Raw genomic sequence first — 138,286 nt, forward strand, 5'->3', positions numbered from 1 at the left:
CTAGAATCTTATGAAATTCTTTAGTGAGAGTTTCCCTAAATCCTCACCCTATATTCACGTTAAAGTGTTTTAATGACTTGTCTGTTGTATTTATGTGCAGGAGTATTTTGCTTTCCTGTATGTATATGTACCATCTGTGTTTGTAGTGCTCAGAGGAGGTAGTCTGATCCTCTGGATCTAGAGTCTCAGACAGTTAAGTTGCCCAGTGTGACTGCTAGGGTTAGAAACCTGACCCTCCACAGTAGCAGCAAGGGCTCTTAAACACTGAGCCATCTTTGTAGCATACGGATTACTATTTAAAATGTACTTAGAACATAATTCAAGGACAGCAATCCCTAAGTGGAAGCTCCCATCCCTTTATTGACTGGTCTCCAGACTATGGTGACTTTGAAGTTCTATCCACCATCACATCTGGATGGTGAGGAGGTTTAATTATCACAGGAATTTCTACACGGAATCACCACCAGGCTTAGGACAAGTAGGGTGTACTTGTTCATCTCTGTTCTAGCTCTTCCCTTGGCTTTTAAACTTCCCTGCTTTTAAACTGAGAAATCCTGCGCATCTAGCAGCAAACCCGCCCTTCTGACTTCTGTATTCCTTTACTCTTTCTCCAGAGAGACACAGCCAAGGATTCTGCATGCAGCCATTCATAACCCCATCAGAAGTTTGTCTCTTTAGGGATGTTTGCACATAAGATTCTGGTTAATAGCACCAGGTATAAGTACACAATCTCTTATAATGACAACCAATTGATCACCTCCTGTAGCCAGGACCCTCAGTGCCTCCCTTGAGAGTTGCCTTTTGGCAGGGAATGAGATCATTACAAGCAGCACTCTAATTATAAGCAACTCTTAATTTCTCCAGTACCTTGTATCTTGAGTGAAGGCCACAGGAGCACCCAGGGCTGGACAGAAAGCAGAGAATGTTTTCCCTCACAAGGCTCTGAACAGCAGAAATTACCTTGGTCCAAAGAGGTCTTGTCTCCGGGATCAAAGTTATGACTGTAGCTCTATATGTAGGCACTGAGGCAGTCTGTGACTCCAGACCTTTTAATTATTAGCAAGGCAGTATCACTATCTTCTGACCCCGGGTGTGCCCACTTTAGCAAGAAACCTGGGCTGGCAAGAAGGGCCTGGGAGGCTGTGGAGAGGAGGCAGGGAGGCAATACAGGTGTGGCTTGTCTAGGCTCCTGGGGCAACGAAAGCAGCAATCACAGCAGCAAACAATAGTGAGGAAACACACAGGCTAGAAGGTGAGTCATGGTGAAGGTGGCTTCTGGACTGCCTTGAGTCAGAGGTGTGGCTGTCTTGACTCAGTGAACAGCTTAACACCAAAGTCCTATTTACATTGATCTGTGGCAAAGCCCAGTCCTGATCTCAGGCATTTTACATATTTACTATGCGGCAACTCCTGACAGCTTCTTGTGTTTCTGATAAAGCTGTAAGAGCTCCAATTTCCTGAGTAATCTTTTAATCCTCACACTAGTCCTTTACTGGCCATCCCTCTTCCTCACATCAGCAAACGAGCCCCAGGAGATGACAAAAAGGTCAGGCAGCCAGGCACACTGTGCAGCCAAGTGTGAAGGCAAGCTCTTGATGCTATGCTATGTGACACACTCACCTTGGGTCTTGATCATCTGCATACTGTATTAACAGAAACACAAAGGAGGTCTCCGGACTCACTCAGTGTGCAGGAAGCAGACAAAGGTGCTATCAAAGACTTTCAGGTTTGTGAGTTCATCACTCTGCAGCACAAGTCAGACACAGCCTGGACGTTGATACTAGAAGGAAGTCTTCCCCTTCAATAATGTGGATCAGTGCTAAACGCTTAAAGAAATCCACTTGTTCTATTCCAAACTTCGCTCTCAGGGAACTCTTAAATGTGGGTCATGGTCACATTCTCTGACATCCACCATCAAATCTTCTCCTTAGAATCTTCTCATACTCCCTAACTTCTATCCCTGTCTGGCCCTAGCTGTACCCACTTAGCCAAGAAACCTGGGCTGGCACGGAGGACCTCTGAAGATTTGAAGGGAAGGCAGGAAAGTAATTCAAGTGTGACTGTTCTGGGCTGTTGGAGAAACTAAAGCAGCACAAACATCAGGAAACTGTTTTTCCTTGGACTTAAATGTCCACCAAGCTATGACCAGGATGAGATAGAACTATTGTCATATCACTACCCTGCTCAAAACTCTCAAAATTGTCACTTCATAGTAGGACACACAGCTCTCACTGTGGCCACCCCACCCCACAGGACCCACCCCTGCTTTCTGTCCCTGCTGCTTCTGATCCTACACTAAGATTTCCCTGGCTTAGTTTACACTAGAGTGCTGCTAATTCTCCGGATTATTCCTGTTTGGGCAGCTGGATGTTTGCATTTAATATTAGTGATATGTATAAAAAATAAAATATATTTTACAGTCTTATAATTATTATACTTATATTATTTTATTGTGTTAATTAGTATTCATTAATTGATGTATTATGGATTGAGTAATATAATTACATAATAATAATAGATTAATATTATAAAATGTGTGTAGTTATAATATATGATATATTACAGAACTGATATATATTCTGAAGTACATATTATATTTAATATAAAATATATAGTATAAATAACATGTAATATATGATTTAATATAAGATATTACATGTGATATGTAGTGATATAAATTTAGTACATATCGTGTTATGTATATATATATAAGTATATGTATAAAGTATATTGTATTATATACAATATATAAAAAATATATGGTTATATAAAATAATTTGTATAATTATATTATATATTATATTATATCGTATTTCATAATATAATTAATATATCATATATTTGTTATAAATAATTGATATGTTCTATATATTTGTTATAGATAATACAATGGTTAATGTATGATGCATTACTCATATATTTTATCTTATATATAGCATGCATAAAATATAATAGAATATATTATTTATTATGTATATAACATTTAGCATAATATATAATACTTGCATGATATAATGTGTCATATAAATTATATATTGTGCATGATATATAACTATATGTATAAATTGAATGCATAAATTTTAAATGTCATTATATATATATTATACATTTATTTATTAGGTATACATTTTTTATGTGTATATATGCTACATATATTATGTATAATTACATGTATAATTATATATAGTTATATATGTAAATAATGTATATAAATCATATGTAATGATATATAATTTTAATACATAATTATATATCACATGATGATATATAATATAATAATATGTATTCCTATATAAGTATATATAATAAAATGGACATATAACTTTATAGAATATATATTATATGTTGTATAATATACCTGATCTATAATTACATGATATATAATTTTTTATATTATATGTAACATAGATATTATGTTACATCATTATGTTTTCAGGCAAAAATATTTTATAATGCTACAATAATTAATGTATTTATTATTTTAGTAGTTATAAGAATTAATTATTGAGAAATTATTGATTGTTGATCATTAATACTTATTCATTTATATATAATGCTTAATTATACCTATGGATAATACATCATATATTATTATATAGCAAATAATGTATAATTTACTACATATTGTATTTTATATAGTATATTACCTGTAATATGGTACATATTATATTATATATAATATATCATATATATATATGTGAGCTTATAGGATGTGACACTCCCATATTTCCCGTTAGTACCAGAGGATATAATGAAGTCAAAGGAAATTGCAGCACCTTAGGAAAACCCCCACGAGTCTAGACTGAGTCTTTGTGGCTATGGGTGTTTACTGCCTGGATGAGCTGTTTATATCTTTTGCAGAAAAAATAATGGAAATTTTTGAAGCAAGACTGACTATAAATCAACCACGTGTCTGCTGGGATGTGTCTAAATGCAGCCTATCCTTACAGTGTTCCCTCCTGTTCGGTGTGAGACTGGCAGCTCCGCATGCCTTCCAATCTAGTTGGCAGAGCCAGCCCAGACCAGCATGAATGGAGCCAGACTCGCACTTTTCCTGACCCAGCAGCTTTCCTATTTATCTTAGGATCATTGCAATTCAATATTAGTTTCTTCCTAGCAATGGACAAACCTTACAATTCACGGGAGGGTTGTCAGGGTCTGGAAACCGTGGAGATATTTTTCACAAGGAAAGTAAGTGCCTGGACCTGCTCCATAGGGTCTCACCTATGGGGAGCTTGTGGTGGCCCTTGCTCTCGGTGACTCAATCAGGAGAAACCACCTGTGGGTGTTAGAGACACAGGAGCCTCACTCACCCTGTGGGTTGCTCACACATCGTTTCCAAATTTAGCTGGTAGAACTGGCTGTTCCCCTTACCACCTCTTCTATCTCCTACTTGGCCAAGATGGTGCCAGCTGAAGTGCTGTGACATTACCCATCAGGTATCCTGTCTCATGGTCACCCTGTTTCTCAAGTCTGTTCTCCAAAATAGTTTCCTCACCCCCATCCCCTTTGCCCCACAGCATGATTTTATGGTGTAGCTCAATGGAGGAGAGCAGTCACATCTCTGTATTCTGTGTGTGACCCAGCAACATCTCTTCTGTGCTTTCAATCATGAAAGCTAACCCAAAGAAGTGTCTCCCAACCCACATGCTGACATGCCCTAGTGCTGGGTACAGCCATCTCTCTCTGAATTAGCTTGTATTGTTTTGTTGTTTCTGGAATCCCATTCTTTTCAAATAGTCCCTTGGTTTTTTGTGCAGAGAGATTCTTCCAGTGTCGTGCCTTGGTTCCTAGCTCAGCCCTTTATCCATCTCCACTCTGTTTAAATCTGTACTCTATGAAATTTTCATATGTTGAGGAATGGAGGCTAGTAGCCATGGAATTGAACTTCCACACCACCATGTCTACATCCTACTAATTTTATGACCTTATTTAATTTTATTTAATTTTATAATTTTTTTCAACTACACGGGATTAAAACTAGCTCTTGCCATCTATGACCCATGGCAAGACATTTAACTGTCTTTAACACCATGCCTGACACAGTAAGTGTGTACCAAAAGTTAACCCTTCTTGTCAGAGATTTGAAACCCAATAGGAAATCCAGTTAACAGGGTGAGTTGGGTAGAGAAACTGCCCATGAACATACAAGGTCACAGTGTTTGGTTTTGAAAGTGCCTCGAATTTAGATCAAAGTAAGCTTGGCCTCTGCCATATTCTCTTTACTATTCAGATAAATGCAGAAGAGGTGGGTGCAGAGAGCAGGAAATTTGACCATAGTTGGTACTATGTGCTGATCCAGCTCTTCATAGGGTCTGCCTCATTCAGTCCTTACGTCTCAGTGAGGAGGGAATTATCATCCTCTATACAAAGAAACAAAAGTTAGGCAGGATGGTGTGTTGTTTCAGAGATAGGAAAGAAATTCCCCAAGACTGTAATGGAAATAGTCAAGACTATACTGGTGCTGATGCTAGTGATGGTGAAGCTGCTGCGTTTGGCTATAATGGTATAGTTGGTGTTCAAGTTCCCGCTATGTGCCAGGAACTAAACACATGTATTAACTCACTCAATAATATTGTTTTCACTTTGTATATGAAAATCCTAAAATACAGAAATGTCTCAGGGTTTCTATGGCTGTGAAGAGACTCCATGGTGACAATGGCCTAAACCTCTGAACCATAAGCTAGTCCAGATTAAATTCTTTCTTTTATAAAAGTTGCTGTGGTCATAGTGTCTATAGAAGGAGCTGAGAGTTCTACATCTAGATTGGCAGGCAGCAGGAAGAAAGATTAACACTGGGCCTGGTTTGAGCGTCTAAGACTTTAAGACCTGCCCCCTGTGACACACTCCCTCCAACAAAGCCACAACGTTCTAATAGTGCCAATCCCTTTGAGTCTATGGGCCCATTCTCTTTCAACCTACTACAATAAAGACTATGTAACTTGACCAGTATTCTAGGAAGTGACAGATTTAAGCTTGATCTGATGTAGCTTGTACATACATATGTTTAGTAATTATGTAAATATGTAGTAAGTACTTTTTTGCAGATTACAATGTCAGTCACAGATATTTTTATATCTGCTTTCATAATGTAAATGCAGCTATAGGCAATATTTCAACAAATAAACTTGGTTATATTAGAGTAAAACTTGATTCATAAAATAAGTAGTGGGCTGATCTTGGCCCAAAATACAAGTTTTCTAACCCATGCTCTTTCTTTTTTAAATAATAAAAAAGGAGGTGTCTTAGTCAGAGTTTCTATTGCTACACAAAACATCATGACCAAGAAGCAAGTTAGTGAGGAAATGGTTGCTGTTCATCACCAAAGGAAGCCAGGACTGGAACTCACACAAGGCAGAAGCCTGGAGGCAAGAGCTGATGCAGAGGCCACAGAAGGATGCTGCTTACGAGTTGTTTCCCCTGGCTTGTTCCGCTCACCTTCTTATAGAACCAATGGACCACTAGCCCATGGATGGCACTACTCACAATGGTCCCTCCCCCCTTGATCAGCAATTGAAAAATGCCTTATAGTTGGATCTCATAGAGACATTTTCTCAACAGAGGCTCCTTTCTCTGTGGTAACTCCACCTTATGTCACCTTGACATACAAAATCAGCCAGTACAGTGGTGCAAGCCTTCAATCCTAGAACTTGGAAGGCAAAGGTAGGCAGATATAGTTTGGATCAGCCTAGTCTACAAGTAAACTTCAGGAAAGCCAGGGCTGTACAGCAAAATTCTGTCTCAAACAAACAAAAAGGATTTGTGTGTGTGTGTTCCTGAATGTATATATGTGAATCATGTAAGTACAGTGCCCATGGATTTTAGAACTCAGTATTAGATTCCACAGAACTGGAATTAGAGATCATTATAAGCTGCCTGATACAGGTGCTAGAAACTGAACCCTGGTCCTCTGCAAGAGGAGCAAATGCTCTTAAGTACCAAGACATCTCTCCAGTTCCCCAACCCATGTTCTTAACTACCATACCAAAAAAACATATCTATAAGCATCAAATCTCTCTGGGAAATGAAATAATAATGATAAAGTGTTAGACAGCTTCTTAGTGTTTGTAATGTGAGAAAGAATACAAATCATTCTGGTTCAGTATCTGTATATAGAAATATTCTATACTAAGATGATCCAAAGGCCTGGGTTTCATTCATCCACAGAATTGACAGAGGAAATCTTCCCTAATGTGAGGCTTACTAGATACAGCTGAACAAGGAGTCAGATTTATGGTACACAGCTATAAGAGGAGAGACAGTCTGCTAATCTCAGCAGGAGCCACTCTAGGGAAGCAGTCCCAGGCTGCAGTCATCTGAGATGAGGAAGCTGTGATTGATACTGAACATACTGGTTTTAGCTAAAGGTCAACTGTCCATCAATATCCTTATCAGGCCAAGGGTAGGCCTTGTCATTCCCATGTGTCTGACATTTTTGATCTGTGACATGGCTGTGCTTATGTCAACAAAACACATTCACCTGGGACATCATCTCTCCACAGTATGGGCCTCTCTGTGGGGTCACTTGGGTGTCTTTGTCATATGGCAGCTGACTTCCACCAGGTGAATAATCTAAGACTAAGCAAGGAAAGCTGCAGTCTCCTTTATGCCCTCGCTGCAGAACTGACACAGTGTTTCCCACCACAGAACCTGTTTACTGGAAACAAGGCACCAAGGCCAGCCTCCTCTCAAGGGAAAACAAATGAAATATCATCTCTTGTAGGATTATATGACAATTTTTTGTTAATTTTAGTTAGTGTATAAAATAATAGGTTTCTATATGACATCTTCATGTATGTCTATTGCTATATTGGCTCATGCTTACTTTCTTATATTATCCCCCGCACCATGACAAGCCCCTCTGAAGCAGTCAAGAAACTGTGAACATGTTTTAAGTCTACCCAATCCACTTTTTTGTCACATTGATTTGTAAGAAAATTTTATTTCACTCAATTCCAAAGCCTGGAAAGTCAAGCGTGTCACTTGCATCTGATGTAGACCCCTTTGCTGGTGAATATTCTTCAGAAACCAAAGAAGGCAGGTTAGGGCACTGCCCACTGAAAGAAGCATATGCAGGAGATAGAGCTAAACTGGCTTTATAATCGATCCACAACCCAGATAATCCATCAACTCATGAACTTGATAATCCTAACTAGATTAATTCATTCCTCTGCCCTCGGGAAATAATAACTTAAATGTCCCAACTATCCCTACTTCTTAATATTCACAATGCAGATTAAATTTCACCATGAGTTTTCTCTTTGTATATGTTTGTTAAGTATGTAAAGTAATGGGTTCCATCATGGCATTTCCATACATGCATATAATAAGCTTTAATCACAAGAATTCTATGACTCCTTATGATCTCTTCTCCCTCTTTCCTACTTCCATATCCTTAACAATTATTCTCTTAATGATTCTTGTCTTTTCTTCTAGCTAGATTTCACAAGTCAGAGAAATTATGCATTACTTGTCTTTATAAGATTAGCTTATTATATTTAACATGAAGACCCCCAGTTCCATTTTTCCTAAAGTAACACAATTTTATTATTGTTTATGGCAGAATAAGACTCCATGGGATGTGTATGCCACATTTTCCTCATCCACTCACTCACTGATGAGTATCTAGATTGATTCTATAGCTTGGATATTATGAATAGGATAGAGATGAACACCAGCATGAGTTTCAGTGGAGAAACTGAACCATAGGCATATATTGGGATCTAATGCATATTAATCAGCCACTCAAACCAAGGGATATTTCTGGAGCTATCTAATTGTTAGTGAAGTCATTGTACCTGAAGAGATCCAAACCTCATACTGACATCACTTTCATTTTATGTGTGGAGACTTTGTTAATAAAGGTTGTGTACATCCTTCCACTCATTCTGGCTTGTATGGGCCTTTACATTTCACATCTCAGTTCACAGTAGCAATGCTGGAAGAGACATCTCTGCTTGCACATCCCAGCAAGTTTGCTACATCCTTGCAGGCCAGTCACACACACAGACATCATTCTGTCTCAAGAAGAAGGTAGAGATAGCTGCATTAGGGCCTCATGGCACTTGTTCACTAGACCTTTGGGCACAATTCACACGATGCAAGAAGTCAGGGAAGGTGGCCTGGGCAGATGATATCTTGCCCAGTTAAAAAAAAATGTTTAACTTTATAATTTTGAGAATTTCATACATGAGTACTGTATTTACATCATGTCTAGCCTTGCTCCTCCTATAACTACTCCTATATACCTTCTGTTCTATTTCAAAATCATGACCATTTCTTCTATAACTATTATTGTTATACACGTGTGAGTGCATGCACTAGCATGTGCACACACACACACATACACACACACAATTCTTAGTCTGTTTAGTGTTGTTTGTTTGTACATGTATTCAGAGCTGACCTTTTGGAACTGAATAACTTACTAGGGAACCCATCCCTAGAGAAAATTACTTCTCCATTTCTCAGCATCCTTGACTGTCTATAGCTCTTCATCTAGTAGTGGGTCCTTGTGAAGTTCCTCATCCACAGTGGCATGTCAATGGTGTAGTTACTATGTATGTCTTGCTAGGGCAACCACATCACTTGAGGGTCTTTTTAGTACAGTATTCCTGTCATGTCTAGAAGATACTAGCTCACAGCAGGTATCCTGATGGTCTGGCTTTTTTAATGAAAAAATATCTTACATTTAATTCTGTTACATTATGATGCTTACATTTAATTCTGTTAGTTTGTAGAGGTTAAAACATATTAATTATTTTATATGATTACATATTGTTTTACTAACCAAGTATTTAAGACAGGCAAAGTATAGAATTGTAGCAGTTTGTCACACATAATGTTCTATAGCAATAGCAAGCAAACAAACAAGCCCAGCTACAAGAAGGACCAATACAATGAGAAGCAGATGAGTGAACATGAATGATGCTAGGGTTATACTCTACAGAAGACTATAGAGCTATGCAGACTTGTAATGTCATTATCATGGCTGGTATAGGAAGAGATTCTGCTAAGTTGCTACATAAAGATTGGGGGCGAAAATGTATAGTTTCTGTGGTGTTGTTGTGTGGAAAGCTGCCTGTGGTTAAATATATTCAAATGAAAAGGTGTTGACACTGTTTTTTTTTTTTAATGCATCTAAAGGCAGGTAAGCATGCATATTTTCCTTTATTGCTTGTCTGGATTTTCTGGTTTTTCTACAACTGTTGCCTAAACATTCCTAAGCAGATCTCTGCCTCCAATAGCTCCATAGGTCTGGCAAAGGCAGGAAGAAGGGACTGAAGGAGGGGAAGGAGAAAGTGAGAGAAGAAAGAAGGTTGCTCTGGCTTTCTGGATCTACTTCCTGAAGCAGCTGAGTGTGCCTGGAGAGCTGTGAAGTTCCTCCCAATCCTTGGAAGGCTGACTGCTGAAGCTTCCTTCGTTGAGAGATAAGGTGAGAGCAACAGCAGGTGCCTTTGGAAGTTTGGGATGGTGTGAAACCATTCTGGGAAAACCTGCTCCTCCCTAGTGAGTTTCAGGCTCCTCCCTGGATCATTAGTGTATTTCATGTACTTAAAGGACCATGGCATCTTGGAGAAGCAAGCAGACAACCACAGGCTCCTACCTGAAGAAAGGAGAGATCTGATGGATGCTTTGTGTGGCCTTTCCTGACGTCCAGATCCAGATTCTCCTGCTTCGCACAGGCTGTTCACATACTGACAGGCTCTGGAGCCTACTTTCTACTCAGGCCTCAGATTTTCCAGCCTTGTCTTTGCCTAAAATTTCCTGCTGTTTATTTCAAACTAGGGTCTACATACTGTGGAGCTCATGATGGTCCTGAGTGGGGCACTGTGCTTCCGGTGAGTAATTGGTCATCTGATTTGGTGTTGTCCTCAGAAAAGTGAGTTTAAGGTAGACAAGAGGGGCTGTTCTCTCATCTGGGCTATCACAGGTAGCTGGGAAGATGGGACCAATACTGCCCTTGGAGTACTTCTGACCTTCTTCAGACTGGGGAAGAACCGAGCAGGATCCTGGCAGATTCTAAATGTGTGGGATGGGGGATGGGACAAGTAACTAGACAGTTTAGACCTGCAGACTGTCGTCTTCTGTGAGGCAAGTCGGTGTCCCTTAAAGAGCTCCACTATTGCCTCCCGTGATGATGAACTGACCTCAGCCCAGCCACTGTACTAATTCCTCCATGATCCTTGCTAGGGATAGGAATAACAGTCCCTCCCTGGCATGTACTGAGCTCAGCATCTTACTACAGATTTTACAGCAGCAGATAACAATGCTCTTTACTCTCACTGGACTCAGTGTATAGCTTGTCAGCCCTCTGTGTCTGTGGTTTCTATAATCACAGATTCAACATACTGAATTGAAAATATTAGAAAAAACTTGCATATGTGATGAGCATATACAGACTCCTAGTTACTATTCCTTTAAATAACAACATGACTATTTATATAGTATTTGAATGGTGTTAGATATTACAGTAATATAGAACTGGTTAAAGTATTCAGGAGAATAGACATCAGTTAGAGGCAAATACTACAGCCATTTTATCTAATAGCTTTAGCACCTGTGGGTTTTGGTATCTGCAGGGATCCCAAAACAAATTCTTATGCTACCAAAGTCTTGGAGAATTTCCTGAAGTGTGTTCCCTGAGGCTCAGCCCCATGAGATGGTTTGTGCAATAGTGCAAGAGTGAGTGAGGGTGTGGAATGATACCTCTTCACCATGTTTGCTTGGGAAGACGGCTCGATGGAAAATGAAAGAGGTTCATGTTGGAAAAAATGTGACTTCCAGAATTCGTATCCTCAGCATCCACATAAAAGACTAGTGGGTGTCTGAGGGCAGCTCTAATCTCAGCACCTGGATGAAGAGACAGGAGATCCCTGGGGCAAACTGACTAGACTAGTCAAATTGGCAAGCTCCAGGTTCAACAAGAGTTCCTGTCTCAGTAAATAAAGTGGTGCAGGGTTAAGAAAGACACTCAAGGCAGAGTTGTCACCTTCACATACATGCTCAAACTTGTGGTCAGGCGTACACATACACCAACACATATGTGAACATGAAGACACATATTCACACATACAGATGCAAAAAATGTTTGGTTAGACATCAAGACAATGCAATTTTACACTGCAGAGGTCTATTTTAGAATGAAATTTTCATCTTACAGAATCTCAAAAAAATCAGTTAAGAAGTAACTTTTAAAAATAAAACTTTAAAGAAAGACTACACAATGAGATCCTGTCTCAAAAATGAAACAAAACAAAAAGCTAAGCATCAGATTTTAATTAGGAAGAGGCCTGGGTGTTATTTAACACATTGCCATGGTTTAGCAATGAAGAGAATCACACTCAGAACAAGCAAGAATTTTGTTTTTTTCCAGCTCATCCCCAAATATTCCTGGTCAGGTTTAACACAGATAAGACCTTCTTCTGCTCACAGAGATCCCACAGGGGTTAAACATGTCCAAACAACTTTCAGGTCATCAAGACAGGTTTAAGATAAGAAGCCTGTGAATGAAGGGAATCAATGAAGGTTGGTGTCCTGGCTTTGAAGAGCCCAAGGCTCCAACTCGTAGAGTCCCAACAGAACAGAGAGGGGATTGTCTGGGATGTAAAAGATTTAATATGGGGAAAGAAAAGACCTCGGACACAGGAGAGGAAGAGGGGAGGCTCAGTCATCTTGCAGAGCTCAGACCAAAAGTTGCATGACTGTGTCTGTAACAGTGGAAATAGAGGGAGACAAATACCTGAGTTTGGGGATCCTTCTAGAGCCAAGGCAAGGTAGGATGCCCATCCCTATCCTTTAGAGTCTTGTCTCTTCCTGATGTTTCAGAATGAAGGATTCGGCCTTGAAGGTACTGTATCTGCACAATAATCAGCTGCTGGCTGGAGGACTGCATTCGGGGAAGGTCATTAAAGGTTGGTATCTATGAGTTCTGGGTCTCTGTACTTTCTAGGGGTATTTTCTTAGAAGCCCTTAAATGGCTCTGTAAACCAGTGGCAGGCCTGCAGGCCACAGAACCACCAAGTAAGAAAGGGAGTCATAAAACAGGCTTTAAACAAAGCAGAAACCCTGGTGAAGCCTTGTGTAGAGATGGAATATTTTCCAAGACAAATGACCTATGGTTCTATTATAGGCATTTGAATATTCTGCCTTCATAGGAGCCAATACTGGGCAGAAGACTAAAGTAGATCTTCATTCCTAAGTAGGTTGGCTCTACTCTTCCATCCTGCTCTCTAAAGATCCCACAGTGGTGAGATCTGGACAGTAGGTGCCACCCTCTGGCCTCCAGATTACCTATGGTGCCCTCAGACTTTGGCAGGTCTTTCTACAACAGTGCATACATATTTACTTGGGCATCCTTATGAGGTATGAAAACTATACATACCCCTTTGTTGCATTGTGTGTACATATTTGCATATGAGAATACTACATGAGGGTTTATCTGTATGTGAATGCATGCATAAGCTCACGTATATAAATATGTGTGTAAGTATTGTATGCATAAATATGCACGTAAGCATTGTATTATGTGTGTCTATGAATGTGTTCATATTTTGATTATGTATAATATGTATGGGGGTACATACATATGTGTGATTGTATCTATGTACATATGTGTATATTAATGTAATGTGTGTGTGTGTGTGTGTGTGTGTGTGTGTGTGTGTGTGGTGTGATGGGTGATATACAGTGAAGAGTGAAATTTTTTTCTGTTCACAGAAATCCCACAGGGGCAAGACAAAGTACAGAAAAGAGGCCTGGGAGCCAAGAGAGTGGTGGGAGGGGTGGAATTCAGAGAATTTCTCAAAGTTTGGCTTTAGAAAAGAGAAGTTGAGTGAGAGATTGTACCTGTGTTCCTGGGCTTTGGTTTCTTGTCTGGGCCAGGTGGCAGGAGATTAGCCTTATCCATGTGTTGGAAAGCAAGATGCCTACTCAGAGAGAGTGGGCAGAAGGAGACCCACGCTTCTGCATCTTGCCTTTTTCCTCTAGGTGAGGAGATCAATGTTGTCCCAAATCGGGCACTGGATGCCAGTCTGTCTCCTGTCATCCTGGGTATTCAAGGAGGAAGCCAGTGCCTGTCCTGTGGGACAGAGAAGGAGCCGATTCTGAAACTTGAGGTGACTATCACTGCAGCATCTTTGTATTCTTGGTCTGAGCTAGGAGAAGCAGAGAACACCGGGGCTGCCACGCAGTCTACGTACCTTTGGATGCTGATGAAGGCACTGCTGATCCAGCACTGCCTCCTCTCTAAGCATCTTTCCCTTGCCCAGCTCAGCCCTCCTGTTTGCCCACTCCTGTGTCTCATCCTTCACGTCTCTTTTCTACAGCCAGTGAACATTATGGAGCTCTACCTTGGGACCAAGGAATCAAAGAGCTTCACCTTCTACCGGCGGGATATGGGTCTTACCTCCAGCTTTGAGTCAGCGGCCTACCCAGGCTGGTTCCTCTGCACCTCACCTGAAGCTGACCAGCCTGTCAGGCTCACTCAGATCCCTGAAGATCCCGCCTGGGACGCTCCCATCACAGACTTCTACTTTCAGCAGTGTGACTAGGGCTGTGCGGTCCCCCAATTCCCTAAGCAGAGGCAGAGTAGGCAACGGTGGCGATAGAGGAGCTCCATAGTGGGTGACTTACTCCTCTCCTTCCCTACAGGACTCCCGCTTCCGACTTTTTTTTTTTAACTTGACTTGGACTCTTTATTATAAAGAGGACAGATCATAAGATCCAATTTGATGTGGCTGGTCATATCTCTTTTTTATTGGATATTTTATTTACATTTCAGATCTTATCCCCTTACCCCATTTCTTTCCCCCACCCCCTCCCAGGAACCCCCATCCCATCCCTCTCCTCCCGCTTCTATGAGGATATGCCCCCACCTACCCCCCACTCTCACCTCCCCACCCTCGAATTCCCCCACACTTGGTGTCCAGCCTTCATGGGACCAAGGATCTCCTCTCTCACCTATGCCCAACAAGGCCATCCTCCCCTACATATCCAGCTGGACGAGTACGGCACATAGGCACTCTCTTCTCCTGCGTCCCAGTGCTGATAAATCTTCTGGTATTTGGAGCTCAATGTGTAGATCCTTTCCAATTGTATTATACTACCTCTAGTGTGAAATCTAATAGAAACCACATAGGACCAACAAAAAGCAATATAAAAAGATTCTTGGGTGAGGGAGAGGTGGGAATTGTTCATACATGGTAAGATCTGACACAGTACTTCAGAAGTCCTGCCATTCCCTGCTGTTCAGGAGAAGGAAGGGTCACCAAGACTTTCTCCAGCAGGCTAGGCCCTTTCCCCCAATCTTGCTGCTGACATCTGCTGCCTTTCTCATCCTTGCCTTCATTCTCTGGCCCTAGTCTGAGAGGGTGATGTCAGGATAGAAGACAGAAGATGGCCAGGCACACTGTCCTGGTTTGAAACCAGAGGTACAATAAAAATCTCTGATTCTGGTCCCTACTCACATAAAAAGAAGCTTTTGAACCTTAAGTAGAAAGAGATTGATACTAAATAATGTATCTTGTAATTTCATCTTAATTAAAATATACTTATCTATATTATATATTTTAAAGGGGGTCATGGAGTGTTTACATCAATTGTAGCCATGTTCAGGTAGGGGCAAGAAGGTGACTTTTCTTTTTATGTGTGTCTATTATCTTTTGTATTATGGAGGTGGGTTATTTGCATAATAATAAAAAGGAATCAATATGGAGGGAAATGAAGCAGACATAGTTTCTGGTCATTCTCACCATCTGCTGGGGTGAAATCCAAACTGAGCTCATCTGCTCTAAGTGGCAGGAGCAACAGGCAGATCTCAGGAAAGCTAGGAAGAATGTGAAGGATTTGTGCTAGAATCTCCTGGGTAAGGGATTTACAGAAGAAATAAAGGAAAGAAGAAAGGACTGGAGAGAGGGAAGGGGGAAGGGAAGAAGAGGGAGAACGGAAGGGGAGGGAAGGAAGGAGAAATGGAGGGATGGAGGGAGGAAGAAAGAAGGGAAGGAAAGGAAAGGGGAAAGGCTATCCTTGCTTTAACCTGGGATAGTGACAACTCCTGGGGTTCCAAGGAGTCACAGCCAACTTCTGAGGGTACTACTGTGCTGTTTTGAAAGTTTCCTCCTCAAGTTCACATCCCTCCCAAATCTACTGTGATCTTACCTAGGCAGAGTCCTTACAGGTAAAGTGCTGGACTAAATCTCACTTGACCGATGTCCTTTAAAAATGAGGATGTAGACACAGAAGAGGCACAGGAGACAGATCCACGTGAGACTGAGACAAAGGTTGAAGTGACTCTGCTGCCACCAGCCACAGAGGGCCACGGACTGTGTGGATCACCAGAAGCAAGAAAGAGTGGAAGAAGTGTTCCTTCCTAGGGCATCTAAGGGAGTTCCACCTTGCTGACACCTTGGCCTCAACCTTCTGAGCCCCTGCACTGTCACAGAATACATTTCCACTGTTGTAAGTTATTAAGTGTGCAGTAATTGGTGCTAGCAGATGGTGGGACTGAATGGAGCTGCTAATGGTCTCTACTTCCTCATGTCCACTCCCTCTGATGCTCTACCAGATTTATCTCTGGGCTAGTGAAATATAGCAGAGGTGATAGCAGGTGATAGAGAGTGGATTATAAAAGACGCTTTAGTGGCTTTAAGGGGCCTGGTCTTTCTCTTTACACTGGGGCAAGCCAGTTTCTATTCTGTGTGTAGCCCCTTAGAAAGATCATATGAGGGAAGTTGGTCTCCCATGGACAACAGCTGAATGTATGAACTCAGAAGCATGGCCTGCCCTGGAGCCATTGCAAGCCAAACACTGTCTTGATTGCAGTCTCATAAGAAACTAAAGCAGAACTGCCCAACCAAGCTGCTCTGAGGCACAGGTTGCTCCACAGAAACCCTGTGAACTAACCATGTTGCTTTTAGATTCTGCAGTAAGTTGGTAAGCTGCAGTAAATAATATTCAATGAAAGATAAACATGTGCAGTTACTTTATTATGATCAAAACTTTATTTCTTCACTCTTTCCATTTTCCTTCTCAGAATCGACACCAGCCTTTCACTAACCCTAATCATGCTTCCTTCACTCGTTAACTATTACCTGTTCCCATAAGGTCTGATTCCTCTTCGACCGTCACTGAATCTCTCACCTGCACACCAGGATGGTTCTCATATTCCTATCTAAAATGCTGGAGGACTAAGAGTGAAAGCAAAAGGGGGTTCATATCAGAACCCCAAGTATTTAGCTGTAAAACTCACTTGTCAGACGAGCTTGACAGGTTTACAGTTTGTAGAAGGACCAGCAAGGAGGTGGCCACTACAGAAAAGGCAACCTCCACTTGTCCTAGAACCTTCAATCCAGATACATCTAAGCTCCCTCAGCAACAGGCAGCACCATTTCTACCACAGGCCTCTCAGGAATACTGAGGATGCAGACCCCAGGACATGGACCTCAGTAACCAGGCTGTGTTTCTGCACACCCCATTCACACTGCCTGTCTGTGAGTTAGTCTCACAGTGCATTCCTATTTTGGGACACTGTACCCGTCCCTTCCACCTACAGAAATCATTCACTTTTCAATGTCACCTCCTGTAGGAAGTATTTGAAAAGATGAGAGTGTGATAATTTGCTATAATATTCTGTGCTTATCTCCCTGTAAAAAGTTGGCTTAGGGTTTCTGGTATGCATCTGACCTTAAGGCTGGATCTGCACCAATATGTTTTTAAGCACCTAGCATAATACTTCTCAGATTTTTGCAACATGGTTTGTACAGAATGTGGAAACTCACAATTCTGGAGCATCCTTTCCCTTTCCTCTACACACATACACCTTCGTAAAAGAGTAGTTTGAAACCCACCTCATTCTTGAAGGTCATTCTTTGTGGGGTGACAGAATTTAAAAATACTTTAGCCTAAATAAGCTCACACTTCCAAATCAAAAGTGAAAGAAGAAACACATTTATTTTGTTGTTGTTGTTGTTGTTGTAATGGTCACTGTACAGGGATGCAGTATGGCCTAAGAAAGTTGAACATCATGGCTGTTCAAGTGAAAACTTGCTGTTTTAGATTTCTGAAACTTTACCAGCCACCACCCTGGGCCTATATTTTCAGAAAGGAAATGCCCACAGCAGGTAGGATCTTGTCAATTGCAGACACTGAAGATCAGAAACGTTTCAAGATCAGGTCATGAAGGAAGAGGTAAAGGAGTGGATGGCCTTTGTCCTGAAAAAGCAAAACACAGCCAACCTCATACTTAAAGCATCAAAAGGTCTGTAGGCATTTGCTTTTTTATAATTAGATGCCAACTGGGTATAAATTATCTCCCAAATCTTAACTATAAAAATAATGAACTCCATTTGTACTTTTCTCAGGGGCTATAAAACCCCTGATCTTGAAGTTGTTGGGGGAAAACCTGACCTTTGAAGATGCCATACCATACATTTGGCCACTTGGAAAGAGAGTGTGATGTCATGTCTAAAGGAGTACTCTGATGCTGTTGTATCTCACATGCCCTTGGCTTACAGCTAAGTATGACCCCAGCTAAACTATAAAGTTCCTTGGCAACATAGATGGTATTCTATTTGTCTTTGATGCAGCAGTACACATTACTGACTGCCTGACAGGACATCTCACACTTTGGTACTTTTGCAAATTTGTGAAGAACAATGAAGAATGAATATTTGCAATAAAAGCAAAAATTGGTTAACCCAAATCTAGCTCTGAAATCGTTTTCAGGGAGTGGAGAGTCTTTATGTTTTGTTTATTCCTTTACATCCCAATCACTGTTCTCCCCCCCCCCCAGTTCCTCCATTGCCACAGTCCTCCCTCCCTCCCCTTCTCCTCTGAGAGAATGAAGAACCCATGATAGGTGGTATTCACCTATCATGACACATCAAGTCTCTGCAGGGCTAGATGTTTCACCCAGAGGCCAGTCAAGGCAGCCCAGTTAGAAAAAACATATTTCACAGACAGGCAACAGCTTTCAGGACAGCCCCACTCCAGTTGTTCAGGATCCACATGAAGACCAAGCTGCACATCTGCTACATATGAGCGGGGAGGCCTAGGTCTATCTGTGTATGTTCTTGGGTTGGTGGTTCACACTCTGAGAGCCCCAAGGGTCCAGATTAGTTGACTCTGGTCTTCCTGTGGAGTCTCTGTCCCCTTCCGGCCCACAATCCTTCCCTCAGCTCTTCCATAAGAGTGTGAGAAGTCTTTAAAAACATGAGGCATTTTATCTCCCTAGGGCAACACATGGAAATTAAAGATTGTGAAATGTAATTCAAGGAAAAAGAAAAAATTAACAAGGAATAAGGGTTTTAATTCTCTGAAAATGATTAAGAGTGTGGAAAACATAAACTGTATTCTAATAGAATGTAATTAGATTGTAATGAAAACCTATCAAAGTTCTGAAATAACTTTCATTACCTTGTACAAAATAAATATTTCTTAGCATATGTGTTGTTGGCAAATTTTGTTGTTAGTTTAAAACCATGACAATAACAACAAAATGGCAAACAAAGGGTTTCAGCCCCGTCTGTCTTTTCTCATTTCTTATTCTGTGGTCATCTGGGTTTTGAACTGACAACCCTACCAATTTCTCATCAAGTCCTTTGTGGAAATTTGCAAATACCCCAGAAAGGAGAATTACAATAAGGAAGTTAATCTCCAAGGAACATTCTGTCCGATTCTCTATCCCTAGTGATGGATGAGTAAAGGATGTATAATGGATGGAAATGTGGATTGATGGACAGATAAGTGAAGGAATATGTAGATGGTTAGGTGGATAGATAACTTACTCAACAGATAAGTGGAAGGATGAGAAAATGGATGGACAGATGGACAGAGACATGTAATGTCAACTGAAGAACTGAGTCTCTTGACCCTGCACTGTCCACAGATTCGTACTCCCTAGTAGTCCAGGGCCCATGGCTCCTGTGCTGTCCCCATGCACATCTAAGGTTGACACGTTCTACAGCTTCCTTAGATACTCTGTCTCAGTGAGTTTGTATCAACTAATTAAATCTGAAAAGCAAAGAGTTCCTTCTGATCTCCCCAAACAGCCACAATCATGAAGTCAGCCCCTGCTTCATTGTAGTTCTCTAGACGCATCTGGCTTCTATCAGCAGTAATCTTTCTATTCTTGGTCCTTCCAACCTCCCCATGTCTCAGACAGAACCTCATGGAGCATCAAAGACGTTTGACCCCAGCATTGTTTATCTAGCTGCAAAACCACTAATAACACAGTCAATGACAGTAGCTACAGAGACAGCAGGTCAGTGTCTGGCCTGTCAAGGCTTTATGGGTGACTCTCTCCCCTTCCTGCAAATACTCATTAATCTCCCCACCTCCTTATTATTTGGACTGTGTTGAAGATATTATGAAATCTCTGGGCTCTTCTTCCCTGATCTAGAGCCAATTACAGATTGCTGTAGGCTTGACCCACCCTGACCAGACATTATAAACACAGTGCTGATGCCTTGAAGAAAACAGTTGGAGACTTCAGGCATCAGAATCCAGGCACCAGGATCTACAGGTCAGTGGTTACAGTCGGTCTCTCTGTATGTCTCTTACACACACACATGTGCATGCACACACACACACACACAGAGTCACCACTTTTCTGTCAATGTCTCCAAAATGCTCAGGTTCTGGGGAACAAGAAATGTCTTTTAGAGAATGTCTGTGATGTTCTATAAGTCTAGGAACACTTGGTAGAATTTAGTGAGAACTATAGATTAGGTCAAAGCAAGGTTATTACATATCTGGAACCACAGAGTTTTGAAAGTCATCTCAAAGAAATCATATTTGATATTATGTGATATTCTGTGTTAAGGTGCTATGTCTATCAATTGTGTAGTTGGATAGAAGTTCATATGAGCTATATACTCATGCTTCAAGATTTAAGGATCTCATCACTTTTACAAGGCAAACAATTTGTCTTAGCACACATTAATAAATAATATAGCAAAATTTAACAGAAGCTCAGAGTAGTGTTACAAAAGTGAAGGGAAGATTTTTGTTATGATGATAAAGGGGAGAATCAAATTTTGAGTTGTGGAATCATACATAGTTTGACCTAGAAAGAACCTTGGCAACCACATAACCTAATGCATGAGCCCTAGAATGGCCATGAGAGGACTTGACCCTGTGTTTTTAAGCTTCCATTATCAACTTTATGTAATTGAACGAACAAGATACTGAGCCTGAGTATAGTGAAGCCATGTCCAGTAATCTTAATAGGAGTGACATGAATGGTTGGTGATGAAGAGGGGTGGATTTTGAGCAGAAATACCAAAAGCAATGCTGGGTGTGCCCTTGGAGAAGATTAGGAGTTCTTGAGAGAAAAATGAGATGCTATTGCACAAGCAAACTGGGGCCAGATGGTGTCAAAATAGGTGGCCACTGTGGATTTTAGAACGGGGCAGGAATGTGGTCAAAGATGATCTTAAAAATTGAATTCCATGCGCTTTACATAGGTTAGATTTTATTGGAGGTTCAGCGACCAGGAGGGCTATCGTGTTCACAAGGGTAAGTAAAAACAAATACAAGGTTGTACTTTAAAGGAATTACCTCTGAAAAGAAGAGAGGTATAGTTTCAGTACTGGTAAGGGAAATATTATGAAAGGGAGAGGAGTAGACTTGAGAAAGAGAAGTGGACTGGGGAGGAACAGATACATAACTCACCCTTACACACACTTGATGTGTGTGAGGACGTGACACCCAAAGATGACAATGTGCTACTGACTGCTGAAGTTCAGCCTGCAGCTGGGAGGCATTAGGCCAAATTGCTCATCACAGCTGTAGAAGATATTTCATAGCATATAAAAATGAAAGTGCTTAGGATGTTCTCTTGTGACTCTCAGCCTTATGGATGACCATAAGAAAAAGAACTTTACAATGTGCCTTGGACATACAGAAGGGAAATGTGAAAACAATCAACTAGTGTCAAAGATTCCAAGAAGCCAGTGAGAATCGTTTTTAAATGTCTTAACATTTAATGCAAGAAATATGCATTAGCAAGTAAGGACTGGTTTTGGCCCTGTGAAAGTTGATGTTCTTGGGGCTAGCAGGCAAGAGAATAAGGAGACTGTTGAAGAATCACAGCATCATCCATTCGTGACACTTGATCCAGGACAGGAGAGTTAAAGAAGTCTGAGTCAGCCAGCGTCCATGGCCAGGGATAAATTACAGAAAGAAAAGTGAGACAGGTCCAATCTGAGCAAATGCTTATTTTGGGAGTCAACAAGGAAGGGGAAACTTCTAGAATCAAGTGTACAGACTACTAAAAAGAGCATCAGGACCCCAAGCTTTCTGCATGACCACAAACTAACACAAGCTCTAGAGCTTCTTTGTCTTCTCTCACAACCTAGCTAGAATCTACCCAGAGACCCTCTATGGGAGTCTGTAGGAAACTGGAAGTTTGGGCTGTGCCAACATGAGAGAGTTTTAGAACCCCAGAGGATCCAACTTGACTAAACCAACACTGAATTGCTGTTGCCTGTTTGAGCTGACATTGACCAGAGTTGAAGTCATCAGCCTGGATATGCAGCTTTACACATCTATCTACTTCCCTGGCCCCTCTCGGACCCCAGTCCAGCTTCCTGGCTGCTCATACTTCCTCTGCCACAACCAAAAGAGCCTCAGGGATTTGACTCAGAGGGGAAATCATCAAAAAGGCTTGGCTTGAGGCTGTGCTGTTATTAATCTACCTGGGATAGAGGAATTCACTATTCTTTTATACTCCAAGTATGATCTGGGGACCAGCAGCATTATTAAGACCTGGTTGTATGTTTGAAACGCAGTCTCAGGCTTCATCCCAGACCTAGAGAACAACACTCGCTATTTTAATGAGGATACAGGTTCAAGAAATATGTGTTAGTGAGTAAGGACTGGGGAAAGGGATAAACGGATAAATGCCATGAAAGCATGAGAATCTGAGTTTGAACTCCCAGAATCCACACAGTACCCATATAGTAGAGCACATCTATAGTCACAGTAGGCATAAACTGAAATGGAAGGTGAATCAAGAGAATCTCTAGCAGCTATGGGCTGGCCAGCCTGGCATGCACACAGTAAATAAGGCAGGGACCAATACCTGAAGTTGTTCCATGACCTTCACATGTACACCATGGCATGTGCATGCTTGTACTCACATACATAAACACATACACACATGCACACATACAAAACCCAGAGATTAAGGACAACTGACCTGACATATCAGTTCCCAGGCCTGGCTCGTTCCTTGCATCAATTCTAGCAGTGTTGAGTAAGAATAGGGGAGAAAGCACTTACCAACTGATTCAGAAGTGGAGGCATGATTTACAGCCTATGACTTTAACCAAATGCTTCATATTTTTAAAGAATAACACTTACATTACAAAATAAATTTACTTTAGGAAAATGTTAAGAACTATCAACAACCATTGACGATCCTGTCTGCCACAAATGAGTGTTGTAACAAGCACCAGCAGTCCTTGTCCCCATGTGTGTGAGTGTGTCTGTACAGCTATGAAGTTAATTGAGATTATAATGTGCACATTATTTATAGCCTGCAGTTTTCACTTCAAGTATTTGAAATGTTTGTGCTACAAATGTCATCTTTAAGGAGCATATACTTATTTCCTGGATTTATCATTCCTCTTCAGCCAATTGTCTACTATTGGACACTGAGAGAATTTCCAACTTTTTAAACATTATGAAAAATAACTAATTGAACTACTTAATAACTAAGCATCTTGGCAATTACCTCTCCCTGGAATGGAGGCAACAACACATGCAAGCATGGAGTAGCCAAGATGCTGCTGTCTGAATGCCCTGGCATTCGTGCAGAACCTCACACCCATCTGTGCCCTGCTATTCTTCACTCTCAAGTCTTTTGCCCAACAGCTTTTCAAGGCTACAGAATCATCTAGCCAGTAATGAAAGCCACTTGGTATACATCCCCATGTCTTATAACACCAGTCCATGGATAGCAGTGACACTGGGGTGGTCTGAATTGCAGCCATCAGTGTTAACCTCATCTTCCTCTGATTCTCACTTCAGCCGTCTCTCAGTCCTATTTCTTTCCCCTACAGTCTTCTCTTCTATCTCATTTTCTGCTTTCTTACACAATCATTTCTCACCCACCCCCTTCTTACTTGGCAAGAATCAGATCTACTCTGGAAGCCTCAGCCTGATCACCCCAGCATTTACTTTTACAAGCTGTTCTCCTGCTTTTGTCTGTTCTGAGTTTCTCATGTGCTGTTCTGGATTAGACGTTCTGGGTGATCATTTCAGGGAGGAGCTCTGGGATATGACAGCCCTCCAGGAAGGAACACAGTCCTAGGAGGGAAGCTTTGTGGCTTGGGGTTATCTAGGTCAGTCTCTTCACTTCAGAGTGTTCATTTTCTAAAGCTCGAGTTTCTGTATCTCAATCCTGTTCTGATTTTCACCTTATAAAAAGAGGGATGGGGGTGTTTGGACAGACTCGTCACAAGTCTCAGTAATTCTAGTTCCCAGGAGTGATGCTTCCTAAGCTTCAAACTCTGACTGTTCTCCCTAGCTAATGTGTTCTTCCCTATGTACCGAGTGCTAAGTATCTTGCTCCCTGCTAGGTAAGGACGGCAGACCACAGTGACCTTCTTGCAGGCCAGGTTGGAAAATGGGAGTGGATCTGTCCTGAGGTTATCCCAGGGCACCCACCTCCAAGCCTGGGAAGTGAACTGGTAGACTATTTAGGTGAATCTGTTTTTTAGAGTCTAGGAACCAGCTTCAGCACACAAGGCAAAACCCTATCTAAAGGCCAGGAATAAGGAAAAGGTGGGCTGCCTGCAGATGGGAGGGCTGGGGAAATTTTTGTGGATTCTGTAACACCTACGGGTAGAGAACAGCTTGTGACTGGGTAATGTCTGCCCCAAATACACTCTGTTTTTATGAAAGCCCTTTTCTTCTTTGCCTCAGTGAAGACCAGACACTCCCAACTGCAGGAATGTGCTCTCTTCCCATGGCAAGATACTACATGTAAGTAATCTTGGTGATCTCTCGGTCAAGGGGCCTGAAGATCACATGAGAAGGGAAAAGGCTGATTCAAAGGAACAAAGCTCCCTCTAAGAGTCACAGAAATCTCAAGCATTGAATAATTGATCTTCATCTTTGTCGATCACAACAGCCCTCTTTCCTGGTGGCAGACTGAAGCAATTGTAAGAATGGTATTGTTTCATCCATCTTACAGACCTGGACATTGAAGCTCCAAGAGGTTATGATTTTCCTCATGCCATGCAACTACCCAAAAGCAGAGAGTGAGATCAGACTCCTTGTCCTCTGAATTGATACAGCTAGTTCTTAGAAAGCTCAAGCAATCTTGAGTCCCGACAGCACCTTCATGGTGATCTTGACTGGATCAAAAAAAAAAAAAAAGGCTCACTATATAGCCCTGACTACCCTGGAACTCAGTATGTCCATTTGAGGGACCACAAACTCACAGAGATACACTGAGATTAAAGTATATACCACCACACCTGCATCTTTGACAATAACTGAGTAGTGTCTAAATGCTTCCAGTGGGTGAACTGTTAAGTCCCAGCTCCTAAAGTCTGAGAAGAATGCCAGGTGGCAAGATCCTTGCAGACCTTTGTTCTTAATGTACAAGTGAGCCTGCTTTAAAAACTATACACAAGCTGTTTTTGAACAGCTATTGCTAGGTGTTGCAGAGACAGAAAAGGCTCCTGGAGGTGGTGGCCTTTATCCAGAGGTACTGCTCTCAAATGCATTGTGAGCTTCCAGGGCTCTGAGAGCAACTGATGGGCAACTCTGAAACCAGCTGGGCAACAAAGCTAATACCAGGCATGATTTTAATGTTTCATGTGCATTACAGTTTCTCTCCAGCTACCCTGGTGCATACTTATGCTCCCAGGCAGGTCATTAGATCCATTGGCATAACCAGTGACTAAACAGGCCCTGATCTAGTTCTGGGTTGGCTTCCTATATGTGTTCCACCCAGAGTGTACCTCACCATGGCCAGAGTGGGCCCAGAGTCTTGGAACATAGACTTTTTTATTCTCCAATTTTTGATTTGTGAATTTTCTTCTACAAAAAGTTTTTTTTTAATTTTACAAAGCAAATCACAGCTATTATATCCTCAGTGCCTTCGTTAATTAGTGTTACTATTTATTTAAAAAGTTAAATCAAGCCTAGAAACATTGTGGATAGTGCTCATTGTATCTCCAGGATACCTGAGCCTCAAAGCAACTCCTTAGACAACCATGAAAACACCCTCAGTTCCCTCATGAGAAGGCACCACATATCACTTCTGGCACCTCTGACAATCCTGAGCCTTGGAAGCTTGCTCTTGCTTTGGGATGAAACTGTTTCTACCCTTATTGGAGCAGTGTCCTTCTCCCTTCTGGAAACAGAATTCACCAAAGGCTCTGTGTGGTGGTCTAGTGAGGTGGTATGCGGACTGACGGGGACAATGATCCCTCAGGGCAGTGGGCCATTAACCTTGCCTTCCTATTTCAGAATCAAAGATGCAAATCAAAAGGCTTTGTACACACGGAATGGCCAGCTCCTGGTGGGAGACCCTGATTCAGACAACTGTAGTCCAGGTGAGCTTCCGGAGGCCTCTCTTCCAGGAGTTGCACAGTGTCCATCTGCCACAGGCCCTTGATCTTTCCTCCCGTTATGTCTTTAGAGACATGAGAATATTGTCCCACTAATAAGAAGAAGTAGGGGCGGTTTCTGCCTATCCAAGTGAATTCCACTTACCCTGCAGTTTCCATACAGAAACAGGCCAGATGGGGCCAGACCCAGCAGCTTCTAGCTGAACCTTACCTTGCTAAAAGCCTCCCATCTGCGGTCCCCTCACTGCCTGAATTGCATTCTGTCTTACCTCCCAGAGAAGGTCTGTATCCTTCCTAACCGAGGCCTGGACCGCTCCAAGGTCCCCATCTTCCTGGGGATCCAGGGAGGAAGTTGCTGCCTGGCATGTGTGAAGACAAGAGAGGAGCCTTTCCTGCAGCTGGAGGTGAGACACCCCTCCTCGTTCTGGGGGACACTACAGAGTCAGTCCTGCCACTGGAACATAATGACATCTTTGTACCCACATGTCACCTCTCTTGTCCCACATCTATCTCTCTCTGCCTCCAGCTGAGGGACTCTTGCCTTTGGGGATCTACAGAAAGAACATCCCTGTGGAAAAACTCTTCCCTATTGAGTCCTTCTTTGGCCAAGCCCCTGAGGCACCAAGGGCTGACATCCCAATCAGAACGTTCATATCTCATCTCAGAGCTGTCTCCCTTTCCCCGCAGGATGTGAACATCGAGGACCTATACAGGGGAGGAGAACAAACCACCCGTTTCACCTTTTTCCAGAGAAGCTTGGGCTCTGCCTTCAGGCTCGAGGCTGCTGCCTGCCCTGGATGGTTTCTCTGTGGCCCAGCTGAGCCCCAGCAGCCAGTGCAGCTCACCAAAGAGAGTGAACCCTCTACCCGTACTGAATTCTACTTTGAGCAGAGTCGGTAAAGAGGCACGAGGCTCAGGTCCAGCCTAGTGTCCCCAGACTGAACCCTTCTTGCACTATGTCTCTGGAAAGCAGAAAAAGGATCCACCAAAGATGTTTAGGTCTTAATCCCCAGAATCTGTGACTGTGTTACATTAAATGGCAAAAGGACTTCTCCTCCGTGATCCATTTGCACCCATTGAAATTATACGAGGCCTCATGAGAAGAAAGAAGGAGTCAGAGGGATACTGGGGCAAACTTTGCTACTAAATGCAAGGATGCGGATAGGTACTCTAAGCTGATAGGTAACCGTGGTCTCTAGAAACTAAAAATGGTGAGAGCTTTCCTGACACTGATTCTGGATTTTTTTTTTCTGGACTAGAGAATTGTAAAATACTACATTTCCATTGTTTTAAGCCACTGAGTTTGAGATCATCATTCATTGAAGCTGTCATAATAAAACCGATGCTTCACATACAATTCAATACTGATAGGTACCCTAGAGATTTCTTGGAAAGACATTCACAGATTCTCCTCGACTCTTCTGAAAGTTTGTACTTGCACCCCTTGCCTGAGAGCACCAGTAATTTTTCAACTCATAGGAAATTTGTGTCCCTGCTCCTCCTAAAGCAGGGAGCCTGTACTGTCCTGATTTAGTGAGGGGTGAGCTGCTGGCACTTTTTTGTGTCACTAGTGTCTAGATCAGTGATGAAGCACAAAAGACCTTTCCTAAGAAGATGACCATGAAGCTCTGGCTAGACACTAAGACTATGACATAAGCAGAGCTACAGTGCAAGGTAAGTCAATGAGGAGAGCAGCCCAGGGAGGCTAAGCAGGGCTTCACAAGGGACAACGAACCCTGGACTCAAAGGAAAAGGAGTTTTCCTGGCAGAGAACATGAGTCAAGCATTCTAGGTAGAATCAACAATTCAGAAAGGTATGAGGGAGGCATGGAGAGCTCCGGGCATGTGTGGGCTATGGTGTGTCATTCGTGTGGCAGGAACCCAAGGTTTGTGGTTAAGGAGTTGCTGAAAATTAAAACAGGAAAATAGGTGGAGTCCAATTGTGAATGACTTGCAAAGGAATTTAGGCTGTAAGTAGGAGGCCCAGAGGAGTCATTTGAGTATTGCAAGCAGGAGCCTGTGATCATTGCTGGACCAGCCTAGGTGCTACAGAGCCTACGTTTCAGCCCAGCATCCTCGCCCACAGCTGGGTACCTTAAGAGGTCAACTTCTGTGATCTGGTTCCATGGGTAGCCTGACCCTGTTTCATCTCCTCATATAAACTTAGGTGCATAAGTTTAGGCCTTGGTAGAGTTTAGTTGAGTGATTGGTGACTCAGGCAGCGCCAAACTATAAGTTGTTCAGGGCTTTCCCAGTGGGGGCTGATGGGAGAATAGGAATGAGGGTGGTTAGAATGCATTCAGGAAACAAGGGGAAGAAAAATTTGATTGCTTAAAGTGGAAAGTCCCAACCTAAATGTTAGTCAGTATTTTCTAATTATTTGCGTCTCTAATTAGAGACAGTCTCTAATTAGTTGGCAGTTTCTGGTTACTTAATCTAAGTTTCATTTTCTTAGACTATGACTATTCTCTATGTCGAACGTTAGCGGTGCAATAGGAACTCAAGACCCAGAATAGGCTCTGTTCATTTTTTTTAACAATGATCACTCATTTCTGTTGCCTCCTATTGAGATCTCTTCCCGTGGGCCACCCAGGCACATCAGGCCTCCTAGCACCAGCATAATCATGATTGCTGCAGACAAAATATTTTTTCAGTATCTGGTATTAGCTACATCTCCGTTAGTGCTGGAGGGAGGCTGTAAAGACCGTGCCCTCTGAGGATACACAGTGTAATGGAAGGAGAACTGGCATTATACAGCGGATCACCTGCTTTCAAACCGAGCAGAACTCGGGCTGAAGGCTTAGCTTAGTGGCAGATCACTTCCCTGGCATGTATTAAACTAGGAATACACATTCCTGGGCTGGTTAGATGGCTTAAATGAAAAAGACATTCATTTGCTAAGAAGTCCGATGATCGGACTTTCAATTTCTGAAACCCATGTGGTGGAAGAGAGAACCAACTTCTGACCATTTGGGCCATGGCACATCCTCTACCACCACCACAACACACCAAAACAAGTAAGTAAATAAATTAGAAAAATCAAGAAAACTCATATTCTACAGAGCTCTGGTAGAATTAACGGCAGGCTGTTATGGCGCTTGGGATCTGAAACTCAAAAATAAAAGAAGGTACTTATGACAGTTCAGGACTCCAGGAATGCTTCTCTGGCACATCACAAGACTCGGACTTAAACTCCTTCTCCTCCCTAGAAGACCACGCCATCTTCCCAACTAGGCCACAGATGGTATAATTACGTAAATGTGTGGGAGAGGCACACTTTAGATCTTATCCACTATTCTAAGTAAGTGGTTCACAGTATGAAGACCTCTTAGGTGGCACTCAGGAACTTAGTGAGTGAGCAAAGAAATGCATGTGGCTATGTGTATATGGTGTGCAATGTGTGTGTATGTGTGAGTGTGCGTGTACCTGTTATGCATGCTGTGCCATAAGATTTAATGTGTGCAGCAGTTCATTTACTGGGCTTTGTTTTGAGAGGATCTATAATAACTTTCCCCAAGAGGGTGGTATGTTCAAAGCCTCCTAAGATCAGCATATCCTAAATCAGCCAAACCAAGATTAAAAATTTTACACTGACTAGCATTCCTCTTTGGACTATATTTTCAAGATACCAGCTTGAACATCACCATAGACCCAATGAACAACTGCCCAAAGCATCATACACACACACACATACACACACACCAGATACATGACACTTGTTAGTTCAAATAATGTAATTCATGTCTAGAGAAGGAAAAATATGAAAAGGAGACATCATTTTTTCCTCGTATCTGTCAGAAAAAATAAAAAAGTTAATGCATTGGCATTTAGATTATTTGACCACATTTTAGGTTGGATTTCACACTTACATAACTAGTTTCCATTATTCTAGCTGAACAAAGAATCTACTTCCTGAGAAATTCCACTCTTATCTGTACCTAACAAGGGACAGACTCCAAGTGATGGGACTTCGGAAGCTTATTTCTGAGAGGGATCTTGCAATGTACCATTTGGACTGAAGGTGGCGACAGAGCTCAGCTTTGCTTTTTTGAGGAAGTGAGCTCTGGTGAGCAAAGTCATCAAATTTAATTTGAATGCTTCAAATCTCTTGTCCACCAGCCTCTGTATCCCATCTCTGCCTTCTTTCAAACAGAACATGTAGCTCTAAATGGCTGAAAAGGCTCTCCCTGTTTCTGCCTTTAAGAAGTTGTACAACTTGTTTGCGACAAAAGACCATGGCCCCTGCTCTCTAGAAGCCTGGAGCCCAGTGTCCAGGTGTGCTTGGGCCTGTGCTATATTAAAATACACATTTACTCCTAATTCACTCTTAATGTCTTTTTTTGCACAGATGTCCTTGTATGATGTGCAAGCAGTCTTCCCTCATGACTTATAAGCTGTAATGAATCATTCTTCCACACACTCACTCCTTCCAACTCTCTTGAAACGCTCTTGCCCAAAGTCTGATCATAGAATGGGTGACAAAGAAGGCTTGGAACCTTACTTCCAATCAGAAGCTCTTCTATTTTGGAATATGGAGACAGACAATTGTCATAGCAACTTTACAAAGAATAGTACTGCCCATATCAGCTTGTCCACATAGAAGACTGGAGGCTCAAGTATCTCCTAACTATGTATTTTCCAAACTTGTTTTCGAGAATCTTTCACTGAACTCTCATGCATCTATGGGGGAAATGGGTTATCTGTGATCTTTTTTGCATGCTCTTTTCTGTTCCACCCTGCTTCAACAAAAGTGGCTGTCTCACCGTTCTCCAAATATAAGTATGCTTGACACTACGCTATTAGAGGTACATATCTCAGTCTCCAGGCACCTGCTGAGATTTCCAAGCTTTTATGTCATAAAATGAAGAGTTGGACTAGGGATCACACAGATAGTGATAGAAAAAGAGGCAGTTCATTAAGGAAACACACTCCTGAGAACGGAAGTGGGCAAGAGACCTGGAACAGGACCAAGACCTGAGAAGCCACAGCACCCTAACCCTTTATGTGTTATATAATAGCATCCAGTTTTTTCTACACTCATAATTCAAAGGGATTTTTTTTTATAAAAACACATTCATGTTTGTTCCACTTGTCAGTTTGAGAGAGATTCCCAAGCTTCTACTGCCAACTGGCTTCTTTGACACATTAATCTTGAAGCCTCTCCATAGCCTGTTCTCCTGGCCCAACTCCACTCCCAAGAGCTGTGATCCCAGGAATCTTTTTGAAAGATGAAAATCAGGCTTCTATAATTTCTTCAATGCTGATGAGAGACATAGTTCCTACCTAAGAGCAACCATAACTCTCTCTTAAGCTCTTGACTAGAAAGGAGGGTTTGGACTACCTGTAATAGAAGTTGGCTGGATGCTCTGTGTCATAGAGAATTAGTTTGAAACTATCATATCCTTGAAGAAAACTTTTATGTCTTTTAGCTAGATGTGCAAGTGCCCTTGTCATTAAGGGACTCATGAGGTTGTAGAGACCCAAAATTGTAAAGAATTCAGAGAGTAACTACTGAGTTTTTTCAGTCTGAGTAGGCTGAGTCTTTATCCACTCTGAAGAGGTGTCTATAAACATCAGAGAACATTTATACTCTTGACAAGAATCATCTGTCAGAATTGCTTTAGCTACTATAGTTTATAAGCATCTTAGATATTCACTTTCTTCAGATTTTAGGTGATGAAGTAAGCTATATCTAAGATATATAAGCTATCTATATCACAGTGTGGATGAGGTGAACCCTCCCACTGCTCTATGTTGTTATTGTAACTTGTGTGGGGGCAATCCCCAAGGCTGGCACTGACAGCAATAGCTCCTTTGTCTTTAGGCCATTTCTACTATACAAGTTCCTGAATCACTTAATTAAGTTAAAGAGCAAAGCCTTGATACCGAGAAAGGAGTTACATGGCATGGGAGAGAGTGGGTCTTCTTAGAGAACCATGAGTGTCACTGATCTTTGAAGGGAGACCAGCCTCCTTTCAAACAGTGGGGCATCTCCATTTGTAGAGAACTGAAAAGGTGTTTCTAGTTACCTACTGAGCTGGGTAGCTCCTTTCCAGCACCCTGTTTTCCCACAGCTGTGGGAAGTATTGCCTCTGTGTAATTTCTCTCCAAACCAGGGCTTTCATGTGATTGGAAGTGTTTATCTGTCTATGGAAATATTTAATTCCCTTGGGCAAAGCTATCAATTAAGCCTGTAATTTGTAACTTGCTTCCTCTAACCCTCGATTGTCTTTATTTTATTTCTGTTATTGGAAACTCCAAATGCCAAATTTATTTATTTATTTATTTATTTATTTATTTCAGATCTATTTTCTTTTTAATTGTCTGTCTGTCTGTCTGTCTCTCTATGGGCATGTGCATTTCAATTCAGGTACCTGCAGAGACCAGAAGAGAGCTTCAGATTTTCTGTAGCTAGAGTCATCAGCAGCTATGGTCTGCCCATTGTAGGTCATAGAACTGAACTCTGTAGAGCAGGATGCAATTTTTTAGCCTCTTAGTCATCTCTAAAGCATCCCCAAAACAATGTAAAAGTTGACTTGGATTATCTGGGTCATATTATCTCTTTCTATAATTTTCTTTCAAGCAACAGGCACTTCTTCAGACTGCTTACAGACATAGGACTGAGACATGATCAACCAGATAATATCCCAACTAAGGCTGCTCGGTTACACATCTTTTTGTCTTCTGCCCTAAAATTTTAGTTACACTGTGAATTAAAAGAGTAAAAGAAATTTCAGCTAACGCGGAGAAAGTATATAAGCATTAAGTGCACATAAAGATAGATTTTTTAAAGTAAACGTTTTGTGACTTTCACTTAGATCTATTATTTGTTTTTTAGTTTAGAGTGTTGATCAATAGCTTTAAACAACCTTTAATGCCAAGTCTGGCATTGCAAAAACATAGCTCTTAACATAAAGTAGGAGACTTTCTATCTCATCAAAGGCATTGAACCTCAGCTGATCAGTGACAAGATTGTAAGCAGACTGAGCAGGTATCAACAGCTTGTTGTCTTCTTCTTAATGCTTTCCTTCCATTTACTTACTTGATAAGTGCATATGTGTATATATGCGTGTATGCGTGCCACAGGGTGTCTCTCTCTCTCTCTCTCTCTCTCTCTCTCTCTCTCTCTCTCTCTCTCTCCCTCCTCCCCCTCCACCCCACTGCCCTGTGTGTCTATTTGTCTGTATCTGTGTCTGTGTGTCTCTTTGTGTCTGTGTGTAGATCAGAAGACAACTTGTGAGACTTGGTTTTTTCATTCCACAGTGTAGATTGTAGAAATCAGTCTCAGGTTAACAATCTTGGCAGTACATGCCTTTGTCTGCTGAGCTAACCCCAACAGCTTGGTTTTTAAATGAGCAGAATGTTTTTACCTTTAAATTGGACATGAACTTTGCAACTATTCTTTTGGTTTTGTTGTTGTTAAAATAGGAAAACACAGATAGACAGGCAATAGTTTTTATACCTCAATGTCACAACTATAAATTAGGTCTTATCTTAAAATGTAAAATATTAGTTATTATTGTTTTCTTAAAGACATAGTAATTTTAATTTTTATTGAATATAGAGTAATCTTACACAGATTCTAAATTTTATTGTTTATTGGGATTATATCACCTGAATTTTGATTGTGAAAAGGAAATTTAACATAAAGATTTTTGACAAATGTGTACATATGACCATCATCTTACATATATTATAGTCTTCATAAAAATGTTGCATTTATCACTTGCATATTAAAGAATATTCATGAAAAAGAAATCCTTAGGAACTAGTCTACTAGGAGGATTTTAATGTACATTATTTGAAGGCATTTTGATTAACATAAAGTTTATGTTTTTTATTTTTTCTTACTCTTGACTATTAACCATAAACATTTTTCCAGAACCTGATTTGAAATGAAATTTTTATAAAAAATCTGTATCCAATGTTAAATTTCATAGCTTAATAACTCCATTAAATGTTTTTATAAACAAGTAGCATTTTATAAAACATATAATAAATCTAAAATTACCATTTCAGTAGACTAGAAAAGTGTTGAAGTTTATAAGACAGCCTTCTAAGATTTTTTACAAGGCTTTAAAATAGCCCCAACACACACATACACACACACACACACACACACACACACACACATACACGCTTTTTTTAAAAAATTAGGCATGCCAAAATATCCTTAAGTCTACAATAAAAACTAATTTTTAAAAATAAAGTGACCATATGTATTGTTACTTTATCATTTCAGGAACTCTCAGGAGCAGATTGGTCTTTGTCCCATGTTGTTTTAACACAAAATGACATACAAATTACATCAATACACAGGACACAATTTCACTTCAAAGTGAACAGTTTTTATCTTGTCTCCTTGGAGAAAGGGAGGATGGGCTGGGGAGTCTATAAGAATGCCTTTGACTCTCCTGTCTGCAAGACTGTGTTTCCCTGAGTACCTTTACTTATGTAAGATGTTCCTGCCAGATGTTCGTCCTTTCCTTTTCTGGGAGCAGGATCAGTCCTCTGGATCCTTACATGGCCGTGGCCGTGGGTCACATTGAACACATTCATGTGCCCTGTGGCTTGGGGCTTCGTGTTTGAAGCAGACCTGGTTTCTATCCTCTGAGGCTCATCAAGGGATCATCTGAGGATGAGCCTGACAACTGGCACCTATAAGGACCAGCACAATCATTTAGACGCCTTTCTCTGTCCTTTGTGATTTCCATCAATCTGAGTTATTGAAGATGGAGAAGTCAGTGTTTATTCAGCACTTGAGTCTCTGTAATCAGAGGTCATTTCCTTGATTTCTGAAGCTTTCTGTAGCTGACAAAGGTTTACTGGCTAAAACATGGTGGCCCAGAAAAACTTTTCTTTTGGGGTATAAAGAACCCAAGTTGGTGGACTTCCTAAAAGCTTCAGTTAGCCTGTTGACAATGGGGCAAGTTTTACTGCCTTGAGAAACCTCTCTGATCTTATCACAGTTAACATATTTGTCAATATAGTTCTTCATTTCTGCACTAACACTTTGTGGGAGGTTATAACCAGAGAAATGGGTTCCTGATGAAGAACTTTCACACTGGACAGATAGTCATTAGAACTTTGAGCAATAATAGCTCATCTACATGCTGGTTTTAAGAATCTTTCTCTCAGATCCTCTGTTTTCTGCCCTACCCCACCCCAGAGATTTAGCAAGTAGTTAGAACTAAGTACAGGCAACAGACTCAGTATCCCTATCCCTGGGGCTAGAATGGGTCTCTGGAAAATTATTGTGGGTAGAAGATAGAAAGAAGAGCTTCTTCAGTATCTGAGCCAGAACAATGTGGAGTCTGTGTTTCCTGTCATCTCAGTGAGCCCTTGGGGAGGTGAGAGGAAGAAAGAAATGGGAAAAGAAGACAGGAAATGAGTCAACATAGTGACATAGAAAGGCTAAGGTTCAGTGGCGCTCGTGAGTTGCTGGGGTGGTACGGATCTCAAGCTGCTGTGTGAACATCGTAGTTTTATTAGCATCACCAAGGTCATCCCCACACATGGCCACCATCTTAGTTGCCCTTGTGATTGCTACTTTGATAGGCCATGTAACTGTTGTCCTATTTGATTGATCACATGGCTGCCCATGAGCAGTGTTTAGCTTTGCAGACACCTGATCTGATTATTAGTACAGCATGAGTTCCCAAGAAATCACTGCTCTGTTCCCCTCCAGGCTTGGTCATAGTCAGTGTGGCTTTGTGAAGGGGCCTCCTAGTTTAAATGTGAATCTTCCTGGGCTGCTGCCTCTTAGTCTTAAGTGTGAAATTGGCAGCTGCTGGCCAATCCACTTCTTTACCTGGCATAAGCTCTGCCAACATCCCAAAAGGTCTGTTGGGAAGAGCACCCCCTTGGTTCCCAACTTTGTTGTTCCTTTTGGCAAAGAAAGGAAAGTCAGGGAGAGGAAAGGTTTGAACCTGGTCACCCCAGGAGCAATACAGAAATTCAAAAGCCCAAGCCATGAATGTCCTGATCCTTTACAGGCCAATTCTGTAGCTTTTTCTTCCTATTCAGAGATCACAGTGATTTTCTTGGCATGGCCTCTATCTTATAACATGGTGTTAGGAGGAGTTTCCAGTCTTCCTGTGCCAAATACTTTGTCAACCTTGATTCTTCTTTCCTCACTTGCCCTATCTACCTCCTTTGATGCTGCCCCAGCGCCTTTACATCAGTCTTCAGTTGGAAAGAATTCATTATTCCCTGATTATCTTCATGCCTCAGCTCTTTGCTGAAGACCATTCTAGTTATTTCACTTAATAAAGTTTCCAGCACTGAAATCTCAACACTTCCAAACCACCTACATTACAGTAGCAAAGTGCCTTCTGTTACATTCCAACACAGGCTGATTTTCTCTTCATCCTTCCCTGTAATATAAGATCCACCAAGCAGGGGTTCAAGTCTACTTTGTTTATATATCACTAGCATGTACATGTGTTCATGACAAGTGTTAGGGACGTTTTTTGAACAAATAAGGTCACAAGCAATTTGAGAGAACACGGCGCATCAGTCCCAGGAGAACCAAAAGAATCCAGCTAGGGTGTCTGGCTCTATAGAGAACTGAACTGTGATGTCTCTTCAGAATCATCAGAAAGGACTCTGTCAGCAGATGGAAGTAGTGTAGACAGTCTAGTCTCCAGAAAGATAGGTACAGAGGGTGGTCTGGCCATCCAGCTGTATCTAAATACTCGGTGTATGCACAACTCACCTACCTATTGCTGGGTAACAAAACAACCTAGCATTTACCAAGTTAGTGCAATAGTTTATTGCTTGTTCTTACCTGTGGGCTGCACAGCACACCCATATTCAGCTGGAAGCACAAGTGGGTTAAAGGGTCCAAGGTGGTTTCAGCCACATGATTAACAGTTGGCATGACTGTTGTTTGTGTGTCTTGAGTCCCCTCTTGGGTGTCCTTAGATCCTCCAATAGGCTAAAGAGTGACCTTCTGACTCATGTGACCACCTAAGTGTTACTTCTCTAAGGAAGAAAGTGGTTGTTATGGCTCCCCTTGAGGTCTGAGCTCCAGAGTTTACATAGCCTCACCTATGTTCAAGCAAGTCACAGGACCTGGCTCAAGAGGAGTGGGTAAGGAAATGAATTCTTCCTCCTGAAGGGAAGAGCTGCAAGGAATTTGTTTTCAAAGTCACTGTGAGCAAATGGGAGAGGAGAGGGCTAAGCCCAGACTGACCATCCCTGAAACTACACCTTGTTATATAATGCCTTTACAAGAAGCTCAACTGTGGCTCATGCAGCAGGAAACCCTTTGTCTGTTTCATGAGTGAGGGCATGAGTCAACCCTCCAGAAGTCTATCCCAATCAGTGTCTATGATATAGTGTGTGTATGTTTCCATGACCAAAGGGGATAATTAAATAGGAAGTTGACAATCAAAACATAACTGCCCTATATAGAACCATGTGCCTCAATTGTGACCCAACATGGCTTGCTCTGCTCAGCTCATTAGTCACAGAAGATCATGGAAAATCATCTTCATTTTGAGAAGCTGCACATTGGTCATTACTTCCTCACACACTTCCTCAAGAGAGGCAAACAGATGACCTGATAAAGAAATTCAAGGAAATGTGACTCTGAGTATTCATATTCCTTCCCAATATGACTGGCAGGGAAACTAGGGAAGGAGGTGTTTTTCAGGCTGCCTACTATGAGAACAGGAGTATGGATTTTTAATGATGGTTCGAGGCTCTGCTGCCAGCTCCTTCCCTGTTTTGGAGGTTGGACCCTTCTCCTCACTGTACTTTCCTTGTAATAGTTTATAGTCCCTTATAGATAGCCCTCCACAGTCCTGGCCAATCACATCACCAAGACTCCAGATGTTCTTGTTCCCAGCAACCAAGTATGGATATATCAGTGCTTCTCTACATGCAGTATAGGTGCAGGTTCCTCTCTTATCAACATTTTTGTTATGTGGCACTGGAAGGTGAGTTCTAGAGGAAAGAGATTTGACACTTTTTATTTATGTATTTTTATGGAAGCCCTTGGATTCTTTCTAGGTGTCACAGACTTTACCGTGCACTGTTGCCACACCCATTCTGAAACAATAGATTTCAATGTTTATTATGACAACTGGCTATAAATTAATGTGTGCTAAAGTGCCAATAATTTGTAATGATTTTCTAATTGATGAGAATAAAAGGAGGAAAAGAAAAACTTTTGCTCATTTACTCCAAAGAGGCACACATGGGTAAAGCACAATGTCACTAGATAATGAAATTCATGAAGGTTCACCAAAAGCCTGGTCTTTGTCAAGAAATGTGGTGTCCCCACAAATTACTTTAAGTAGGGAACTAACACAGTAAGAATTGAATCCTAAAATAATTATTCTACCACTTCTTAGAGAATAGGTTGTTGGCAGTTCCATAAGAAGCCTCACAGAATTGCTTTCTGCCCCAGAGTTCTTCACCTCCAGTCAGACTGAAAGATGGTTAGTATCTGACAATCAGTAAGAGAAGTGATTTGATTTAAGACATATTTAGAATAAAGACTTGATCAGTTTTGGTACATTATTGAATGTGGCTGGAGTTTCTATGTTTGCTGTCTATTAAAATATTTCTACTGATAGCGGCTGGTTGTATTACTGACTAACAATAAGGTATAATGGAGGAGAAAGAGGATACACTGATGAGCTTGGGTTTTAAGAAGTATCTCAATCCACAGGTGGAGGCATTCAGTAGGCAGGGACGTATACATATTTGGAGAGAAATTTGGAATGAATATAATGATTTTGGAGTTTCCAGGCGATAACTGAGCTTTTAGAATAAATGAAATTTGGGGAGAGATTGGCATAAGAGAGACAAAGTAGAGGGAAAACAGTAGACAGTAAGGCTGAAAGGACAGTCAGAAAATTTTCTCACTTCTAAGAGGTGGGAGCAAAGTCAGGATACATGCCTTATGGGAATCCTATGGAGTAGCTTTCTCAGAAACAGACTCATCAGTACAGAAGACTGGCATAGATAAAATCTGGTCATGTCTAAAGTGCTCATTGGACCTTGGAGCTAAGCCTGGGATGATTCCAGAAGTAACAATGGAGGAAAAGCAGCTTCGGAATGAGTGAGAGTGGAGACATGGGCATGTGGACTGAGTCTTCTTATAGATTTGGCTATAAAGGGAGGAAAGAGAAAGGGAGAAGTTAGAAACATTTATGGAGCAAAAGAAGGGTGTTTCAAGGTGCAATAGTTTAAAACATGTGCTTCTGAAGGGGAAATTAGAAAAAAGAGGTGTCTCTTCACTTTTGGTCAATAGCATGAGCTCAAATGTCCACCTGAACTAACAGTCCTACACTTCTCTGGTGAATATAAATTACAAGAAGTAGATATATTAAGATAACATTGAAAAGGATTGATATTGCAGAAGCATGTGTTTTTATTGTTCCTGATGTATCTGAGAAAAAAGTAATGGCCTTTCTCAAAATTAGTAAGAAATCTTTGCAGTACTTACAGCCCTTAAAGACTCAAAAGTATCTTTTCAGTACTGTTTCTAAGACAACCATTTCATTTATCAGTTGCTATCAAACAAAAGATCCCAAATCCTAGAGGCTCAAAACAAAAAAGAAGGCAACATTAATTTTGTTTATGAACCTGAAAATTGCCAGAGCTCATGGGGACCTCTTGCCTTTGTTCTATGGAGCATGTGCTGAGTGGACTCAAAGAGCAGACCTGGGAGTAGTCTGAGAATTTCCTACTCACAGATCTGGAAGCTGATGGTGGCCAAAATACCTTCAGGTGGCCTTTTCATGCCACTTGATCTTCCCCGCAATATGGTAACTGGCTTTCAGAAGCAAGTGTCTGGAAAAGCAACAGACAACATTGTGTAGCATTTGATGCCCTCCCTTCAGAGCTCATTGGGAATAACCTTCCCCTTCATTCCTGTTTGCTAGTGCCAGCTGACATGAGGGGAAGAGGTTAGACCTCCTTCTTACTGAGAAAAGTTTCAAATTTGTTGATAAGTTTTAAAACCTCAAGAACACATTTTCAATTAAGACAACAGATCAAAATGATAAGTTTCTTTTTCAGGGAGAGTGACAATTTCTATGGGATACAACATCAATTTCTTTAGCCTCTAGTTATAAGAAGACCCCTTTGTCCTTCTACTTGCAGGACATATTTCTTTTGGTTAAAATAAGAATTGGTGACAGTAATGTGTATTCATTACATTCTTTATAATGTGCAGAGAGAAAGTACTAGCTTGCACTAGCTTGTGGCTGTTCTCAGTTCAATGGCTCTCAAATGCAGGCTTTGAACAAGTTTATGTTGCAGAACCTCATCTCTCCTACTAAATCCGTGAGAGAGAGGGGTACGCCCCCAAGCTGCTGAGACTTTTTTCTTCTTGTTAATTTCAAGTGCTACCACTATAAGCAACATTATTTGCATGACAAGCAAACAAACAGGCCTTTGGACTTTGAAATAAGGATGAAATAGAATCTTACTGAGTAATAGTGGGATAAATAACATAATACAGTTTTCTTCTACCTTGCACTATTTGAACAAGTAGATGCAAAAAAACATTACAGGCTTTAGGAAGAGGCTAAGTAAACTCGAATATGCTGGGCACTCCAAGGTGCTTACTGAATGGCTGTTGATGTTGAGTGAGTTAGGGAGGTTATGTAGGACACAAGATCAAAGGCTAGAGGACTTGTCTTGGGAAATAGTTGCTTCCTGGTCTCATTGGATGAGATGAAGGAAAGGGAAAGGGGGGAAATCCGTCATATTTAATAGAGACAGATGAAGAATGTCTTAAGTCTTTTGTTTATGTCATTTTTCTCTAACTAAAGGGAGATGGGGTAGAATAGGATATTGGATATTGACTAGAAGACAATTTTAAGTGTTTTCTGTGGAGATGGGAGAGCCAGTCAGTCACAGAACCATGGAAACTTTGCTAAAGCAACCACAAAGGCTGTTTAGTTGGAATTTTTGCAGTGTACATGAGGCTGGTCTTTTACATTCTCCTGTGGTACTCAGAGGCTTCATTACAAAATCCAAGAGGATAGACATCAGGCATCAAACATCTGCCTGTTATACAGTGTGAGGGAAGAGGAACCAAGCCCTGGAGAATATGACAGAAGAATGGTCCGGGTAAGTAGTTGGAAGAAAGTGAAAACCTTGGAGGAAGGGGTAGGTCAAAGGACAACAGATCTCTAGATTGTTGAAATGCATGGGTAGTGGTGCTAATGAGGGATGAAGGAAAAACAAGGGAGCATGCATAGAGAGTCTTAGACTAGAGCTCGTTGTAGTCAGAGGACACGATGCTTACATTTACCTGCTACAGAGGTGAAAGAGTCCAGAATGATGAGCCACATGCATGATGAGCAGCTCGCAATGCTCTGGAAGCGACTGTCGGAAGAGGAGTGACAGTGCAAGTCCCTGATGGTGAGAAAGCCAAGGGGCCTAGAGGCCTCCAGGCTGATCATCCAAACGAACATCAGAGACCTGTGGGCTTCAGGTTGAAGAGGAAGAGTTGGTTCAAAGTGCCAAATGTTCGATGACTAAGGGCAAGTCCAGGAAATTCGGTAACCAAATGTGACAGCGAGTGCAGGGAGCGTCAGCTTCATGGAACTGGAGCATTTGTTTGCTTGAGTTGGCTTTGCATTTTATAAACATCAGAGAAGTCGTAATCCTCTAACGTTAGCAAAGAAAAGACTACATGCTCACCCATCTTGTGAGGCCTGAAATATCTGAAATATCACCAGATCTTTCTTCTCCTTCCTGAGAAAACTACAAGGGACAAGCAGTCCTGGAGAGAAGGCAGATTTTAGCTAAGGCAAGAGCTGAAGAAACATTTAGAAAAGAAAATGGAAAGTGTGGTTCACTCATTTAAAATTACTATGGTGTGATAGGTTCTGGGCACTAAGACATATCTATGAATATAATGCACTAAAAGGACCTACATTCAATTTCTCAGAACAGGCAATAAATTCCTGAACAAATACATACTCAGTGTGATTTCAGAAAGTGATATAGCCAATGAAGAAACAATAGGGCCATCAAATGGAGGCTGAAGAATGTGTTCAGGAAGTGAAACTTTTTTGTCACAAATTATGTTCTCCAAACAGAATGGAGGGTGTCCTGGGAGTTGTGTAAATAATAAGCCCAGAGAGATTGTATTGGATTAATGCTGGCTAGAGTAAATAGCTTGGCTGAGTAGCAGATGGAGAAAAACACTTTAAAGTTTACTAATCATTGCTATGGGACTGGCGATTTTGCAGAGTCATTACCAGGATTCTCAGAACTCTTCCTCCATTGTGGCCCCCTGAGAGAAGCTGTGGTCAGCTCTGTCTGCCCTATTTGCTGAGCCCAAAGACCAAGGTCAGACAATTGCAATACCTGCCCACAGGCCACACATAGGTCACAGAAACACTGGAGAACAGTGAGGGGGGTGGGGGGCAGCATACAAGGCAGTTTGCACAAAGTGCAGGAAGTAATGTACTCTTGGGAGTTGAGCAAAGGGAAGTGGCTAGCTCTTCAGACGTGACACCCAGTGAATCTTGAAGGAGACCTTTTTAGGGCAAAAGAAAAGAAAGTTTTGCTTCACCAGGCACTAAGTGACTTAAGAACCTTATGTTACTTTCTTAATAGATGAATAAACAAAGGCAAAGGAAGCTCTGAAACATGCCTAGCACACTGAGCCAGACTGGTGGTGAGAGGAGGGATATTTGGGAATATGTTTCTACTCTAGGTGGCCCCAAACAGGATAATCCTGGTGCCATGGTTGGCCAGGATGTTGGAAATCCCACCCAGCCTTCAATCCTTGTTCCCTTGCCTGATTTTTGCCTTTATAATAAAACCCAAAGCCTATCTTTCCTAATGGTCTCTAACTCGCTGCCTTCCATAAAAAAATAGAAAAGACAGGCCTCTGTAGCTTAAGTTTCCTTTAAAATAAATGGCCAAATGAACCCATTATCAATTCACTCATTTCTATCTGCTGAGCACTTATATTCAAGATACTATTGTAAAATATAGGACTTGAATACATAAAATTGTAACTTTAAGCTGCCAGGAGGTAGAGAAAGCTTGGGTGATGTTGTAAAGTGATGTGAATGTTGGTACCCTTCGTTTCACATTCTTTCTTCTAGGCTTCAGATATAACCCATCACAGGTCTTCATCCTTACGGCACTGTCTTCTAGCTTCTAGGTCTGTGTGGGCAGCTGCTGACTGAACATCTCCATCGATGTCCCTACATATCAAACACTGTGTAATTCAAAATGAGCTCCCTTTCTCCCATTTCCTTCAAGAAGATCCTGCTCCTTTCTAATGTGTCTTCTTCCTCAGAAGTGCTTCCCATTCTTCTAACATCTCATATATCCAGGCTGTAAAATAAGAATATCCTTGGTCCCTACTCTCCTTCCACATTCAGTAATACCTCTTGCCTTAAACAGTTACTGGGCCCTATCAAATCGACCACCACAATACTTCTATCAGCTTCTCTATGCTAGACGGCATCATTGTCTAGATTCTGTCTCCTAAATCTGTGGGCCACTGAAGCAAGTTCCCACCAACTGCCTGGATGGATTGATGTTTTTCCTTTAGTGGCTCAGCATATACTTTTAGTACTGACATATCTGCCAGCTCATCTCTCACTTGTCCTTGCATCTCCCTACACTCACACTGTATTTAAGGACAGCCATCACAAAACACTGAAAGGTCCCCTGGGTGTCTCAATAGTTCCATCTGCTGCCCTTTGCTGCAGAAAATCATTTCTCTTCCATGCATATGCTAGGCATACTCATATTTCTGAGCTCAACCAAGAAGTCCACTAGAACACCCTGTACATTCAGCTTATATTTTCCATTTTCTATACAACTATAGGGCACTGGCTCACTCCCAGCACAGACTTATTTTTGAACCCCTTCCACTTAATGGTAAGAAAATGTGCCCTGTGTGGTTTTGTAGCCACAGTGAGTTCTTTGTCAGTAGATATTCAATAAAAGTAAGATAAATGAATAAATGAAATAGAAGAAAGAAGGAAAGAAGACAAGGAGAAAGGGAGAAAATGAGAGGGCGAGAGAGGGAAGGAGGGAAAGAGTGAAGGAGGAAGGAAGGGAGATGTGAAGGAGGGAGGGAAGGAAGGAACGAAGGAAGGAACGAAGGAAGAAGAAATGTTTAAGCATGTACTATGTATGGGAATAAAGCAAAGCAGAAATAGGGAGTGAAAGTATCAAGGAAGAGGTGATAAAGTTTGAGTAAAATGTTTTGGTAAAGGAGGGGTTCATTATCCAGGCAGTTAGAGCAAGGGAGATTTTAGACAGAGGCAAGAGTATGTGCTGAACCACAGAAGTAAGAAAAAAAATGGTGAAACATTGGTTTATTTGTCATGATTCCATGACAGATAGTAGAAAGTACTATAGATGGTCTGAAAAGGAAATATTTTCATATGAATATCTCAGTACTCAGAGAGTCTGTTGGAGAACCACAGGAATCTACTTAAAGAGTGGTTCCCAGCAGAGTCCTCCAGAACTGACTCACTGTCATCTGTCATTTCAGCATCCAGATGATGCTATTGCACTTCAGGCTCCAGCTACCTGCTACTAGAGCCTGGTGCTTAACTCACACAGATGTTGACTCCAGAAAGATACATCAGATATCAAAAAAGCCACTTCCAGAAGCGCTCCATAGTAATTAAAATCTGCATTAAGAAAATGAATGATTCTCCACAGAGAGTGAATTCTAAAGACACATTGAGGTGTCTCATAAATGTTTCTTCTTTGTAGATCTGAAATTACAGCTGGAACTCTAGTTTTATGAGACTCAGAGTAACATGGTTGTATTGCTTAGATGTGGCTTATCTCCTAAAAAACAAAAGTCCCAGAAGATACATAAGATACCAGCTCCAGGGACAGACCATAAAATCCAGAACAAGATCATAAAACCCCCTCCCAAAGAACAGCATGGGTTATTCCCACAAGAATGGGAAAATATCGTATCTCAGAATGGGTCATCTGTGCTGAGCAGCCCTGCTTCATCATGTGGGTAAATGGTTCATGACCCAGGGATACAGACCACTGATCACCTGTGGCCCCCTAGCACCCACCAATCAAAGTTTAGTTGCATACTCCTTCTAGAGAGTTCCCCCAGTTCCTTATAAGAAAGCCTTAGTGCTTTTGTCTGGGGTCATCATTTTAGAGGATGTCATCCCCACATGCTGGATGTTTCTGCAGAATAAATGCTCTTTGTTTTTGCATACTATCTGAGTCTGGGGGCTTCCTTCCGTGATTTTCAGACCCTTACCGGGTAATGTTGTTTTGTAACAACATTAACAATGGAAGAATAATGGTTGATTTTTTTTTTAGACACTACAGGGACAAACTGAAAAGCTGCCAAAAGACATGATGAGGTAACAAGATACTCTTTTTAGTATCTTTCTCCACATTTATTTGATGTGGTGTGAGATAAAGAGATAAACTGTGAAAGTAAAATTCTAGAGTGGTATTCAGGGTCATTTCTCCCCTTGCATAACTGACTGTGCATGGTTTGCTAGACATGGCTATGCTCATAGGAGAAAGTCAAGCCAGGACGTTTTACATCCCTGTCTAAGGAAGACTGTGTACTTTTTTCTTGGTTTCTACTTTGCAGCTGAGCTTCCAGATTAGCATCAGTGTATTTAGGTATAGTTAGTGCTCATGTGACTTCTGACTCACAAAGACAGGCTGATATTCACTATGTGGGGTAGCAGATTTGTCCTTCTATGAGACATTCTTCTCTGTGATGGTACAATCCTGGTTGTGGTGTTTGAATAGGAATGTCCCCCATAGGCTCATATGTGAATGCTTAGTAACCAGGGAGTGTCACTATTTGAGAAGAATAAGAAGGATTAGGAGGTGTGGCTTTGTTGGAGGAAGTATGTCAATGGGGTGGGCTTTGAGCCTTCAAAAGCCCATGATAGGCCCCTCCCCTCCCCCTCGTTCTCAGTCTCTCCTTTTTATAAACATTTAATTGGTTATTTTATTTATTTATATTTCAAATGTTATCCCCCTTCCCAGTTTTCCCTTCACAAACCCTCTGCCCCCTCCAGCTACCTCTATAAGGGTGCTCTCCCCCAACCCACTCCTGCCTCAATGTCCTAGTATTCTCCTACCCTGGGAGCCGCCACAGGACCAAGGGGCTCCCCTCCCAGTGATGCCTGATAAGGCAATCTTCTGCCACTGTATCCAGCTGGAGCCATGTGTTTCCCCCCACCCATGTGTACTCTTTGGTTGGTGGTTTAGTCCCTGGGAGCTTTGGGGTTGGGACTTGTTCTCATGCTCTCTCTTGGTCACTCTCTCACTTGTTTCTCTCTCTCTCTCTCTCTCTCTCTCTCTCTCTCTCTCTCTCTCTCTCTCTCAATCTCTCTCTCTCTCTCTGGACCCTCAGCTACTTCCCCAGCACTATGCACTATGCTCCCTACCCTGATGAAAAAGGACTAATCCTCCACAACTGTAAGGAAGTCCACAATTAAATGTTTTCTTTTATAAGGGTTGCCTTGGTCATGGTGTCTCTTCAATAAAACAGTAACTAATACTCTGACAAAACACTTCAACATCCTCCATGTCATTCAGTAAGATCCGCTGTAAAGCAGTCTACATGCCATCTGCTGCACATCACCATGGAAAACATAGCGCTTTCTGTGTCCGTGTGTTACCCCATCAGCTTCAAAGTCCTTAGTAGAAGCATATGTTTCTCCTATCTTTGCTTGTGTGTCCACATTCTCATTACCATCTTGGGGGCGGTAGGGAGGTGGGGAGCTGGTTATTTGGCCAAGGCACATATGCACCTTCTAGACATGCATCTCACCAAGACATAGCTAACGAGAGAATCATCTCCTTTATGGGAAGCATGCACAGTTAATAGACTATAAATGAAAAAGCTACTAGATCAGGAAAACTACTAGACCTGAACACCAATAGCCATGAAATTATAACTGTAAGGTGTTAATTAACTTTTTGTTGAATCTTTAAAAACACATCATACTACTAAAATATATAAACATTGTGATGATGAATTGTCATTGTTAACTTTACTGGATTTAGTATTACCATGTAATACCATGAAAATACATATTTAGCTATATTTATGGGAGCATCCAGAAACATTTGACCCACTTCTGTATGAAATCAGCAGCATTCAGGAGGCTGCAGTCCTGGAACTAATGAAAAGGAAAACAACTGAGCTGAGCACCAGTGTTCATCTCTCCTTACTTCCTGACTGTGGATACAAGATGATCAGCCGCTCCACACATGTGTTCCCTAGCCTTCCCTCTATCCCCGTGAACTAGAAGCAAAAATCAGCCCTTTCTTTCAAGTTGCTTCTTGTCTGGTATTTTTGTCACGGCAATGAGAAATGTAATTAGCACAAATTTCCTGAGATCTGAATTCAACTCCTAAGCCACCAGAGATAACCATGCTGTGTTTTGGAAGTATCAGTACATACACAGTGTGTTGATGATATTCCTGTGGCAAACCAATCACTGTTAGTAACCCATGTGTATCTGCCTATGTTTTGGAGTTCTATTGAACAAGCAATAGAAATAAACTTAAATTCACTTAAACAAGAATTCACTGATTTTTTTTTAAATAAAGATGTTTAATTATCTAATAATCCCAGAAATTGGTTGGGAAGTATGAATAATCAGCTTATAAATGGTCAGAGTTTATAGGAGGAGAGTTTTCTTCTTGAAAAAAAAATAGAGCAAAATCACTCATAGAGAAGCATTCTTCTCTGATATCCTGTTCTTCCTTAACAGCCAGAAAATGAGACTGCATTGAAAGTAGTTATGTTCATATTAATATCACAAGGGTCCTCACAATGAGGCAGAAACTGATAAGGCACATAGACTGTGGGAAGGGGTGAGTAACACAGACATGAACTTAAAACGGTGAACTTACTAGAAGCTGTACAGAGACAGAAAAGGAAGTGGTCCTTTTCTGCTCACAACATAGAGGCCAAAAGAAGAATTAACAAGGCAAAAGTATAATAAATCTATTTGGTCAAAAACATAGATTAAAACCTCAACCTCAGAATAAAGCACTCATTTTTAAATTAGTTACATAGTAGATTTCCATAAGACTTTTTCATATATCCTTAGTTTTTGTTAGTCCTCCACATCCCAACTCTCCTTGGCCTTCCCACCTCCATTTAAGCTTTCTACCTCCACATCCTCTATCTGGGCTTTTTTTATACCATGTGTCCTCATCCCCTCCGCTACTTAGTGTGGCTCCTCCTGGGTGCCTTTCTTTGGCACTGTATACACACATCCAAACTCAAATACCCAAACCTAAAAACATAAGGCACAATACATATGTGCACAATGGTGAGAACTTTTGAAGCTGGTTATGATCGGCTTACTGGGGCTATGAACTTGACTACATCTGGTATCAACTAAATTCTTAACAGCTAGACACATTTGTAAGGGATTCTTCTTGATTGGATCATTTGAGGTGGGAAGACTTACCCTAAACCTGGATGATTTGAGATTGGGAGGCTCACCCTAAAACTGGGCCACACCTTCTTGTAGCAGTCCACATAAAAGGATAGAAAAGAAGGAAGTCTTTGCTTGCTTGTCTCACACCCAGTCTTGTGGATGGAATAACTATTGGATCCTTGGCCATTCTATAAGGAGTCAGTCATTATTGAACTTCTCAGCCTGTAAGCCATTCTAATAAATTTTTCATATATAGTTATTCTATCAGTTCTCTTCCTTTAGAGAATCCTAATATGTTTGACTTTCTGAGCCTGGGTAATCTTAGTCTAGTGTTTTCTAATTTCACTCATTTCCCTTACGTTTTTCTTTACAGCTGCGGAAATTTCACTGTGTGTATATGTACATTTCCATCGTCCTTCCACATCTAGGCCAGTTCCATTTCCTGGCTGTAATGAACTGCTCAACAATGAACATGGATGGACAAGGATCTCTGTAACAGTAGATGGAGTTCTCTGGGTGTGGAATAGCTGTGTCATACGGAAATTCTGGTTTTTAGCTTTGTGAAAAATCTCGACACTGATTTCATGGTGGCTTCCCTAGTTTACACTTCCGTTAATGGGGACAAGGTAAACTGTCCATCTTTTCCCTGATATTTCAGGAAGTATGACTAGTCATAGAACAGATGAGTATGATCTAATGATACTGCAGTAAGCAGGAAGACCAGCTGCCTCAAGATTCTTCGTGGCCTCTGTGCAGAGTTCCTTCCTTCCAAATGACCTATGACCTAGAGTTGATGACCGGGAAGGCATCCTGTGACCTAGAATTAATTAAGGTGGGTCAGAGTTTTTTCTGTGGTTGATGTTAAGATGGAAAACTAGAAGGGACAGGGGTTATACTGTAAGCTTTATGGCTTATTTGTGAGGAAATGGGTTCTCATTTGTATGACTCTGTCTCATCTTTAAAAAAAATTGTTTTTTTAGTTATTTGAGTTTTCCTTGAGGGGAAAGAAAGTAGAACAAGAGACTGGAGGACAGTAGAATCCCAGAGAGTAGCTTCCTGTGAGGTATTGCTTTTTGAGCACTCCTTCACTGGAAAAGGCAAAGCAGTAGATTTCTATGAGAATCTAGAAGGAGCATATCCTTTATGACATTTGATTTGAGCTCACTGTCACCTGCATCAGACTTCTAACCTACAGACTGCAAATGGGCCAATTGTTAAAGACATTACTTTTGTGTAAATACACTCATAGCAGCAACAGAAATGAGCACAAGAAGGGGTACTGTGCATGGCAATGGAGCAGTAGGCAGAAAGGGCTTGTTGAGGAGGCCAGCAGCTGGCTGGAAACTCTTCCGCATTCGGTATGTCACATGTCTAACACTTGGAACTTTTGAGAACAGTGGGTGACAAACAACAACACTTTAAAAGGAAAGGCCTGTGTTCTCTACCAACCAAGCTGTCTTGTTTGATTCTCATGACATCCCAGAGGTCGCTTGTTTTATTTAGATTGCCAAGTCAATGGTCTGGGTAAGTAGACAGTGGTTGAGAAAATTGACAATAAATCCACAGCCAGTAGTATATAGGCTCCAAACTCACCCAATCCTGTCTGATTCTAGATAGCAATTTTCGTCTCTATGTGGCTCAGTTGCATCTACTGCACATCATAGAAAGTGAAGAGAGTCTCAACACATGACCCAGATCTCCTTGACCACATGGCAGACAGAAGTATCGCAATGGCTGTTAGAGAAAAGGGACTACTTTGAAAGCTCAGAGGTGAAGTTAAACAATGAGAGTTGGGAAGAAAATGTGTCTCCTTTAACTGGAGATGCTTCTCAGAAGGAAAAGTTCTTTATGTTCTTAGGTCACCAGCTTCTTCAAGAGCAGCAGTGTGATGTGGGCAATGACTCATTATCGGCCCAGAGAAGGGAGTGACAGGTTGGGCTGGTAGGGGAACTGACTCCTTCACCCCTACAGTGTCTATTCCTGAGTTTCCTCACGGTTGGGGCAGGTGGTATGCCAAGATATTGCTCTAATGTCTGGGGTCTCCAAGGAGACAGGAAAAGCAGTGGCTACTTTCCAGACTTAAGAGCCTAGCTGGATTATAGGGCTGAGATTCTCTGGATTTTCTGCATGTTCTTTGTTGTGAGATTGAATGAATAGCCAGAAGACTCAGTCTTATTCTACCCCAGTGGCTTTCAAACCTGGAAGCCTGCACAACTCTTGTTGGATTCTTATCAATGACCAGTGGCCTTTTGAAACGTGGTTTTTCTGCCTTCCATTGTACTGGTGAAGTCGAGAGAGATTCAGGAGCATGTTTGGGTCGTGTGTGCGTGTGTGTGTGTGTGTGTGTGTGTGTGTGTAACAACTAGAATTTGGAGTCAATGTTACTTAACTTCAAAATCTATATTTGATTCAGTTTTATCATGTAGTAAGCATGGTTCTGATTTATACAAGCTCTCTATCTCAACCAGAAAGGTTAAAAGGAAAACAGTGAAACTTAAAAGCAAAAAGGGTATGGGAATTCAGGGCATGGAAACTGGCAGGTCAGTAAGGGGAAATGTGTGAAAAAGGCCTCTCTCTAGTAAGATGGCCTTAAAGCTGAGGTGTGTGAATTTCTGACTAACAGAATGTTCCTGATAGAAGGACTTGGTGAATACATTTGGTAAGCATGAGTAGGCAGAAGACGACAGCAATGAGACAAGAGCTTATGGCATCAGGAGCCACTGATGGCATAGATGGTGGCTGCAGATCTTCTTCATGAAAAGAAAACCTTTGTGTTTCATGTGAGCCTTGGAGCCACACTGAAAAGGTACAGTTTGTTCACAGACATTCGGTCTAACTTCTCATCCTGCTCAGTAACCATGCTGCCCGTTAACCTCATGTCAGGGTAGCTTTGTCAGTGATGATAGTTTCCTCAGAAATGTAAACTGTAGGTATGTAGTCAAAACCCTACAATGTATCACCCAAACAATACTATCATCCTTTCATGAGGCATAACCATGTGCTCAGAACAGTTTTAAGTAAGCAAAATTTTGCATGCCACTTCCACAGCCTCTAAGAACTATGGACCTCAGAAATCCTTCCTCTTTAAAACCTCTGTTGGATGAGTTGTTCTATACTTAACATGCAGTTTTTAGAACTGAACATTCCAAATAGCTGTGTGCTCTTCCACAGATGTAACCTGATAATTAGCCATTCAGATTTTATACACTGAGTTCCCCACTAATGTTTTGCTATGTTCCTCTGTGGTAAAGCAATCATGAGTGTTTTGCCTTTTGGATTATTTTTCTATGGAAACATTCCTGAAAATGGGATTATGTTAAAAATGAATTGTTATATTGGCCAGTCTTTTGTTATTAGAATTAGATGTATGGTTTAAGCAAAATTGAGCAATGTCTCTAAGTCTTGATACATGTCATAAATCACCGTCTGAAGAAGTTAGAGCAATGATAGCATACTGCTGCATAAATGTTACTGAAATCACAACAACACTGGGGACAATGCTTTTTCTCACTTTTGCTAATTTATTAGGCACGAATGTTCCAACCGTCCTTCTCCTGTCTGTGGTAGAGGTTCAGTATTTTCCATATTACTAGTTTTATTTGAACTCTCCATTTTCCACACTCGCTTTTTTGCTCAGTTACTAAACTTCCAGGATCCTTTTCTTTCCAATTTGAGATTTCAAAATTGTATGAGAAATATATTCCGTGGTTCTTTCTTCAAATCCATATGAAGTAGAAGAAAGCAGTGAAGAATAATGAAGAAACATACAAAAATATTTATCAGTTATTTACATTTCAATTACGTTTATGAAACTCCGACAAAGAATTAGCTTTTCAACCCTTTTGAGGTGACATATACTTTTGAAATGTGGCTTCTTATCCTCAAAATGAGACAGAAGTACAAGGTCCTGGGTTCCTAAAATAGTTCTACAAAACCTCTCAGCTTAAGAATCTTTGCTATATTAACTGCGTTAACCAAAATGTTTGTTTCAACATTTTTATTTACTTATCTTAACAAAGACCTTGTATTAGAAGGATGCTGTTCCTTCTATACTCAGAGAAGGGAGGAGATGTCAGAGGCAGCCCTGCTTACACACTGAAGGCCTAACATAAGCCATAGGCCTAAAATCAGCAATAGGCCTGTCATACATGTATACTAACACCAAGTCTTGGGTCTCTGTGGAAAAACATCGGAACAGGTGGCTATAAGCTATTGTAAACAGGCAGCTTTTGTAACAGTTTACCAGCCTGAGTAGTCATAGACCTTATAAGTAGGCAGCCTTGGCAGATATTACCAACTTAGATAAAGACAAGTGAATCATAGGCAGAATCATAGTGACCTATCCCCTGAACCCTCACCCAGCCAATACCCTGTTCTGAAAAATATCTGTATTCCCCCTGAACACCCATGCTCCAGTGCCATCACCTTCCCCATGTCCTGCCTTTTTGTGTTTATAACCCCTGTGTGAATGAGTATAAATTACAATTTGAAAAAAATAAATAAATTATATAGCTGGGTGGTGGTGGAGCACGCCTTTAATCCCAGCACTTGGGAGGCAGAGGCAGGCGGATTTCTGAGTTTGAGAGTTTGAGGCTAGCCTGGTCTACAGAGTGAGTTCCAGGACAGCCAGGGCTACACAGAGAAACCCTGTCTCAAAAAAACAAAATAATAATAATAATAAATATTTTTAAAAAATAAAATATATATATATATAAAAAATAAAATAAAGAAGGATGCTGTTAATAATAATTTAATGTGACTTTTTTTTCCTTTTTTTCTTTTTTGGTGTGTTCACAGTGAGCCAATGCGAAGCAGAGTTGGGATCCTACTAGAAGCAGAAAGAAATTCACTCAGGAAAAGAATTAAAGCACATCCACAATCATTGATGTGGCCTCACAAGAAGAGTCATACCTTATTAGAAGGCATTTTTACCATATAGTTTTAAACATGGGGTACAGAGAGAGGTACTTGGGAAAAGGAGTGAGACATGTCTGTGTGGGTAAGAGCTGTAGGCACAAGGATCTTAGCAGTAAACATAACAATTGGGAGATTTCAATTTATGTCTCAAGGATTGCTAAAAGAGATACTTTCTATGTCTCTCCTTTTTGAGAAGAGAGACTATGAATGGCTTTGGAGGTGCCTTGAATAAGACCTTAATCCTATAAAGCAAAACCAGGAGTCACCAGGGTTATACAGGGGGCTAATCCGTGCCCATTCCCAGCAAAAGGAATTTCTGGTAAAAATCTCAGAAAATTGAAAGTTTTTATCTATGAAAGAATAAAGGCCTTAAGCCATTGTTAACTGTGCTTGATATACAGTATGCTGACAACATATACAGTATGCTGACAGAGGATCCCCCACAGTAATGGAAGCCAGGAGACAATTGAAGGCCATCTTCAAAATGCTTCAAGAAAAATTAGCTGTGATTAGAAGAACAATAATAGCAAAATAATCTTCTAAGAAGTGCAATATATATATTCCCAGATGGGCAACACATGAGCTTTCCTCTCAAAGAAATAGGTAAAGGATATTTTTAGAAAGTACATGATTCCCAAAGTGGAAGCTTGTTAGTTCTTTGTTAGCTGTGCCACAGACTTAGTGGCTTAAAATAATATAAAACAGGGTGGCATGGTGCAGTGGGTCAAAGCTCTTGCTTCCTGAGTTCAGTCCCTAGGACCCTTGGAAGAAGGAGAGAACCAACTCCTGAAAGTTGTCCTGTAGGAACCCACATGTGCAGAACCTACTCTACTCATATACTCATTAAAGTGTGTGTTGAGTTGCACGCACACACAAGCACACACACACACACAGCACCCATACCCCAGGTTGACATAAGCCTCACTAAGTTCTATCAACAGGACTCTTGGAGGAGAGACTGTCCACCTTTTCTACCCTGCAGAGGAGACCTGCATTCCTTAGTTTGTGGATCATTCCGTCATTTTTAATACCAATTATGGTTCTTTAATCATCTTCATGACTTCTCTCTGGACTCTTCTGCTCTTTTTCCCCACTATGGATCATCACTATTAAATCAGGCACAATCAAGTAATCTAAGACAACCTCCCTATTTTAAAGTCATCTGAGTGAAATTTAATTCTTTCTTTGACATGTATCCAAACATGGCCATAAGCCCTAGGAATGATATGTGGACATACTGAAGATGGAAGATGCTGTGGTTTGAATGACTCGACAATGGCTCCTATAGGCTCATATATTTGAATGCTTGGTCCCTAGTTAGTTGAACTGTTTGGGAAGGATTATAAGGTGTGGCCTTGTTGACAGAGGTGTGTTACTAGGGTTGGGCTTTGAGGATTCAAAGTCCTACACTATTTCCTAGTTAATCTAGTTAATGTCCTCTCTCTCTCTCTCTCTTTCTCTCCCCCCGCCCGCTCCCCCCCTCCCCCCCCTCTCATGTTTATGAATTAGGATTTAAGCTTTCTGCTATTGCTCCATTGCCATGCCCGCCTGCCTGCTGCCATGCTCTCTACCATGATGACTATGGACTCTAACCCTTTAGAACTATGAGCTCCAAAATGTTTTAATAAGTTGTTCTGATCATAGTGTCTTATCACAGCAACTGAAAAATAACTAAGACAGGGGAGAAGTATCTTTTGCTCCTTACCACAGATCTCGGTTATAAGTAGGGGAACAGGGAACAATATCAGTAAACATATGGGAGAAAGACAGAGATTGTCTTATGTTAAAAGAAAAAAGTGTAAGTGTGAAGTTAGAAAAATTAAAGACTTAAAATGTCATTAATACAATTAAGTGATAAATGATTAACATTTTTAAAAATGCCTATTCTATGAAAAGCAAGCTGTAGATTCAACGCAAATCCGATCAAAATTACAATACAGTTCTTCACAAATTTGAAAAAATAAAGTTAAATAACGTAAAGGACTCAGTATTGTTTTTAAAAATTCTGAATAATAAGAAACTTTCTTAGGTTGATTTTGAAATCGTCATCCCAGATTTCAAATTATACTACATAGCCATAATAACAAAGATAGCACGGTACTGACACACATTGATCACTGGACTGAGACTGAGGATCCACACAGTTACACTAGAAAAGCTACCTGATTTTTGACAAAGAGTTCAGAACTACACATTGGTGAAAAGACAGCTTTCAACAAATAATGCTGGTCAGACAACTATTCATAGAAAAATAAAACTCATTTCTCAGTCTATACAAAACTCAACTCCAGATGAGTCCAGGATGTCAACATAAGACATGATACCTTGACTCTGATTGATCAGTAATATATAAAAGATGTTTGAACTCATTGGCAAAGGAAAGAACTTTCTAAACAGGACCCTGATAATACAGGCACTGATACCAATAATGAGTAAATAGGAATTCATAAAACTAAAAAGTTTCTTACAACAAAGTTCACTTCCATTCTAGTGAAGAGGCAGCCTACAGAATGGGAAAATATATTTACCGCTCCACATCAGAAAAAGGGTTAGAGTCTAGAATACATCAGAATTCAAATGGCTAAATAGCTAGGAAGCAGATAATATGATGTAAAAATGGGGCATGTAACTAAACATAGTTCTCAAAAAATAAAATATAAATGGCTGAGAAACAGTTATTTGTTTTTATATTCAAAAATCCGTAGCCACCAATGAAATACAAATCAAAGCTACACTGAGATTTCATCTCACCCCATCAAAATAACTGAGAACAAGGAAGTAAATGACCGTCAGTGTTGGTAAGGATGTGTGAAAGGGGACACTTATTCACTGCTGGAAGTAGTGAAAACTGGTGTAACTACTACAGAAATTCATGTGGAGGTTCTTTAAGAAGCTAAAAATAGACATATCATACGATCCAGCATTGGTCTCCAACATATCCCCAAAGGACTCCATATCCTACTGTGGAGATACTTGTTCATTCGTGTTTGTTGCTGCTGTTTTTAATATCCAGGAAGCTGAAACAGCCTAGATGCCCATGAATATTGAATGAATATTGAAAATGTTCTTAGCCAGTGAGGTCCCCATAGACCCCAAATGTTGCAGGCTATTGTCAACGTTCTTGGTTCCTCTAGAATTTGATGGATCCTGTTGCTGAAAACACCATATACTTGAGCCATAAAACATGGAGAAATCAAGCTGATACTGACCTCAACATTTTATCCCTACTGGCTAGTTTTTATGGTTCTTTGAGGTGCTATGTACACTACTAGAGAAGAAAAGAAACCATCTATATTAGCAGCTATGAACCCATGAGGAGACGCTTCATACCTGAAGTACAATAATCTCAATTGATGTAGATATGTATATTTCAGCAAGTGACCATTTATGAATGTTGTTCCCAAGATAGATGAGTCTGTGTGTTAGCAGACAGGGGGAGCAGAGATAGTTGGAGGAAAAAGATGTCCTAGTACATCTGGGTACCCTTCTACATGTGCTGGACCCTGTGGTTTCATACTATGACCTGGGGATACAATGATGAACTAACCAGATGTGGCATCAACTGCAGCTTGTATAAGTAGGTAGACAGGATGCAAAGAATCACACACACGAAGCATCTGAGTCGAGGAATTGAGAGTTAGGAAGGGAAGGATGTTACAGTCACGTACTCATGCTAAGTTGAGGATCTGAGGCAGGAGAAAGAGGCAACTGAGAAACTAGGGGAAGGCCCATATGACTAGATTTCAGAGAAGAGGAATGACTGTCACTGAAGCAGGCTGTACAGATTCCATGGACTTACCTCCACCCAGAGTGCAGTCACCAGAATTGTAAAATGAACTCATCTCTTCCCAAAGCTATGAGCACCATAGCAGGAAGCAGGATGCTCTTGGGACTTCTTACACTTGGCTGCAAAGATGGGCACTAAGCTCTCAGTCTCCGTATCACATGGGGTCTCTGCTGCTGAGTCCAGCCCATATCCAGACTTCCTTTTGGGGAAATCTAGAAAGCTTCTCTTTGGAAGCTTTAGGGTCTCTGGTATCAGAAGGAACCTCATCTGAAATTATCTCAAGCCAAGAGAGGGGTTCTAACATCTAAACCTCAGTAGTCCTTTGCTCTTTCCTGATGCTTTCCCCCACCCCTTGATACCTCTTGTCTCCACCTTCCCTCCTGTGATGGTTTGTATATGCTTAGCCCAGGCTGTGGCACTATTAGGAGGTACGGCCTTGTTGGAGTAGGTGTGTCACTGTGGGCGTGAGCTTATGAGCTTCATCCTAGCTGCCTGGAAGTCAGACTTCCACTAGCAGCCTTCAGATGCAGAACCCTTAGCTCCACCTGCACCATGCCTACCTGGACACTGCCATGCTCCTGCCTTGATGATAATGGACTGACCCTCTGAACCCGTAAGCCAGCCCTAGTTAAACATTGTCCTCATAAGTGTTGCCTGGGTCACGGTGTCTGCTCACAGCAGTAACACTCTAACTAAGGCACCTCCTATTGACCCCTGTTCCCCTTTCCACACAGCAAGCTAATGTGACAGGTCACCTACCCAGGGTCTTTGGTGGTCCTTAGATATGTATTCCCCATAGCCACGGGTACCCAGATACCTAGAGTCCCCAAAATCATAGCCACTCTCATCAGCCTTAGTACTAGGACACTGGACTTCAAGCTTTAGATTTTCTTAACATCTTATACCAGAACACTGATCTCTTCAGAGCTTTGTAGCTTTGGGTCATGAGTTCTAGGATAGGCAGTGGGAGACTAAGGTCCCCGTATGTCATCCCTCCCCCAGGGTTAGGTCACCAGAGAACTTTTCAGCCTTGAGTGCTGATCAAATTGTAATCCTCTGGACATGGCTGAAAACCTAGTTCATTCTCTTGACTGGCCTGAGTATGTACCAGGCTTCAGCTTTCTGCTGATGTAGGCTCACTCTTCAGTTCTAACCTGTGATAATTTTAGCTAAAACAGTCTAATCCTTCTGTATCTTCAGAGAACTGGTTCTAGAAATCTGTGGATATCAGAATCCATGGATTCCAAGTCTCTTGTATAAAATTTACAAAGTTCCATAAAACTTATGTACAGCTTCCTATTTACTTTAAATCCTCCCTAGATGTATAATACTAAATTCAATGTGTTATGTGCATAGTTATATTATATTAATTAGGGAATAATGACAAAAATGTCAACATGGAGGTGTGTGTGTGCATGCTCTCAAGTGTGTGAGTGTGTGTGTGTGTGTGTTCATTTGTGTGTTTTCAGGCATGTACACAGTGGCACACTTACGGAGGTCAGATGACAATCTTGGGTAATGGTCCTTTCCTTCCATCCCATTTTTTGAGAGAGTGTGTCTTGCATTTGCCTCCGTATATGCAAGGTCAGCTAACTAGCAAGCTTTTGGGTGATTCTCCTATCTCTGACTCCCATCTATAATAAACGTATGCTGGGATTACAGATGTGTGCAGCTGTATCTAGTTTTATTAGAATTCTGGGAATTCAAACTCAGGTTCACATGCTTTCACAGCAAGCCATTTACTGGCTGAGACATCTCTCTAGCCCCAAGAGACAATTAAAAAGTATTTCTGATACATAGTTGGTTGAATCTACAAGTGCAGACCCTGTATCCACAGAAACCAGGGGCCAGTTGTAGTTAACGGTTACTTTGTTCTAAACACTTTACATGTGTTACTTCAGTTCCTCACAAGTCACCCCCAAAATGAGGTTACAAGAGTCTAACCTTCATTCTGCCGATGTTTCCAAAGTCACCAAAATACAGTTTATGAGGCTGAGATTTGAACCTCTAAATGCCAGACCCTGCAGTACCACGTGACCTCCTCTTGTCCAGCAGCACCCAGACTTCTCTCCCAGAGAAACTCCCCAGGTTTGCAAAGCTGGAGTTTGTCGAGTTTCCAGATTTGCAAAGCTACTTCCTGATTCTTCACAAATATTTCTCTACAAAATCTCCTTTCTAGTTCCTAATCAAGGCTAAAAGACCTAGATAGTCTAGCTTGGTAAGCCCAAGCTAACAAGAGCAGGAAGTTAGGGCCCCATGGGAAGTCCCTGTGGTTCAGAGTGTCAGGCAGGGATCTTTTTTCACCTCAGGGCCCCAGTGCCTCCCACGCCCATGTCAGGCCAAATAGAGAGACCTTGGGAATGAGTTCAGATGAATGAACAGCTAAAGAAAAAGCAAGGAACTTTGGCCAGGTCACTCAAGTGAGGATGAGCTCTCCTGTCCCGTCAGGAGAGAGAGTTGCAGCTGGCAAGATTGCAAGCAGCTTTATGTTTGCCTGCCCTCTCCTTCATCTTCATATTAAGGCATTGCCTGGAGCAAGGCCTAGTTTTAAGTGCACACAATTTATAAACCATTTTATGGCCTGCATATCAGTCTAAGGCTGGGCAGGGAGTGCCAGGCCTTTTTGCTTCTAACAAAGTAAGGCCTAGAGGGGAAAATGACATGCCCAGACTCTCTCAAAGAGTTACTGCCATCCTGAAGTTCAGCCCCAGGGATCACTGGCTGCTGGTACCTGCCTATCAGCCTCATGGTTATTAAGCACCCAGGAGTTGTCCACTCCTTGGTGGGAGGGCACAGAGGCAGGAAGCCAGAGCAGGTTGGTTGAACCTCAGAGGAACAGGAGTCAGAGAACTGAGAGTTTCAGAGAAAGTTGAGAGAACGCATCTGGCCTTCTGCAGTGAGTTTTGACAGTGGTACAATGGTGAAACGCAAGCAGACTTGGAAAATGGGGTAAACTTCTGAGCAATACTGTGACCAGCATAATGCTCAGATCATTAACTAACCCAGCCCAAGTCTTCTTCTTTGCTGTTTCCTGCAATTGTAACATTCTTTCCCTTCCCCAGCTCAAATGCCACTGTTCTCAAAGAGACTTCCCTGGTCACTGTCTAAGATATCTGCCTGGGTACCTCGTAGACATGTCATGCATTTGATTTCTCCTGTGACCCTTACTCCCATAAGGAATGAGCTTATTTTACACAAGTGGCCTTGTTTGGCTTGCAACCAGTGCTTGTGAGAGCACTTGTAGGAGCCACAGGCAGGACTAAGTCAGGATATGTTTTGAATAAATGCGTGCATGCATGATGGTCTCATAACAGCTGGGTTTTGAGTGATACAAAGGTCCCACCTCATAAATCCAGCTCTTTCCCCACATGTGACCTCCAGTTTTACGTAGATAAGAACCAGTTTGGCTTCTGCTAGCCTGAGTCACCCCTCTGGAAGCTGAGCCTGGCTTGGCTTCAGTCATCAGCGACCCACCTCTTAGGGCTGACTGGCCTGTGTAGGAGTATGGGAGTGGCCACCTCCCCCCTCTTAGTCTGCTTAGGTAGCTGCAAAGGAGGGGCAGTTCCACCCTAGGAAGGTCTGTGCCATAGACGCTGCCTGGGTGTTCCTTTATACACACCATATCTTTCTGGAGTGGGACGTTGGAAAGCAGTGGAAGATCTTGTGTCCTGTTTAGCTCCTCCATGGCTTCAGGTAAGCTCTTTGAAGTCATGTGAAAAGTAAGGGAGGAATTGTCCACCACTAGTGTTGGCCAGATGCACAGAGCACTAGGCTATCAGGAAAATCTGGACAATAGAAAGCCACCACATCCCAGGAAACTACCTAGATATGCTGGGGCAAAGGGGGTACACCTGATATGAGGAAAGCCGCCAGAGGTGTTGGACATTCTCCACTGTTTATAGAAACAAGAAATAGATGAAATGTCTCTGTAAGATGGTGGAAAGGAGTATGTGTGTAATGAGAACTGCTGATAAGAAGTCGCTTGTGTCCACAAGGTTGAAGAGTGATAGAGAAGGGCAGAGTCTGCAGAGGATTAACAGACTGACACTAGGCAACTCCTAGACATGTTTGCCATAGAGAATGTAGGCTCAGGTAGATGTTCTTAAAGGAAAAGCCAAATATTATCTGTGGTACTATCTAGTATTTCCAGAACCAGACAGAATCTTATTTTAAAATAGCTTATTCCAAAATATATAGAACTAGCAGACACATAGGTGTTACATGCTGGTGAGCATGAACTGGGTTGAATTCAGGAATCAGTGCAAGCAAGCACAGTATAGACACCACAGTCCCTGAAAGAAGGAATCAGAAACATTGTCAAAAGCCAAAGAGATGGAAGCTTACAATTGTGGCTAAGAGGAAACCGTGGCTCTAAGAATCGAGAGGTTAAGCACGTGATTTGATGGGGGAGAGGGTGCAGAGTGAGGACAGGAGCAAGGGTGTACCATATACTCTCCGGGTCTTTACTTTATCTATGGAGTCCTGCTTCTTACCTCACAGATGAATCTTATAAAGAAGGAAGGGAGAAAGAGAAGGAGAAAGCAATGGTGATGGGAAGGATAAATTCTGTTTAGGCCCCACATCTGAAGATAGTTTAAGAATGCTATCCACTAACAGTGTCTTAAAATAAATGACTTAACTTGAATCAATGGTGGACGTGACCATTCTTTTATTTACTCTGGTCTCTTCCTGGATGAGAAGCTCATTTTTGGCTTTTATATGTATTTCAGTAATCTATTAGTCTCGGTGTCTGTCTTATTTATCATCTATGAATTCATCTATCATCTAAACTACATATCATCTATCCAAATGGATCATATCTTTGCCAATAAGAACAAGCTAAATTAGCAAGGGACGGTCATTAAATCAATGTGTTTGCAATTTGTGGCACCATCCACCAGGGTTCACAATTTAGAGTGAGCAATCATGCTAGGTTTTTCAAAGACTGAGGAGCTCACAAGATACAGAATTTTCAGTAATGAAGCTAAGACAGTCTTTGACAAACCAAGGTAGTTTGTCATTCTAGTCCATAACCAGGTAAAATGGCTTTCATTATAGCCTATACAAGGCTTTAAAATCATTTTTCCTTACATTCCATACGCTTTTCCATATCTCCAAGCAGTTATGAACTAAATAGCTACTCTATAGGATAATGAGCCAGAGCCAAAACATAAAATCATAAGAATAAGTAGATTTCCTGCTCTCACTGACCTTGCAATGAAGCAAAGAAGGTAAACACCTGTGGCAAGACAGTAGTATGGGAAAGAACGAAAACCAAAATTTAAACCTTGCCTCAGACAGCGTCTAGAGGAAGTGTAGTCTTTCTGGGCCTTGAGGTTTTTTCTGCAAGCTGTCCAAGCGCATTCCCACCATGAAAGTGTGTTCTATGATGTCCACCTTACACAGAGTAGACTGGTATGAAGAATATAGTACAAGATGGGGTATCACTCAGTGGCAGACTGTCCCACCTGTGGTAGTTTGGATGAGAAACGCTTGGGCATTTGACCATTTGGTGCCTGGTTGGTGGGCTGTCTGGAGAAGTTTAGGAGGTGCAGCCTTGCTTGAGGAGAACATTACAGTGGGTGGGACCATTTAAAGCTTCAGTCCACTTCCAGTTCATTTCTGTTTTGTGTCTGTGGTTGAAGATATAAGCTCCCAACTGCCTGTCCAGGCACCATGCTTCTACATGATAGACTCTTATCCTCTCTTGAGCCGTATAAACTTTTTTTCTATAAGTTGCTCCAGATTATGGTGTTTTATCACTGCAACATAAAAGTAGTGAATGCAGGAACAGAGGTGGGCACTACAAATGACAGCACAGCTGTGCCCTGTCTCAGAACTCCTGTCCATCTCCATTATCTCTTGCCTAGTGAAGTTAACCAGCAGAGAAAAGAGCATGTACCTCTGAAGACATGATAACTATAAAAACAGTGGCATTCAGAGCCAATCCATATCACACCCACACACCATGGAAGTAAAAGCCATTTAGGAAGACTTAACCTCGGAAAGGATTGAGGGAAGGCTTTTGGAATCTGGATCTGGGAAGAAATTGAGCCTCTTGAAAAGCACTGATCCACAGGTGTTGATTTATGCCCTGCCTCCTGAATAACCTTTACTAGCCAAGCGAGTACACATGATCACCTTGACACCAGAAAGGTAGAGGGCTGCAGCTTGGGTAGAGATGCCCAGAAGCACAGCTCTCTCCAAGCCTGACCTGCCCTAGGGAGTTTCTAACACAGGGTTTTATTAAGATGAGCTCAAATACCTAACATAGGTAGCTAGAAGCAGATGGACCAAAAAAAAATATCAGGTATACCATCCAGTGTTTTTTTTACCCTACTTCCTGTCATACTAATATATTTATACATGACTTGGAAGGAACAACTTTGGCCCACTGTTTTAGTAAGAATTAGCAAAGTTAGATAATATTTCCAAAACTGTATGGTGCATACACCAGTGCCCAGCTATTCGAGTGTTGGCTAGAGGCTATGAGATGATTTTGTTACAACTCAGGGTGCATACTTACTCACCCAAGGCCACATGCAGGCAGCTGACAAATGGTGCCTGGTGACACAAGCTCAGCTCCAACAGGCAGGGGCAATACTCACATCAGGATTCATAAAAGTTTCCTAGTAATATGGATTTATCAGTAAGAATGCAAGGGGTGAGAGACCTGCATGTGGACCATTTGAGACTTAGAGGAGTTTGGTACTGGAACAAATAAAGATGGTTTCTCTCCAGAAAAAAGGAAAGTCAGCCAAATGTTCCTGCCTCTGTGGGGCACTGGAGCTGGCAAGTTGCCAAGTTCCCACTCACAGACACAGGGTGGTTGCTTTAGATCTTCCTTGGTGGGAGTATTTAAGCTGCAGCAACTGGGAAATGCTGTAAATAAAATTTACAGGGGAGACAGAGTGGTTAAACACAGCATAATTCAGGCTCAACCACCCCACTTCTGTCTTCCAGTAGTAATCTAACTACAGTCTATCTTCTGACCCCATGACTATTGGGATAAAACAAGGCTGACAACACTCTCCAGTGTGATTTTCCTTAAGATGGATCCTAGATCTTTGGGGTAGCATTAATGGGCTTTCTTGTTCTGGCTCCTAGGCAGCTCTCCCATTGTCCCTTTTAACTCTACCCCCAAACATGGTGAATTTGAATGTTAATACTGTCACTTCGATAAGATCTAGAATCACCTAGAGGACAAGCCTCTGGGTGTGTCTATATGGTAGTTTGTAAATTGAATTAACTGGGTGGGAAAATGTACCAATCTGTGGACTTCACCAGTCTATGCTCGGCACAGGACTGGATAAAGGAAAACGAGCAGCTAGCTCATTTCTCATAGGAAACTGAGCTAGCGGTCATTACTCTCCGCTTCCTGACTGCAGACACTGTGACCAGCTGAGCACAAGTGGTCACTATTCTCGGCTTCCTAACTGTAGATACTGTGACTAGCTGAGCAGTAACCATTGATACTGTGACCAGCTGCTTTCTCCACCATGATCAACATTCAAACAGTGAGCCAAAACAAACCCTTCCTTCTTTTTGCTTTAGTTGGTGTTTAATGACAGAAATGAGAAGAGAAGTAATAGGACTTTTTTAAAATGGGGGTAACACTCAGTTCCATCTGGGTTTAGTCCTTGAGGAATCACTCCCTGAGCTAAGATTTTTGAGGATCCATTGACCTTGGTTTGGAGAACTCAAAACAAACTGGTTAAAATTTATACATTATATTGCATTCAGGAAAAGGGGTCTGTGCAGTCTGAGAGAGACTCCCAGAGAATTAGAACAGCCCTCTCAAGTATCCAAGCCCACTTATAAATGAGCTCAACTCTTATTTGGGTAAATGTTACCTGGGACCTCAGGGTTCTGGGCCAGTTGCCCAGCAGGAGCAAAATGACCCATCTAAGGATGAAGATAACATCATACACATCCTTAAAATTCCCTACATGTTGAATATTCAGTATCCCTGAGCAAATATAAAGACATGCTGTGTTAGCTGGCTTTGTGTTCATATAATAAAATAGCTGATATGATTAACTTACCAAGAGAAGGGACTTAACTGGGTCACAGCTTTGGAGCCTCTGGTCCAAAATTAAATGGTCTTATTGCTTAGAGTTTTATGTGTATACCAGATATCAATACTGCAGAGTACATAACTTTATCACCCAGGAAATAAAGAACAAGGAAAAGGCAGAGAAAATCCCTTCAAAAGTATGCCTCCAGTGACCGAAGGCTCTTTCTCCATAACCTCAGTAAGGCCATTCCAGGAACCATAATATATATGCAAGGCAATTTGTGCATTAAAGGAAAACAGACAGTAGGAGGATACCCAGAAGGAACTCTGATAATGGAGTTATGAGGGACTGCCTTTTAAAAGCACATGCAGGAATGAGAAGATGGCTCAGTTGACAAAATGTTGGCTTGCACAAGCATGAGGAACTAATTTCAAATTCCCACTATCCATGTTAAAACTGGGCATCACCATGTGAGCCTGTAATACTAGCACTGGGTAGGTGGTAGAAGGAGGGTCTCTGGGGCTCACTAACGTAGCTGAATCCATTCAGTGAGAGACACATAGAAGAGTCGTGAAGGAAGACACCCAACATACATATGTGCCAGGAAGTGTTCATGAACCCCAAAAGACCACCAAGGAGCCGACTCTGATGTAATCACATTAGGGTCTCTTTATTGCAAACTCGAGTTTAGGCTTATACACCGTCAACCCACAAGATGGTTTGGTGAAGCAGCCCTGAACCCTCTTTGGGACAGGGTTTTATAGGAAAATGGGAACAAGTGAGGAGTATCTAGCCTGGCAAACATCTGATAGAATGACTATTGTAAGCAGACAGGTGGGTGCTCTGAAGCAAGACCATGAACAATCACAAAAGGTCTGAAAGTACATCTGAAACAATCAGACTAGTCTTTGATTAACTGTTGCAAGGAAGTAGCTACAGAGTAACTCTGGGGTACAGGCCAAGGACAGGCCATGGGGTTCTTCTTGGTTCTTGAGTGCAACTTGGGTTCTGCTGCAGGTCAAGTTCTCAGGTGTTTTGGTTTTTTTTTTTCCTTTTAAGATGGAGTCCAGACCCAAGATGGAGTAGGAGTAGGTTTGGTTCTCTCTCTCTCTCTCTCTCTCTCTCTCTCTCTCTCTCTCTCTCTCTTTCATACACACACACACACACACACACACACACACACACACACAGAGTACATAGGCCCAGATATAATATTTCCAAAGATTTACAAAGAAGACAAGTTTAAATTTTCTGATAAAGAGCTACAAACTATATTGTTTTTTTTTTTTTAAAAAAAAGGAATCAAATGGAAATTCTAGAACTGAAAGACCTTATCAACTGAAATTAAGAACTAACAAAGAGCTACCAAAAATTTCCATGTGGTCAATGCTGTGCTTAATATATAAAAGGCTTCAACATAAGACAATTGTAAAGGTGGTCTCTCCTTGTAACCTGATGCAAAGGCGATCTTAAGGCCCCTGATCCATGTGTGAGAACACTTGTTTATACCTTGCTGTGCCCTTAAAGCTCCTGTTATTGCCTAATGCCTCTTCTGATGTGTGGCTAGCTCAGGTTTTCTATCCCCTTGCCTCGATAGAACCCAGAAGGAAGTCGCTGGGCTCTGTTTGTGTTGAGATCCTTAAGCTTGTTCAGGAAGTAAAGTTTGGGCTGAGTCTCCCAGAATTGGTGAGCAGTATTGCCAAGATCACCAACAGTAACACCACAAGAAAAAATTAAAATTAAAAGTGGAATTGAGGCCAGAAGATGAGGAAAGAAAGAAGACTTTTTCCTTCCTCCTCTCCCCCCTCTAGTAGGGAGATACGCTTAGGCTCACCACAGAAAATCCAGGAAGGATCGTGGATCAGTAGCAGGGAGAGGAGGAGCTGTACAAGCTGCACATGTGAGCCAGGACTGCAGGGCTGGTGGGCACTGTGACTCATCCCTCCCATTTTGCCTGAAGTAAGGAACTATGCACAATCACTACTGTCTGAGTAATTCCCACGTGCCAGTACATCATCTGAGAGTCTTACTGAGTTCTCATAGCAACCCACGTTGTGGTTTCTAGTATTAAACCTGGTTAATGGGTAATGAAACTGAGATCTAGAGAGTCTGGGCACCTTGTCTGAGGCAGTACAGCTTAGAGTGACGTAAGAGGACTGAAACACGGGGTCAGCCCAGGACCTCCTTTCCTGTACACTCAGAAAGAACATACTGCTGGCCTTTGTGGAGGTGAGAGTCGTCATGGAAAGAAGGCACAGACCAAGGGAGTCTGGGAGCCTAATGTTTCCAACCTCAAGGAATAATCTCTTCCCGTCTGATTTTAGACTGAGGTCAGAGATACATTACTCAGCAGTTATCATGATGGGGAGGGGATTTTGCTTGGACTGCTGTCTAAGGGCAGAGACTAGTACAGAACCCGGCTATTCACCTGGAAAGTCACTTCTCTTCCTCGGGATTCCTTCTTAAAGAATGTTTGAGATGATGATACTGATCTGATGTTCTAGCAAAGTCTCACCAGTTTGCTAAAGTCTGGCTCCTCTAGGCGTATAGCCTCATTAAGAAATCTCGAGTTTTCCTTCATCGCTTTATCAGTAGCTATCAAAACTTCAGTTTTCAAAAAACAACATTCTATAAAAATCTACTTCTCCTTTCAACAGTGTGATAACAACAGTTTGTACCTGGTGACTAATAAACCTTTCAGAAACTTTAAAGCTTAATTAATTCAGCAGTTTCTGGATGTTGTAAATAACTAGGCAAGTTCATACACATCCTCTCCTTCAGCCAGCTTCACAAAAGATTTTCAAAACAAACAGAGAAAGGAGCAAACAGAACATTCCCTTGGCTGTCACAGGTAGATATAGAATTTTTCTACAATAAATCAAGAAAGATATGTACTTGCCATTTTGATTTTCAAAATTATCATCCAGCATTATAGTAGCAGACATATCCCATTAGTTGGGGGAAAATAACTCTTTAAAGACTTGACAGTTTTTTGCTTCTCCATGAAAGGATTTCACTCTTCTTTGGATATACTCTGGTTTCTTGGGTTGAATGACACTGCATCCATTGAGCAGTGGTGGCACAGTTTTAATCCTAGCCTAAGGGACGCAGAGACAGGAGGATCTCTAAGTTCAAAGTCAGCCTGGTCTACAAAGCAAGTTCCAGGACACTCAGGGGTACACAGAGAAACCCTGTCTCAAAAACCAGAAGGAAAAAGAAAATGAGGTCAAATTCATTCAGACCAATGAGTGTGTTAGGGTAATCTGGCCATAAGAGCTGGGGTTTGGTCCCCCACCATTAACAAGCTCTACGACCCTTCTTAATGTCTCTTTCTGAGTCTCTTTAAAGTAGTGAGAGGTTGAGAGAAGGTGACCACTAGGCTCCCATCCAGTTCTAAAAATGCTATGCCTGTGCTCCTGACAGCACTCTCGGGGGAACACACAAAGACTGTCTTGACCTTTTGATAACATAGAATAGGAAGACGCTTATCGTTCCCCAACTGTCAGAAAATGGCATGAAAGAAATTTAGTGTTTATTAATGCTCACTTGGGTCAAACACTGTACTCCCTTCTTTCCTACTACCTTCAAGGAAGACATGATTCTCCTCATTCTGAGAATGAAGAAGCAAAGACACAAATAGACCAAGTGACTTTTTCAAGGTCACACCGATGGTAGTGACAAGTGGCAGAGAAGGAGCCATTGTTGCTGTCCACACACTTCATCTACTTTTCCATGATTTGAGAATGAAGTCATGCCAGGCAGTGGTGGCACACGCCTTTAATCCCAGCACCTGGGAGGCAGAGGCAGGCGGATTTCTGAGTTCGAGGCCAGCCTGGTCTACAGAGTGAGTTTCAGGACAGCCAGGGCTACACAGAGAAACCCTGTCTCGAAAAAAAACAAAAAAAAAACAAAAAAGAGAGAGAATGAAGTCACCTCTAGAAGATTCCAGCTTCACAGAGGGCCACCACACTAAGCTCCTGCCTGCAAGCATAACAGACTGTCATTAATGATGTCAGGGATTGATGGTTGCCCGTGGGATGGTCTCAGGTTGGGCCAGTCATTGGTTGGCCATTCCTTCAGTCTCTGCCCCATCTTTGTCCTGCATTTTTAGGGGAGACAAATTTTGAACCAAAAGTTTTGTGGGTGGGTTGGTGTGTATTTGGGATGTAAATACAATAATAATTAATTTTTTTTAAAAAAAAAAGAAGACTTCAACTTTCCAGATGTGGAATTGGGGAAAGATGGCTAATTTTAACACACCTATTGGGAGGACTCATTTCTCTAGAGCAGAGGTCAGCAAACTTCTGCGCCACATGTGATCTGTCCCATATTTTGGAAACAAGGCTTGTTGGAGCAGAGTTGACTTTTCTGGCTTACAAATTGCTTGTAGGTGCTTTTGCACCATGACAGCTGAGCTGAGTATTAGGCTAGATTGGATAGTTCACAAAATACCAAATATTTATCATCCGGTTCTGGACACAATGTTTATCCAGAGTCTAGCCAACTGTCCCTTCTCCAAAGAACACAGTAACAGTGACATGACACTGTCCTTCGTTCACCAGGCCCTATCGCTTGCCTTCAGATGAAAACAGAACATTTCTACTCAGATCTGTTTTGGGGGGCCAGGAAGGATAAGCAAATAGACTCAGAGTACCTGTCATGCAAATGAGGGAGTCTGGTTTTCATTGTCCTCTTCTTCCCAGGAACACTATGAAGGGGAAACAGAGAGCTCAATTTTGGGGAAATTACACAGGGTAAGGGGGAGGAGATTAGTTACAACATACCATTGCAACACTCTCAGGGTTGACAGTGACAACAGCAAAGGTTTCTCTTTTTGGAAATATGAGGGTTTTTCCGCTTCTGACAATGGAACGGAGTGACAGCAGCACAGGCTGGTGAGTGACTTCTTTCTTTATAAGCAACCACCTTGAGCCTGAAATGGCAGTCACTAGTCTCTATTGCCTTGCTGCAGCCTCGGGATGGAAGTCTGCAGGGGACCCTACAGTCACCTAATCTCTCTCCTTCTCATCCTTCTGTTTCATTCAGAGGCAGCCTGCCGCCCTTCTGGGAAAAGACCCTGCAAGATGCAAGCCTTCAGGTAAGTCTCCCAAAGACATAGAGTTGCATAGACCAAGGGCCAGAGACACATACCATATGTCCAGGGTATACACAGAAATGGGATGGAAATGGCTATATATCCTTGATTCAAGAACAGTGTGCTAAATGCAGTCTTTAAGGCTTATGTTTTAAAATAGTACATGCATGGACAACAGGACAGTTGATTGTGCTCACTTTCTCAGACATCTAGATGTTCAGTAAGTGATGAACAGGCATCCAGGCAGAATGCTAGCTTTGTGATCTAGCAAAGAGGAATACTGCAGCAGGACACAGTCAAAGGCTCAGACAAACAGTCTACACTCTGTCTGTGTTGACCTGGAAAATATCTCTCTTTGGAGTTCCAGGTTTCCTTAACTGTAACATGATACTGGTTTGATGACAACCCCTTGTGTGCCTTACAGGATTGTGAACACTAAATACATGAGTGATACTGTAACCATGTTCTGAGACCTGTGGTCTGAGAACTGTAAAGTGCCTGAAAAATGACCTGAGTTTTAAAATTGGATCAAGAGCCTTGGGAGATGCCATCAACCATATAGTAAACATGACAGGCCTCGATTTTGGTTTAAAAGTGAATAAAGAGATTGTTGGTGTATACGATCCTTCCTGAGAGTGAAGTCTGTGTGGAGTCACTTCCCTTTGACCCTGTCTGCTTTGGACCCACAGCTGGAGGCTGGGACTCTGACTGTGAGTCTATGCATCTATCCCAAGGCAAATCTGTCCCACAGATCCAGTAACTGCTTCGTGAGATTTACCACCACAACCTCTTAGCTGCCCCAAGAGAGGTCCCTGGAGTCCTGTTAGCAAGGTTATTGAGTCCCTTTAGTTTGAAGCTCTCTGGAGATGTAGAGACCAGTCACAAAGGCACAAATATTCCTTCACATGCAGAGTACTTAGTTTGACCTCCACCCAGCCCTGAGCTCCTGGGCTGCCTCAAGCTACCCAAGGAGTTCTGTCAGCTATCATGATCAGGTAAAGAGACAGCTCCAAGGTCATATCACCAGGGCTCTATTACCACACCTCACAGGTGCTTGCCTCTCTGAAAGTCAGAAGGCCGTTCACCAAAAAGTCAGAGAGTGACAAACAGGCCACTAGAGAGGAAGCTGATTTGTTCCCAAGGACAGCTGTCCCTGCCAGACCCAGAGCAGGTGATCCAGCAAGAGAAGTAAAGGCTCCAGTTACAGACTTGCAGCTCTGAGAAGTAGAGTGGCTTAAAGTAGGAGTAGTAGTCAAGCCAGAGTACCTTGGCTACAGTATATCCCAACCCTTGAACCTGTAATACTATGTGGTGGCCACTAGCTACAGGTGGCCATCTAAATTTACACATAAATGCATGAAAACAGAAGAAAGTCCTGTCCCTGGCAGCTCTACTTAGTGGAGTGAATATAGGATGTGTTTGTATTGCCTAAGGTTCTATCAGATCCTGATGTTCTATAGAAAATTCTGCTGAAGCCATGGATGTCCATGCTGGGATTTTGGGGTAAGGAACAAGGAAAAGAGGTTTTCTGTTCACCAGCTGTGAGAGATGGGCCCATCTCTTACATAGTATTGGCTTGAATCTTCTCATTTGTGTTATGAACTTGGTAAGCATCACACTTCCAGCAGATCTAGATGTAAATTAGGTGACTCTGAAGAAGTAGAAAAGGGCTCTGTACTACCTACTCCAGCTAGGCCATTTTGCTTTTCAGAATCTGGGATACTAACCAGAAGACCTTCTACCTGAGGAACAACCAGCTCATTGCTGGGTACTTACAAGGACCAAATACCAAACTAGAAGGTAAGTGAATAACAAGGAAGCTGATGTAACGTGGGCATGGAGTCCTTCCCCTGCTCCTCTGACTGTAGGTAGGATGTTCTCATTTCTGTTGAGTTGGAAATGAGAGGCTTGACTACCAGGGGACACATGGGAGTGGCCTTAAGAGAGTAGAAAAGATAGAGGCTGGGTCACAACACCCCAGGGACACAGCTAGGAGGAACAGAGGCCAGAAGGCACCACTGCACCTCCTTAGTCCTTCTGTGCTGGTAGACCACCATGCCCCAGTGATATTCAAACTCTAGCCTTGCCCTAGGCTAATATAGTATGTGTGTGGGGTAGCATTTTTACTGTAGACACTGCCCTCATCCTGTACTCATCTACACTAGGGATAAAGCTAGATGAACTTGGAGGAGCATCACCTACAGATTCTTCAGTTTTTCTTTTAGAAAAATGAGGGCACTTGGTTGACAGAATTTGAATTTCCCTTAGCCCTGGAGTTTAAAATTCCCACATCTCTGTGATGGAAGGAAGGATTACCTACATTTCCTCAAGCCCTCTACTTTTCTGTATCACTCAGCAGTTATGCAACTGGCTTTTCCTGTCTTTCTAGTAATTCTCCCATGAATACACTCATGCACAGAAAGCTAGGTTTTCTATTGCTACCCAGTAGCAGGATGGAAAGGTGGACTGTATGGAACCTATTCATGGGTCTTGTGAGCTTTGTGCCTCTGTCTACTAACAATGTATCTGTTGACCTGTAGGGTTGGTTCACTGGAGAAAGTACAGGAAAGCTGGGAACAGAGTAGGTAGAGTGTGCTCATTTGGATCTATTGCTTGGAAGCAGACTAGAAAGATAGAGCCTGCCTGACCTTCTGACCTTGTAGTTTTAGTTTTAAAAAGGAGACAGAAAATATCCACACACTCTCCCCTACCCCTGCCTCCTCTTCTCTCTTTCTGACCCTGCTCTCTACTCTTCTCCAGAAAAGATAGACATGGTACCTATTGACCTTCGTAGTGTGTTTTTGGGCATCCACGGGGGCAAGCTGTGCCTGTCTTGTGTCAAGTTTGGAGATGATATCAAGCTCCAGCTGGAGGTAAGAATCTGGTTTAGCTATCAAATCTGTCTAAAACTCAGTAGCTATGACAAGCACAGGTATTTCTCATGAGCCTGTGAGTATGCAAGGATGAGGGAGACTTTTCCTTCCTCACAGAGGACTATTTTGAGGTCACTCCTGAAGCAGTGTCCACAGTGTTCTTGGTTGGTATTGATTGTCCAAGGTAGTTTCTCATCCTCTAAACCACTCTTTATGAGACTTCTTTGTATTCAGTAGACATTCTGAGCTTCCTTGAAACGTAGTGGCCAACTTTTATGAGAGATTGTTCCAGAAAAATGAGCCTCAATGTCAAAGTGCTTATTAAACTTGGACTTACATAAGTCTATTGGCAGAAACCTGTGGTGGGGTTGATATGGACTCACTGTAGAAAGGCACTGCACAAGGGCCTAACCTCTAGGAGGAGACATTTTCATGGAGAAGCCCCTCTATAACACCGTCACAAGACCTGAACCACCGTGGGTCCTGTGTCTCCTAAACTACTTGAACCTCCCCTCTGCTAACAAGGTCAATTCTCAAGACTATGCTCTTCCAATCACTATCTATGCACCAGTTGTCTATTATCTATGCTACTAACTTGCATCCCACACAGATCTGTGTTACTCCTTTACCTAGTCAGTAGCAATGGGCTGTTCAAACATTATCTTGAGGGCTAGTTGGACAAACTTTAACCCAACTGCAAATAGCCACAACCATGAGTTTGTTGCTAACTCTTACCAATGGACAGGACCACCTTTTAGAGGTGGGTGGAGAGGAGCGACTAATGTAATAAGGATGACCAGGGTATCTCACATAACACACCCTATGGGCTTTGAGACACCTTACCCCTTCTTTACATCTCTTTTTCCTTAAAAGAATCAGATTCTGACAGATCACTGCTGCTATGGCCTTAATCTATGCTGATGGGAACATGTGTTTGTTAGACTTACTGGGCCATGGCCACAATGGCATGAATGTGCAAGAGATAACAACAGGACAACCCCTTCTACTTGTGCTATTTTAAGAAATGTGGAGCCTGTGCTCTTTAGCCAGGTCTCCAAGCTCATTTCATGACCATCAGAGGGTAGCAACCTTATAGGAGGCGTAAAGATAGGCAACCAGGACTTTCTTGGCCCTCAGCAATTACCTGACCATTTTTTGACTTCCAGGAAGTTAACATCACTGATCTGAGTAAGAACAAAGAAGAAGACAGACGCTTTACCTTCATTCGCTCTGAGAAAGGCCCCACCACCAGCTTTGAGTCAGCTGCCTGTCCAGGATGGTTCCTCTGCACAACACTAGAGGCTGACCGACCTGTGAGCCTCACCAATACACCAGAAGAACCCCTTACAGTTACAAAGTTCTACTTCCAGGAAGACCAATAGTACTGCCTAGGCCTGTCTTTCCCCACTCCCAGGCCAGCAATGACCATCAACTGCCTGATCACTCTGGCCATCATTGGGGTCTGAGGAACAACTTTTGTAGGGTGTACAGTAGAAGGAGACAGAAGAGTCCTGATGACAGATCTCTGCCTTCAGTCTGTTGGCTGACACAATCCCCATGATAATTCCAGAATAATCTTTCAAATTGGATCATGGCAGGCCTTTGCTCAAAGCCCTTTCTTGTTGCCTCTGCCATCTGAGTGAAGTGTGGAACACTTGCTTGGCCTAGGAGTCTTCTGATCACACACACATACATACATACACACACACACACACACACACCAATCAAGTCACTTGACAATATCCCCCAAGTGGCTCCCTTACCCTATTTTATAAACCTGTACTGGACTATGGAGAAGGTTTTTATTCTCCTTGTTAATTCATTTTGGGTTTTTTGATGCTTGGGATGAAACCCACCAGGGCATCACATACACTAAATATGCTATGCTTCCAGCTCAGGAGGACATTTTTAAGCATTGAGAAAACAGAGATTAAGGCTCTCATAGTTATTTTATTAGGCCAGCCTTATTCCATAGGCTTCTTGTGGAAATTACATTCTTTCTGAGAGGAGCTGGGGATCAGATGCTCCTGCATTTGTGAAACGGTTGTAAGCATAAGAAAATAAGTGATAGACTTTCCTCCTTTCCTTTTTTTGTGTGTGATGTCTTAAACTGAAAAGTTAAAATTTGGTGGACTATAGTATTCCCATAATCTTCCCCCTTCTTTTTCTTCTTCTTCTTCTTTTTTTTTTTTTTTTGAAATTTCCAACATCTGTATTTCTCTATCCAGCCCAAACACCATCTTCACTCCAAACCTACCACAGCTGCCCAAAGAAGTTCCCCACTATCTCTGTGAAAATATGGCTCTCAGGCCCTTCTTGGTGTGGTGAATGAATGAGTGTATCTACTGATTATTTCTTAGACAGGAAGCATCGTGTTCGTGTGTGTTCGTGTTTGTATGTGTGCATGTGCTGTGTGTGTGTGTGTGTGTCTATGTATGTTGGGTCCCTACAAGGATGAGCACCCTTTTTGGCTCCTAGAAGACACTCAGAGAATATGTGTTATATGTGCTCATGGAAAATTTCTTACTCTTCCCTGTGATTTTAGCTTTATTTTACAATAAAATACTGAAAATGTCCACTTTGTTGGTTGTGACCATGACCTGAGGCCTAAAGCATAAGGGTGCTGGGAAATAGGAAAGGCAGGAGATTTTTTTTAATTCTATGGCTAGAGAATAGTTGTCTCCTCTCTGAAAGTCTTCTTCCTCATTTCTAGGTAACAAGACACCCTTGCCTGTAAATTATAGAGAATTGTTGTCTACCATGAACCCACCAAGTAAAAGCAACCCAAATACTTATCATGGGTTAATAAACATACAAGAATCAGATCTGCACTCAACAGAAAGTCCCACAATGGCAAAGATAACAAAGGAGCCACAAACAGCTCCACCCAACCCAATAGATGAATCTTAACAGACACTTGGTTCAAAAATCACTAAAGTTCAAATGCTCGAGGGAGGTCAAACACCAGGCAACCAGTTAATAGTCAACAAAGGGGTAAAACAAATGTTCCACTGAATCCTGTGGACACAGTTTCATCTCCTGTGTTGTTTGCCATGTGTGCTCAGAAAGAGCTACTTAAAACTCTTCTCAGGGGTTCAGTTTTCCCACCTCTGTTTGCAAATAAAAGCTTATGCAGAAGAGTGATCTACCACCTTTAGTCTTTGTAATATCCTTCTCTAATGAGTAGTATCATGGTTACTATTATCAGTCCTGGAGGAGTTAGTGCACAAGGACTCTATTTTAAAGCTTCCTTGCTTCAAGTATGATCCACTATTTGCAACCCCATCATTTGGGAATAAAATGTCAGCTCCTTGGGCTTCACACCAGACTTCCTGGCTTAGAAGCTCACGTTAACCAGATTCCTAGAAAAAGCATACAGGCTAAAATTTGAAAAGCACTATTTTCGACAGGTGTGGTGATGCACACCCTTAGACCCAGCACTAGAAATCAGAGTAGGCAGATCACTGAGTTTGAGGCCAGCCTGGTCTACAGGGCAAGTTCCAGGACAACTAGGCTACACAGAAAAACTTTGTTTCAAAAGGAGGAGGAGGGGAAGGAGGGGGAAGAGGACAAAGAAGAGGAGGAGGAGAGGGGAGAAAGGGAGGGAGGGGAAGAGGAAGGGAAGGAGGGAGGGAAGGAGTGGGGGAGAGAAAATAAAAGCACTGCCTTCCCAAACTGCTGCCATGCAGTGTATGCACCCCAGCACATTTACCAATAGGGTTACCATAATTATAAATTCCACCTTCTCTCTGTCTCCCCTACTCCCTGTCTCATGACCATACCAAAACCTCCCCTTCTTTCAATTAGCAATAATCATGCCTCAGATGAACCTCATTGGCTACGATACTACCACTACACAAAGCTTAAAACTTCCCCCTCTTATTGCTGTAGTTAGACTTCAGATGTTTCTTAAAATATTCTGAAAGGAAAGCTTTAGGCCACAACCATCTGCAAAAATGTCAGTCCAACACATCCAAGAATCTCTGTCTCACGCATATATACATCAATATCTTGTGAATAGTAGCTACTTGAAGTTAGCCCCTGTACACATCAGTAGGAATTTACAAATTAGGTCAGCCAATAAACCTGTGTGGACTGGATTGAGACCAGGCAAGTTTTGAAGGAGCTCATAAACCAGGGAAAAATGTGGAGCAGAGCAGAGAAAAATGACACCAGATGGCAGTAGCACTCACGCACTTTAGTAAGCAATGTTCTTTCACCAGTACAAGGTGGATGCTCACCACCAGCGTCTGCCCAAGCCTGATGGAGGTCCCACACAGAAGGGGAAGAGAGCAAAAGAAGCCCCAGGATAGATGGGAGTTGAAGAGGAGGTTTCCACACCTAAGGAATGTCTCTCAGAGACACATCAGGGAATCTCTGATTTTTTACTCCAAAGGGAAACAATTTGGCATAAAGTTATTGGGTTTAGTTGGGTCTGTATCTTGGCAGCCAATAGGACTTTAGTGGACAAGCACCTGCTTATTTGGGCTATATTTAAAACAACAAATGTGCAGACATTTGAGTTTGACACGGCTGGGCTTTGGAGTTCTTGGCTTGCACTGAAGATACCAGCCACTACACAAAATCCATCTTTGGATTTGGAGTGGAACAAGGAATGGAATGCAGCAGGGGAGACCAGGCTGAGGTAGCACATTCAAGGGAAGTCTCCTTCCAGTTAGGAGCAGTAATGGTGAGACTGGGGTAAGTCTGAGGACATGAAAGCTTAGGTTGTGAGGGTCTAAGGTGCTTTAAAGTATGTAAATGCACCTTGTAAAAGAAAGTGACTTAAGTTATATAAAAAATGAACAACTCTTCAGATTTCTTTCCCTCGCTGTGCTATTGTTATACTAAGACTTCGAGCGTTCAGAATTTTAACAATCAAGAGTTCTGATGAGCTATTTGTTGTAAGTCAGGTGCTCACCAGCCATCTTTCTCAGCACTAGCAGCTTATTGATGTCATCACCCACCGCCATGTGATAGGTCTCATTGCCACTGTCACTGTGAGTTCATATTTCCAGGTCCCAGACACGCCAAATTGCTCCTGGTCACTCTCTCCCTCCCTCTTCCCTCCTCTCTCTCTAGGAATGAGAAAATTGCTGATTCTTCAGAAGTGTGTGATATACACCTGTAATATCACCACTTGGGTAGCTGAGGCAGGAGGATTGTGAGTTGGACACCACATGGGTTGCAAACTGAAACTACTTTAAAGAAAGAGAAATTGATAATTCCCTGCTGTCTCAATCATAAGGTTGGCTAAAATGCTAGGTGTGGGAGGCACAGCTTAGCATAAGCATTGGAGAAACCAGGATCATCAAGCACAGGTAGGCGGCTTGAAGGGGTGCTATTTTCTTCAACAGAAGGAAATAAATGGCACCTGGTCACCTGGAATGCTGGATTAAGTGGCTAGAAAAAAATCTGGTGGTTTTTTTTTTTTTTTTTTGCTATTCTATTATGAGCCAACTTCCACCTGAATCCCCACAATATCCTGAGAATTGTTTAGGCCCTAATTCTGGGCCTTGTCAACAGTAACTAGAACTCATTCCCATGAAAGAGGCCTGTCTTAATTAGGGTTTTAACTGCTGTGAACAGACACTATGACCAAGGCAACTCTTATAAGGACAACATTTAATCGGGATTGGCTTACAGGTTCAGAGGTTCAGTCCATTATCATTAAGGCAGGAACATGGAAGCATCCAGGCAGGCATGGTGCAAGAGGAACCTTCATCTGGAGGCTGCTAGCAGAAACTGGCTTCCAGACAGCTAAGAGTAGGGTCTTAAAGCCACACCCACAGTGACACACCTACTCCAACAGGGCCACATCTTCTAATAGCGCCACTCCCTGGGCTGAGCATACACAAACCACAACAAGGTCCCATGTGCTTTGCATTCTCCACCAATAGAATCCATCCTTACGCTTGTCACAGATCCTACACCCTAGCCCTTGTTTATCAGCCAATAGAATTCATTCTTATTGTAAAGGTCACAGGTGCTTTGCTGCCTTGCTAGGGAGTTTCTATGTAACTATGCCTAACACTGTATTGTTATAACTGTCATGTGGAAACTTTTTTCAAAAGTTTTACTATGCTTAAATATGTAAGAAGAATAAACAGTAAGGGTAACCTGGAGGTTTTTCGGGGTTGGTTGGTTGGTTGGTTGGTTGGTTGGTTGGTTAACTGGTTGATTTTGTTTGGTTTGGTTATTTGAGACAGGATTTTTCTGTGTAACAACCCTGGCAATCCTGAAACTCGCTTTGCACACAAGGCTCTCCTCAAATGCACAGAGATCTGCCTGTCTCTGCCTCAGTTCCCAGAGAGTTTCATTCTTCACATTACGTCTCCAACTGCTTGAGGGTCATAAGGCTTGTGGGTACCTGACAACTTGGAACTTCACTTTTTTTGGCAAATAGTTTAAACAATGTCACTATGACTGATATTAAATCGGTATAGTTTTTGTAGTTTTGTTTATAAAATATCTAATCCACAGAAGTAAATCTCAAAATGTTTTCTATTGAACCCAGTTATCTTAGAAAAGAATGGATTGTGAAAAAGAATTGGGGTTCTTATTTATGAAGTTGAATAGAGGAACCATGGGCTTTGGTGTCTTGATCGCACGGGGGCAAGAAAAGAAGTTCAGAAAATTTCCACCAGAGGGCAACCATCCAAAAAAGAATCTTGGTTAGACACCTCCAATTAGCTCAGTTCTTGCCTCAGACTAGTCAAATTTTGTTTTTTTCCAGACTCCCCAGGGAAAATCTGCCCCCACACCCTTCTAGGCTTTCTTATCCACCAATCAAGGCAATTTAAGATAGTTACTTGGTAAAGTGCATAACCCCACCACCCCCTCAGGACTGTGTTCCCCAGGATGGCCTTATCCTGTGGCTCTGTGTGCCTCCTGGGAACCAGTCCATATAGCTCTCTAGATCTTAGCCTCTCATACTCCTCTTTTTGTTGACACATTCCGAGAGGAATATGACATCTCTCCCTATCCCACTCAAAGGATCAAAGGGACCTCAGGGCACCTTTGGCCCTACAAACACAGGACTGTGTGTTTCAGAACAGAGCTTGAAAATTATAGTTCTAGCTGGGTATTAGAACCCAGCATCGAAAAACTATTTGAAAGCCTCATTCATATCAGTGGGTTATATTTATTGTTGGGCTTCAGACCCCAGAACAAACAGCTGAGATGCATATCTTTCATACCAAAGCAGACCTGGCCTCTAGGTTCTCCCAACATCCCTCAGTCCCTACCTAGCATATGCTGCCTTCTACTCTACCATCCCAGCCCAGGGACTGGGCTGCCCTTCCCCCACAGACTCTTCCCTTATAACCAGACATTTTAGTCTCTCTGTCCCCTTTCTCCTCTTTTGTCTCCCAAGAGCTCTTTCTCTCTTTCTCTTCCTCCCTCCCTACTGTCTCCTTCCGCCATGGCAACTTCCCTTGCCTCCTTCCTTGGGGCTTGAGAACCTGCCCTCCTTAGAGCAGCTTCCCAAAAAACCTACATTTATACATAATTTAATCTGGCTTGAACTGGCTCATTTTACCAATGGAGAAACAACAACATTTATAGCCAACCAAAAGCAATGATATGTAATGTAAGTGACACATAGAAAATGTAAGTGACATACAGAGATCAAGGAATGGTTCCATCTGCCATCTATTTTGTTTGAGCAATTGGAAGTCCCCTTCCCTTTTAATTGATTGATACCCTTACAACAGTGAGGCTGTTTGTATTCAAGTTAGGCTGTGATTTGCCTGGATAGAGAAATCTTTAGGCCAGATTTAGAAAATGCAGGAACAGCTTTATACTAAACAGTTCAATTTAACATGAAGTAGTGTCTCGTTGTTGATTTGAATTTGCACAGTATATTAAGTATTTCACTGTGTTCTGCTTAGCCGCTCATCTATATTGTAATAATAATCTATATTATTTCAAACTTGTCCTCATCATTTTTAAATTCAATTTTTAGAGAGAGAGAGAGTATCTCACTTCTAGACTCCAAGTTTCAATCCTCCTGTCTCAGTCTCCCAGTCTCTGGGATCACGTGTGTGTGTGTGTGTGTGTGTGTGTGTGTGTGCTGCCACAAGAGAACATTTGTGCTCTTCTTGTTGTTTGTTGCTACTTTAGACTGAGTAGATTATTATTATTATTATTAATTATTATTATTATTTATTATTACTATCATTGTTATTACAGGGTTTTTTTTCTGTGTGGTGAATGCATGATGTCTTTGTGTGGTTGTGCTTGAGAAGGCTAGGCTGATTCCATGACAGACTGTGTTCCATAAATAGCCAGGGCTGTACCTTGTGTTGTGGCTGGACTTGGTAATGTGTAAGAGCCACCCAGGTGGTACTGGTTTTGAAGGTATGAAGGGGTCATGAAGAGCAATTGAGGCTTGGCACTGTGAGAGGTCATGGAAGGCCATTGGTGAAGAAAGTGCAGCCTCAGTTGTAGTTGATGGTCTAGGACTGAAGGGGTCAAACAAAGGAGTTGAGGCACCATGAAGAGAGCCTATGGCACAGAGGAAGACAGCAGTGTTTTGGAGATGCCAGTACCATGAGATGACCACTAAGAACAGCAGCAGCAGTGGGGTACAGGCAGCTGGAGCCTAGAAGACAAGGTGTGTGCTACAAAGAGCAGGGCTGGAGAAGTGACCCAAGCCCTTGGAGGAGCCCAGAAGATCGTGAGTGGATCCCAGATATTGGACAATTGGAGTTTGATTTTGCTTTTGATTATGACTGTGCCCTGATATTTTTTCCCTCTTGAAGTAAGAAGGTATTTTAGTGAAGGCTGCAGTTAAGAGACTGAATTTTTAAGACTTTGAACTTTAAAAGATATTGGATATTTTAAAGGGATTGAACTTTTACTATGTAAAGACTGTGGGACTTTAAAGTTATTTAGATCTTAAGGATGAATAAGAAAGTAAGGGTTGAGGCTTAATAGTGATGTGTTTGTGTGTCAAGTTGACAAGGGGTCAATTGTACTTGCTGGTTTTGTGTCAACTTGACACAAGCTGGAGTTATCACAGAAAAGAGCCTCCCTTGAGAAAATGTCTCCATGAGATCCAGCTGTAAGGCATTTTCTCAATTAGTGATCAAGGAGGAGGGCCCATTGTAGTTGGTGCCATCCCTGGGCTGGTAGTCCTGGGTTCTATAGGAAAGCAGGCTGAGCAAGCCAGGGGAAGCAAGCCAGTAAGTAACATCCCTCCATGGCCTCTGCATCAGCTCCTGCTTCCTGACCTGCTTGAGTTCCAGTCCTGACTTCCTTTGGTGGTGAACAGCAACATGGAAGTATAAACTGAATAAACCCTTTCCTCCCCAACTTGCTTCTTGGTCATGATGCTTGTGAAGGAATAGAAACCCTGACTGAGACACTGGCCCTACTTTTTATCTGTCTAAAATTATAACCAATATATGGATGCATTATTGTGGCTTTGTTTTGCATTTCCCCAATAGCCAATGAAGTTACACATCTTTTTGTGTTTATTGCCTATTTGTCTATCTTATTCACAGATATTATGTTCAGGGCCTTTGCCCTTTCTATTTCCAGACAGGGTCACAGTAAGTTATACTACCTGTTAAGCAGTGGAGGTTGCAGACTTTTGACACCAGCCCTGGACTTTTGCATATTTTTAGAACTGGACTGTTCTTTTTATATTGAGTTATAAGACTCAGATATTAAACAGTCCTGTTTGTACCAGAACCACCTATTGAGAAGGCTTTCCCTTCGCTACAAATTACCTTGATACTTTGGCTATGAGATTTATAGATCTACATTTGGACATCCTAACACTGTTGTTTTGGTCTGATTTTCTGTCATTTTAGTTTGAAATATTTGCTCATATTTCTTATGGTTTATTCTTTGACCCACATCTTGCTTAGACGTGTATTGTTCAATTTCCAAATGTCTCGTGTGGGTTTCTAGATAAGATACTGTTGTGTGCTCTTAACTTTATGTCCTTGTGATTAGAAAATATGGCCATATGAGTTTCTGAATGTAGAGTCTCTGGTAGTCCTTGTGGAATGTTCCCTGCACAGCTGCAAAGAATGTGTGCCATAATGTTGGTGTAAAATTTCAAAAGATCAATTTGATCAAGTTGGGCAACAGTGTAGTTTAGGTCTTCTGCATCCTCGTAGGTATTTTATACATTGAATTCACAAGTTATAGCACAAGGGTTTAGGACAACACAGTGATAACTGTGTTTTATTCTCTAGTTATAACACAGGGCTTTATGACTATACAGTAATGACTGTTTTTTCTCTAGTTATAGCACAGAGGTTTAGGAGTACACAGTGATGACTGTGTTTTCTCTCTCATTTCTCTCAGTTCCATCAGCTTTTACCTTGTGTACTTGGTAATTTCATTGTTGGATAAATGTATATTAAGAATCATCTTAGTAACTTGATATTTTTCTCACTTTATATTGACCCTTTTATTAATGATATTATCTCCGTATTAAATTTTACTTTATCTAAGATTGAACATTACAGGGGCTGAAGAAATGGCTCAGGAGTTAAGAGGATTGGCTGCTCTTCCAGAGGTCTCAGTTTAACCAGCAACCACATAGTGGCTCACAACCATCTATAAAGGGATCTGATGCCCTCTTCTGGTGTGCAGGCATACATGCAAATAGAGCACTCATATACATAAACAAATAAATCTTTTTTTAAATGCTCAAAACAAAACAGAAAAACCCTTTCTCGAAAAAACAAAAAAATTCTCAAAAAACTAAACATTGCATAGTATACTTCCCACATTCTTCTCATTTCATTGTACATATTTGTTGAGTGTGTCCTTTGTGATTTCAGTGCAAGTAGGACATGTTTTATTAGCCTTTTGGTGGCTTTGCATTTTAATTGAGGTGCTTAATGTCATTACTGATTCATTTTTATTATCCTATTTGTCTAATAATAATCTTTTATGTATTTTACTGGTTTGTCCTAAATTTAAATTGTATACATTATGTAAAAATCCGTGACAATATTGTCCCTTTTGTACTTTGTGAATTTTATGCATTCTGCTTCTATATGAGTTAATAAACTTCATCATAATATGTCACTATTTTAGTGAATAAACTTTTAGATAATGTAATAGAAACAAGAAAAATCATAGATTTAGCTTTCTAGTGTTCCAAGTTACTTTCATATTGTCACCCTCATTTTGAATAATTTGTTCACTATATTTTATAATAATGCTAACAAAATTTATATTGTACTATTTATTAGTTATAATATCATTTAAATGTGTATAATATTTTTAATTATAATTTATCTGAATAATTACTTTTTTCAGACTTTCTCTTCTTGCTTCTTATTTAAGAAAATTTCATGGGTACAGTTCAACAAGGTGACAGCTTATTATTTGATATTTTTGTGTTTCTGTATGTGTGCATATGTGTCTTCATGTGTATATACCACATGTGTGCAGGTGTTTAAGGAGGCCAGAGAGGATGTCAGATCCCACAGAGCCAGGTACAGGGAGTTGTGAACCACCAGTCATTGGTGTTGCAAACCAAGCTGAAGTCATTGAACTGTCTCTCCAGCCCCAGATTGTTTTCAGCATCTTAAAGATGCCATTTCAGCATTTTCCTGTATGATGGCTTCTAATGAGAACAAATTCATTCCTGTATGCAAGCTGTGTTACTCTTCCCTCTGGATGCTTCTTAGTTTTCTCTGTTTGTCTGTGTTAAGTGGGCAACTATGAAATGTCTCCAATCTGTATTCTTCCCAGTCTATATTCCTGTCATAATTTCATAGAAAACAATTCATTACAGCAACAGCACAGCAATATTGCTGAATAGAGTCCTTGAGCCCAGTGTCTACAACAATGTATGTTCTTCCTTAGATCTTAAATGTCCCTAAAGGTACATATGCTACAGGCTTGGTCCCCAGCAGAGGAGGTGAACCTTTTAGGAGGTGGGACAATAGAAAGTTGGGTCATTAGCACTATGCCTTTGTAGAGGGTGGACCTTGCTCCTTCCTGTCTCTCTGGTGTTTCCTGGCCACCATGCTGTGAACAGCCTCCCTAACAGCCATTCCCTAGCATGACACAGGACTAAACATGACCAAGTGACCACAGACAGAAACCTTAGCAACCATGGTTCAAAATCTTTTTTTTTCCTCCTTATAAGTAGTTTATCTCAGGTACTGTATCATAACATGAAAGATGTGTTACAAGACAATGAAGATGTTATATGTTATATGTTATAGGAGAGAAGCTCCGGCGGTAGGTCTTACCTGTAGTGACGGGAATACACTCTGGATGGCGCCAGAGAGAGGGGTATTGAAAATACATAACTGTCAGTCTATGTCTAAAATTATGTTTGGGCAAGTGTCTCTACATTTCAAGTCGCAGCTGTTTGCCAGCATGCCCTCAGTCACAGTGGGTCAACAGTTGCAAGCAGATGAAGCTCTGAGCTCCAATAATGCCTTCTTTGCCTGTGTCTACTAAATGAGTAAGAAATAATGGATTTGGGGCGATACTTAATTATTGTCCCATTGCAGGCATGCAGCTTATGTGGGTCTGGCCACAGTTTCCGGTTTATGTGCTTGACAAAATCAACCAAATGGGGCGGAGAAACGCGGCTCTGTGCAAGGGTTACACCAGGCCCAAGCCTGCCGCCCAGCCCAGAGTCCCGGTCAGACCAGTTGGACTGCTTCGCTCTAGCAAGGCCCGCCCCGATCCGCCGACCGCCGCCCTCCCGGAAACTCGGTTCCGCGGTGCGCCTCCCCGCAGCCCTCGCGGCTCCGGCCGGCGCCTGGGCGCGGAGCCAAGGGGCGCCGGGCTGCCGGAGCCCAGAGGGACGTGGAGAGAGGCACGTGCGAAGGTTTCAGCTGCAGTGTCAAGAATTGGATCTGTCGTCCTCCTGATGGTGTCTCCACTGTGGCTGCGCTGTGCACCGGTCAAGACCAGCAGGTGAGCACCTGAGGAGAGCCCACTGGGGCCAGGACGTCAAGGACAAAGTTGAGGAGAAGCTCTAGGAGGCTGGAGAGCTAGCAGGAACCCCAAGAATAAAGCCTAACTGAAGAAAAGGTTTGGTTGAGACCCACTGATAATCCTGGTATGGAGTCCTGTAGGCTCCAAGTTCCCAGTAAAACAGGAGCCTTTAAAGATGTGAAGGGCTTTGCTTCAAATCTTCCCAATGTTCTCAGGTGCCTATGATGACGTCTGGGGTGAACCTCCCTGATGACACGTGTTTGCTGGGAGCTTAAAGGCTGCCCCCAGGAAGGCGCTGACATCTTGGAGAACGGGCAGCTCGTTTCCACATGGTTGGCACAGGCCCTTCTCCTGAACTCTTCTTGTTATATCTGTCCAGAAAACAGCAAACATTCTTGGGAAAGTAAACATCATCCATTCAGATGATAAGTCACCTTCCTCTCTGGTTCCTTTTGGGACTTAGGATTCAGTCTCATTTGTCCTTTCAGTAGAACGGCAATGGAACCGGGGTGTGAATTATGCTGGGTTTTTCCAGGATGCAGGACTGCTTTTGTTGGTCTGATACATGCATCCACCAGTCCCCTGTGTCCATGACCTATATGTTTAGGTCGTGAGGCCAGCATCAAAGCCAAGTGCTGGACATCTCCATTTTCATGTGCCTGCCAACCTCATTAGCCCAGCCCCTTCCCCAAGCCCTGAGTTGATTGGGTGTAATTAGCATCTAATTAGATATCTATGGTTCCTCTGCATGAGAAACTACTCAAGGTCAAGGTTAGTGAGCGTGGAGTGAGTATTGTCTTCCCAGCTTAGCGGTTACTGTTCTTGGAGGGTAATGGGAAGATTCCTTTTTCATTTATTCAATGGATACTCCCCAGTGGCTGCCGAGCACTCAGGCACTGTGAACTCCTTGCTCTCCTTTGGATAGTTTGCTTGGAGAAGAGAAGGCAAGCAGGTGAATTTTGTTATCTCAGGGTGCTGAATGCTGTAAGACAGAAACAAACAAAACCTTGTGAGGAGAGATGTGACAGGAAAATGAGAGAAACTGTCCTGCTAGAAAGGACGCAGCAGTCATCCTGAGTGAGGTGGGGAAGTGCTACCATCTTCAAAGCCTACAAGTCTGCGCAGCACAGAGATGGGGAGTTACAAACTGCTTCTAAGGCCTTGGAGCACTGCATGAATGGGGTGGGGAGGAGCGCTCAGAGAGCACTGCATGAATGGGGTGGGGAGGAGCGCTCAGAGACCACTGCATGAATGAGGTGGGAAGTAGCACTCAGAGAGCACTGCATGAATGGGGTGGGGAGGAGTGCTCAGAGAGCACTGCATGAATGGGGTGGGGAGGAGCACTCAGAGAGCACTGCATGAATGGGGTGGGGAGGAGCGCTCAGAGAGCACTGCATGAATGGGGTGGGGAGGAGCGCTCAGAGAGCACTGCAGGAATGGGGTGGGGAGGAGCGCTCAGAGAGCACTGCTTGAATGAGGTGGGGAGGAGCCCTTCATGAAGTCCAAAGAACATTTCTTTTGGGAATGTCTAAATCTAAAATAGAACTATATCTTCCCAGGAGAAACGTCTTGTATTCTATTTGCTTATTCATTTAACAGATTTTTGCCCAAAAGTCTATACTTTCCAGGTTTAAATCCCATTAATAAACGAGATAGTTCTTTTCTTTGTAGATGCTATTTTCTTGTGAAAAGAAATGAATAATTATTTATTTATGAGAGCCACGTTACATGCTATGTTACACAGGCTAGCCTTGAACTCTTGGTCGTCCTGCCTCAGACTCTGCTCCCATAGGAGCTCCTACCTTCAGCAGAGTGGTCAGTACAAGCTGGATAGAAGAGGTTCAACTTGAACAGGGACTTATGAAGAAGATAGGACATAGCCATGTGACTGCCCAGGGGAAGAAGATTCTCACCAGGGAATAGAGAGTAGAAAGTCTTAGAGATGAGCAAGGCGTGATTCATTGAACATGTTGGGAGACTAGAAGGCTGGAGTAGCTCTGGCAAGTCACACAAGGCCGACAGGAACCAGAGCCACTGAGAAAAGCAGACAGCACCTTTAGGAAGGCCAGGCCTGGCAGTCCACATCAAGCAGGGTGAATGCTGGTGCTTTTTCACCGCTGTCACAAAATACCTGACAAAACCAGAATAAGGTAAAGTTTACTTTGGCTTACAGTCTGAAGATACGGTCCATTACTGGGAGAAAGGCATGGTGGCAGGAGCCTGAGGCAGCTGATAACACTGTGTCTGTGGTCAAGGAGCAGGGAGAGATGCATGTTAGCCAACATACAGGAGTGCTTCCTTCACTTAAACTTTGCAAGCCCGACAGTGGTGGCCCATGCCTTTAATCCCAGAATTCGAGAGGCAGAGGCAGGATCTCTGTGAGTTTGAGGCCAGCCTGGTCTATGGAGTAAGTTCCAGGAAGCCAGAGCTACACAGAGGAAACCCTATCTCCAAAACAAAACACAACAAACAAACAAAAAAAACAAGCAAACTAACAAAAAAATTTAAAAGGGGCTGTGGAGATTGCTCAGCAGTTAAGAGCACTGACTTCTCCACCAGAGGACCCAGGTTCAATTCCCAGACCCACACGTCAGCTTACATCTATAACTCCAGTTTCAGGTGATCCAACTGTTTTACACACACTCATGCAGGCAAAACAGCAGTACACATGAAACATAAACAAATAAACAAACTTTTCTAGAATCACCCTCATAGGGAAACTCAAGTGTGTTCGTTGGTGGGTTTCAGCCTAGTCGAGCTGACAGAGAGTAGAAGCTGAGAGCTACACCATCTGGCAAGAGAGGTATCTCTTGCTCAGTACCCATCAACGTGTTGTAGACCCACACAAGGAGAATGAAAGTAGCAAACTTGGGTTTTGAAGATGGCAGAAAATTGTCACCTTCTGGGAAATTCCTAGCAGTTTTATTCTGAAACTAATTAAATGATGCAATTAGCAGGATTTGACAACAAGACACGTAGCTGGACAGCAGAGCAACTGTGATACTGAGAAAGGGCTGTATACTAGGCCCCTTAGCCGCTTATGTGTAGTAACAGCATAGTCAATCCCCACAGCAGGGCTTTGAGGTATGTGCTGTTGCTATACCGGGGCCTGGAGAGAGGAAGAAAGTTGCTGAGGTTGCATGGCAAGTAAGAAAGGGACAGCCTGTGCCATCAGGTGGTAGAGTGTCTGCTTTAACTGTCATGTTGTAATAGAGACCTGGCCTCAGGCCCACACTGCTAAAGTTCTATCACAGAGTCCTGTCTGCTGCCCCAGCTTTTACAGAAATGTGGAGTTGGCACTTAGAAGAGAAAGATTCCCTCATGAAGCAGCGGCATCTGTGCCTTCATTCCTGAAAGTACTGGTCCTGGGCTGTGGAGAGATGGAGAGGACAGGCACAGGACCAGCTAGTCATGTTCTGTTTAGAACTGGCCAGAGAGAGGCCCAGCCTCATGCCCAAGCTTCCATTTCCACCCCCTGTGGATTGAGAGCTGCTCAGCTGTCAGCCCATTCCCATAAGCCCTTCGGATGCCAGCCCTATTCCCAGCACCTCCTCTGCTCTAGCCTGAAACAAAATTGCTGAGATTGGGTTCTTTATTTTTGTTTAAAATAAATGTTTCCTTTAGAACATGGTTCTGGAGGCTAAGAAATCCAAGATTGTGTGGCTGGTATCTGACAAGGCCTTCTTCCTGCATCCTAACAGGAGAAGGGCACCACAGAGCTGGACGAGGAAGCTAGTCAGAGTGATAAATAACAGAGTTACCCTTGCGATGTTCATTAAGTTATTAATTTATTCACGAGAACAAGAGCCCTTGTGACCCATCACTACTGAAGGTTCAAAATTATGTATGACTGAGGATTAAGTTCCCAACTCAAGAGAGGTAGGGGACACCTTCAGATGACAGTAACTGGCTTTGCAATGAACTTTGATTTCCACACAAAATAATGGAGTGAACGGGAGGGTGGGAAGCCCTGTGCCACTGGCAGAGCAGTAAGGGGAGGGTTGTCTTGGAACATTACTGCAGGAGGTGCAATAAAAGGCACAGGGCATGGGGGTAGCATGATGATGTGTGCTTTATAGTTGATTATTATTATTATTATGAGAATACTCCCAGAAGACAGAGGCAAGCCTGAGCTACATGAAGAGACCCTGTCTCTAAAACCTAAAAACAAGAGAGGAGACACTAGGGCTTTGAGTACATTTGCTCATGATAAACATGCATTTATTTATTTATTTATTTATTTATTTATTTATTTATTTATTTATGGAGACTGGGCCCAAGTGCCCAGGGTAGCCTCAAACTGGCCTTGAACTCCTGATCTTCCTGCCTCCACTTTTTATGTGCTGCGTTTATAAGCATGTGCCACCAAGACCAGTTTTATATGTTGCCAAGTACTCTATGAACTGAGCCACTCCCTAGCCCTTAATAGAGACTTCAACCTCCTTTTATCCATAGGAAAGATGAAGAAATCTCTAAAGGGAGAGAGATTCGGGAAGTTCAGGTCAAAGCAGCCCTGTGCTCTGAGTTTAAATGATTAACACGGGCTGTAAGCTTAGGAGACACAAGTCTTCTAGAAAAGCATAAAAGTATATGATATGAAGTGCAGCACGGAGGTTGTGGGCTAAACTAATGTGACTACATTCTCAGAGGCCATTTCTTAAGGACACATATTCTATTTGTAAACAAGCACACAAGCAGACACACTCACCTCCCTTTTTTCCCTCTTTTCCATTTACAGATAGTAAAAATAATATTCAAACCACGTACTTATTTGTAAACTTAGCCATTCTCAACAATTAATCTTCAAAGTATATACATGGATTTCACCATTTCTAAACAAATCTTGAATGTCTTGTTGGATGAGTATACCATGTTTATCAAGCCAATACCATGGGTTACAGGTTATTTTCCCTTGTTTGCTAGAATAGACCATAATGCATTAGATCTCCCTGCACCTCATCTGTTTTTGGAGACCTGTTTCAGCAGTGTGAGAAACTTGTAAATGTGAATTAAAAGTTACGTGTGTGTTAGACTATCGATGCTTCCAGCCACTCTCCAGCAACACAGCATGACTTTCACTCATGAAAGTGATGACCTCCCAGGACTTCCAACAACCCAGGGTGGTATCAACTCACCAACCTTGTTAACTTCAAAATGTCATCACACTGTGGTTTTAATGGGTATTATTTTCTGAGGAATCATTTTATCAGTTCTCCATATATTTTAAGCTGTTCATCTTTCGAAGTACTCTTCATATCTTTGGTATGTTTATGAGCTTGATATTTCTATTACAAAATACCAAGAGATCACCAGCTTGTAAAGAGGAAGTGTTTCTGTGGGCTCACAGTCATGCACGTTTTCATCTGTGACCAGTTGGCCTGTTGCTTTGGGCCTATGACGAGACACAGATAATGACCTGAATATGTATCAGATGAAACAGAGAGAGAAAAGAAGAACTGGGTCTAACTTCTGCTTGATACACCCCCAATAACTTACAGCCTCTCAGTTTCTCCTACTTCTTAAAGGCACTGCTAAGTAGCATTATGTGCTGAGGACTGGACCTTTATTGCATGACCCTTCCAGCAGAAACTACAGTACTTGGCCTGGGCTTTAAATCAGATATTGTTCATTTTGTTATTGAATTATAACCTCCCCAACCCCAACCTCCCCAGTGACAACCCTGATGTGTTTAGGATGGGTTTATCCTTGGAGCTGGACATATCTGAGGAAAATACGTGATGTTGGCTTATGTATGCATGAACCACACAAATTACACTATTTTATTTTTTCTTTAAAAATCTTTTATTTGAGAGTGTGCCAAAAGTTCTGAGGCTTGGTGGTTGGCATCTTCACACCTGAGCCATATTGCTGGCTCCATGGTCTTTTTTTGAACTTACTAAGACAGGACTTCAGACCAAGCCTGCTAATGGCTTTCTTTAATGGCCGTCGTTCTTTTCTGCTTTTTTTTTTTTATTGGATTACCAGTAGTGTACATTTAGCTTGCTTTTTCTGATAGCCATATAGCTGGAGTTTGGAAAATATTCTAACAGTCGGTTATTATTGGATTAGTCTAAAAAGGTGGATGGGGTTATTGTGTTTAAAACCCTGAAGGGAGTAGAGGGTTGTGTAAGAATGGGTGAAAGAAATAGAGCTGACCAAGAGGACAGTGGAGGGCCCATACATAGGGATTGTGGCAGGGAAAATGTTGTGATGGAGGGTGTCCAGTCAGTAGCGATTTCCAGGGTAGGGTGATGTCATAGTGGTGGGAAATTGGGATGGGCTGAGGACCTGTTCTATCTGAGAGTCCAGGAGCAGCTGCTGCTCTCAAATCAGACAGGAGTGGTCACAGTAGCACTGAGCCCTCTGGGCATGAGAGAACAAGGCCCAGAGGCTGGTGGCAAGGCTGCTCACAAGAAAAGCAGCAACTGTGAGACTGTTTGATACACAGGACCTGTGAGGGGCAGGCTCCAAGGCAAGGGTGGAGAAGGTGTTCTTAGCACATCAGCAGGCTAGGTCTGAAGTCCTGTGGAGAGTTCATCGCTGGGCTGGAGAGGGCTTAACAAGTCTTCAGTGAGTGGCTGAGGGGAACAGGTGAGGGTGAGATCACCGGAAGAGCAGGAAGAACAGAGTGAAGGCCTAGAGAGGCCTGGCCAGAGCAAGAGCCCCACGGCAGCTACATTAAGAAGTGGATGGACAGGCTGAACCAGCTGATGAGTTAGTGTACATTTTTAGTGGACTCTCTGACATTCTGGAATTTGAACGACTAGAGATTGGGGTTATAGACAGGCCTAAGGAACCATCCCTTCCTGCCGGCCTCGGAGGATGCAGAACATACTTGGGCAGAAGAAGGCAAATGGTTTAAGAAGACCAGTGTGGTGGTTCAGCTCCCCCAGGTAGGAGCTGAGATCCCCAAACACTGTTCCTGCAGGGAGGTGCCAACCCTAAGGACGACATGGTTGGAGCAGCTTGGGTCTGTGTTCAGTACTACAGAGCTCTAGTACAGGCCATGTTAAGCACGGGCTCTCCCAGGGGTGTGTGTGATCTTTCTGGTTACCCAGGAAATGCCTCAGGTTTTCTTTCTCCTTCACCCTGTCAAAGTATTCCTGCCATTTTCTTAATAATACCATGTTTTACTGCTAATTATATACGCTTACCGTTGTATACCAGTCATTGATTAATGGCTGACCAGAAGGAATGGGCACTGTGAAGAAGACATTCTTCAACTCCCCAGAAATGCTCCAAGCTTGTAGGAAGTGTCTCCTCAGTTGTGTGTCCTTGTCAGGACTTTTAGCATGAGAGCTTTTCATCTATAGTATCTTTATTTAGTGGTTTTCTTTGAATGTAGAAAGCAGGCATTACCTATTTTGAGCATCTTAAGTAATATCATCTGGGAGACTACAGGCTTGCTATAGCAGTTGTAATGTTCCTAATGCATAGTTACATGTATGCTTAACTAGTAAAACTGTTCAGCATGTATATTACATACCCACTTAGATACAGCTTGAATTTGTACATTCACAGAGAGGTAATCTTGGAGCAGAAACTTCCTCACAATCCTGTGCACTAGAGGATAAAACTGTTTCCTCTATCTTCTTAGTGACTTGGAGCTGAAAATAAAATAGAAAAAATATATAGATTAACAGGAGGAGTTAGAATTTTGAATGGTTACATTAAAAATCTATGTGCATAACTTAGAGAAAAGGAAGGGCAGGAAGAGGCTTCTGTAGGAAGAATATGTAAGTTTCTGTTGGGAAAAAAGATAGATACAAGGAGGAAGAATGAAAGAAAGCTTGTGAGCCTGTAGAGGCCAGCCAGAGTACGCAGAGAAACCCTGTCATGGAAACCCAAATGTGTGTGTGTGTCTCTGTGTCTGTGTCTGTGTGTACACATGTATTTATGTCTTAAATTGCATGTATTCTAAACAAGCATAAAGGAGTTAAAGTCTTGTAAAAATTTCAGTGAGGGGAAAGTCTCAATGTTGTGATGTTTACCTAAATAAAGTTTCAGAGAATTAAGGTCATATTGAATATAGAAACAGTTTTATTTCCTTTGTTTGTGGGGGCGAGGGGTACATGTCAACCTCAAGTGCTACTCATCAGGCGTCATGCACTCCATTGGGGGGAATGATTCTCTCACTGGGACCTGAGACACACACCCCCCCAATTGGGCTAGGGCGTCTGCCTCCCTGGCACTGGAACCGTAAGTAGGTGTCATATGGTGCAGCTTTTTCATATGGGTGCTAGGGCTTGGACTCATGTCTTCATACTTATATGGCAAGCAAGCATTTTACCAACTGAGCTAGCTCCCTGGCCCATAAACAGTTTTCCTGTTTAATAATAGACTTTCAGCATCTTTCTGCTTAAATGGTTTTTACAAACAAGATCAGTAATAGTTGCCTAGGTTCCACTAACCAAGGTAGAGGATGTGTGTACTTTTGCCCTTGTAAGTAATGGTGAGCTAGTGTTCTCCAGAAGATGTTTAGTGGGTGCCCTTCAGTGAGGGAGGGTAGATAACTCTGGAGACCACTCACTGACTACACAAGAGGGACAAGCCCATGACAAGTACCTGTAGGAAAAGTGCTCATCGTAAAATCTAGTTGTGAGGTGACGGCAGACAGGAAAGCCTTGGGAAAAAAGAGTGAACTTTCCTGAGAGGCAAAGGAAAGTCTGGGCACTGTGGCTTGGGCTCTCTGCCCAGGAGCCACCTGTCCACAGATATAAGGGGTCTCTAATTTGACCAGACAGGGACAGAACTGCTTCCCGGGGTCACCTGACCTGGACTGAGGAGCCAAGGCAGAGAGAGATACTTGCGCTTGCTTTGGATTTCTTGCAGGGGACTGAATGGCAGGCTGGGTGAGCGCTCTGCCACTGAGACATAGCCAGTCTAGTTCATGTGTTTTGAGATAATATTTCACTAAATTGCTCAAGCTGGCCTTGAACTTGCTTTGTAGCCCAAGCATGTCTTAAACTTTCCATCTTCCTTCTCAGCCTCTTGAGTAGCTGGGATTGCCGGCCTGTCTGTGGTCCACGCCCACTTTCACAATCACTGTCTGACTTCTTCAAAAGCTGATATAGTGGATGTGTTGGGAGATTGGCAATGATTCTTACCATATTTTTTGTCCTGACACTGAGAGATGCCCCGCCCCACCCCCCGTCCCACCCAACCCCCCACCTGCCACCCCCCACCCCAATTCTAAGCCACAAGTACCCAGGTGGTAGTGCCTTTGGTCCCTGCTGAGTGTTAGCAATTGAAGACCTGGCCCACCCCCCTCCAATTTCTTGCTCTGATCCCTGAGAACCCACCTCCTGGCCAGTGTGATATAAACACCTAACTTGCCAGAGGGAGATCTGGCAAGGTTAGTGTCCTTTTTTCTGTCCTTTCTGAGGACTCATGCTTGCAAGAGCTCACATGGGTGGTAAGGAATGTGACTCTGCCTGCAGATACTTGAGGACACAGCTGCCTTAATTCAGGCTTCTCCAAAGGAAAGGGCTTTTTGTCACTCTGCCTGCTGCTTGCCCAGAAGTTCAGTGTTTCAGGTCAGCCAGCCCTAGTTTTGACACGTCCTGATTGATTACAACACAGAAGCCCCACTGGCTTGGAGAGGAGGTCAGCCCTCTACCTCAGTGCTGTGATGCCTGTTTCTGTAGCATATGGATGACAGCAAGGCAGAAGAGAGGTGCTTGCTGGGCTCTGTAGTGCTGACTGTCAGTAACTACTCTGACCCCCAGTCTCCTTATCTGCCTGGAGCATGGGGACGGTAATACTTCATCCAAGAGCTCTGGAGGGAAAGGGCCAGTGAACTAGGAAAGCCTGGTGAAATTCTGCAAATGTCTGTGCATGGGGGCTCAGGACAGGATGTTGCAATAAGTCGGGGTTTCTGTCTCCTCCCTCTGGGCCTCATGAGGGACTCCTCTCTTAAAAGGTGCCCCTCCCCCTCTCATGCTCACTGCAACCACCTGTGTTGAAGGGCTTCCTTTGTGGACAAACAGGAAGTAGCTCATCTCTCAGGGGCACGGAAGATTCTGGTCAATGCAACATACCTTGGACTATGTGGGCTGTGGGCTGCAGACTATGTGGTCAAGATGTGTTTGGGTTCTTGGAGAGGATGGTGGACTAGGGAGAGACTCCATGAGTGGAAGGAGAAGGATGCTGGAGGGAAAGCTCACTACCTGAGACTCTGAGACCGGTGTCCATAATGTCCCTCTAGCTGGCCTCCACCAAGGGATCCTCCACCCAGAGTTTTGCTTCTTATACTATCAGGAGATAAAAGTTATAAGAGATGAATGCAGGGTGACGACTCCAGCAGTCAGAGAAGTCCTTCCTGACCCACGGCCTGGAAGGCGAGGGAAGGGCAGATTTCCCTTTTGTTTTGAAGTGATTAGGAAAGAGATGAGCAGTCAGTCAAATGGAGGAGGGACAACTTAGGTCAGGCACTCTTCTGTCAAGTGAATGCCATTTGTGGTCACAGGGTGGTGGGCGGCTATTGACTGCCTGCATAGCATCCAGCCAGCTTCAGAGAGCTAAAGTGTGTGGACCATGGGAGATGAAGCAGAGCCTCCAGTCAACAGGACAACCCTGCTCGCCTCCAGTCTCTTACCTCACGGCCGTCTGCTTCAACCGTCACCTCTCAGTGTCACTCTCGGTGGCCATGTTCAATGAAGGCTCACTTTCCTTTTTGTTGCCCTTGATAGTCCAGCAGGCTTCAGCATGGCCAACCACTTCCTCCTTCAGAAGCAACCTCCTCTCTCCAGTAACAGCACTGTCTTGTTTCTGTTACCTTTTGATAGCCTACTTTACAAACCACTCTCCTCCCAACCTGATAGACTCCACCATGCCTGGTTCAGATACCTCTCTGGGGCCATACCAGCCCCTAGACTCCAGGCATGGTGTTCAGTTGCCTGCCTGAATTCCACAGATAGCTAAACCAACGCTTAAAAAGTCAAACTCCTGATCGCCTCCCATAAGCTCCCCTGCCTGGAACTTTTCCATGTCAGCAAACGCCATTGCTAGCATTGCTGAAGCCTGGAGGCTGCCTTTGACTTCCCTCCCACTTTTACACCTCCCAGCTGAAAGCAGCCAGGGGTCCCAGTTGCCCCCAGAGATGGACTCTCCTTTCTATGCCATTATTGACCTTGCCCAAGAGAGTGTCCTTCCTTATTAGGTCCCCCACTCCACCTCCAAAGCCACCTAACTGGGGTTTTGCTCTTAGGTAGCCCCTGATGGTTGATCTTCATTTAGTAGACAAATGATACTAAAATAAATGCATAAGTAAATACTTCTTTGGCCCTCAACTCCCAACTTCAAATGTGCCTTGGTCCACAGTTGGGGGACCCAGTCCACTCTGTCCCCGGATTTCTCCCAGCCCTGCTGACTGTTTCCTGGACATTAGACATTTCCCATTCCAGATATGGAATTACACCTGCACCTGCACTGCTCTTCCCTATTGGGCCCACTCCACTTGGATAGAATATATCTCTGAGTAGGTTGTCCCTGACCTCTGACCTCAGAGGCAGTGAGTGAGCTCACCCTGCCTCCACCCTGGTTTCTCTCATCCCGGCATTCTCAGCATTTTATGAGCAAATGCTGGTTAGCTGGTGGGTGTGCCTGCTCATTTTCTGTCTCTAGATTGGCAGCTCCCTGTGAACAAGCAGCATGTTTTATTCCTGGTGTGGGGTTGGAAACACAGAAGGTGCTGGCTGGAGTGCTGCGTACCAGAGGCAGGGCTAGAGCCTGAGAAGAGGTTTGCTTCTAGGTGATAGATTTCAGTTTCAGGTTTACCTGCCATGGGAGGAGACCAGCTGTGTGGAGAGTTGTAAAGTCCTGAATACAGGAAGCACTGCAGCTTGGAGGAGAGAATCAGCCAGGATATGGTGAATTGGAGGTGTTTGTGAGATTCAGCTGTGCATGCTAGTCTTACAAAATAAGTGGTTTGAGCCTTCCAGGGCCAACAGGGTCTCATTCAATGTATCAAATACATAAAGGTTACCTGAAGCTGACAGATGTCAGGTTAATTGTGTCTTGTTTCTCTTTACTTCCCTAAGTCCTATCTTAGCAGCAGCCTGCAGGTCCAGGTCTGAAGCAGGCTCCTCATCATCCTCTCACTCAGATCAGGGTGGCAGAACCCCACACTAGCCCCAGCTCTCTTTCTCTTCCCCACTCTAACCCTGCATCATAAGCTGGAGGGGGGAGGGGGACTTGAGCATGACTCTCAGCCTTACCCTCTACCCCACCCTCTGCTATCAGCACGCTAACCACCCTAAACCTAGTCTTGGGCTGTATCAACTGCAGTGTGTCTAGGGACAAAGCAGGCTCAGAACAGAGAATTCTCAGGACTCTCCACACCCAGAGGCATTCCTGAGTCTAGGTAAGTGCATCTCTATGGCCTCCATCCATCTGTGAAAGTCGACAGCTGGAGGAGGCCTGAGTTATAGTCAGGCCATTTCAATGTAGGCCACATGCAGAAGGCCCATGACTGAGGCCTTGACAGCACCATTGTTGTGGGCAGGCCCAGAAAGAGGGCCCAGGAAAGGTAGTGAGTTCATGAGAGCCAGCGCTGTGGCTGTGGCTGTGGCTGGGGTGGGGTCGTAGGAGTCGAGACTGAAGACTCCACCTCCAAAGCCACCTAACTGGGGTTTTGCTCTTAGGTAGCCCCTGATGGTTGATCTTCATTTAGTAGACAAATGATACTAAAATAAATGCATAAGTAAATACTTCTTTGGCCCTCAACTCCCAACTTCAAATGTGCCTTGGTCCACAGTTGGGGGACCCAGTCCACTCTGTCCCCGGATTTCTCCCAGCCCTGTTGACTGTTTCCTGGACATTAGACATTTCCCATTCCAGATATGGAATTACACCTGCACCTGCACTGCTCTTCCCTACTGGGCCCACTCCACTTGGATAGAATATATCTCTGAGTAGGTTGTCCCTGACCTCTGACCTCAGAGGCAGTGAGTGAGCTCACCCTGCCTCCACCCTGGTTTCTCTCATCCCGGCATTCTCAGCATTTTATGAGCAAATGCTGGTTAGCTGGTGGGTGTGCCTGCTCATTTTCTGTCTCTAGATTGGCAGCTCCCTGTGAACAAGCAAGTGTGGCTTTCACTGGCCTCTATCATCCTCGAAAGCACTGTAGCCTGTCCCAGGGACTTGTGTCTAGAACTCAACTCTTAGAAAAAGACATTTATCAGTTCATATGTTTAACTGCTTGGCTTGGATCTAGCCTTGCAACTTCCCATTTGTGCAACCTGAAGCAGCAGCTGGAGCTGTACAGTGACTGAAACGGTCATGCTTTATGAAGTCAGAGTGAGAACCGGCTAGGGAACCTTTGTTAACTGTATGATAATATCCCAGGTGTCATTATCATAATCATATAAAAATTGAAATGTCCTATGTGGAAAACAATGCTTGAGTTGAGGCCCTTCTCTCTCGTGGGTAGGGTGGGGAGACCACACAACTAAGCTGAGGCAGAGGCAGAACCTGGAGTAAAACTTCAAGAAGGAAGGAGGAGGGGCGGTTCACAGACCAGGCCTCCTATTCTGCTCCTTTCTCTCAGGCCCTGGTGTTGTGGGGAGAAGGCTAATCTGTGGTACGTTCTTTCTGGGGAGGTGCTCCAGGGTAGTGGCTTTCAAGGAGCAGATACATAGATAGGGTTTGGGGCCCTCGGAGATGCTGCAGCCGGAAGTGGAGGCCCTTGTCTTGTGGGCAGGAAGTGTGAGGTACTGAGCTACTTACTCTGAGGGCTAGGGAGCCCTGGGGAGCGGGAGGGGTATGTGTCACAGTGGTGAGGGGAACGGAAGGCGGAAGCTTTAGTCACCATATTTGCAGGCAAGCGGCAACTTTGCAGCAATTAAGTTCCTGGGGAAGGGGGTTCGATCGGATCAGCTGAGGAGAGCCTGAAGGTGAGTTAGGTGGGCTTACGGGGGTCGGGGGCGGGGAGAGTAGGGTATCTGGTTAGGGGACCATAGAATAGAGTTTTATGTGAGCTCTCACGGCCAGGGCTAGGAACAGGTACACCAGATGGAGATAAGTTTCTAGACTTGATCGCTGCTTGGGTATCTGACGTGAGCCTAACCTCACTGGACCCTTGCGGTCCCCAACCTTTCCTCCATGCTGACCTGTGTAACTCTCTATCTGGCCCTTCTCTGGTGTCTACTTTCCCCTCCTTTCACCAGGGCCTCTAGAAATCTGTAAGGTATACAGTGAAAGGTAAAGGGTCGAGGCAACCTGCCTGACATCCTCATGACTGTCAGAGTTGAGGTTCCAGCTTGCCCTGACTGTAGACCCTGAAGACTGGAGTCCCAGGGGCGTGCTGGAGCAGCACTGGGTGTGGCCACTGCTGAAATAGAGTGAGGGCTTCAGGCCTTACGGTGCTCTCTGCTCCACACTATGCTCAGGTCCCATCCAAAAGACTAGAGTTAGAAGCAGGGGACAGCCTCCAACTTGTTTAGTTGTTGAGTTAGGACGATTTTCCTGATGTGTAAGAGGAATAATGTCACTCCCAAAAGTGTCCCTCTATGAGACGCCTATTGTCCCTCGGAACTGGTCCTCAGTTACTGCTTTCATATTTCAGGCCTAAAATTCCATAGTTAGAGTCATTCTTCTACTAAAGGGACTGAGAAAGTTGACCCGTCAGGACTAGAACTCTTAGACCCCTTACCCTAGCTTGAAAACATATGCTCCAAGTAAGCATATCCCCAGCCCTCTAGGATGGCGGAGCCTCACAGCACCCCCTCCAGCTATCGATCAATTGGTGTAGAGCTCATTGCCCAGATGCTGGGGTAAGAGGACCAAGGACGAAGAGGCTTGGCCTGAGCTCTTAGGGGGCCTTTGCCTCCCGAGGCCACAGTTGTTCCTGAGCTTTGAGTTAGGTCGGCTCCCTCTTTCCAGCCTGTTACTCTTTGCTCTCTTTTTGAGCCTCAGTTGGTTTCACCATGGGCTATGGGGGCCCCTTACCCCCTACATTTGCATGAAGGCTTTCTTGAGAGTAGGAGGTGGGACCTCCCCTAGTCAGTTCTCACAGTGCTCTGTGGCCAAGTTCAGGTAGAGGTACCAGTCCTGTCCCTCCATTCCAAGAAACTCTGTTGTGGCTCCTTCCCCTCAGGACACTGCTGCTGCCTGGGCCACACAGGGACAAAACAGCTCCCCTCCCATGCCTTTGGAAGGTCCGGGGTTCTTATGGGGTAAAAAGGAGGAAGCAGGCTGCCTTGCTGAATCTGGAAGCTTAAACTGGAGTTTCTGTGGTATGTGGGATGTTCCAGACAGGGGGCTGAGGGCTGTTTTCTCTGGCAGGCCAAAAGCCGACAGTATGTGGATATGGATGAGCTTGACAAGGAGGTAGGGGTGTGTGTGTGTGTGTGTGTGTGTGTGTGTGTGTGTGTTTACTTTTGCTTCTCTGTGTGAATGGCAGAACCACAGAATTAGGCTGAGAAAACAATTTCTTGAGCACCTCCTAAGGACCAGGCCCAGGATCAGCACTCAGACCAGTTCCCATTGCTTAGCAAACCTGCTGAGTAGCTTTTCAGTCTGATTTCTTTATTCTACAGCTAAGGGACCAAGTGATATTTCCCTCTGTCATGGGGCTAGTCAATTATAGAGTTAGCATGTGAATATTAGTCTGTGAGCCTCTCCATCAGCATTCTTCACTGTCATCCTGATCCAGGCTGTTAGCATTCCTCCCATGGAAAGCTTGTCTTGGGGTACTCAGTTGCACATTCTTAAGCTAGAATATAAAGCTGGGTCTGTAAGCCATGAGTGAAAAGCAAATCCAGGTGCCCTCTTGCTCCCCCTGCCCTGCAAGACCAAAAACATTGCTGGGCTAGGGATGTTGATAGTCTTTGCTTAGCAGGCACAAGGCCTTGGGTTTGATCCCCAATGTCATATAAACCAGGCCTGTCAGAGCACTTCTGTAACTCTGACACTGAAGAGGCAGAGGCATTAGTATCACCCATGAGTTCAAGGCCAGCCAGGGTGGTATATAAGAAGACCTTGTAGTGAAAAACTAAAAGAAAAACCCATCCTTGATGCTCTAGGGTAGGGTAAGAGGGACTGACCTCCTGGTCTTTGTGTCACTCCTCTCCACCAGCTAGATATACAACTGAGCTCCTGAAAATTCTCCCTAAAAATTGTCCTCCTGGTGAAATTACCTGAAATGGCCTAGAGAGAAAGCTTAGCAGAAAGCTGCTCTTCCAGAGGTCCTGAGTTCAAATCCCAGCAACCACATGGTGGCTCACAACCATCTGTAAATGGGATCTGATGATGCCCTCTTCTGGGTTAGTGTGAAGACAGAGCACTCATATACATAAAAATAAATAAATAAATAAATAAATAAATAAATAAATAAATAAATATTTTAAAAGAAAAGGCAAGAAAATGACCTGAAATGCGGAACCCAAGACTGAAACAGAGGGCGCTCAGTGAGACGGTCCTGCTCCCTTTCCTACCTGCCTGGTCCCTCCTCTCCTGTATGTTCTAGAACACTAAATCTTTTCCTTGGCTTGCAAAGACATTCTGCATCACCCAGAATGTGTCCTTAAACTTCCCAAGCATCACAGAACTCTGAAGAACTGGAGGGCCACTTTGTTTTAGAGGCAATAGAACCCATCTAATGAGACACAGTCCTGCTGAACCCGTTCCTTGTAGCTTTTGTTCCGAACCTGAGATGAGAGATTACAAAGGAGATGCCTCCAGTGACCCCTCCCCTAAGGGAGGTCTTCTAAAGTCTCTAGTGCCATGCTGGAGACAGGCCTGTGATGCATGGACCGTCAAGGCTCTGAATTGTAGCAGGTTCTGAGGTATATGTATATGAGGTATATGTACTTCACTGCAGTAGCTGTCTGAGGCCTTTGACACAGAGAGCAGTATGGGCAGAAATCAGTACAAGCATAGGGAGTAAGGTAGCCCCTCTTGCCCTTTTGACACAGATAGCAGAGGCTGTAAGTTCTCCAACCATCTGGGGCTGGAGATGTGATGAGAGACTGAAGGACAGCTGCAGTGCCTGGAGAAGACTGACAGGCAAGACCAATTTCCATCCATCTGACTCAGAGCTAAGGTTAAGCAGAGAAAATGCCTCTGCTTTTCTGAAATCTATCTTTGGGAGGGGATGAGTCCCTCTAAATAATAGAGGGTCTTGAAGCCTGGTCAGGGGCCTTTCCCAGGGTGCTAAAATTACAGAGCTTTGGTATCATCGAGCAACTCCAGATTTGTAAGGGATGTGGTGTCAGAACAGGGTGAAAAGGGAAAATCTACACAGGGACTCCATATTTTAGGGTCTTTTAAAAGTAGACGTAGAAGATGGAGAGACTGGTATACACTTTAGCCCCATTCTATCTCTCTCTGACACTCACAGGCAAAAGCCCTGTCTTTCAGGTGACCTTAAATAGTCCATATATGCCACCCAACCTTGATGTATAAGCTCTGGGGATTACCATTTGTTGAGTGTCTAAGAGTAGGCCAAGCCTGGGTTGACAATGATGCCAACCTCCCTCTGAGGTGGGGCCCTTCACAAGTGGCCCTCAGTCACAGCGTTGACCTTCTAGGTTTATCCATTCAGCTCTCAGTGGTGAGGAGGGGTAACTCCAAGCCCTTTGGTCATTAATTCACCCCACACATTCTACTGCTTGGCATGGAGGAATTGAACTGTCCCCGTGGGGTTCAGGTAAGACCATCCCACCCACTTTACTACCTGCCCAGGGTATAGGAACACAGTTTGAGGTCTGGAGCCTGAGAAAGGCTCCAAAGAGGTAGTGCTAGGGGAGACCAGCTGGGGAAGCACCCCCAGCAACACAGGGGAAGTTCCCTCAGTAGAGAGGGCTGAAGAAGGTAGGGGGTCTAAAGTCAGACCTGGGCCTTCCTTTCCAGCTGTGAGTCATTAAGACTTAGGCTCTGGCTTCCTTGTCTGTATGACAGAAAGGCAAGTAGTGCACAATCATCTTCCAGGTGCCAGGACACGTGTGTGTGTGTGTATGTGTGTGTGTGTGTGTGTGTGTGTGTGTGTGTGTGTGTGTGTGTGCTTGCTAACGAAGAGGAACATAGCTACTTGGACATAGGCAGGGCTGTTATTCTTGTCTGTATGAGAGTCATCTAGAGCTGTAGATTAGAACCTCCACTCACATGTTCATTTGTGCTGTTCCCCACATATGTCTAGAGTTTTCAGGCACACCTACAGTCTTTCAAGACAGAATTATACTAAAAGAAAGTGAGACATGAGGAAACCAGGGTGTGTTTAATGCTGGAAAGACATGTTATACATCCGTGTACTCACCTCTGCACTTCCTAGGGCTGGCACAAGAGGGAAATGGACATCATGAGTGTTAGTGTCCAGTAGATTAAAGCAAGGCAGTCACTGAGAGGAATCAGGGCCGTGTCAGCTTGTATTTCACACAGATGGTGGAAACTCCTGCTTCCAAGCAACATTCCTACGTGTTCCTTGTCTGCATCCGATGAGGGCCCACCTCCACCACCAAAGGGAATGATGGACCAGAAAGTTTCCTTGCATCCAAAGCCTCAGGTGCTCATGGCTATTGCTTTCTGGTTGCACCCTCTCTGGAAGTACAGACTCTCCACTTCATGAAACAAGCACTATACTCCTTGGTGGGGCAGAGGGCTGGAGGTTGTCCTTCACAAGGCTGAGTGAGTGGCGAATGCTGTAGGGCTTCTGCCTTCCATTGCACCACTGTGCATAGCACATATGGAAGCAACTTTATGAGCTGGCCTTGAGAATGCTGCAGGCCCACAAACAGGACCCATACTCTGAGCAAGGTGGCCAGCTGTGGCCTTGCTCTCCTGGTGCCTGCTGTTCCTGTGAGCTTGCTCATTTCTCCTTTCTCTATAGCCTGTGTCTGAGTCTCGCACACTCTGGCTTACATGTCCTTTCTAAGTTCTGCTGTTCTTATGGTGCCCTTAGGTGCTGTTCCCGCTACACCGACTTCTCTCTCCATTCTCTAATCCCAAGAGAAAAGCCTGATCTGACTCATGCATTCTTTTTGTGCTGAGCCACATTGGAACCCTTCAGCCAGCTGATGGGTGTCTTTGGAACAAGTGCCATTCTAATGCCAATTTGAGGTTGTGAGATCACAGGGAATGTCTGGTACACTCTTCCCCATAACAGGGCTCACAGAGTAGTAATGTCTCTTAGTGGATGTCTCAGGTGGGGTTCCAAATGTGTCTAGCACTCTGAACACAGGACTTGAGTGTATTGTGGTCCCTCTCATACGCATCACTTTGGGCATTTACAGGCTAGATGTGGATTTCCAGTTCCCACCATGGCTTGTACACCTACTAATCTGTGAAATGGGACTGTGAAAACGGATGCTACCAAGGGCCTCTGCTCAACTGTCAGTCTGTGGATGATGGGGGACCACCTCAGACCCATGGAAGTTCTCAATATTTGCTTGGAAGACAACCTACAGCCCTGTCCAGAAGCATATCCAAGTGAAATACGTGGTCATCCAGGCCCTTCTGAACCTTGCCAGGAACATACCTGTTTGTTTGACCCCCCTGAGTCTGCCAGGCCTGATGCTCATCAGGGTAACTCTGGTGTGGAGCCCACTCACCTTGGAAGCTGCTTGGTGCAGAGGGAGGCCAGGCAGGCCCCAGCATCACTGAGGTCACTGGGGAACAACAGCTCTTTGGGGAGTCCACAGCAGAACCAGAGCTCATCCACCCAGGTGGTATTCTGGGCTGGCATCCTGCAGGCCCAGATGTGTGTCCTGGACCTGGAGGAGGAGCTAGAGAAAACAGAGGGATTCAGAGCAGGACTCAGGTGCTGCATTCCACCGCCCTCTAAGGATTTCCTTGGCAATGTGGGCCTGAGTCCCAGCCGGCCCAAGGAGGATGAAGATTCTGGGGATGACAGCAGTGGGCCTGAGGAGGAGAACCAGGCCTGGCCAAGAGGAAAAATTCCAGGCTCCCCCTTAGAGTGGGGTGCTGAGGAGGACAGCATCTTCTTTGATAATCCCCTCTTCCTGGAGAGCCCTTGTTCAGACACCAGCACTGAAGAAGAATGCTTTTCCTGGGGGTACCCAAATTCCCACCCAGATATGAAGACCTGGCCTCAGAGCCCTCATACCCTGGATTCTCCTCTCCAAGAAGGCACAGGGCTCTGGAGGCAAGGAAATGAGCTGGATTTGGGGAGAAACACTGCTGACCATGGTGGGTGCTCCACCCCTCCATTCCCTGTGCCTTCCTATAAGACACACCCCTGCTTGGCCTTAGGATCCACTGAAGGGGCTCCCACAGTACCTCCTGATCAGGAGGGTGAGGTAAGTTAGCTGAGGAAGCCAGCAGAGGGCTCTGCTGAGGATATGGCAGGAAGGGCCTTCCTTAGGAGGCGCAGGACACTATTCAGAAGGTAGGGTTTGGGGGGCTCTGAGCTAATAGAACAGTGAACTTACCAGTGTGCCTGTAGCTGGGGAGATGGCTCAGTGGGTAAAGTGCTTGCTGTGCCAACTTGGGGACCTGATTTTGGGTCCCTGGAACCCAAAAATTCCAGGCTGGGTGTGTCAATGTACAACTGAAACCCAACACTGCAGTGAAGAGAATAGAAATGAGGATCCCAGGATCTCAATGGCCAGCTAGTCTAGCCAAAGTAGTAAGCCCCAGGTTTAGTAAGAAATACTCAGTCTGAAAAAATTAAGGTGGTGAGTAACAGAGGAGGACATTACCTCTGTCTTCTACATGTTGGACATGCTCACATGAAAGCAAGAGAGAGAGATGTGGGTGAGGGGGGGGAGAGAGAGAGAGAAAGAGAGAGAGAGAGAGAGAGAGAGAGAGAGAGAGAGAGAGAGAGAGGCACACAGACACACATACATACTCCCTCACACACACACATACACATGCATACATACTCTTATACACATATTCACACACATACACACAATTACACACACAGACACACATATATATTCTCACATAACCAGACACACACACACACACATATATACTCTCACACAACAATTGATTCATATAGACTTCAGAATAATGGGAAATTTTATCAGTACAATAATGTCATTTGGAACTCAGATGCAAGTGAGCCCAGAAATCTCCAGGTCACCAGCTCCAAGTTGCTAAGACTAGATAGACTGGCTCAGAAAACAGGTGGCCTCTCCCTTCATGGTGTTCTAAGACATTCTGGGATCTTCCCTCCTACCTCCTAGGCATCCCCAGATGTCACAGAGTAACCTAAGCTGACCTTGTCACACTAGAGAGCTGTCTATTTTAGGAGTCCTCTCCACTCTTTTGAGAGATTTCAACATCTTGTTTCTTTTAGGCAGGATACTTCATTTTTCCTGTTGTGCAGGGTCAGGACAATGGCAGAGGAGCCTTGATATCAATCAGGGTTTGTCACAAGTTATGTGAGACAGGCAGGGGAACAGTTGTCCCAGAAATTCTCTGCTTTAGGGATAAGGAGAACTCAAAATGACAGAAAGCTATAACCTTCTAATCTCTCCACTCCCAAAGAACAGTGGTGGTCAGAGGGCTGCCATCCTTTGGAGATACCTGTCTGAGGACCTCCTCCCACAGTTCTGGGTCCTTCAAGGGAAGCCTGGGAACTCTCTCCAGGCAGGGTGGACATCTTCCTTCCTATAACACACTCCATCCATCATGGAAGAAGGGGAGAAGGGTCTTATGGGGAGTGGGAAGGATCCCAGAACGATTGTGTGGGCAGATCAAGTGTGTCTTATTTCAGACTTCTTGGGAAGATATTGGCCCTGGCTCACCTAAATCACCCTATGTAGACCATAAATTGCTTCAGGAATCAGATAACTTTGGATTTGACCTTAGACCTGACACAACACATCCTGTTCCGCTTTGGGTGAGTCTCTTCCCCCTGTATCTAACTTTTCAATTTGTGAAGAACCATGAACCCATGGATTTTCAAGGCTCCTGGGCTATGGCGCTTCTTCCATCCACTGTTCCTCTTCTGAACTGAGGACCCAGACTATTGTCCATGGGCTCTGGGAGGAAGGACTCCTAGGAGGGAGGGGCTTCCATTCAGTCTCAATATAATTCTCTTTAGCTCTTTCTACTCTTCTTTGTTCATTGCTCTTGTCTCCAGGGCTCAGAGACACCCCAAAGCCTTTCTGACCTGACTCCACCCGAACTTGAGGACCTGCAGACAGAAGATCCTTCCAGGCCCCATGAGTCTCTTATCTCCCAGAACAGAAGTGAGAACCAGTGTGGTGATCTGGGAAACTCAGATGGGGGAGGGGCTTTGGGGTTCAGAGTGGAGACAAAAGTCCTTACTGGATTCATTGTACTATGTTGGAGCCAGAGGTGCTTAGGATTAATTCTTCTATATCTTCATACATAAAATGAGCTTTCCAATGCTTATAGAATGAAGAGCTATATGCAAGACACAGCATTTCCAATGCCTAGGTCTTACTGGCTCAGCAGGTCCTAAGACCTGAGCTATCTTGGGAACCTGAGTTCAGGACTCTGCCACCAAATAGACAGGGAGAGATCGGTGTCTGCAGCAGGACAGGACATCCTGCCTAGTTCCAGAGAGGTGCCTGAGGGAAAAAGGTCTGGAGGCAGCAGGCAGCTGTTTTCCTGTCTCTAGCCCTGATCAGGCTTGTTACTGCTGTTCCTCAGGCAAGAGAGAAGCTGGCTGTTTCCAGGAGCCCACACTCTGTACCTTGGCCCCCTGGGGAAGCCAAGCATCTTTACTGGAGCCTACCTGCCCAGACTCTGAGGGCAGAGGCTCTTGTCCCCGGCCCAGCCCTGTGTCTTCCCAGGAAAGCAGTCCACAGGTTCAGCCCCACAGCCCCGAGTGGCCAAAAGATGCCTCACACCCTTTGCTCCTGGAGAAGGATAAATCAGAGTTGAGTTTTCTGAAGAAAGAGGAGACAGAGGAGGTCCCAAGCCTGAGGCAGGAAGTAGAGTGTGAAGATACATCCAGAAGTGAAGAGGCTTCTGCCACCCAACGCCATGTTCACTTGCCTTCTGCAGAAGGGTGAGTCTCAGTGCAACTGACTCTTTGGCTCATAATTGTGTTATGATAAGAATACCTTGCTTTGGGTGGAGCATAAGAAATGGACATTGAATTTAATGTGCTAATGCTTATTTCAATCCCCATGACCATATTATATGTATAATATAATATAATATAATATAATATAATATAATATAATATAATATAATAATATAATATATGGATAATAGGCTAACGTGAGTAAAGACTGGAATGTTTTAAAACACAAAGAGCAGAGAGTTACAGAGAGTCAAGTCTTAAATATACAGAAGCAGAATGATTAATGTCCCCAACTAGACACCAGGAGAGGAAGACCAGAAGGCATTTGGGGGACTGGAGCCCTGTGAAGGCCTGGAAGATTGTAGGTAGATGCTAGTGAGTAGAAATCGCAGATTGTTTTTGAACTTGAAGTCAATGGGAGAAATTCACCGAAGTGCCTAGGCCTGGGTGCTGCCTGGGATCTCAGCAGGGGAGACTTGGCTGGAACTGGGATACTACATCTTGGAGCCCATAACCAGGAACTGTGTAACCTCAGAACTGCAGCCATAGGTAGGAACCTTCTGAGGTGACTACCTGCCCCAGTGTACTACCTCAAGGATTTCAGCCCTTCTGACACTCCGTGGGGAAAGGGTTTTTCTTCTGGATGGCTAAGTAGGGGTCAGAGTAAAGAGACTAACCAGAGCCAGTTGAGTTAATAGACCTAATAGTGTGGCAACTACAGGGTGAACCCTGTTCCTGTTTTCAGGATTCTTGGGCAGTGGCAATAGAATGTTAGTTGGTGTCACAAATCAAAGAGTCATCTTCGTCATGAATCTGGAAACTTAGTTGTCCCAGAGCTCTCAGAGGCTAGGAAACCACAGAAGACTTGGAATCTGAAAGGGAGGTTCACTGTACCAAAGATGAAAGCAAACCCAACCCCAGGCCAAAGCAAGTCAATTCACCTAAAATGACAAACCCTTCAGAGAAAATGAAGGAAAAAACAGGTCTAACTTGGATTTTCCCTGGGAAAATGACACCAGATATGATATAAGTAAAACATTTAATATTATATTTAACAGTATGTACGAGTTCTGATTTCCATGGCCTCACTCATTTATACTCGGCTTTTCATGGTAAGTGCATGAAGTCGTTTTTTAAATATAGATTTATGGGGCTGTAATGCACAGAGCATGTGATTCACCGATTAACGGTGCACACTTCCCCAACAGGCTGGACATAGGTCTAACAACAAAGCTATCGACTGAGTCATTTGTTAAATCAGATTTTAGGACTCCCTTTATTTAGATACCCTTTAGATGTGATGAGTGCCTGATTTTTTTATCCCTCCATCACCAGTGGCTCAGTGGACTCATCCTTCCCCATCACCAGTGCTCCCTGCCTTGTGATTTCTACAGACTGCTAGCACTGCCTTCATGGACCTCATGAATCTTACTTAGCATTTTGAATTTCACTTTTCAATGACTGTTGTATTTTCGCCCCATTGAGGGATGGGATGTGGAGGAGGCTTAGGAAACAGGGAGTTACCAGCGATGCACTGACCTACTGGCCCACTTGTTTGCGTGAAGGAGGCTGTTGGGTGAATTCCAATGATGAACCATTTCTCAGTTACTGTTTCTCAAGTTAGCCTACCTGTTCTACACTTGCTCTAGCTGGTAACTTAGGTAATGAATACCTGACATTGGTTGTAAGGTTTCAGGGGAATAGGAGTTAGGTAGGGTTGGGATTGAGAATCTTACTTTTAGGTGTTCCCCGTGGTATGGCTTGCCTGGGTCACCAGCCAGTCTTATGGTAAGAGCTGTTAGGCCGAGGACCAGGTAAATCAGAAACTTCCACTGATTCCCCCTATTTTTGCCATTCCTAAAGCCAGCCTGGCTCCCCGTTTGTCAACCTGATCCTCATACCTTGCATCTTATGTGGCTCTAGAACTAAGAATTGGGTTTGGGGCTGAGGTTGGGCCATAGAAGCATATGAAGATAGTTGCAGGTGAGAGAAACCTGTATTAGTTAGGATTTCTAGTCCTGTGATGAAACATCATGACCAAAGAAACTTGGAGAGGAAGGGGTTTACTCAGCTTACACTTCCACAGCACTGTTTGTCATCAAAGAAAGTCAGGACAGGAACTCAAACAGGGCAGGATCCTGGAGACAAGAGCTGATGCAGAAGCCATGATATCCAGCTTGTTTCTATGGCTTTGCTTAGCCTCCTTTCTTGTAGAATGCACTAGCCCAAGGATGGCGTCACTCAGCCCGGGCTGGGCCCTCCCCATCACTCACTAATAAAATACCTTACAGCTGGATTCTTATGGGGCATTTTTCTCAATTAAGGTTCCCTCCTTTCAGATGACTTGGGTGGGCAGCACAGCACTGAGCTCCCCCAAAGCTCCCCTTGCCACTCCAGATGAGATAAGATTGAAGTAGCTTTGTGGTTACCTGGGGAAATGTGGCACCAGCTTGGCTTTGCTCCTGTGACTCTTTTTTCTCTAACTCTTCTCTGAGACCTCCTGGTCTTAGCTAGCCTAGGCCAGGCTGGCTTTGAGCCTGTATCTCCATGCTGTGGACCTGAGTTCAGCTTCTCCAGATCCCAGGAGTCATAGTTCTAACCCTGAGCACTGGCCATTCCTTCCCATGGCCTTGGAGGACATTTAACATGCATGTACACCATAAGTGTGAGTCTGAGGACACAAATGGACTTTTCTAGGCTTCCTGAGAGCCCCATGCCCCAAGCCCAATCTCCAGAGGAAGGCTGGAGGCCATCATCATCTAGAGAGAAGTTGGCTAATAACATCAGAAATGACAAGGGGGCCCAGAACCTAGCCTTGCGCCTCTATCAACTGAATGGTTTTCGGAAGTCTGAAGTGGCTGCCCACCTACACAAGAAGTAAGGAGCTTTTGAAATACAAGAGAAGGCAGTACAGAGGGAGTTTCCCATGGGCATCCCCCACTGGCCATCCACTCTTGCCCTTTCCCTGACCAGTATCCCTGGTTTCCCTCCAGCCTTGTAACTACTTATTACACTTATCTCTGTCCTGGTTCCTCCCCATCCCATTCAACCTCCCAATCCCATTCTTGGCTAGCCCTGCTTGTTCTCAGTCTCACTTGAAACACCTTTTCTCTACCCTGACTCCTCCCCTTGCCCACCCCAGACTCCACTTGGCCTCTCACAGATAACACTACTGAACCAAGCAGCAGGGGCAGCGTAGACAGACAGTGATTGCTATCTTGGGACCTGGCACCTAGCCTAGTTATACTTTTCTCTTCTTTGGCTCTTGCCATCCTGGGACCCCTCTGTACCTACAGCTCAGCCTGGTCCCCAGCACCATCTTTATTTCCATTGCCCTCTGCAGCAATGACTTCAGCAGGGCTGTAGCCGAGGCCTACTTGTCCTTCTTCCAGTTCGAAGGTCAGAGCCTGGACCGAGCCCTCCGGTAAGGCCTTCTGCACCTGAGGAGGCATGAGTTGGGTGTGTGGGGTGGTTAGCAACAGCTGTGGGGCAGTGGTCCCTAGTTCATGGAGAATGTGGCTCTGCTCAATCCTGACCTTCTTGGGCAGTGGTTTCCTCCAGGCGCTGGTACTCACTGGAGAGACTCAGGAGCGAGAACGAATTCTCTACCAGTTTTCCAAACGCTTCCATTACTGCAATCCTGGAGCCTTCCCCTCAGTAGGTATGGAGGGTGGGGTAGGGCTGGAGCAGGACCTGGGGTTGGCATAGAAACAGCATGTGTTTACTCTGGATTCTTTGAGCAGTAGTTGCTGGGAGTCTATTGGGGCTATAGAAAAATAGGGTGGGGAGGGGGTCACCCCTAGTGTGGTTCAGATTCCACTGAACTTTGTACTTTCCTGTCTCTGGGGCAGACTCTGTACACACCTTGACCTGTGCAATCATGCTCCTTAACACAGACCTGCATGGACAGGTAAGGAATGAGGAAGCAGCTAAAGAACAGAAGTAGGGGTCTGGAGGGGAGGGGCTTTGTGGCATGGCGAGACAGGAATAGAGGACCAGAGGCTGGGAATACGTCAGGGTGCAGTGTTCAAACTGTCCCATTTCTCCATGGTCACAGAACATTGGAAAGAGCATGAGCTGTCAGGAATTTGTAACCAACCTGAATGGCCTGCAGGATGGTGGCAACTTCCCCAAAGAGCTGCTGAAGGTATGGCTTCCTCACAAGGCCAGGGCCATCTCTCTCTTCTCTGTCTATAGCTAGAACTCTAGTTCCAAGGGGAAGATGAGAGCTTAGACACGGCTTGGATGAAAAGTCTGTATGAGGACAAGGTTTGCCTGTGTGTCTCTATCTAGAAGTATCAGTGATATCTTGGGATTTGTTGTCTGTACAAATTGATACCCTTGGACCTAAAGAACCATACTCTATGCGTCTGAAAATGGTTCATTACATTCTCAGGAGGGTTTTACCCCTTTGAAGTCTGACAAGTGCTAGTGTCCTTGTCTTGTCCTGTCCTGGGATTGAATGTATGAGATACAAAGTTCCATGTATGGAAAATCCTGATCTGGGGTTTGGGAGCTGAATGTTCCTGATTTGAATCCTAGTCTTCAGCAGCATATCTCTGGGTCAATTGTTTCTGGAGGAAATGGTTACCTCACTATGTCATTATCAAGATGAAATAAAAGCTGTCAAGGGCCATGCACTATGTCTGGCTCACACATGCTTCATAAGCAATTGGACCGTTGGTTCTTTCCATCTACTTGGTGATCATCTATTGAATGTTTCCTGTACACCAAGTACCCTGCCAGGAACAGCAGGTGCTCCAAAAGCAAACAAGATGCATCCATAATCTGTGACATTGTATCAAAATCTTAACCCAACATTCATTTATTCGTTTACCAAATATTTATTATGGGCATGTCGTTCAGCCATGCTCTTTTGTCTGTTACCCCTGGACAGAACAGTATGTGGGTAACTCATGCTCTCTCTCAAAGGACTTGTTTAGAACTTACTAAGCTTCTGCAGAACAAAACCTTGGCTACTTTGCTATCTTTATGTTTCCAGTATCCAGCTCAGGGATGGATGGGTAGAGAAATGGATCATGGATGCTTGCCTAACTGGGAGAAGGACATATGGTGGGGTAGAGGGAAAGGCCGGTACGTAAGCCCATAGATGTATACCAACTGTATGAGTGACTACACTGCCTGATGATCTGCATGCTCTGTTCCAGGCCCTCTACTGGTCTATCCGCAGTGAGAAGCTCGAGTGGGCTGTGTAAGTGAGGCCTCCCCTTTCTTCCCCTTCTTTGCTGCCACTGAGCCTGTCTACCCACTGTTGCCCACCTGAGAACTGGAGAAACTGAGGGGTCTGCATAGTTCTCTCTCTGAGTGGGTAGCACCTGAGGCAGGGGGATGGACAAGTTTGAGGAAGGACAGAGGAACTTGGGCAATACTGGAGAAGCCGGAACTGTGAGGGGTGGGTATAGCACCTCAAGAAGCAGAGGGTACTTGTCTCACTAGCATCCTTACCCTGATTCTCTGCCATCAGAGATGAAGAAAATGTGGCCAGACCTGAGAAGGACCAGCCCTCTCCCTCAGCTGGCAAGATAAGCAGCCCCTTCCTGCAGATGGCTCAGGACCCCACGATGCCCACCTATAAGCAGGGCATCCTGGCTCGGAAGATGCATCATGATGCTGATGGCAAGAAGAGTAAGTGTCTGCTGCTGGGGACAGAGGGGTGTGTAGGGAGAGCTCTGCTTGAGGACCCTGTCCTATATTGTGGTTCACTGAAGAATGACCAACCTATGTTTCTTTCCTGGATAGTAACTGGATGCCATATAAAACAGATCTGGCTATCCCCAGACCCCAGCACCCTTGTGGTGAGACAGAGACTAGACAAGCACACTAGTGTCTCCTTTGAAGGGGGAAGGGGACTGTGGTGCGTATGGGGGCAGGAGGAGGGAGAGGTGTTTGGGAGTTGGTTCTGAGGACTGGCGATGGGGGCAAGGGCAGGCATAAGGGAAGTTCTGGCAAATGATTGCACCTGGATGGAACCTTATAAGGTAAGAGGGTTTGAATTGTTGTATTGTCTGAGCACATCCCTTAAAGAGCAAGTAGCACTGCAGAATCCACTCAGAATATACCATGTGCAAAAGGAACAGCAGGGATGCCAGAGTTGACATTTGTGGCTCACTCCCAGGGCAGCTGTCTGACCAGAGAACTAATCCCTAATAACTAAGCTAGAACCACGGAGGAAACTCTGTGGTGACTAAGTGTGACTCCCAGGGATGACCACAGGAAATCAGGCCTCCCTCTGGCCGAGGACCAGGACATTAGGAAGAGAAAGAAAGGGGGATTGGTGCTCAGGGGGTTCCCCCTGTGCTCCCTGAGTGGGCAAACACATCATGCTTTGTAAGAAAGGGGATGAATAGAATTATTTGTACCTAGGTGTGTGCACCTGGGACTGGGGAGAGCTGGTGTGCATGACCATCTGTTTATATGCCAGTGGAACATCTGTTTATATGCCAGTAGAACATCTGTTTATATGCCAGTAGAACATCTGTTTATATGCCTGTAGAACATCTGTTTATATGGCAGTAGTTCTCTTTCTCTAATTTTGTTTCTGTTTATGGAGACGTCACCTGTCTATTTTGATTGCACATGTTTGCTTGTGGTGTGCTCTATGTACTCATGTGCCTCCTTGTGAGGGACTGGAGGTGGAGTAAGGGTTTGTGCCAGACTCTGCATTCTTGTATTGGGTACATCTAGATGTAGTGTCAGCACCCACCTTTTGTGTCTCCCCTTGGGACAGCACCATGGGGCAAACGAGGCTGGAAGATATTTCGCACCTTACTGAGAGGGATGGTCCTCTACTTCCTAAAGGTAAGGAGTCACCAGCATGGATTACTGACTTCCCAGGGCTGGAGAGAAGAAGGAAGGGAGGAAGGACAGAAAAGTTCTTTGTAGATCGGGATGGTATCTTGGGACACTACGGTGGTTGTGGGTGTATAAAGCTAAAGGGAACAGCATCATTCAGGAAGCATGCCAGTTGTTGAAATGCTATTTAGAACCCAGCTAATGGGGTCATCAAGGAGAAGTCCAGAACTTTGGGATAGATAGGCAGCTGATAACATCTTCACTGAGCCCCTATGTCTGGTGGCAGGGAGAGGGCCAGTGCCTGGATGGAGAGAGTTTGATAGGACATATGGTGGATGAGCCTGTGGGGGTACACCACTCGCTAGCCAGCCCAGCCACCCACTACACCAAGAAGCCACATGTCTTCCAGCTTCGGACTGCAGACTGGCGTCTCTACCTCTTCCGCGCTCCGTGAGTCCCTAGAGTGGGAGAAAAGTGGCAAGGCTCAATGCTGCCACTCAATGTCTGTGGCCCCAGCCCTGACAGGAGCTACTACCTTGACCAAAAAACCTTACATTTCTGTGCTAGGGGAAGTGCTGTGGTGGGGGTGGGTGCAGACAGAAAGGGGCTGCAGAGACTCTTCCCGGTACCTTGGTTAACGCTCTACCCTCTTCCTTGTATGTTAACAGAAGATTCTAGAATGCCACCAACGACTGCTTTTGACATTTGATATAAGGTCTATTGCCACCTACATTTTCTTCTGTCAGAGAAAATTCAGTGCCCCCCCCCCACCTCACTCCCATTAATGTTGGGCTTCTTGGCTTGGAGAGAGAACAGAGGTGTGAGGCCAAAAGAGGGCAGGTGATAGGACTGCATCCCTGGGGATACACAACCTCCTTTGTCTGCAGCACTGCCAAAGAAATGGCTTCCTGGATTGCACGAATCAACCTAGCGGCTGCCACACACTCAGCACCTCCCTTTCCAGCTGCAGTGGGCTCCCAGCGCAGATTTGTGAGGCCCATCCTGCCCATGAGCCCGGCGCAGAGCTCCCTGGTACTGTCCCTCCTAACTGCCCAGGGGTGCAGGGAGGGCAGAGGTGGATTCAGACATCCTAACTAAGGGAGCACTAGGCATGGGGCAGATTGGGAGCGAGGGAAAGGTGTACTCTGCACCCCGTGATCAGATTGGGGTTGAGAGGGGCTGCACAACCTGGATCAGAAGTTTGAGAGAGTCAGGGAACAGCAAGGGGCAGAAGATTGGGATTAGCTTCTCCTTCCTCTTCCAGGAGGAGCAGCATCGATCCCACGAGAACTGCCTGGATGCTGCCTCAGATGACCTGCTGGATTTGCAGAGGAACCTGCCAGAGCGACGGGGCCGTGGCCGGGAGCTGGAGGAGTATCGCTTACGGAAGGAGTATCTGGAGCACGAGGTATGCAGCTTGCTGTCTTCCGGCTGCCCTGGCCAGACCGCTTGTTGGCTGGGTCCTCTGCCGCCCTCTCCTGGCTGCCTCTGTCTCAGACTCAGGAAGCCTGGCTTAGGGACACATCAGCATGCAGTGGCAAACACAGAGTGGAGTTTGTGAGCACTAAAGACCCTTTGCCTTTCATCCTAAGAACACCTATAGGATACTTCATCCTCTTAGGAGTATTCTTAGATTTTCCTATGATGAAAAAACTATAAACTATATTATCTTTCCTATTACTACTACCTAATGTCTTTATTGCCTGTAAGGAATATCTCAATTTACAATTCTGGGATAGGTAACAAGAGTCTATAATCCTCATTGTATAGATAAGAAAGCTGAAACATGGTTTGTCTGTCACATGTATCCTTCACACATAGTCTCACCTGGAGCTGATTTTATTAATTCTAGTCTCCCCACCCCTACCCTCCAGTTCTACCATGGCCTTGTATCAGCGCACCCTCTGGGAGCCTAACGCCAAATAACAGCTTCAGCATTAAAGGCACTGATCATGGCAGAGAGCCTCCAGGAAGGAAGGTGTGTGGCAAGGTACAGTGTAGGAATGGAATGAGTCCCCCAGCATCTGGACGCCAGAGACCAGGAAGGGACATCATCAGTGGGTTTCCTACTCATGCCCACCTGGCCCTTCTGCAGCCCAGCACTCCCTAGCTTTCAGAGTCTCTGCCCTTTGTATCATTGGTTGTCTTCACCATGATGACTGCCCACTTTCCAGAGGTCTTTGAGTAAGAAAAGGACCTGGCTTGTCCCTATCACAACCCAGCTGGGCCCTTTGTTCACTCCAATTCATCCTATATAAAGCACATGAAACTAATTCATACCCAGCTAACTTCCCACGGCAGGGTCCAGTGGGGTTGTGAACTGGGGATGGTATTCTAGATAGGCAGATGCTAGTCCCAGAGGCCTAAGGAGTATTACGCAGATGAAGGTTGTCAGCATCATGTTCCACAGATACCAATTGTTCAGAAGTGTGGTTGGACCCCAGGAGGCTCATTCCACAGAGATGCTTAAGAACTATTAGGGCATCCCTCTACCACCATGGCTTCAAACAGCTGCGAGCTGCCCTTCAAGAGTCGGAACTGTGCTAAAGTGGTGTGGTTATTTATGTTTTCTTTGCAGAAAACTCGGTATGAGACATATGTGCAGCTTCTGGTGGCCCGCCTACACTTCCCTTTGGGGGACTTGACTCTGTGGGAAGATCAACTTGAGAAGGAAGCTGACGGTTCTCAGGAGCCCAGGCCGAGCCTGAAGAAGTCCTACTCAAGCCCATCCCTGCACCAGGATGAGGCCCCCACCACAGCCAAGGTGAAACGCAACATCTCAGAGCGCAGAACCTACCGGAAGATCATTCCCAAGAGGAACCGCAATCAGCTGTGAAGCTGTTTGTCCTCTCATACACTGACGGCTGCTCCAGGGTGGACCTGAGATGCAATCTTATATACCAGGACCATGGTGACGGATGAGGCATCGCTGCTTCTGTGCTGCAGGATAGGGCTCGTTTCCCTGTGTCTCCATTCCCTGGCTCTTTAGACCTGCCTTAATCTTGCCATACTTGCTCACTGTCCCCCATGGCAGTTCTTCCATCACCCTAACCCTGACCATTCAAGAGCAAGGTTGAGTGAGGCCTTGACTCCACCTGTGTGGTTTGCCCCGTGTGCCCTCTCTCCTCTAAAACACAGGACCTGGGTTTCTGGGAGGTAGCTTGAGGCAGTCTAGCCAGGACTGTTCACTGGGAACAATCTTTGGTGACCTAGCAGGAGATGGTCCCAGAAGCATAAGGCAGGACCTCTTAGGAATTCCTAAGCAGCATCTTGTAACATAGGAAGCAGGGTTATTCTAGCACTGCCCAGTAGAGGACAGCCTTCTAACAGAGTCTTTGGCAGGTTCAGGGCTCAGGGATGCCGTGGGACTTCGATCCTCTGGCTGCTTTATCCTGCAATCAGCCAGTGCCCTCCCGGGGGTACTCGAGAAGGCTGCATGCCTAATTGTTAATCAACAGAGCGAGTGTGTGGCCTGAGCCAGGGTCAGTAGGAGTGGGGGCCTCTAGAGCTTTATGGAGAACTCTTGGAACAAGGAGCCTTTGTTCCCTGAGAGTAATGAGGGTAGCTTTTCTAGGGTAGACTACTGTAGAAGGAGGGGGTGAAGGTGGTGACAGTTCTCCTGGGGAGTCTGCCTGGCAGTGGAAGTAGAGATTGGAGACCTGGGTTTTCACTGCTTTCTGTAGCCACCCCCATCATACCTCCATCCTCAGTACCCCTCAAAGCTGCATTCCAGAGGGTTGTCAGGACTATTTCTCATTCCCAGGGCAGCTCCCAGGCCTTTGCTGCCCTGCCTTAGGAAATCCCCTTGTACTTCTTTTTGGCTTCTTCCCAGGTATGCCTCTTCTCCAGGGGAGGTTCTGGAGACTCAGGAACTTAGGCTGTGCCTGTGAGGAGGAGGCTGGCCTGGGGGAGCAGCCACATTGTCTCTGTTCAGCCATGTGTGCAAAGAGGTTTCTAGCCAGCTGGGAGCCTCTGCTGCTCACCCCTCGGCTGACACGTTGCCTCTCTTGCCTTCCTGCTGGGCCACACATCCTCCCTTCCAGTAATGCTTGCATCAACTCTAAGGGCTTAAGAGCTCCACAACGTGGAGCTGGTCCTTAGGGCCAGGGAACTCTCTGGCCAGGGCCTGGGGCTGACTCTTGCACCCAATGGGTGTGCAATAAATAGAACCTACCAAAGAAGTGTAAGTGTGTGTGTGTGTGTGTGTGTGTGTGTGTGCGTGAGAGAGAGAGAGAGAGAGAGAGAGAGAGAGAGAGAGAGAGAGAGAGAAGGGGGAGTCAGTCAGGTAGCCACAGCCACCTGCAGTGTGTCGGGCTGTATCTTCCTTTGCCCTCTTGTGATAGTATGTTTGTATGTGTGTCTTGTATGTTCATGTGTGTACCCCAACATACAGTTAAAAGGTATTTAAGCTCAGAAACATTTTTTCATCCACTTGCTGTGTTTTTCTTTCCACGGATGTTATGGGACTCCTTACACGGCCAGTACTAGGGGATTTGAAATGAGCTAAACGTCCCTGACCCCATGAATTGGGAGTCTTGCCCACTGTTTCCAAGCTGTCAGTATTAGATGCACTTTACTTTTCAGGGGAAACATTTATTCCTACTCCTGCCTCACAACCAGAGATCTAATCTGCAGACCTGCCAGGTGGATATGTATACACGTTTGAAGCATACAAATGCTAAACTGAGATTTAGTAGAAGTTAACAGCCACACAAGAGTCCAACTTGTCTGATTGTATTGAGGAGAAAACTTAGCATGGGTAGCTATGACATGGCCAGGGCTGACGCTTACAAGCTAATCGGGCATGACTGAGTTTTTTGACCTCATTAAACACTTATCCTAATGTCTAATACCAGAAGAAAAGTTAAAGGTCTGTCCACTGTGTGTGAAGATTTGCTCATGTGGAACTTCCATTTCATTTGGATGCCTTTGGAGCTGGGAGACTGCCTGCTTGGCCTTACCAGATCAACGATGCCTGGCAGTCCACCCTGGACTGCCACTGTCTACCTAGAGAGTAAGCAGAGTTAAGAGATGTGATTTTTGGGCTGCAGTTCTAAAATGTGACCACTGGAGGGCAAGCGAGCACCTCCCAATCATTGGGCAAGAGCCTGGCTTATTGAGAAGGATCTTATGGGGTTATCACATTGACCAGAATCTCCCATGTCTTCAAACTGAGAATGGCCCAAGCCATGGCTCCCACTATTGTACAAACCAGGCAAAGGCTTGAGAGGCTGGTATCTTTCTGCAGATAAAGAAGAAGACTTTCTGCAGCTTTGTAGATGGAGCCAAGAGCTCCCCACAAGCTGCACCTTATTGCCAGGAACAGTGAAAGCTGAGTGAGTCCCAGGAATGGGCAGGTCTACTTCCTACCTATGCATTGTGTGGGCCCTTGTCTAGGAAGAAGGGGAGGGGCAGAGGCTCCTAGTGATAACTGTGGGTCCTGTAAGAGGGTCCCATTGGATTCTGGCTCTTCTTCTGTCTAAGGTAATGTAGTCCCTGGGGTCCTGGAACCACTGTATACAGGGTGACACCTGGTGTAAACCTCTTCCTGGTTTCTTGGGCCTTGTTCTGGCAGCTTTCTGTAAGGGGCATTTATTTGTCGTCAGGCACCATGGAAGGGAAGACTTAAAAATCATTGTGGCCTGTGACCTGGGTCCTCTCCTTTTAGGGGCTCAATGCCTTGTACAGCCAGAGATAGGGGACTGTGTGGGAGTTGAAAGTGGGTGGAAGGTCATACTAAAAGGGTCAAGGGGCACAGATGGACCTTGAATATAGCCAAGAAGTATGGTTTTTGTGCAGTGCAGTGTTTATGCAGGGGCTTGCATGGCTTGCTTTCAGAGGGATGACCCAGCTGCGGTGGCTCATGCCCCCAATCCCAGCACTTGGGAGGCTGATGTAAGAGAATTACCATGAGCTCTAGGCCAGCTACATACTAAGTTTCCAGACTACATAATAAGTCTCATGCCACCCTGGGCTTCATTAGTCTCAAACAGAACAAAGATGAGATGAATAAGTGAGGCCAGTAAATAGCGCCTAACCTTGGTCCTACTTTTGCAATAGTTAGGCATGCCTAAATTATTTCAAAATGTTTAAAATGTAAAGACAAATACAAATATATAAATTTACAGAAACATAAAATATAAATGCCTACAGTCTTGCAACAGCCTAGTCTTTCGACGCACCCCGGGCCAATCTTCCCAATGGCCTGTCTGCGTTGCTCGATGACACCTTTTCCTCCGGTTCTTCTGGCTGCCTCACTGCCTAACTGGCTTACCCAATCATCTGCTCTTCTTTCCTCCTCTGAAGAAAGGATGCTGCTTGGTTTCACAGCTTGATGATTTCATGATTTCAAGACCAGCACGGACCTCTTGCTCTCATTCAGTGGGCCACTTTCTATCCATCCCATTGTCTTCTTGGCAGTGTCACCAACAGGATGAAAAGGACATCAAAGCCTTCCTTGGACTCTGTAGCTTCTTGTGGCTGACATTGTCTTTCCAGCTGTCTGATGAATGTCCAGGATGGCTGGGCCTTACCACCTGCTTCTCTCTTACTGAGATCCCATTTCTACCTGCTTCTCTTCCTTTCTCCCTCCCTCCCCAGCCCTCTCTGAAACACCCACTGAAGACCATTGGTGACCTTTAGTCATCAAATGCATTGTCTTCTCAGCTTTCATCCCAACTCACAGCCAGAAGCCTTTGACCCTATAGGTCACATGATCTTTGTGGACTGCACTTAAGTCTTACAATCAGGTTGACTCAGGTTGAATACCAACTGCATGGATTTAATTTGGTTTTGTTTTTAGATGTATGTCTACGGGCCAGTTACTCGGCCTCTTATATTTCTGATTGCTTATCCACAAAATAGGGATAATAACACTACTTACTTCACAGAGGAGGCAGTGGAACTATGCACGTAAACATTTCAGACGATGCCTGGAAGGAAAGCCTGCCAGGTTAACGATTAGCATGAAGCCTCCCTGCATCACCCTGGGAACCCTCCCTCCATACCTCTGAGCTCTGCTGTACATCTTGTCTTCAAACAGCCATCTTGCTTGGAGCTAGGCCTCTGCACTTGACTCTCCCTCTGCCCAGAGGTTTCAGGTAGTGAATATTGGCTCAAATAGGCTTTAACAACAACTGGGAGTTCTGTGTCCATGTTTGGAACACAGATGAAGTTTTTCTCTTATTCCTCTTGGGCTCCCATATCCTGACTTAGAAGGTGGGAGCAACCCTCAGGGTACAAGGAGGACTCCTGTTGATTCTGTTAGTACAAATCTAGAAGGATCTCCTTCTTGGAAGATTCCATCTCGAATCCATGAGCCTATCTGAGTTACCAGCCGTGGTTCCATACCTGTGTCAATCGTTTAAGCCAATCCTACCTTAGGAAATGGTGTGAGTGAGGCCAGGATCATCCAAAAGCCAGGGTCTGGGACCAGGCAGGCTCTGAGGATGTCTGCATTGAAAGGACATGTTAGGAAGAATGCATGATGACACAAAGCCAGCAGCCACCGACATGGGATTCCCTCCCCCTCCCCCGACCCCATGAAGCTGTCCTAGGGTCTCCTATAGTTACTCTGAAATGAAATTATTCCCTTCCTTTCTCTTTCCCCCTCTTCTGTGTCCCCGACCCTGTGCTCGTCCTTCTGCTCCAAGAGGAAGGCAATTTCAAGGGTGGGAACTAGGTCCTTGCTCCTCTTCTGATATCCAGGGTCTGTTTCCTTCAGAGGTGCGGTAGCGCCCCTTAAGGGCTTCCTCCTTGCCTGGTGCTTTTCTATGTTTGTGCTGCCCTTCCTCTAAAGGTGCATGCACCCTCAGAGGTCCTCACTGTCTGACTTGGGACTTTCCAAAGAACTCCAGGAAAGAGTGTCTCAAGAAAGCCATTCGCCCAGACTTCTCTGAATTTCAGGCCTGGAGTTCTGACTACACGACCCGCCTGTTTACCACATCATTCTTGAAGTGTAAAATGCTCTACGAGTGCCACTCACTGACCCCACAATTTGACTTAGTGACATCGCCTCACAATTTTTCTTCAACTCCCAATACTAGAAATTATTCTGAGATAATTCTTTCCCTGCTTTGAAACACAATCCCTTGAGACACAGACATATTTTACCCAGCCAGGTTATTTGCCTCACTGATCTCACTGTTTCCCTCTGGGACCTAGAACAGGGTGGGCAGGGAAGAAATTCCTTTCTCACTGGGAGTCTACAGAATGTGCTACACATGGTCCTACCCTCTCCCTTCCTACCCTCACCACCCTCACCTTGGGTTAGATCTAGCTTGAAACCTTGGTTTCATCTGCCAGCATTTCCCTTGAGACCCTGACCTAGTCTGTCTCTTATGTGCTCCAAAACTGACTGAATATGATATCCTGGTGGTAAAGCACAGGAGAGAGAGCATTGAGACCTTTGCTCAAGATGTCCCAAATCTCTATACTCCCACTGGGCAGAGCCTGGGAGTGTCCGTCCATCTTGGCTGTCCCTAGTGGATGCTGCCCTAGGCAGTCCTGGGGGAAATTGGGCCTGTCTTGGCTGCTGTATCTTTGAGGGACCCCTGAACACTTAGTTTTCTTTTATCAGGGGCAATATGAATCATTTCCTTTAGAGCCCCCGGTGTTATCAGAACAGTGTTCCTGAGAACCAGCACACTGACAGCCAAGTGTATTAGAATAGAGTTTCACTCCACAGCTGGAAGCCTGAAGGCTGACTCCTACACCAGCTCTGCTACCACCCAGGATGCACTTTCCTGTCCACAGTATATTTTTTTATAGTCTCAGTGCTTTTTTTCCTAGATATTCATATCTAACTAAATTATTTCATGCATTTCCTGTGAGTTGTCTCAAATTCTCCTCGGAACAAGGTGAGGAATACATTAATATTTAAAATAAAATAAACAAAGTGCCAGTGTGTGTGTGTGTGTGTGTGTGTCTTAGTTTGAAAATTCCTTAAGGGCAGGGACCATGTCTGTTTATATAGCACCTGGCACAGTGTCAAATTAAGGCTTAACAAATAAATTTAAATGGAAAGAGGAAAGCAGCAGTAGATGTTCTCTGTCTCAGTCCTCCAAACACCCTCTTTGCTAGAGGTCCTCACACTGACCACAAATTCTCAGGCTGCTTCTGGCCATCCAAGTTTGGCCCGTCGACCCCACCTGTCCCCATACTTGCCATAACCTACCTGATCCTTGCACATACTGAACTCACTGATGCTACTTTTCATTCCCAGACAAGGCCACACCCATGCCTGGCTCAGAGCTTCACCCCAGACAAGCCACCTAGCACACTGCCCTGATCTCACATGCTTGCTTATTGTGGCTATGCATTTCCTAGGAAACATCACAAGCAGAGGTGCTTGAGGTTCCTGTCCCCACACGTGCCTTGGCCCTGTCGGGGCCTCCAGCCAGGCAGGGACCTGACAGAGGGAGGGAGAGGATAAGCTGCCTTCAAAACTCCAGATGCAGCAGTTAAAAAGAGGACAGAGGCAATGATCCTTCAAATTGCCACATCTGTATAATCTGCCTTTTATTTTCTGCTTCATGAAGTTTTATTTCCTATTATTTATTCACCTCCCCACCCTCACCCCGCCCCCGCCGCCTCTACTCCTCTTTAGCAGGCGACATGCTCAGATGGGTCCTAAGCCTTGGCCTGGGTCTGGCCACCCCCTTTCTGCTTAGTCCCTCCCTGGCTGGCTGCTGAGAGAAGGCACCTGCTCCCCTTATTGGGCTCCTTTGCTCTCACCCAGGGCATCTGGGGGCTGATACTCCCCATGTCTTTGTGTTCCAGCCTTTAACTAACCTTCTTCCATTCTCCTGTGGAGCCCTAATGAAACACCTATGAAAGGGGTACAAAATCATGGGGGGTAGGGCTATCTGTGTTCAAGGCATGTCACTGCCTCCATCCAAATGAGTCCTGAACCTCACTGCCAGGTGACATGTGCACTCCATGTTCCCACCATACACAACTTTTCTCCCCTGCCGAGCTTGTCATCTCCCATTCCCCACTGGTTCCCTTAATCTCTCAGCATTCTCTCCAGTTAAGTGTCCAGGAAAGGTGGGGGACAGTGTAGTAAAGATATGCAGGAAGGGGCATCCATCTGTGTTGTGTTTGTTTGCAGTCTGTGACTGCCCACTTCCCATTTCCCTATTCAGGTGCAAGAAAAAAGAAGCAAGTCTGGGAGGTGCAGAGCCCAGGAGCCAGTCTTTCCCATGAGCTAGAATCAGGACAAGACCAAAAAGGATGGTTAGAATGGCAAGGTGAGCATTTGGGAAAGGACAGTGACATTATTTTATTATTCTGATATGGAGGACTGAGCTCAGGCAGTCCTGTGTGGTAGGCAAGTATTCTTCCACGAAGCTACAACCTTAGCCTGGCATTGACAAGTTGAGTCTTCCTTGCCTGGTGACCCCCTGATTCCTCTTTGGGACACGGACAGAGCACAGCTTGCAGGCAGTGCTCCTGGTGGCCAGCTGCAGGAGACGGCCGGCCTTGCCAGAGGCCAAGAGGAGCCTGAGAGAGTTTCAGTCACTCCGTATTCCATGTGTATTCTCTTGTGATTTTCATTCCTTTCCTGTTTAGCAATTCCCACTTGTGTAAAATCCCATTTCTAAACACTAAGATTTTTGCTCTTTGGGGAGTGTATGTGTGATGATTTCTATTCAGTTTATCTTGTTTTTTTCTTATGTGTTTCAAGGAAGATTTCTGAATGAATGGACTGAGAAGTTGTAAGAGTGGAAGCAAAATCATCATGTCCCTACTTGCATTGACCTTGTCAGGCCAGTGTCTCCCAGCTTCTGACACATCCCAGGCTCCTTTAGAAGTCTGGATGTAGTTACACAAATTGAGCCAGAGTCCAAATCTGGGTAGGTGGGCAAAAAAAAAAGCCACCCCAACCAAAGACCACATTCCAAATACGGAGTTTACCAACTCGACAGAAATCTCATCAAGAGTTCAAGGAGAATTTCAAGTGACAGCGTTCACAGTCAAGAAACTGAGAAAGGGTGGCAGCCAGAGGGGACAGAGCCAGTCATACACTCCATTCCTCAGTTCACAACAGCATCCTTAGGCCAGAAGAAAGTAGGTAAGGAGCAAGGGCCTCTTGAAACAATACCTAACAGGTTCTCATGATACCCAGAAATGATACACAGGACAGACACTGTCCCCTCATCAGCCAGAGGCAAGTCAGGAAAGAAACTGTCTCGCTATCACAATGAACACCTTTTGTCCTTCTTACTCTTCCAGAGCTAGACAACCAGAGCTATACTCTCACCCCGGCCAACATCCCTGTTCCTTCCCTGGTTCTGTGCTGCCTTGGTGAGAACCAGGTTTCTTTTCTGATCAAACCCACTCATTTTATAGACAGCTTCTCTCTGGCAGCAAGTTTTCTTCATTCTCACCTCCCCAGGGGCACAAGTGTCACAGAGACTGATGCTGTCCACAGCTGGGGACCTCAGCTCTGGCTCCCCAGGAATACAGTTGGGATGGGGCCTGAAAGAGATGGGGCAAAGTCACCTTGGTAGTGGAAAGAGATGGTAGCAGGCGTGATATGAGCTTCCTGTCTGTGTTCCTAGTGAGACCTGGGGCTGTCCCTAATGTTTGTGATCAGTATCTTGGCCTCTATTGAAAAAGTATTCTATTAAGACAAACCCAAAAATGCTGTATTTCTAAATGAACAACTTTCTCATTTAAGAATAGTTCCTGGAGTTTTAGTAGCAGGTGAGTGTATGTGTGGTGTGGACTTTGGCTCTGAAACTAGGAGGTAAAATGTCTTAGCTGAGGAGGGGATGCCCTGGGGAGGATTTGAAAAGGGCAGGGTTGTGGGAAGGGCACCCTCAGCAAGGGAGTCAGGGTCCCTGGACTGGGTGGGGAGAGCAATGGCTGGGAGGGGTGCCCTACTTGTGAGGGGATGTGCTAGTCATGGGCGCCCTGGTGTGGGGAAGGGTGGCCTGGCCCTGGGGAGAAGTCCACCGGTAGAGGAAGCTGTGGAAGAAAAGGAGGGAGCAGGGGTCTCAGAGAGGGGAGAGGGTGGGAGGGAGGCATGATGAGGGGGAGGGTGTTGGCTTCATGCTGTTACTAGTTTGATTTATCCCTAATGAGTTCTCAGCACATGGCTGCTCCTGGCTCACTCCAGGGGCAGAGCCCGCCCTGACTTCACAGCAACGGCTGCTCGCTCAGAAAAGAGCCAATTTCCACGCTGCACAGTCCGCTTCACTCAAGGGAAATCATATTTCCCTGGGAGAGCTGCAGGCAGCGCTTCACTCCCCAGCCTGGCCCACTGCCACAGGGCACAGATGTGGGGGCTCTACTGGCCCTCCTCTACTGAACCTCCTCCCTGGGGGTCTGAATCCTGCACCCCAAATCTCCCAAAGCTGCCTCATCACCTGGTGGCTCAAGAGAAGAAGGAGGTTGCCCAGTGAAAGCTGCCCAGAGGAAAGGGAGACCTGTGCTGCCTGCCTCCTCCCGGGAAGACCGGACACCTGGCCTCTGTTTATGAGTGGTTGTTGTGGTAAGATTAATGGATAGCGCACGTGTATGCACGCTGTGAGTCTGCCCAGAGCCTGGAAACAGGAGCCTACCATCGAGGTAGTACCCATCCCAAGGGCTGTGTTGTGGAGGACCCCAGAGAGCCAAAGCAATGAGGACAGGATGTCCTAGAGAGGATTTGAAAAAGGCAGGGCTGTGGGAGGGGATAGAGGAGAGGCCTCCTGGATTCCCTGAGCCTACACAGGACTAGCAAGCCTTTTTCTGGATTCCCTGAGCCTACACAGGACTAGCAAGCCCTTTTCAAACGCAAATCCACACCCCTTAAGATGCCAAGTCCTTCACAAAGAGGAGAAGACTGGCTGAGCATTGGAACTCAGCAGAAGAGATAGTACAAGAAGAGAAAGGTAGAAAGAGGGAAAGAGAAAGAGAAAAGGCAGGAGCCATTGTGGGAAGGAGGGGCCTTTCCCCAGAATCACAGAGATGCCTGGACTCATAATTACCTCAGAAGGTAATTACGGAGGAGTAGTCAGCTCCCCCGCAGAGGGAACACTTTCTAACTCTAAAGGGAAGGTAGCTGGAAGAACCTGAGGCCAAGGGCGGAAGGGAAGCAGCGACCAGCCTGGTGCGAGCATGCCTCTGCAGATTCCATAGTGCTTCTACTGCCACTCGGGCCTTTTATCCAGAGCTACTGCCAAGCTGCTGTGACTGACCCAGTAACCTCTCCATGAGGAGAAGGGCACATGAGGCCTCTCAGAAGCATGGCCATACCCAGACTCCTACAGCCTTAAAACAGAGTGAATATTAGGTCTCTAATAGGGGGGTCAGTCACGATCTCAGTGAATTACATGATGACCTTGTTAAAGCGGCTCTTGGTTTCAATTTCCCCAAGTGCAACATGGGACCAGGGTTCAGAATGAGAAACAGTAGAGGATGTGAATGTGCTTTGTACGCAAGCAAACAAGAGTAGGCTGCTGTGTATGTGGGGGTTACCGTAAGTCCTGAGGCTCAAAGAGGGTCCAAGATCAAGGAGGAGCGGAAGCAATGTCCACAGCCCTGTCTGTGGTGAGGCACGGCCATGCCAATGGTAAACACTGAGATCTTTAATCCTTCCTGTAGCCACTCCCAAGGGAATTACAAGAGTAATTACATTATAAACTAAGTCAAGATATATTTGGGGAAAATAAGACAACAGAAAGATGGGGGGCAGATGGGAATGGGGAAATCTTTGTGCTATCACTCCCTCTAGGTTTTTATTTCAGGATTTGTGAACTGTGGTCACTGAGCAATAGTCCTTGAGCTTAGAGTATGTGCCTGGAACACAACAGGCCAGTTATTATTTCTTAGTAATGACTTGTGGCAAGAATTCTGGAAAAGTCAAGGAAGGTGGGAAAAGGGGGAAGTGCTTACACACAGCCTGGGGAAGGTGGGGAGAGGGGGCTTACACACAGCCTGGGGAAGGTGGAGAGAGGGGGCTTACACACAGCCTGGGGAAGGTGGGTAATGGAGGCTTGCAGACAGCCCAAGAGCTCACCTTGGAGAGGGAAATGTAAGCTTCTTTTCCCAACCACCTTCCTAACTTGGAGTCTAGGGGCAAAGAGTCTATGTCAGTTCTTCCCCTCTGCCTGGGGCCATTCTTCCTCTAGTAAGAAATCTATTCATTGCCAATTTTACTGTTTTGGGCTTGCTGCAAGCTCCTGGTGACCTGGTACCCTACTAGAAGGTTTTAGGAAGCATGGAGGACTGGGGATGGGGGCGGGGGGTGATGGACGGGAACTTCTGCCTTTAAAGCTGAGGCCTCTTTACAAGACCAGTGAAAATGGTTGTCTCAGATGAAGTGGAAGAGAAGAGTGAGGTAGGTTCTCAGTGCTTTGGTGATCTCTCACCCCAAGTCTTCTTGCTAACATAGGCTACTCCTCCATAGCCTACAGAAACCAGAGCCCCCAACTCCCCTTGAAGAGTGAACTAGTCCTCTAACTTGTAGTTGCCCATCAGTGTTCCCCTCACCCCACCCCTAAGTGGATGTGGCCTGCTAGCTCAGCCACAGCCTCTTCTCATCATTCCTTCTTTGGGTCCATGCATGGGCCACAAGCAGACCTCTGCCAGAACCACCATAGCATTGAGGTTCTTTGAATATTCACTCTTTCCCAATCTTTCCTGAGCCCTAAGGGCGACTCTAGTTTGGCCTTGGATAGAGTGACTAGGTCCTGGAGACTAGGAGCCAATACTGACTCCCACCACACAGACTCCTAGCATCTGCCCTCAGCTGAGTTGCCTGCAGTGACTAGCTGAGCTCAGAAAAGGGAAGTTAAGTTTTGCATCAAACATATATGTCAGATCTCTCTATCATTTGAGACATGAGAGAGAATGCCAGGGGTATATAGTATCTTCTGAGGAAGTTTTATTTATAGATTGTAAGGATCACTGTGTAGGCTTCTAGGAATACCAGGAACCTCACAGTGAATCTCAGTTGTGGACTGCCTTAGGGGGCTCATGAATCCAGTAAGTCAGCACCATGAGAAGCCTCAGCTGTAATAGGCCTCTGATCCCTACTTCCAAGCTTACAGATGGAAGAAATCTCTGTTACCGAAAAATGAATTTCATTCCAGATTCCCCATGAGCAGATGGGGACAGAGTTTCTTCATAGGAAGTTTCCCCTAGTGACACAATTAGGCTCATCCCATCCTTGCCCCTTGAATGTTCCTAGAGCTTCCTTTGGGCTAGACCTGAAGAAATAGCAACATTAGCTACTTCTGTCCTCCCAACCATGGAGCCCCTAAGGGATGACAAGTCCTCCCTTCCACCAAACTCTGTCCTGCTCTCTTCCCAGGCATGCTGTGCCACCTGGGTCCAGCATGGAAGGAAGGGTTCACATAGACACCAGATAGTTCCTCTCCCAAATCGGGGAACAGACACCTGTGGAAAGCAAAAGAAAATAAACCCTTGGTAGCACGCTCCCTACCCAATCCTTCCTTGTCTCTAGAACCTCTGATACTCCTAAAAAGGGTGCAGTGGTATTGTCTGAATGCGCTGGATTTAGGATAAGAAGACCTCATTGAACCCAAGACTTCCCACTTGGGCCACACCATCTCATGTCTTCCTAAACTGGGTTTTCTCTGGGCTAATCTGAACTTGTCTCCCAAGATGCCCCCACACTGTGCCTGACACAAAAGAGAAGTTCGGCTCCTTGCTTGCTTCCTTCAGCACTATGAAGCTCAAAACTGCTGTTTATGTGGGGGCCACTTGTAGTTATTTGGGGAACTTCTCCAACTCAGCCCTGATACTCTAGATTTCACTTAACACCAACCACTTATGGAGAGTGTATGAGAGGCATGGCCCTGTGACACATGAATGCTTTATGCTGGCATCTCCTTAGTGGATCAACTTGATTTACCCAGCACTGGACATCCATTAAGAGCCAGGAGAGAATGCTAAGCTAGGACATCTAAAATGTCCCTTCTAATCTATTCAAAGTGAGTTTCTTAGTCACTTTGTTCTGTGCTTGGTGGAAGTCCATCCCCAAGATAAAGCCTGAGACCAAGAGTAATGGTTTATTGAGTCATGTGGTAATGGTGGGTTATCTTTAAAAAACAAAATATCAAGGAGAAAAGCCCAACATAGTAGGGAGACATTTCAGAGGCCAAAATCTGGGGGATGGAAAAGAGGGAAGCTTGACTGAAACAGATCTTCATTTACGGTATTTACAGTGAGGCTGTGTATAGGGAAAGGGCTGAGGAACTAGAGAGGGAATCGTGTGGCTGGCCTCGGGGTCTCTTCGGTGGCTGCGTAGGCTGGAACTGCAGAAAGCACACTTGAATTGGCAGGGCTGTTGAGAAGAAGACATGGCTGGTCCCATCCATTGTGTCTTCCTGTGCTCTACGTAGAGCTTCACTGAACTTTCCAGGGGATAGGTTCGCTGCTGCCAACCAACCAGGGTAGCACACTGATTGAGAGGCTAGGGGATGTTTGTAGGCTCACAGCCACTGGAAATGGAAGGTACGCTGAATCCCCAGAAAAGTGCTGGTTGACTTACCCAGCAGGTGGTAGAGGCTCGAGTTGGTAATTCCTAGGATGACAGGTAAGTAGAGCCTTGGCCCTAGGCTATGACCTGAGGCCAGAAGGACTTGCTTTCTGTCCGTAATTGCTGGAGTTGTAGTGATGAAGACCACACAGGTGGCCCTGATCACCATCAGACTCATCTCCCTCTAAGTTCTTTGTGAACCCTTTTTCTCTCCTTTGGTGGGTGCCAGCCTCAGTACATCTCTCCTCTGTGTCTCTTTTGAAATGGATGGTTCTTGTTTCCTGGAACTCCTGTCACTCACAAAATGAATCTTGGAGGACAGTTTGGCCTTCTCCAAGGTCATTCTGACTTTCATGGTTCATTTAATTGACCACACAGGGAGTGAGTCGAAATGCTGGAATTGTGGTTATTTTTCATGTAATAAATAAAGATTCTTTTGTGTGACTCTCTGGGACCTGTCTCAGGCCAAGTCCTCCTGTTGCCTGGTTGTTCCCACTGTCCTCATGACAACTACAGATGGTCAAAGGCCGTGGCAGAGGTGGGCGGTGCGCTTGCCCTTGATGTAGAGCTGTAATAATATGGGGAACCTGGACACATTAAAACAACAACAGCATTGCTAGTCAGAGGGAAAGTTGTACCACAGTGTTCCTCTCCATCTGCTGACCTTTAAGACAGCAGGTGTTAATCATTTACTCCCCCCCCACCCATCTGATCATCAAAGATTAACTCCTCTCCAGCCGTTCCTCCTTCTCTGGCCTCACCTTTGAGTTACTAGCCAGAAAAATGATGGCTTCTTGCCCCTACTTCTCATGACTGCTTTGACCTTTAGCACTCTTGCTTTAAAGAGTGAGCAATAGAGAACAGTTACATGTGGAACCTCAAAAACTGAACACAGTGAGTGTGACACGGGTGCTCTTTGGCCTTGCCTAAATAATGGCAGGTCAAACCATCCTCTTCTGATTACTCAAAAGGATTGTACTTCTGGTTGGCCAGAGGGATTCTGGGCTTGAGGGAAACCCACCAAGCTCCACACAAAGGCCCTCTTGACACCATCAGTGTCATTATCTTTGCCCTCTCTGACTAAATGTGGACTTGAACACATCTGTCTTGGAATTGAATGTGTCTGGCCAACAGAGCACAGAAAAGGCCCCTGTGGGTCATTTCTGGGACTGTAAGATACGAGGAGAGGAGAGAGGATTTTAGGGAACAGATGCTCCATCCAGTTTGCCAAGGTGTCTGTAAAACTGGACATCTTTGAGACCACTGCTCCTCTCTGGTTTAGACTTGCTCTGACAACTGATAGGGCTACCACTCAGGAAGCTCTAAAAGAATTCTGTTGTGGTCTCATTTTCCTTAAAATCTTCCCCAAAACAGTTCAGGGACCCAGGGGTGAAAAGTAGTCTCAAAACTCACTGAAACTCACTTTTCAGATATAAACCCTAAGTAATACTCATTTCTCAAGTCAAATATAAGGAACAGGATGGAACAAAGCCTTTGTGGTGACTCATGACTGTTTTCAACCAATTTAGATGACCAGTGAGCAAGATGTCATCTTGGCCTCAGCTCCCAGGAAGGAGTGCAGCTGACAGTGTGCAAAGAACTCCTGAATAATGTCTTCTGGCAGGGCTCTGCAGGCAGGACAGCCTCTCTAGGGCTTTGCTTAAATGTAATTTAGCCCTTCTCTACCCTTGACTTTCAAGGCTTGATTCCTGGATTTTACACAAACCAAAATTTGAACAGACATGGCTACGGAAAGGACAGATATAAAAGAGGTAGAATGTTCGGCCTTCAGTTCTCTCCCCTAAACCTACCAGATACTATAATCTGCTGCTGATTTCTTCTGTGACAAACAACTGCCATCTCTCTCTCTAGACATCCCATCTAAACTGGGGCCAGCCAGCTCTTTTGGTCTGGCTTCATTCCCCTCCCTTAGCCCTCCCCTGGATAACCCCAAAAACTTACTCAGCAGGCTGGAGTTGGGGAATCGCCAGGCCTCACTGTAGGAGGAGTACGGGGTGTGGCTGTAGGCATTGCCAGAATATTCACTTCCTGTTGGAGCACACAGGCAAGAGACCTGTGAGGTTCATGACACCAGTACGCAGGACTGGGACAGGGAGACAGATCTGTGGGGCTGGCAGGGCTGAGTCCAAAAATGAATGGCACTGGACAGTGGAGCTCAGAAGGTCACTTTGGCAGTTGCTTCATACACTGCAGCCCCCAAAAGCCCTGAGAGGCAGACATCATAATCTCCATTTTCCAGATAAAAAAAGTGAGGTTCCAGAAACTCACACAAGTTGAAAATCTGAGGTAGTGTGGAAACTGCCAAAACTCTGGAAGCCAGATTCAAATTCTACTTTCTCAGCTGCTTGGACTTTCTAAAGAAGGAACTGTCCAGAGGAACCCATGGCAAGAAGAGGGGGCTGGTGGTGAAAGAGAAAATCAACTCTCAAGAAAGGTGGGCTCGCTTTAGGGACACTCAGAGCATGAATTTACATGAGGGACATTGAACTCCTCTTTCTGTGAGCTAATCTTTGGCTTTCCCAAAATAATCATTTGTCAAAGAATTTACTGAAGAATTCCCTCACACAACAGCAAAAAGGTGAGCTGATGACCATACCTATCATTTGGTTTAAAGCTTGCAAAGCATGTTTCTACAAATCACGCCCCTTCCATCTCTCCCAACCACGTTATGAAGTGGTCTCCCACATTACTGATTTATAGAACGGGAAACTCCAGTGAAGACTGAGAAAGAAATCTGTCTCAGCTTGCACTGTGAAACAATGATGGGGCATGAACTTGATTTTAGAACTCTTGATCATAAATTCCAGGTAATTCCTTCAAGAATTTGCCAGATGACTTCATTTACAAACCCAGCCAGATTCTAGCCAATTTCATATTCAAAACTGTTTAGTCTTTCAGACACTCACCTGTGACTGTGAGCTAAACACCTTGGCTTTTTACATGACTTCTTATCTCCTTCCTTCAGACTTTGGAATGAAGATTTAAAAGTCCTCAGCTCTGCTCTCTCTCTCTCTCTCTCTCTCTCTTTCTGTGTGTGTGTGTGTGCATGCATGTGTGTGAGGAGTGCACATGTGTGTGTGTGTGTGTGTGTGTGTCTTTCTCCAAAGCCTTAGTGCCTTTGCCTATCATATGGGGCAAACTCTTGTCCCTATCTCATGGGATTTTAGTGAAGATTAAGTGAGATAGTGAATATTAAATGCTTAGAATCATGCTCTTAATAAAAGCATTATCAATAAATGTTGGTTTCTTTTTATTTTTTCTCTTGAAACAGGCGCAAAAAGGAAAAAAAGTTCAACGTATGCTCAGCTCAGTCACACAATAAATCTTAAAGCCTGGGCTGTGGCCAGCAGTGCTGCTTCCTTGTGGAGAAGCAGTCATATGTATGTGAAGAATGGAACCCTGGGGTATAGGAAGGTTGATGAACCCTCAATGTGTCTAGGGCCTCCATACCAGGCAGCAAGCTCACAGTGTTTGGTTTAGGGGCAGAACTAAAGGTAATACATGTCCAAAAAGGGAGGCCAAGAATTGGGAAGAAAGACAGAAAACTAAGAACCGACTCCAACCATTTACTTAGGATTGGAGAGACCCCTATGCAGAAGGCCTCCAGGCCTTCCCTAAGGCCACCACACTAAAGAGGAAGCTGAACTGAATGAAGCCTGGCTGCCAAGTTCCCTCCCAGTGCGAGCATTATAGCCTCCTATAGCCTACAGTGGGAACGGAGCCTATCTGCTGTTGGTTGGTGTACACCCATTTCCCTGGTCTCAGAATTCTCTTGGAGGAGTCCAGTTCCATCCTGGCCGTCCAGCAAGGGCCCCATCCTGCACCCTTACTCAGCCCTCCCAGTGCTGAACACTACAATCTCTAAAGGACAATGGAGTGCGTTGAGAAATGCAATGTGTTAGCCTCTCTTTCTGTCACTCGTCCATGCATCCAGTCACCTGAAGTGGAAACTTCTAGTTTCTTTGGAAAGTTAGTTATGCCAAATGATGGTTTTTTGGGGCTCACAGGTGAAAGGATGTCTTGCTAAAGCAAACATGTGAAAGACTGTTTTCCTGAAGCAGACAAGGTGAAAGGATGTTTGGATATAGCAGTCACATAGAAGGACTTGTAATGAAAGAGTATAAATATGACTCCACAGACCATGGTAGACAAGCACTGAGCTTTGGTTTAATTTGCTCTGCCTCACTATTCTTCACTAAAGACGTGCATGTATTGTTTCGGTTTATATAGTGTTGTTGAGCTCAACTTGTGGTAACACTACCACTGAGAGAAACTCGCCCAAGAACTGCCTGTGAGGTTTCTGCTGCAGCTTGCCTCTTCTGAGGCCTCGCCTCAGACCCATTGGTGAGGCTGGCATTTTCTTCAGGATTGAACTACAGCTGCCTAATGTCTGCTTGCTGAAAAGACTGGACTGTAGCTGCGGGTTCCTGCCTGGTGTCTGCCTAGTGTCTGCCTGCCTAGAGGACTGGTCTGCAGCTGCTGAATCATATTTAGTGTTTGTTTGTACGAGACTGAACTGCTGCCAAAGAAGATCAAGCCTGCCCCCTAAGAACTATTGTTGAACAGGTCCATTCCCCCCCCGCCATAACTTTTCCCTTCCACTACCTCTGCTGGGTGGTAGGCTAGAAGAGAGGTTGAACCCTTATTAAAAGTAGGTTGCAAAAAAATTTATGCCTATATCACCCACTACCTATTTATTTAATGTACATTGCATGCTTCTTTGCCTCAGTCGCTGGGATGCTGAGATAGAGAGGCATCATCTGGGTAGATAGTATACCTTGCAGTGTGGCATCTGTCTGCCACCAGATCTGTCAACCTGTATGTAGCCACAGAGAATGAAATGTCATTGTGCCTAGGAAAGGCCAGTTCCCTTTGTTCTTGTATCAGATGCCACGCGACTCTTTTTCTGCCTGTGTCTTCGCATTCTATTACAATCAGGCCGTGATCTATTACAATCAGGCCATGATCTATTACAGTCAATCAGGCCGTGATCTATTACAATCAGGCTGTGATCTATTACAATCAGGCCGTGATCTAGGTGCTTAGATCTAGTGCCTTAGATCCAAATCTGACCACTCCAAGGATCTCTTCCATAGCAGCAGCTCCCGGCCTCTGTCCCTCACTCCCTTCGGGATCTGTGGTACTCAGTCACCCAGACTGCTTTGCAGCATGCCTGCTTTTTCTACTCTCTCTCTTCTGATCCCTTCTCTGTCAAAACTCCGAGTGATGTTTGGAGCAGCTTCACATTAAAGCCCCTGATAGATGAAGCTCTTTATTTAGTTAATCGTCTCAACTCTGTTTATGGCCTCTAGAGCTTGCTTTCCATCACACCGAGTGTCCACTCACTTTCCATCACACCGAGTGT

At 44.2% G+C, this 138,286-nt stretch overlaps 5 protein-coding genes and 1 pseudogene across 11 annotated transcripts in view; 4 read left to right on the forward strand and 2 right to left on the reverse strand.

The window, feature by feature from the left end:
* Positions 1 to 10,809: 10,809 nt before the first annotated feature.
* On the forward strand, positions 10,810 to 14,552 carry Il36rn (interleukin 36 receptor antagonist). Its single transcript, XM_028772975.1, has 4 exons — positions 10,810 to 10,841; positions 12,829 to 12,914; positions 13,990 to 14,117; positions 14,328 to 14,552. Exons 1-4 carry the CDS (start codon positions 10,810 to 10,812, stop codon positions 14,550 to 14,552), a joined length of 471 nt encoding a protein of 156 aa, XP_028628808.1.
* A 10,384-nt stretch (positions 14,553 to 24,936) lies between these two features.
* On the forward strand, positions 24,937 to 27,879 carry Il1f10 (interleukin 1 family member 10). The gene is made up of 4 exons (XM_028772764.1): positions 24,937 to 24,990; positions 26,488 to 26,573; positions 26,865 to 26,992; positions 27,276 to 27,879. The coding sequence occupies exons 1-4, from the start codon at positions 24,959 to 24,961 to the stop codon at positions 27,486 to 27,488; spliced, it is 459 nt and encodes a 152-aa protein (XP_028628597.1). The 5' UTR covers positions 24,937 to 24,958; the 3' UTR covers positions 27,489 to 27,879.
* Positions 27,880 to 61,280: 33,401 nt separating this feature from the next.
* On the forward strand, positions 61,281 to 76,607 carry Il1rn (interleukin 1 receptor antagonist). Of its 4 annotated transcripts, XM_028772942.1 has the most exons (6): positions 61,281 to 61,400; positions 70,772 to 70,823; positions 72,532 to 72,620; positions 73,581 to 73,693; positions 74,860 to 75,006; positions 76,407 to 76,607. In XM_028772942.1, the coding sequence occupies exons 1-6, from the start codon at positions 61,391 to 61,393 to the stop codon at positions 76,428 to 76,430; spliced, it is 435 nt and encodes a 144-aa protein (XP_028628775.1). In that variant the 5' UTR covers positions 61,281 to 61,390; the 3' UTR covers positions 76,431 to 76,607. The 4 variants fall into 4 exon arrangements, with proteins under 4 accessions (XP_028628775.1, XP_028628774.1, XP_028628777.1 ...); XM_028772941.1 differs by having other exon boundaries at positions 74,860 to 76,607; XM_028772944.1 differs by lacking the exon at positions 61,281 to 61,400 and adding an exon at positions 70,507 to 70,620 and having other exon boundaries at positions 74,860 to 76,607.
* An 852-nt stretch (positions 76,608 to 77,459) lies between these two features.
* LOC114625625 lies at positions 77,460 to 77,557 on the reverse strand (annotated as a pseudogene).
* Positions 77,558 to 86,474: 8,917 nt separating this feature from the next.
* Psd4 (pleckstrin and Sec7 domain containing 4) lies at positions 86,475 to 121,252 on the forward strand. Of its 4 annotated transcripts, none has more exons than XM_028772816.1 (17): positions 86,475 to 86,605; positions 105,856 to 106,881; positions 108,309 to 108,434; positions 108,678 to 108,786; positions 109,214 to 109,574; positions 112,290 to 112,469; positions 112,936 to 113,016; positions 113,141 to 113,253; positions 113,444 to 113,502; positions 113,650 to 113,739; positions 114,761 to 114,804; positions 115,078 to 115,238; positions 116,341 to 116,411; positions 116,692 to 116,855; positions 117,293 to 117,437; positions 117,670 to 117,813; positions 118,984 to 121,252. In XM_028772816.1, exons 2-17 carry the CDS (start codon positions 105,967 to 105,969, stop codon positions 119,239 to 119,241), a joined length of 3,021 nt encoding a protein of 1,006 aa, XP_028628649.1. In that variant the 5' UTR covers positions 86,475 to 86,605; positions 105,856 to 105,966; the 3' UTR covers positions 119,242 to 121,252. The 4 variants fall into 4 exon arrangements, with proteins under 4 accessions (XP_028628649.1, XP_028628648.1, XP_028628652.1 ...); XM_028772815.1 differs by lacking the exon at positions 86,475 to 86,605 and adding an exon at positions 100,408 to 100,521; XM_028772818.1 differs by lacking the exon at positions 86,475 to 86,605 and adding an exon at positions 101,841 to 101,862.
* Positions 121,253 to 132,410: 11,158 nt separating this feature from the next.
* The window catches only part of Pax8 (paired box 8), a 59,610-nt gene continuing 53,734 nt past the window's right edge, over positions 132,411 to 138,286 (reverse strand). Inside the window, exons 11-12 of the mRNA XM_028772857.1 lie at positions 134,863 to 134,949; positions 132,411 to 133,487 (exon numbers count right to left, since the gene is read on the reverse strand). Of these exons, the coding sequence (XP_028628690.1) occupies positions 133,411 to 133,487; positions 134,863 to 134,949 (164 nt within the window). The 3' untranslated portion in view covers positions 132,411 to 133,410. The remainder of the gene's footprint in view (positions 133,488 to 134,862; positions 134,950 to 138,286) is intronic.

The sequence above is a fragment of the Grammomys surdaster genome, unplaced genomic scaffold, assembly GCF_004785775.1.
Source record: "Grammomys surdaster isolate TR1022 unplaced genomic scaffold, NIH_TR_1.0 219, whole genome shotgun sequence".
NCBI classification, from domain to species: Eukaryota; Metazoa; Chordata; class Mammalia; order Rodentia; family Muridae; genus Grammomys; species Grammomys surdaster.

Bases quoted from the DNA above. Each gene is read 5' to 3' on its own strand.
- Il36rn (XM_028772975.1), top strand. From the start codon at position 10,810: ATGATGGTCCTGAGTGGGGCACTGTGCTTCCG. The intron at 10,842-12,828 runs GTGAGTAATTGG...CTGATGTTTCAG, and splicing joins AGTGGGGCACTGTGCTTCCG to AATGAAGGATTCGGCCTTGA. The intron at 14,118-14,327 runs GTGACTATCACT...TCTTTTCTACAG, and splicing joins AGCCGATTCTGAAACTTGAG to CCAGTGAACATTATGGAGCT.
- Il1f10 (XM_028772764.1), top strand. From the start codon at position 24,959: ATGTGCTCTCTTCCCATGGCAAGATACTACAT. The intron at 24,991-26,487 runs GTAAGTAATCTT...TTCCTATTTCAG, and splicing joins CCCATGGCAAGATACTACAT to AATCAAAGATGCAAATCAAA. The intron at 26,993-27,275 runs GTGAGACACCCC...CTTTCCCCGCAG, and splicing joins AGCCTTTCCTGCAGCTGGAG to GATGTGAACATCGAGGACCT.
- Il1rn (XM_028772940.1), top strand. From the start codon at position 70,705: ATGGAAGTCTGCAGGGGACCCTACAGTCACCTAATCTCTCTCCTTCTC. The intron at 70,824-72,531 runs GTAAGTCTCCCA...TTTGCTTTTCAG, and splicing joins TGCAAGATGCAAGCCTTCAG to AATCTGGGATACTAACCAGA. The intron at 73,694-74,859 runs GTAAGAATCTGG...TTTGACTTCCAG, and splicing joins ATATCAAGCTCCAGCTGGAG to GAAGTTAACATCACTGATCT.
- Psd4 (XM_028772816.1), top strand. From the start codon at position 105,967: ATGATGGGGGACCACCTCAGACCCATGGAAGTTCTCAATATTTGCTTG. The intron at 112,470-112,935 runs GTAAGGAGCTTT...TGCCCTCTGCAG, and splicing joins GCTGCCCACCTACACAAGAA to CAATGACTTCAGCAGGGCTG. The intron at 116,412-116,691 runs GTAAGGAGTCAC...GTCTGGTGGCAG, and splicing joins TGGTCCTCTACTTCCTAAAG to GGAGAGGGCCAGTGCCTGGA.